Genomic DNA, 138,765 nt, shown 5'->3' with positions numbered 1-138,765 from the left:
CGCTCAGTGGGGCCTTACCTGGCAAATGTTTAAAAAAGTTTAGTTTAAGTGGAGGGACCTCAAAAGTAGACACGTCGTGTTGTTACCTTCCTCAACATGGTCAACTGCTTACTGTGAGAACTCCCCTTACCCCCTCCCCACGTGGTGTTATCTCGGCGTGCGCGTGAGGTTCTCTCCGGCTCGGTGGCTAAAGCGACAGAGCAAGCGGATCACAATAAAAAAAAAGTTGCGAGTTCAAATATTGGTTGAAGGTTGACTCAGCCAATCATACCCCCGGGGTAGGTAAAATACCTACCACTATGTGGGGATGTCAACGGTGGTTTTACGAAGATTTGACTCGGCCCTGGCATAGGAATGTGGAATGTATGTCACTGGCGCAGGGCTGTAAATGGGAGATGAGCACCAACACCTCGATCGATCGATCGAGCTGGAATTCACCGCGACTCCGAGATGTTTCAATCTGGGTGCAAAACGCGTTCGAGTGGCGCGCGTTGCTTGGAGTCAAACAAAGAGGACGGTCGCTCCAACCATCAATCATCATCATCATCCTCATGATGACCATCCGTGATCAATCCACTGCTGGATCAAGGCCTTTCACCCTTCGTCGCCTTGACAAAACGCATCTCACTCCGCGGCGCTGAAGCGTCCATGCGACCTTTAGCCTGCCGAGCGAGACGGCGAAGGCATGGGTGGTATTGTCGGTGCTGGAATAATGGGGAAGAACATTCATAATAAATAAATAATCGCAGTCCACGCACCGGCACACGGCCTTTAAAAATGAATGAGGCGGCCGTGATGCATTGTGCTCTACTCGACACGTGATGCATTGTGCTCTACTCGACACATGATGCATTGTGCGCGACTCGACACGTGATGCATTGTGCTATACTCGTCACGTGATGCATTGTGCTCTACTCGACACGTGGTGCATTGTGCTCTACTCGACACGTGATGCATTGTGCTCTACACGACACGTGATGCATTGTGCTCTACTCGACACGTGATGCATTGTGCTCTACTCGACACATGATGCATTGTGCGCGACTCGACACGTGATGCATTGTGTTATACTCGTCACGTGATGCATTGTGCTCTACTCGACACGTGGTACATTGTGCTCTACTCGACACGTGATGCATTGTGCTCTACACGACACGTGATGCATTGTGCTCTACTCGACACGTGATGCATTGTGCTATACTCGTCACGTGATGCATTGTGCTCTACTCGACACGTGGTGCATTGTGCTCTACTCGACACGTGGTGCATTGTGCTCTACTCGACACGTGATGCATTGTGCTCTACACGACACGTGATGCATTGTGCTCTACTCGACACGTGATGCATTGTGCTCTACTCGACACGTGATGCATTGTGCTCAACTCGACATGTGGTGCATTGTGCTCTACTCGACACGTGGTGAATTGTGCTCTACTTGACACGTGGTGCATTGTGCTCGACTCGACACGTGATATATTGTGCTCTACTCGACACGTGGTGCATTGTGCTCTATACTTTTTGGTTCTATTGGGTAAAGTCACGTAGGTGAAAATAAAATAACAAAAAATCACGACGTTTCGGCAACAACACAAGCGGCCTTCATCAGGTGAAGGGACGAGACTGTCTGGAGGACAGCGCTGGAGTGAGAGAAGCCACGCTTAGATCACGACCTTTAAGCTTGTGATCGCGGCATCTTTTGAGGAAGGTCAGCGTCTCGATGAGCTGTGACTTCTTGTCCCGTTGTCTGTTAAAAGCTCTAACAGATAGGTGAAAGCCCTGAAAGCCCTCTACTGAACACGTGATGCATTGTGCTCTGCTCGACACGTGATGCATTGTGCTCTGCTCGACACGTGATGCATTGTGCTCTGCTCGACACGTGATGCATTGTGCTCTGCTCGACACGTGGTGCATTGTGCTCTGCTCGACACGTGATGCATTGTGCTCTGCTCGACACGTGGTGCATTGTGCTCTACTCGACACGTGATGCATTGTGCTCTGCTCGACACGTGATGCATTGTGCTCTGCTCGACACGTGGTGCATTGTGCTCTGCTCGACACGTGATGCATTGTGCTCTACTCGACACGTGGTGCATTGTGCTCTACTCGACACGTGGTGCATTGTGCTCTGCTCGACACGTGATGCATTGTGCTCTACTCGACACGTGGTGCATTGTGCTCTGCTCGATACGTGATGCATTGTGCTCTACTCGATACGCAGTGCCGGGATAGGCGGCGGACGGTCCGCGCGGGACTCCGCGGTCAGATCGCGCATCGCTCTCTCACTGCCCACCCCCCTCAGTCTTTTCCCGTCTCTGCCTCGCCACCGATTAGCGCCGACCAAGTACTCTACTGCATGAACAAACAATCGGTGAGAGACGGAGAGAGATTGCTGCACGCGCTGGAAGATTCTTCAAGGATTTAGTTCAGCTCCTGAAGAAGTTCCCAGCACCACCGCTGCAAAAACTTAGCAGCAGGACCCTCCTGATAAAAAAAATATATTCATGATACTCGGTGAGCCTTTCCTGGATAAATCGAGCGGAGTAAATCATCGTCGCGAATCTGAGCGGCACGCGGTACGACCCGAGCGCACGTGGGAGAGTCTCAGGCACCTTCACGATCCACAGACTTCACTGGCGACGCGATGAGTTGCCAGGACTCGGGGTCACGGTTTGGTGATGTTCAGGGGTCGGCAACCTTCGGCTCCGGAGACGCATGCGGCTCTTGAAGGACTGCTTCGTGACGTTACTTATTAAGGACCACCGTCTCGTGTTCACATGCATTGCGGCTCTTTAAATATTGACGGGGGGGGGGGGAGGTATTACCAGATATCAAAAAAACGTGTCACTTCTTGTTATTTTGGTTTCCGACCCCTGTGGGTGAACACGTCCATCACGGTTCGTGTTTTACGCTGTGGTTGATGGAGCCCCTCTCGCGGCTGCCAGGGGCACCCCGAACAGAAGTTCGTCAGGGGCACCGATGCGGGTCGAGAATGACCACGGCGCACGTGGGTCGCGATGACGCGGCCTGAACTCTCCGTCCGGTAATCATAGTCAGGGTTGTACAACATACTGATGTCCGACGTTTCGCTTCTGTCCATGAAAAAACACTTTCAACACGTGAGCAAAACGTCGAACATCGTGCCGATCGGCACACGGTGGTGCTCCAAGCCGAGTGAGGGACACTGGGGAGCTGGAGAGGACTCGCAGGAATTCACAGCGCGCACCCGGACACCGGGGCACATCGCCACGCGGTGAGACGTCGCGACCCGGGGTCTGGATTCCGGTCAAGAGGTGGGATGCCACCGCACGCTCTCCAGGTGAGCGCTACCCCAAGCCTCCCTCGCACCTCCCGTGGCCACAGAGAGAGGGGGAGAGGAGCGACGGCGGATTTCAAAGGCTTGAGCTCCGCGGGCATCAGAGGCGCGAGCATGAATGATTTATGCCGCTCGAGGCCGAACGCCGTAATCACTGCGCTCGGTGCCGTCAGTTGCCGGAATCTAAGCGGCACTGAGCCTGGAGAGCGCTTGGACGCATGGGCGGACGCCGTGCGTGCCAGGTGCTGCAGGCTGCTGCGGGGCCACGCGCTGGGCAGTGCCGCAAATTTGAAAAACGTCGTTGTGCCGTGCTTCTCTGTTCTCATCGTCTTAACCCTGGGGCCCCTCTAGGTCGACTCAGCCTCAAATAAGTACCTGGTGCGCTGTGTAAACGTTGCTCCTGGGGATACAAAGGCGACCGGGCGTGGTGTCGGCTACCCACCCCTTGGTGCGCCGTGTCGGCCTTGCTAGGTACTCGCTAACAACACTTGCCCCAACAGCTTGTGTGAGCTACACGGGAGATCTGTGTGAATTGCTTGGCCTATGTGCGAACATATTGCATGATCATCATCAGCCATGGTCAATCCACTGCTGGACGAGGCCCTCCCCGAAGACGGCGCCACATCTCACGATCTTGCGATGCAAAACTCCACCCGGCGCCTGCCCCATAATTACAACTCCATCTCCTCGGTGGGCGGTCGTCTCGAACGATTTCCGTTCCCTGGCTGCCGCTCCGCTATTACTCTTGACCACGTACACTCTGGCCACGGCCCGATCACTGTGTTAGCTTGACGCGCTTATCAACTGTTGACTCGCAGCAGTAACCATCTGTACAGCATTTGTATTATCACCACTTGGTGTGTCCACGCTACACCACGCTGGTCACTGCGACGTGAACGAAGGCGTGGAGCAGCACTGCCCTCTGCTGGCAAATGAACCCACTCAGCAATGTGATGGCCGTCCCAGACGATAAAACTATACTCTTTTTGTAATTGATTAAATTAAAACTATGAACTATTTTTATTTTGCCAGGTAAAGCCCACTGAGCTATGTAGCTCTTTTTCAGAAGTGACCTGGCCACAAATGATAGCTCAACGAAGTGGCCTATCGTCGTGTGGAAATGTATTGCAGGCAAATACTCTGAACGTGTGATGTCGATTCTAAACGTTGAGGGAAAAACGGGAGAACCCCGATACAAATCCACGCGCCCACGGGGAGGGAGAACTGCAAATTCTAAAACCGACGACCTCCTGTGTACCAGGCGAAGTAGTTAAAATCTCGCCACGGTGGTGCATGCCATCTGTGACCCAGGAGTGCTGCTGCAAGTGGGCACAGGTGAACATGCACCGGTTCATCGATTAGTTTTGATTATTGTTCTCACAATAAATTAATCGAAACGTGCGCGGTAGAATTAATGATATACCATGTATCAATAACACTGTGGTCTTAAAATAAAATCGATATCATAGGCGACATTTCGAGCAATGGGCCTTCTTCACGACACACAGAGGGCGGCAGTAGGGACTGACTCCACCTCTCTGGCCTTTCTATGTACTGTGCAGAAGGGCCATTGCCTGAAATGTCGCCTGTTAAATGTCTAAAACCACACACACAACACACGGTGTTGTTGTTGACGAACGCGTCGACTTGCTGTTATTGACGAACGCGTCGACTTGTTGTTGTTGTTGGCTGTGTTCGTGCACCACTGCCAACGCAGCAGCTGCAGCATCCCAGATAATAATAATATTCTTTGGGTCTTTCGGTAAAGCCACGGAGATAGAACAAATAATAATAAAAATAATAATGACAATATCATGACGTTTCGATCGCAACACAAGCAATCGTCATCAGGTGATAATAATGATAATGTATAAGAATAATAAAAGGTCCCATGATGTAGATGCTCACCCGGAGCTCTCATTACTCAGTGCGTTGTCTTTGAGTTGTGTTCGCCTTTGGGCGTCCTCTGGTCTAACACCGTTCGACACGAGCAAGAGACAGCTATCTCTGGTGTGGACCAATCAGTTTCAAGGACAATGCATCATATATGATCAGAGTATGTTTTCTGTTTGCATTCTGACCACAAGTATTGTGGTTAATGCAGACATGATTCCTTGTCAAATGTTTTTTTGTTGTCAGAAAAACTGGGAAAAACCCCATTCTCATATTTTGGCGCTGGCAAAGGAGGTCCCATGAAGTAATAATAATAGTAGTGATGTACTCGCTCCGCATGCACAACGTGTGTCGGAGCGATGCGAATATCACGCGCGAGCTCAACACTGTAGGAGGGAAACGTGGGAGGGAGGGGGATCAACAACACAAACGAGCCGGAAAGAGCAGTTGAGAATTATTCTTAATCGAATCGGTACAGATAATCGAGTCGGTACAGATAATCGAATCGCGACGAACCGTGGGATATCTGTGGAGGAGGAGCTGAATAGTTGCCACGGAGCCAAAGCGCGCCACACTATTACGTCACAGTCAACCCATCCCCTGCTCTTGCGGCTATCGGCGTCACGTTGGACAACGGCCCGCGGAAGCGGATGTCACAGAGCTACCTCCGAGATCTCATCTTCAAGCGACCTCCGGTCCCGTGCAGTAACGCAGAGGAGCGATTCGCATGCAGGCGGCTCTCCCCGTGTCCTCGAGTCGCTCTCGCCGAAGTCGCGTAAATTTATTTCATTAAGTTCACGATGGATATTGAACCAACCTCTCCGGTAGACTGGAGTAGGGGGCACGTGACTACTAGTAGCCGTAGCGAGAGGTAGTCTGGATGTGGTGTGCCGGGTACGGAATGATGTTCCGTGTCGCTGACCCGGCTGACGTGAAGCCCTGCTGCATGAGCGTGCCATTCGGGCTTTTCCCACCACCCCCGACTCTTACCGGTTTGTGCGACCGCATTCTGCGGGTTACAAGCCAAACCGGAAAGTAAGACGCACCCCAAACGTGTGCCCGGTGTCAATAAACTCGCGCAAATACGCACGCAACTACCGGAATATAAGACGCACACCCCAACTTTTTCTTGAAAATACGGAGGGGAGTGCATCTTATGATCCGGAGAAGACGGCAGGTTCTTTTTAAATATTTTAGAGCCAGTAAATGGATTTATACCGGAGGAATCCGATGAGCTATAAAGCTGTTTTTCACAGACATCCAATATACTTGTCGAGCCCTGCACAGCGTGCGGATCGTGGAGGTGTATTTGACCATACTTCACCAAGCTGGTCAGTGCCGGTTGGTGAAGGCGGTGTTTGGAGCGTGGCTGATGCGTGATCGCCACCCGGTGGGACAAATCTGAGACTGCACGGAGGTCAGATTCCAGGTGATTCAGTATCTAAACTTTTTTTATTTCACTAGGCAAGGCCCACTGAGCTGTGTAGCTCTTTATCAGAAGCAACCTGGCCAACAAAGTGGCTTGTCATGTGGAAATATTTATAGCAGCCATATACTCTCAACGCACTTTGATTCTAAATGTGGAGGGAGAAACCGCAGGACCCGGAGAAAAATCCACGCGACCACGGGGAGAGAGACACGCAAACTCAAATGATACAGCAGGCGTCAGGGTAAGGATCGAACCCACGACCTCATGTACACCAGGCGAGGTAGTTAATGTATCGCCACCGCAGCGCCAGGAGAAGCCCTGAAGAGAGCTGGATGAGTCGGTCTCCATGAGCGGCCCGGTGAAGTCACGGGGTTTGATACTCCGTGAGTGGAGCCTCGCTGAATCTCAACTCTTTTTTAGAGGGGTCCTGCTCCATTGGATGTTTGGCCACCTCTTGTTTTAAATAAAGCAGGCGGGGTTTGTCGTGTTTACATGAGATGCTGCCACAGGTGTGCAATGGTCAGCCCACTTTATTTGCAAATCCCGAATCGAACTCGCGGCGCGGCAGTTGAAACAAAGAAGCGATTTTATTACATTTCACACCCCCCCCCCCATATCCAGCAGTCTAAATGTTATCACAGCCATCAGTGGAATAGGTAGTTCTCGCGTGGTAGGGTAAAGTGTGGTGGGTACTCTCGGCTCTTCCAAGACAGCTGGTCAGTCCGAAAGAGTTAGGCCACAATGCCACTCTAGGAGGGGCTTTCGAGAGCTCCGCCAAGTGGAGGCCACTACCGCCAGCAAGTGGCATGGCGAGCAATTGCAGAGCTGCTCCTTTAACTGTACGGGAAACCGGAGAAGCCGGAGAACACCACTTCACGCGTCCTCGAGGTGAACACTCAGAGAGTCCGCGATGCAGGCCAGACGGCAGGCGAGTTGCAGCTACTTGCTGTACTGCCATCACGTGGCCGCTTCGTAGCTCGGTGGGGTCCCCGGTTCGCGCGCGTGACTCTGTGGGCGCGATTCGGTGGCATCGCTCGCCGCGATTCTCAGCACCGGGAAGATGCGGCCCCTCTCACGATGTGAACATCCACGTTGGTGCCACGGCTCACTCCGTCTCCTCCACCCTGCCGTCACCGTTGGAATCCTGGGTGGCCACTCCCAAATCTTCTCCCCACTCAGTCCCACGCCCATCGCTCTCTCACCACCTGGCACCTGTCACGTCTCGTCACCACCACCCCGCAGACCTCTCCTCTACCCTCCATGAGCTCCCTGCTTCTAGATCCCACATCTCCTTCCTCCCGACCAGTCATCAGTCGCCTTCACTTCTCTGCTCCCGCATTCTTTCTCGATCCCCGCTTCAAGCCCATCGCTGATTCGTCATCTCTGTACCAATGTGAGTCTCCGCGCAGGTCTACACGTCTCTGTAACGACGCGTGGGCAGTGAAGCCACTTACATCTCTGTCCAGTTACTCAACGAAATCCACCAGTACTCACACGGAGCGTGAAGTCTGTAGCCTACCCCAAGCTCGAGCCACACCACACGAGGGCACGGGGGGCCACGCTCGGCTCGGCCCCTCGCTGCCCGAGTTAGCGGCGCGTGGTCACGCGGCGCCCGCGGGGCTCCGTGAGGAGGCTGGGCAGGAACTCGGCGATGATGGGAACCGGCCACACCAGGGCGGCCACAACCCAGACGGTCAGCACCGCCGTCATGAAGCAGGCAACGACAGCGGCCTCCAGCGGCCCCCTGCCGCCGTCGCGGACCCTTGCCCCCTCGCCACCACAGCCCGGGCACAGGTACACCTCAGCGCGGCTGATGTCCCGGCAGCAGAAGGGTCGAGCCCGAAGGCCAAGTGAGGCCGTCGGAGCGCACGAGACGCAAGCTCTGTAGCCGTGGCCATCGTCCTCGCCTAGGTGTCTCTCCAGGAGCAGAGGGGAGCGCACGCGGGTGAAGGATGTGGAGAAGGAGGAGGCGCGGCCCGGGTTGGTGGAGAAGATGTGGAGGTCGCACGGCGGGGAGCCGGTCCCGCTCCACCGCGCCTGGAGCCCCGTGGTGCCCGGAGTCAGCGAGATGTTGCACGTAGCGTCCGCTGTAGACCATGGTCCACCACCACCACCACCATCATCTCCATCATCATCATCTTCAATATCGTCGTCCTCACGATCAGCGTCAGCTCGAACATCGTCATTTCCACAGTTATCATCAACACCAGCACCAACATCATCATCGTCGTCAATATCATCAACAAACTGTCCAGCAGCGTCAACATAATTTCTAACAACGTCATCCTCATCATCTGCACCCCCGTCATCATCAAGAGGAGGACAATCAGAGCTCGTGTCCTCCTCTGCGCTCGCACCTTCGGGGTCGTTGCCCGGAGACACGGGGCCCCCTCTTGGCCGGGGGGTCGCTTGTGGGGACCCCGGGGAGACCCTTGGAACAGCAGCAGCTGCAGCAGCCACGGTGGTGCCGAGTGTCCAGCGACTCATTGCCTCTGCTACAGGTTGTGCCCCCACCACCGTCATCATCATCAGCATCGTCAGCAGCAGCAGTAGCGGACGCGAGGTTGCGACGGCGACTTTGGAGCGGAGTTGACGATGCGACCACCAGCAACAGCTGGAGTTGGAACAGCTGGAGCTGGAACAGCTGGAGTTGGAACAGCTGGCGCGGGTGGTGGAGCAGGTGGTTGAGCGAGCGGGCCGCATGTCCCCGCGTCTCCCACGGGAGACGCGCAGCGCGAGGCTGCTGGTGCAGGTGACGCTGCCGGCTCCCGCGGGGAGGTTCCTCGGGGGGTTGGGCGCCGCTCCGCCCCCACGCCGTGGGACACGTGGCTCGTCCGGATGGTGATGACGATGATTGTGGTGATGGTGATGACGATGATTGTGGTGATGGTGATGACGATGATTGTGGTGATGGTGATGACGATGATTGTGGTGATGGTGATGACGATTGTGCTAATGGTGATGATGGTGATGATGATGCTGTTGCTGATAGCGTTGCTGATGTTGTTGATAATGATGTTGCTTGAGATGATGGTGTTGATGCTCGTGATGTGAATGATGATGATGTGTTTATTTTGAACCCAGCTCTCCCTCGGAACAGAGACCATAGATCCAAGATTTTGATGGGCTCATTAGGAACCAACATTACAGCACTTTGACACTCCACTGCTGGATGGAGCCCCCACGTCAGTCAGCATCGGGTGGTTCAAAATGAAGACTACCTGATGACGAAGATTATTTATTGATAATTGAGTTATGAACAGTTTGATATTGATGATTTCAATGATGGTGATTCGGAATGATGATGAAGATTTATGATCATGGAAATGACTGGTGATGTTTAATTCTTGCGCTGATTTTTGATGGTGGTGGTGATGGTGGTGGTGATGAGTGGGAGTTTGACAGCACACCCCCTGATCCGCGGCTATTTCTGTCTCCCCGCTCACCCCGCCCAGCAGCCCCGTGGCCTCGAGGGGGTTCGGGAGGAGGGATCGGGGAATGGGGGGGGCTAGCGAGGGCAGGTGAGAGCCCAGGTACAGGTGAATAATGTTCCATTATAGGTGCGGCATCATCAGCGCAGACTTTCACCCCGCAGTCTGATTGACGGCTGGAGTTTGTTTTTATTGCTCACGAGGGGGTGGGTGACAGCAGCACGCCCGGCCACCTTTGTCTCCCCAGTGGCAATGTTCACACTACAGCAGTCACTCGTTTGAGGCTGAGTCGACCTAGGGGAGGCCCAGAAGCGGTTGAAATAATCGTCACCGGTGGTGGCCGTGAGCGGGAATCGAACTCGGGTCGCCGGGCTCGTAGCGCGGCGCGCTAACCACTACACTACAATGCGTTACGCTTCCACACACACACAGATTACACACACACACAGATTACACACACACACAGATTACACACACACAGCGCGCTAACCACTACACTACAATGCGTTACGCTTCCACATGCGCGGGTCACGTGACAGATTTGACGTCACAGCTCACTTGCCGTGCAAAAAATAAATGCATTATTGAGCTCCCCCCCCCCCCCAAAAAAAAACAATAGTCTATTTGTATAATGTTTGCATGGTGTACAGTCTGCAAAATACCCACATGGCAAATTTCCAGTTTGTTGCATGTCGGGTAGTACGCTAAACATTTTGAACAGACACATAATCACAACTTTGCCTTTTACATGGAGATATGGAGATTAGAGACCGCCACAGTGCCCGGGTCGGGTCATCACTAGCCACTGACGTTAGCCGTGGTCGGGGATCGAACTCAGGTGGATTGGTTCATAGCAAACCGCGCAAGCCACAGAGCCACCGCTCCTGGCCACGACTGACAGAGCCGTACCGCCCCGGATCAACCCACTGCTGGACCCAAGCCACCCAACGCCATGTGCTTCTGACCATACTTCACCGCGCTGGTCACTACGGGTTAACGAAGGGTTAGGGGGGGGTAATGTGCGGGACTAATTGAGGGCATCACTCCCCACTGGTGTCAGCTGCGGCCACAAAAGTTCGAACATTGAGATCCATCGCGACACTTCTCAAAGTTTACAGCCCGCGACAATTCTCGTCTTGTGCACGTCGGGAGGCAGCAGCAGCAGCGCTGTGGTTCATAGCTCCATGCCAATGTCGACGTTGCTGCTGCTGCTGCTCGCCACGACCAGAGAGGGCTTCAGCACAGAGAGGAAGAGTTCGTGTACATCACGGACACTTTTGTCATGTGTGTGTGTACTTTAAGCATTATTAAGGTACAGCATACTAATTTATGTACTCTGTTGTACGTGAGTATTCCGTTGTATGATGCCACGCGGCTGCCGTGACTCCACGCACGCCCACGTGTGTTTACTCTAAGCCCCGGTTGGCTACATTGACTTCGTCAATTTGCATAAATATAAATAATCACCCTCGCGCTGGACCCAGCCCCGCCGGTATCAACTTTATTGATACAACGATTACTCGGCACACCTCGGCGACGGTGTCAATAAAGTGGTGATTGGGCGGTGGGCGGCGTGACGTCATCACCGCGCATGCACCGCACCCGGCGGCCATGTTACTAAGGGGGGAGGTGCCTACCGCTCAATGTCGTCACTCGCATTCCTTCCCATTCACCAATCAGAATCAAGTGGTAGAAATCTGAAGAGCTATAAAGCTTTTGATTTAAAGCTTTCGTGACTGCAAGGATTCATATTCTTGATTCTTTCGAAAGAACCAAGAATATAGCTATAAAGCTCTTGAGAATGTTTTCCCATTTTTTTCAACGGCTTAACTTGATTCCTGTGTCGTGGTCAAATCTTGTAATCAAAATTTAGTCTACTTCCTGTTGTCCAATCAATTCCACATTTTGCACACGCACTCAGATCCGGTGACAATGCACGCCTCTATCAAAATCGGCGTCAATACATTAATGAGCTACTTTAAAGCAATTTACATTTTGTATGAACGCCTTATTATTTATATATTTGTGTATATACAAAACGCCGCGGTTCCTAAACTCTGGAATCGCCTCGCCCAAGAAGCAGGCGCCACATGTGTGTGTGTCAGGGCGCCACGTGTGTGTGTCTCAGGGCGCCACGTGTGTGTGTGTCTCTCAGGGCGCCACGTGTGTGTGTCAGGGCCCCACGTGTGTGTGTCAGGGCCCCACGTGTGTGTGTGTCAGGGCCCCACGTGTGTGTGTCTCAGGGCGCCACGTGTGTGTGTGTCTCAGGGAGCCACGTGTGTGTGTGTCTCAGGGCGCCACGTGTGTGTGTGTGTCTCAGGGAGCCACGTGTGTGTGTCTCAGGGCGCCACGTGTGTGTGTCTCTCAAGGCGCCACGTGTGTGTGTCTCTCAAGGCGCCATGTGTGTGTGTCTCTCAGGGCGCCACGTGTGTGTGTGCTGTGTGTCTCAGGGCGCCACGTGTGTGTGTGTCTCAGGGCGCCACGTGTGTGTGTGTCTCAGGGCGCCACGTGTGTGTGTGTCTCAGGGCGCCACGTGTGTGTGTGTCTCAGGGCGCCACGTGTGTGTGTCTCAGGGCGCCACGTGTGTGTGTGTCTCAGGGCGCCACGTGTGTGTGTGTCTCAGGGAGCCACGTGTGTGTGTGTCTCAGGGCGCCACGTGTGTGTGTGTCTCAGGGCGCCACGTGTGTGTGTGTGTCTCAGGGCGCCACGTGTGTGTGTCTCAGGGCGCCACGTGTGTGTGTCTTGTCTCTCAGGGCGCCACGTGTGTGTGTCTCTCTCAGGGCGCCACGTGTGGTGTCTCTCAGGGCGCCTGTTTCGTGTCAAGGAGTTACAGGCACCCTCACTCCACACAAACAAAAGTTGTACATTGAAGATTCAGTTATAAAGTAATCAATTAATTCAAGTAAGCGTTGATGTGGGAGCAGGCGCCGCATCATTGACGTACTTCTCGATCGTGAGTTAAACGAAGTTGTTAATAAAACCGTTTTTTATTGAAGGACTGTTAAGATGAGAACACCAAACTGAAACCTTTTACAAGGGGTCATGTCTGCATTAACCACAACACTTGTGGTCAGAATTCAACCAAAAAAACATAGTAATATATGGCATTGCCTTTGAAACGAATTGGTCCACACCAGAGACAGCTTTCTTTTGAGCCTCGTCTCAAAACGGTGTTCGACTCAGATGGGCGTAGCCCAAAGAGCATCATGGGCGGGGCAGCGAATGTTAATGAGTGGTGGGCAGCGATTGGTGGAGGGTGCCACTTGGGCTACGCCCATCTCTAAACCTTTATAAACAGTTTGCTTTGAGAAGCTAACCCCCTTTTCCTAATGACGACCGCTTGTTTTGCGATCGAAACGTAGTTTTTTGTTATTTTGTTTGAACCTATCTACGTGATTTGAAGCTTTCGTGGCTGCAAGGATTCATCTTCTTTGGTTCTTTCTGTAAAGTCACGTAGAATGAGAATACAATAATAAAATAACACAATAAAATTCTCACGACGTTTCGGCCACAACGCAAGCGGCCGTCTTCAGGTGAAAGGTACAGAACTGTCGGGACGACAGAGCTTTAAGTTCTGTACCTTTCACCTGAAGACGGCCGCTTGCGTTGTGGCCGAAACGTGATAATTTTATTGTGTTATTTTATTATTTTATTCTCATTCTACGTGACTTTACCGAAAGACCCAAAGAATATAAAGCTCTTCTAGTCAGCCGTGTTAATCGGAGGTGCTGGTTTTATTAAAGAAAAGCCACAGAGTTGGTAGACTTGCACTTTACACCGAGGAACATGCTTTAAAACAAATATCTTGACATAGTTTTTATTGTTGATGTCACCTCAAGCACTGTTAATAGAGACACATTTCCTTAATAAAGTATCACCCCTTGGTATAAACGCGCAATCTCCAACTCGTGTCATCCACTGTTTATATGCCATGAATGAGGGTCATTGCCCGAAACGTCACCGATGCTATACCTCTTGTAAAGGCCACAAACAGACGGCGGTGGTGGTGTTGACACGGATCGTGTTGTTTGTGCGCTGCACGGATTGTTCACAGCCACTGCGGGGGCTACCCCTGAGCAAGATGGCGCGCGGGGCTCGCGCCCCCCTGAGTAAGATGGACGCGCAGAGGGCGACCCTGGCAGCACGTGTGGGCGGTACAGTACACCACCACGGCCACAGCACGTGTGTGCGTGTGTGTCCGCTGTGTATCTAGCAGTGGAGAAGGCACTGTATGTAGAGGGTACACACAACTGACTATTGTCGGCGGGCGAGAGCGGATCGGTCTCACAGATAACCGCACGCCGAGTCGCCTGCTGTACGCGTGAGTGTTGCACACGCGAACACGGGGTTTGTTCGCGTAGCCTTACACAGAACATCAACAACAATGGTGATGATGTTGGTATTGTTACAGCGCGCACAGTTTCTGTTCACTCGGAGAGAGAGCGAGCGAGCGCGCGAGTCAGAGGCGCGGTAAGCCACAGGCGAGCGGAGAGTGCAGCCTGCAGAATCGGCGCCAGGAACTCCCAAGCTCTGTGGTCCGATGTTGCGCTGTTTGCCCAGCTCCATCAGTGAGTGATTATAAACGTCTATGACATGAACAATGTCGCGAGTTGTCTAGTTTTCATGGCTGTTGAACCGCCCGTGCCGATGAAAGTCACACACATGGCGTGAAGCCCGTAGGTGCTGTGTGTTGTGTGGGGAGCGGTGGTGCAGCGGTTAGCGCTACACTGCGCTACAACCCAAACACCCGAGTTCGATTCCCGCTCACGGCCAACACCGGTGACGATTATCTGAACCGGTCCTGGGCCTCCCCTAGGTCGACTCGGCCTCAAATTAGTACTTGGTGCGGTGTGTAAACATCGCTATTGGGGAGACAAAGGCGGTCTGGCGTGGTGCTGGCCATCCACCCCGTCGTGTACTGTTCCGGCCTTCACAGGTGCTCGCTAACATCACTTGCCCCTACAGTCTGTTTAAGGCTACACGGGGGATCTTTGTCTTTTTTGTATACACAATGCCCGTACTGTCATTGTCGGGTAATTGTGCGAGTGGTGGGGCAGTGGTTTGCGCACTGCAGGAATAACGCAGCAGCGACCCCGAGTGTCTCTTACCCACCACGGCTGACATCAGTGGCTACAGTACTTTGTGAACCGGTCCAGGGACGCCACTCCACCGAGGAGCGTGGTGAGGGTCCCCTGCGGCCAGTCTCCTGCGAGCGAGGAACGGCTTCCACCCTGCTGTGGGTGGGCAAAGGGCTCAGACGACGTAGGCTTGACAAGTGTGTACAGTACATGTCGTGTAAGGGGCCGTCCATAAATGACGTCACGCACCTAGGGGGTCAGACATTTGTGACGAGGGGGGGGGGTGAGAAATGTGACGTCACATCAAAATGCGAAACTTTAAATAAATATAGACAACACGTTCTACTTAATTAAATTGACTTTTTAATCAATGTTTTCTCCTGCAACATCAGAGTGCAGCGCCACATTAAATACGCACTACAATGTCAGTAGTTTAAAGCGATTTGAATCATGTTTTATTTTCAAAATGGAAATATGGTTGGGGGGGGGCAGAGCTTTGTGACGTCATATTTGAGGGGGGTTTGACTTTTTGTGACGGGGAGGGTAAAAAATCGTCCAAAATCGCGTGACGTCATTTATGGACGGCCCCTTATGTGAGGCTCTCATCCAACAGTGGATAGACCATCGCTGCCGGTGATGAAGAAGCAGAGCCAATTGAGACGCAAAAGCAACATTTTAGCGGGCTCCATGGACACACACACATCCCAGTGCTGCCTTGTACAAGCACCCAGTGCCATTCCCAGGCATCGTCGATTGCTCGCGCAGGGTGCCGTGCAGGCGGCGTGCCATCGATTGCCGCCGGGCGCGTGACGCGGATGAAATGTAACGCGCGCGTGACACGGACGCGCGCGTGACACGGACGCGCGCGTGACACGGACGCGCGCGTGACACGGACGCGCGCGCCGGGTCCACTAATGAGGGCTCCCGTCCGGAAGATCTGATTACAAATCCGTGCCGATGTCCCGAGTCTCCTCCACCCCATTGCCTCACCTCACCCCGTGCATTTTTTTTGTAATGAGCTCTGGGATGAAAGACTTCCGACCCCTTACCTCAGCCGCAGGAGTGAGTTGGCTATGCAACTCGCAGGCCAGACACGGCCCCGTGACTTCGTTCCACGCGGCCCGCAGCGACACGAGGCCCACCGCACGAAAAAACCCGCGAGAGGCGACGTCCATCCGTCACCCCGCTCAACTGAGCCATGCCGATCGCGGCCACGGTCCGCGCGGTGCAGGTCATGCTGCTGAGGCTGCCGTCGCGCCTGCGGCCCCCCCGCGTACCGTGGGCCCCCCACTGCTGCGCGTGGCCCCGGCCGGGCTGCGGGGTCCCGGCCCGGAGCATCTACAGCGAGACGGGGCAGTGGGAGAAGAGGTACACGGCGGAGACGCGCGCCAAGGTGGAGCGCTGGTGGAGACCCAGGATCCAGCAGATCTGCAAAGAGCTGTCGCGCTCCTCGGTGAGACGCGGGCACACCACATCGAGTATAGCTCTCGCTCGCTCTGGCCGTGGCTTCGACTGGCCACGTGCCACCCACTCCGGTCTCGCCAACGATCCGGAAAATATCCGGTTTAGAAATGAATGCGTGACGATATTTGTTCAACCGCAAGGGCATTCTTATGGATCCGAGGCCATTATCGTCAGATGATACTGGCGCATCATCGCAAGGAGTGTCAGGCATTGGAACCACGTGCCACGTGGAACCGCGATTTAACCCCCCACGAAACACTATTGGGAACCGACTGTCCCGTTTGTCCCATTTGCAAGGGAATACACCTTTTACAAAACACATCCACCTTAAAATGTAAATGTAGCATAACGGATCTCGTTAACAGCCGCCAAGTGAAATTCACAAAGGTCGTGTTCAGCGCGCATAATAGCAAATTAAATCACAATCGTCTGAAGCGGTTTTGTTAAATTAATGTAATCAAGCCCGTATTATATATAGCGCTTGTAAAATTGTGTCGGGGGAGGGTAATAAGTCCGGTGGGAGCAGACCGCTTGGTGCGTCCAGCGCCACAGCGGACGCAGCGGCGCAAGCTTCTTAATCCCTACCGCCGCCTCTGTCAATCCGGCAGCACACATTAGGGTACACCGGGATTAGCCGATCAGCAGGTCGAGTGTTGGTGGGGTAAAGTAAGAGTACTCCCACCTCGTCATCCAAGACGGCTGGCCGGCGTGGATGACGAGGCCACAGAAGCCTCTAAAGGTGCTCTGTAGAGCGCCTCTCTGGCGGAAGCCCTTCCGCCAGCAGTGGCGTGAGCGAGTTATTGCAGGGATGCGCCTTTACCTTCCCACAGCTGGTGTTTGCACGCGAGAGTGGCATTTGCACGGACGGCGCAGTTGCAAATCGATTCGTGGAACATTCCACGAAGACCTCGTGAGACGCCTCTCTAAATGAGCATCAAACTCCCCCGGTGGCTCGCAGCGCACGAACCCACAGTGCGGATTCGTTCCGGAGACGCCTGAGTAAACAAGCGCGGTGCGATCCGCTGCCACTCTGCCCTCCCATGCGTTTTCGGGTCGTGCTGCACGACGTTCGGCGCGGTGTTCGACGTTTCGCTCCGTGTGCTGCTGGGAATGACTGGTTTGAGCCGGCTCGGTTGTCCCTCCGTCATAAAGCGCCGCCGGCTGCCGCTGACGCTGCTGCTGGCGTCGCCGGTTCTTGTTGCTGATTGGCTCTGCTCTGTTCGTCGAGGGGGGAGGTGAACGGCTCAGTTCGGTCCCAGCACGTGGAGCAAAACGTCCGACATCGTGCCAAACGACGACGCGATGCGACTCGAACACGAGGTTCAAGTCGCCAAGTGCGGTTTGTGTAACCGCGCAACAACTCGAGAGACCAGGATGAGCCTCATTTTGCAAGCGTGACCTCGGTCACCAATATGACAAGAGCAAAACAGATCAAATGAAGCACAGCAACAAAGCAAATAGAAATACAGTAAAACCTTGGATTGCGAGTAACTTGGTCTGCGAGTGTTTTGCAAGACGAGCAAATTTTTTAAATATAAATTTGATAAACGAGCGAGGTCTTGCAATACGAGTAGTACGTATACGCTTTGTCTGCCGAGCGTCATGTGATCACAACTGATATACAGTGCTTTGGATTACAAACACGTTTCCAGAACGAATTATGCTCGCAATCCAAGATTTTACTGTTTGAGCAAACACAACTGCATCTTATGAAAATCTTAAAATATTTCACAATTATAATTAGGTATGAATTAATTCCCTGTAGCCTAAGTCGGCTTGGGCAGATTCTTTTTCGGCTGATCGTAGCGCAATTACAAAATAAGTTACAGAAACATTAAACAGATATCGGGTGACTGTTGTACGAATACAGATGAGGATATACGAGTCAAGAGGGCAATGTGAGTCTGTGGGCAGTGTGAGTCGATGGCCGATGCGTGTCATTGACCAATGTTACTCTATGTGCAGTGTAAGTATATGGTGACTCCTGCCTAATATTTGTAGACACGAGGATATTCAATAATTGCGAGTGAAGTTATCGTGCAGAATCGACCTTTCAGCATCGAGCCGCGATTGAGATGGGAGAGGAGCCAAGGACGTGAGTGTGTGAAGCGATGGTTCCAGGAGTTTTGGGGCGTTGACAGCGATGGAGTGAGGCCCACGAAAGTCTCGTGTCCGTGGTGCCACGCGCTTCAGCGGTGCTGTGAGGAGCGGGCACCGGAGAGGCGGTTCGCGGTGATAGCCGGCACACGGCGCTAAATCGGCTTGCGAGCCCCACTCCACCCGGCTGCCTCGTGCGTGGGGTCGGAGTTCACGTCGACTGTCCCTTTCCCGTGACCCTGGCCCCTGAACCATTCTCGTCGCGGCCGCAGTCACCGCTGGGCTCAAACCGGCGCGATCGTTGCACGTCCCCTTAAAACGCGGTCTCTCGCCCGCGATTGATTTTTGGGGCGAGGTGAAAGGTCTTGTTCCGGGATTCTTTAAATCCCAACGCTCGGTCGTTGGCCGTGGTTCGTTAAAAACCCACGGCGCTCTTGATGTCGCCCGGCTCTGCCGGAGCGAGCGCCTCGGCTCTCGCTCGCTTTGTCCCTTCGTGTCAGGGGTCGGAGGTCATCGAAACAGTATCCTTGGCGCGGCACGGAGTCCGGAGGCGCGGGCGTTGCCGCGCTTTTGTGACAGCGTAGCGCCTAACACGCAATCCCATCCGCTTAAATATTTGCACCGAGTAAATACGTGGCCGTGTAATTACAGGTCCTGTGACCTTAAGTTGACAGTGACATAGGCACACATACCGCGCGATCCATTTATAGATGTTGTTGTTGTTGTGAGCCGGTAACTTCCCCACCGCTGGATAAAGCCCCCCACCGTCCTTCTCCACCCCTTCTCTCCCCGCTGCTCCCGAGCGGCCGTGGCCTCTGCTGCTGCCGTCTCTTCCACTCTTTCCTTCTCTGTTGGCTCTCCACTTCCATGACAAGTCCGACACAAGTTACTCTTCATTCGATTTGCTTTATGTACAGCATCGCTGACCTGTGTTGTTCCTATTTATAGATACCCCACGGATTTAGAATGACCCTGCTATAGAGATCCCACGGATTTAGAATGACCCTGCTATAGAGATCTCACGGATTTAGAATGACCCTGCTATAGATACCCCACTGATTTATAATGACCCTATCCCACTGATTTAGAATGATCCCGCTATAGATACCCCACTGATTTAGAATGACCCTGCTATAGAGATCCCACTGATTTAGAATGACCCCACAATAGAGATCCTACGGATTTATAATGATCCCGCTATAGATACCCCACTGGTTTATAATGATCCCGCTATAGATGCCCCACTGATTTATAATGACCCCACAATAGAGATCCCACAGATTTAGAATGACCCCACAATAGAGATCCCACTTATTTAGAATGACCCCACAATAGAGATCTCACTGATTTATAATGATCCTGCTATAGATACCCCACTGATTTAGAATGACCCTGCTATAGAGATCCCACTGATTTAGAATGACCCCACAATAGAGATCCCACTGATTTATAATGATCCCGCTATAGATACCCCACTGATTTATGACCCCGCTATAGATACCCCACTGATTTATAATAATCCCGCTATAGATACCCCACTGATTTATAATGACCCTGCAAAAGATACCCCACTGATTTAGAATGACCCAACAATAGAGATCCCACTGATTTATAATTGCCCTGCTATAGATACCCCACTGATTTAGAATTACCCTGCTATAGATACCCCACTGATTTAGAATTACCCCACAATAGAGATCCCACTGATTTAGGATGACCCTGCTATAGAGATCCCACTGATTTAGAATGACCGCACAATAGAGATCCCACTGATTTAGAATGACCCTGCTATAGATACCCCACTGATTTAGAATGACCCCACAATAGAGATCCCACTGATTTATAATGACCCCGCTATAGAGATCCCACTGATTTATGACCCTGTTATAGATACCCCACTGATTTAGAATGACCCCACAATAGAGATCCCACTGATTTAGAATGACCCTGCTATAGAGATCCCACTGATTTAGAATTACCCCACAATAGAGATCCCACTGATTTAGAATGACCCTGCTATAGATATCCCACTGATTTAGAATGACCCCACAATAGAGATCCCACTGATTTAGAATGACCCTGCTATAGAGATCCCACTGATTTAGAATGACCCCACAATAGAGATCCCACTGATTTATAATGACCCCGCTATAGAGATCCCACTGATTTATGACCCTGTTATAGATACCCCACTGATTTAGAATGACCCCACAATAGAGATCCCACTGATTTAGAATGACCCTGCTATAGAGATCCCACTGATTTAGAATTACCCCACAATAGAGATCCCACTGATTTAGAATGACCCTGCTATAGATATCCCACTGATTTAGAATGACCCCACAATAGAGATCCCACTGATTTAGAATGACCCTGCTATAGATACCCCACTGATTTATAATGACCCCGCTATAGAGATCCCACTGATTTATGACCCTGCTATAGAGATCCCACTGATTTAGAATGACCCACAATAGAGATCCCACTGATTTAGAATGACCCAGCTATAGAGATCCCACTGATTTAGAATAACCCCACAATAGAGATCCCACTGATTTATAATGACCCTGCTATAGAGATCCCACTGATTTATAATGACCCCACAATAGAGATCCCAGTGATTTATAATGACCCCACAATAGAGATCCCACTGATTTATAATGATTCCGCTATAGATACCCCACTGATTTATGACCCCGCTATAGATACCCCACTGATTTATAATAATCCCGCTATAGATACCCCACTGATTTATAATGACCCTGCAAAAGATACCCCACTGATTTAGAATGACCCCACAATAGAGATCCTACTGATTTCTAATGACCCTGCTATAGATACCCCACTGATTTAGAATGACCCCTCAATGGATCTCTGTGAACTACAATATTCCTTTTCTCTAGAGTCTCTCCCAACAATTTAGTTTTTTCGGGCATCCACGAGTTTATCGCTGGCTATATTTAGCGGTTGTGTTAATTACGTTTGATAAAATTTCCCGTGGACGGTGCCCTACCCCGCTAAGCTGGCCACAATGCACCCCCCCTCGCTACCCACGGGCGAGCGGCGAGCGGATGGATTCCATTGGGAGCGGATTACCGGGGACATTGTAAACCGCTCTGGCGTGGGAACGCGATGATCCGGCGACAAGCGATCCGGTACGGGACCCTCGCCACTCCAGAGATCGCCCGCACGCCCGTGCCCGGGTCACGACCTGCAGAGCCCAGTGCCTCGTGGGTTCAGCTGGTTGGACCTCGTTATCTTCATCAGCCACAGAGAGGGCTTGTAGGGTAGCAGTGGAGCATGGGGGTGGGGTGGTGTGTCCAGTACCACACTCCACCAGGTACCCATTTAAGGCTGAGTAAACCTAGGGGAGACCCAGAACCGGTTGAGACAATCACCACAGATGTTGGTACTTAGCGGGAATCATATTCGGGTTGTCGGGTTCGTAATGCACTGTGCTAACCACTACACTGCCGTGTGTAGTGGGTGTGTATGTGAGAGTGTTTAGGGAGCAGGGGCACAGTGGTTCACACAGAACAAGCTCTATTCCTAAACTCGGCTATTGTGAATGATGAGTGCTATCAGAACTTGTCCTGAGCCACAGCTAGATCACCTCAGCCATAAAAGAGTACCTGGTAATGTGGTGGTGTAATGATGACGTGGAAGCGATGTGGTGACACAGCAGTGAAGATGTGGTGGTGTTGATGATGTGCTGGTGGTGGTGATGGTGTGCTGCTGTGGTGGTAGTGGTGATGATGTGGTGGTGTTGGTGTGGTGGTGGTGGCGGTGTGCTGTTGTGGTGGTGTGATGGTGTGGTGATGTGGTTGTGGTGATGATGCGGTGGTGTTGATGTGGTGGTGGTGGTGGTTCTGCTGTTGTGGTGGTGGTGTGCTGCTGTGGTGGTGGTGATGATGTGGTGTTTGATGTGGTGGTGGTGGCCGTGTGTCGTTGTGGTGGTGATGGTGTGGTGTTGTGGTGGTGGTGATGATGCGGTGGTGTTGATGTGGTGGTGGTGTGCTGTTGTGGTGTTGTGGTGTTGTGGCATTGCCTCCTCCCCAGGCTGAGAGGCCCAAGAGCTACGTGCTCTCCATGTTCCCGTACCCGTCGGGGAGGCTGCACATGGGGCACGTGCGCGTCTACACGATCAGCGACGCCATCGCGCACTTCCATCGCATGAACGGCAAACAGGTGACCACCACACCACCGACACCACCACCACCACCGCTGGCACTACCAACACCAGCAGTACCGGCACCAACACACCGACACCGCCATCACTGTGACCACCAACACTTGACACCGCAAACACGGCCACCACCGCCAGCGTCACCACGCGCGTGCCGCGCGGCGGCCCAGTGCGTCGCGCTCTGCCGCCCCGCGGCTTCCCGAGGGAGCGAGCGACCGGCGCGAGTGCCGTGCCTCCGTCCCGCCGCCGGACTCGCGGTGCGGTAGACGGCGAGCGGGTCCCCAGACGCGGACCCCCAGAACGGGGAGGGGGGTTACCGCGAACGCTCCTCTCGTGGCGCCGCGGCCCGTGACCACGCGCCCGACCCCACGCCCCGCGCCCCATCGCCTGTATGCGGCGGAGGGCGCTCCGTGCCCTCTGCCCCGTGCCCAATGCCGCGTGCCCCGCACTGCGTGCCCTACGCGCGGTTGCCCTAACTAGGCGCCCCGTGCCCCACGCCTGCCGTGCCCCCCCCAGGTGCTGCACCCCATGGGCTGGGACGCGTTCGGGCTCCCCGCGGAGAACGCGGCCATCGAGCGTGGCCTCGACCCCGAGGAGTGGACAACGAGGTGGGGGGGGGGGGTCGCCGTGGCGACGTGCGGCTCGCAAGTGAACGCACGCGCAAGAACGCGCGCATTCCAGATGTATAACGTCGGCAAGACCTGCGCTTAGATTGGCATTGGGCTGGAATCTGTACAGCAGGCCGTGTGAGGTGGTGGCGCCACTGTCTGTGGATAAGAGGGAATTGCATGGACCCGAGAAGCGGTTCTGTGACGTCATCTTCCAGGGTCGCTTCTCTTGCACGGCGGGGCGCCGCTTTCGTTCCTTAGCCCCGTGACGTCAAGAGCGCGGTGGGTAAAGAACCGCGACCCCAATTCCTAACCCTTCTAACCCTGCATCACAAGTGCTGATGTCGAAGCGCACCCGAACGCGTGCGAACGTGTGTGTCTGCGCGCAGCAACATCGCCCACATGCGGACTCAGCTGCAGAACCTGGGCCTGTGCTTCGACTGGGACCGCGTGAGTAGCACCCCCGCTCGTCTGCGCACGCACGCCCCGCGGATACGCGCGTACGTTCACACGCTGTAAGCACACATGGGTTGCCGTTGGTGCGGCGACGGTGTGGTGGTGCGTGCCGCGCCCTGCGTGCTACCCGCCCCACGTCTCGTTCCAGGAGATCTACACCTGCAAGCCGGAGTACTACAAGTGGACTCAGTACCTGTTCGTCAAGCTCTTTGAGGCTGGCCTGGCGTACCAGAAGGAGGTACGCGACGGACTCGCCATTTGTACGCTTTGGTCGTCAGAGTCGCGAGAAGGGACGATGGCCGATGGTGTAGACTCGTGATGGAGCGGCGGACAAGGGGACGTCCCCGAGGGGACTTCCACGGCAGAGATGGAGCGATACGATGAGCCCATGTGCGGTTTCCGGATTGTGACATCGCAGGATCATGGGAGATGGCGACGGCCTGCATCTAGCGGTGACTCCTACGACAGCAGAAGCCCTTAAAGCCTGTGGGGGGTGGTGGGGGGTTGTGGGGGTGGTGGTGGGTGACATGCACCTGGCCTGGCACCGCGGTGACGGCACCGCCGCTCGGTGGCGAACGGCGGCGATGGATGTTGTTGTCGGGCGATTGTGGGTGACGTGTTGGTGAGCAGGCGCTGGTGAACTGGGACCCCGTGGACCAGACGGTGCTAGCGGACGAGCAGGTGGACGAGTCCGGTCGGTCGTGGCGCTCTGGAGCCGTGGTGGAGCAGCGCTACATCCGTCAGTGGTTCCTGCGCACGACCGCCTACGCCAAGGTGACGCGCGCGTGCGCGGACGAACGGACACACACGCGGACGGACGCGCAGACGCACGCGCAGACGCGCGGACGCATGCACACGTGGGCGCACGTGCTGGCACCGGCGTGGGTCGGGCGTGGCTGCGGTCGTTGAGCGTCCACGTGCGGTGTCGCTGGCAGGCGCTGCTGGACGGGCTGCGGGAGCTGCCGGCGTGGCACGGCGTGCGTGCCATGCAGGCCAACTGGCTCGGGGACTGCTCCGGCTGCTTCCTGCACTTCCCCCTCGAGGTGACGGCCACCGCGCACACGGCGCACAGACAAAGGTGCCCCCGCGTAGCCTTCGTCAGACCGTTGCGGCAAGTGGTGGGTCGGCGAGCACCGATTAAGGCTGGAACGGCGTGGGAGGGGGCGGGTACCACGGCTTTTGTGTCGATGTTTACGCACCGCACCAACTCATCATTTCAGGATGAGTCAGCCTAGAGTAGGACCAGGAACTATTCAGATATTCGCCACTGATGTTGTCCGTGAATTGAAATCGAGCCCAGGCCACCGAATTTGTAGCGCAGTACGCGAGCCAACGCACCACCGCTCTCCATACACGCGTGCGCACACACACGTGTGCACATGTGTAAACACACACGTGTAAACACACACGTGTGTGGTTGTTCTCGCTGCTAGTTTTGACAATCAAGGACAGTCGCTTGGGTAGTTTGGGTTGGTAGCGTCGCCCTTGATGAACAGTCCTCTCAGTAGTTGAGGCTGCCCGTGTCACACGTGGTGACAATCGGTTCGTTCGCACTCTCAGCGTCACCCTTGATGGACGATTTGTCAGCGTCGCCCACGAAGACGAACATTCCGTTGGGTAGTTCAGGCTCCCGGTGTCTCCCGTGGTGACGAGCGATCGCTTGTGTGGCGGTGGCGGGGCAGGTGGGCGGCGAGCCGACCGGCGAGGTCCTGCCGGCCTTCACGTACGCGCCGGAGGCGGCGCACGGCGCGTCGCACCTCCACCTGCTGCGCCGACACCGGCTACTGCACCCCAAGAGCCGGCTGCGCGCAGCGTTCGGCGGTGGCGACGTCTCGCCGGACACCGGTCAGTCCCGAAATCATCCTCGCGAGCCGCGCTCGATCGGACGCGATGGAGATCACTCGGTCTTCGTACCGCTAACACCGCCGCACCTCCTCCTCGCTACCGATGCCCTCTCCCGTACGCCAGACCCCGCCGCGGCTGCCGCCGCTGCTGCCGCACAGTCGAGACGCGCGGTAGAGACGCGAGCGGCCTCCAGTGTCCGCCCCGACGGTCTCTCGCCGTCGCCCAACGCCGCAGCGGTCGCCTTGGCCAGGCCGAGCCAGGGTCTCGCGCGGGCCACCCTGCTGCGTTCCCGGCAACACGGAGCGTGTTTCCTCGTCGCCCTTTCCGCTCTGGTTCCCGTCTCCCACGTTTGTGACCGTCCGGCCAGCGTTCGTCGTTGGAGTCGTAGTCTCCGTGTCATATCGAGGTGCCCGTGGAGCGACTGCGAGTCGACAAATCAACCCCGCGCCACCTTGTGCACCGCTCCGGCGCTGTCTCCACAGACGTCCTGACCCAGGTGAAGGCCGTTCACCCCTTCACCGGACAACGGATCCCCGTCGTCATTGCCGCCAGCTCGGAGTTCGAAGGTTACCTGGAGTGCATGATAGGTAAGCCTTCGACAATATCAGCCGCGATCCATCTACTGCTGGGTGAAGGCATTGGTGCTCCGATGGTGATTTTGGTGGTGTTTCAGTAGTGATCGGATGGGGATTCAGTGGGGGTTCGGTGGTGATTTGGTGCGTCCGTGTGCTCGTGAATCGTCCCAGGAATCCCCGGCGCATCCCCCGAGGACGCCGCCGTCGCCGAGAAACTGGGCCTGGAGTGCACGGCCGTCTTCGAGAGCCTGCCCGACGGCACGGAGCGAGTCATCAACTCCGAGCAGGTGCCGGGAGAACGCGGGGAGAGCAGGCGGAAGAAAAGGGGAGCGTACGGGGAGATTCAAAGAGACTCGTTAGCGTCGCCTTTGCTGGGTTCGTCACGCTTGGTGATGATTTCCGTCCGCACTTTGTCACCTTTGACAAAAGTGAAGGAACGCCGTTGGTGAAAGTTTTCGCCGTCAATTCCATGAACAGATTCACCACTGGCCCCGAGCCACCCGCGTGGTCGGTCCACTACCCGCCCCACAGTGGCTCAAAGGGAGGGCAGTGCCTGGAGCCACCAGGCCTCCCGGATTCTGCCCACACAGACAGACGCACAGACGGGTCGCTCAGATCTCATAGTCATCTTCGTCATCATCGTCAGCCCCGATTAAAGCACTTCGTTAACAAACGCTTTCACCACCAGTTTTCCGTAGTACGGTAATCCATATTCGTTGTCCAGTTCAGCCACGTGGAACCAAAAACAAATATGGATCATGGGTCCCAAACTCCGTCCACGGGAATTGACGCTGCCTCTTTCCTCTGACCTCCGACCCCCCCTCCCCCGTGGCAGCTGTCGGGGCTGGAGCGGGGGGCGGCACGCGACGCAGCGATGCTCCTCGCGCGCCGGCTGGGTGCCGGGGGCCACGCGACCAGCGCCAAGCTGCGCGACTGGCTGGTGTCGCGCCAGCGCTACTGGGGCACGCCCATCCCTGTGGTGCACTGCGCCGGCGCGTGCGGCGCCGTGGCCGTGCCACCCTCGGAGCTGCCCGTGCATCTGCCCCGCGTCGCCACGTTCACGGGCAAGGGCGCGTCGCCCCTGCTCGCCGCCACCGACTGGCTGCACTGCCGGTGCCCCAAGTACGGTGGGCTGGCGCGGTGTGGTGCGCGTGCGTCTGTGTGTCCATCGTGTTGTTAGGGGAGCAGTAGTGTCGCGGTTAACACGCTGCGCAACAAACTTAACGACCTGAAGTTGATTCCTGCTCACAGCCAACTCCATTGATGGTCCTGGGCCTCCCTTAGGTCGACTCAGCCTCGAAATGAGTACCTGGTGCAATGTGTGAGCATGGCCACTAGGACGGGGTGTTGGCCACCCACCCCCTTGTGTGCCGTGCTTGCTCACGCACCAACATCCTGATGCTCGTTCGGTGCAAAAGATACATATGGACATACGCGAATCTTTGTCTTTATGTTTTTTTCATGTCTGTGTGATGGGCATGAGCTAGTGATTGAGTGGGCGTGGCTATATAAAAGTGGGTGTGTCCCATTTGAGCCTCGTAGAATTTCGCTATCATGACCGTCGGCATTGTCCCGGCCGTGACGTCAAGGCCACGAGGCGCTAACGGCCGGGGTCCACGGCCTCTGCCCGTCTGCGCCAGGTGCGGCGGCCCGGCGCGCAGGGAGACGGACACCATGGACACCTTCGTGGACTCGGCCTGGTACTTCCTGCGATACACCGACCCCGACAACGACACGAGGTTAGCGGCAGGCCTGGTGGCGCAGGCCTCGCCCGACGGGGCTGCTCGACCCCGCCCCTCCCCGTGCGCCCCTCCCCCCACGGCAGCCATCGTGTCACCATCTCGCTCTGTCCTCAGATTTTATGGTTCTACTCCTAGAAGCTGCGCTCCCCTTCTAGGATCGTCGGGGTCACTTGAATGTATCTCAGAAGTAGTTCCACGTTATCTCCTTCCACAGGCCATTATCTTGGCTATTCCCTATCGCAGGATGATGCACTGAATGCATTGGGGTATAAAACCTTGGATAAATACAAATATTTTACAAAAAATGCGTTGGCACTTATGCGCGGCCTGCGCTGTGAATTACCGTCGTGTTTCGGGTCCCGGCGGGATGTGCGGGCGGAGGCCGAGATGGATCTGCGTGCTCTGTTTACGATCTAACTCCACGATTGGACTCTCAAATTGCTGCTTCTTCCGGCGAGTGCCGGGGTCAAGGAGCCGAGCGTCCCCGCTCCGAACCCAGATCGCCGAATCGTCACGTCAGATCCCTGGGCCGTCCGCACACCGGACAGCCAATCGGCAGCGGTTTCGCTAGGAGCAGAACGCAGTACCGCACCCTGTGATTGGTTGATCTTTGGAGAGTGGAGACGATGTCTTTGCAGTGGTGCGGTGCGTGTGGTGGTACAACTCGGTGTGTATTGCGGTGCTGTTGTGGCATGGTGTTAGAGTGGCGGTGTAGACGCATGCTGCAGTGTGGTATCGTGCCCTTGTGTTGTCGCATTATGTGCTAACAGTTTGTGTTACGGTGTGGCCTGAGGTCACGGTATGGTATGGTGCGGTGTAACGGTGCGGTGCGACGCGCCGGTGTGACGCGGTGCGGTGTGACAGTGCGTTCTCGCGTGCCCGTGCCGACCGCTGGATGCCGGTGGACGTGTACGTGGGGGGCAAGGAGCACGCGGTGATGCATCTCTACTACGCACGCTTCCTCAGCCACTTCTGCCACGACCAGGGCATGGTGGCCACCAGGTCGGCTCCTCCTCTGCCGCCTCCTCCGCACCCGGCACGCCGCATCCAGTAGACCTTCTCACACGGTTGTTGTTCTTGCGATTGCCCTTGTTTACCTGGGAGAGCCTCGTCGAGTTTACGTCCTCCCTGTTCTGCACGTGTTTCCTCTGGGTTCTCGAGTTCGCACAGCTAAAAAAAAACATGCAAACATCCTCAGCGCTGAAAAATCATCTGAGATTTTGCTGGGTAAATAAGCGGAATTATAATATAATGGGGCATTATATTAGCGCGATTCCAGAGCTCCCCACTGGATGGCACGCTCACCCTGTTATAATGTCGAGAATTTAGCATGGCAATCGCCCATTGAACAACCGTCCGGGGTGGTGCCGGAGCTGCCCAGCACCGGTCTGCACCTTGTGTATGTCCGCTTTGGGGTGCATTAAAAATTCCCATTCACACGAATGGAGATTTGTAGAAATGTCTTCTGCCACCCCCTCTAGGGAGCCGTTCCGGAGGCTGCTGGTGCAGGGCCTCATCAAGGGCCAGACGTTCCGCCTCCCGTCCACCGGCCAGTTCCTCCCGCGCAGCGAGGTGCTCGTCAGCGGTGAGCAGGAGTCACGTGACTGTCAGACAGAACGTTGGGGGGGAGGGGGGAAGGCGCGTGCCTGGCAGTGGTGGGGGTGGTGGGGGTGGTGAGCTGGCTTGCCGTGGTATTGTCGGCGCCGTGTACGGGCGGTCGCCGGTCCACCCGCCTCGATGCACTTGGCCGCGGCTCGCGATGGTGAAACGCGGCCAAACGCGGCTCGCCGAAGCGGTCGCCGGGTTCTCTCCCGGACGGTGCTGCGACCGCTCGCCGTGCCGTCGCTTTGGCGTCGACGCGACCCGGCGGGCGCCGAGTCGGTTCGCCCGCCCGGATGCGGGTGCCGCGGCCCGGCCAAGGCCGCGCGAGTCCCAACGCCGCCGTTGCTCCCTGCGCCCCGCGGGGCCCCCTCTCGATCCCGCGCAGGCGACAAAGCGACGCACCGCTCGACGGGCGAGGCGCTGGAGGTGACGTGGGAGAAGATGAGCAAGTCGAAGCACAACGGCGTGGAGCCGGACGAGGTGCTGGCCGCCTACGGCTTGGATACGGCCCGCCTGTTCCTGCTGTACGCCGCGCCGCCCGAGCAGGACCTGCTGTGGGACAGCAAGAGTGGGTGGCGCCAGCGTCAATCCCACCGCAGCACCACACGCTTGACCACGCCACGTGCATCACCACGTGCATTACCGCACTCCCCATCCCACCGCAACTGCTGTGTCAATCGCCCCTTACTACCGATACCACTGTGGCACCCTCGCTGTGCCACCTTTACCACCTTGCTGTGCCACTATCATACGAACTGTACAATCCCTACTGTGCCACCTGTAACACTGCGCCACACTACCTGTATCACCTGTGTTCCACCATCCCTGCAATCACCCACTGAGCCACTGGTCCCACGCCAACACTGTGCCAACGCTCACCGTACAACCCGCCCTCCCCACCACTCCTCCGCCACCGGAGCCGTGGCCTTCTCCGCTGATCCCGCCTGCTTCAGGGGGGCTGGGGCGGGGGGTGAGCAGTGCCGCTTCCCTGCTCCGTTCACAATGGCCGGTTTCGCGGTGATCCTGGCGCCGCTGCCGTTGCCCGCCCGCCGCCCGTGCGCGCCGCGTGCCAAGAGCGAATTCCTGGCTCCGAGCCGATTCCGGCTCGGCCGTAATTCACAGTGGCCGCGCTCCCCCTCACACCCCCCCACTCTACATTCCGTCTTCCTTCCCCATGACGCATTGTCCCGAGCCCCTCTCCGCCTGCTGCGCTGCTCCCCGGCCTCGCAGGCGGTGCTCCCGTCGTGGTCTTGTCGCTCTTTAGTCGCTCCCTCACTTTAGTCGCTCCCTCACTTTAGTCGCTCCCTCACTTTAGTCGCTCCCTCAGTTTAGTCGCTCCCTCACTTTAGTCGCTCCCTCACTTTAGTCGCTCCCTCACTTTAGTCGCTCCCTCAGTTTAGTCGCTCCCTCACTTTAGTCGCTTCCTCACTTTAGTCGCTCCCTCACTTAAGTCGCTCCCTCACTTTAGTCGCTCCCTCAGTTTAGTCACTCCCTCAGTTTAGTCGCTCCCTCACTTTAGTCGCTCCCTCACTTTAGTCGCTCCCTCAGTTTAGTCGCTCCCTCAGTTTAGTCGCTCCCTCACTTTAGTCGCTCCCTCACTTTAGTCGCTCCCTCAGTTTAGTCGCTCCCTCACTTTAGTCGCTCCCTCACTTTAGTCGCTCCCTCACTTTAGTCGCTCCCTCAGTTTAGTCGCTCCCTCACTTTAGTCGCTCCCTCACTTTAGTCGCTCCCTCAGTTTAGTCGCTCCCTCAGTTTAGTCGCTCCCTCACTTTAGTCGCTCCCTCACTTTAGTCGCTCCCTCAGTTTAGTCGCTCCCTCACTTTAGTCGCTCCCTCAGTTTAGTCGCTTCCTCACTTTAGTCGCTCCCTCACTTTAGTCGCTCCCTCACTTTAGTCGTTCCCTTAGCCTGGTCGACTCACCAAATAGATGAGTGAGGGGTGCACAATTCCCTCCGCACACCCCTGCAGTAAATATTACGAGGTCAGCCAATCAGTGAGCTCGGGTCAACCATTTTTTGTCTAGCCATTGACCACGCCTTGATTCCTCGGTGCACTGCCGTCCCTTGTCACGTTATCGACGGTCTCGGGCTGCGGCCTCGTTCATACTCGGTAGTGCCCTCTCGCTTGTCCCTCTCGGTAGTTTGTTTAACTGCTCCGTTCACAATGGCCGGTTTTCGCGTAGCCAACTCTGCTAATCGGAGGTGCGGGGAAAGAACTAAACACTAAAAGCAGCCCTCTCAGAAGTGCCCTCGTGCTTTGGGCTGTGCGTTAGAATTCTAGATTTAAAGCTTTCGTGACTGCTAGGATCCATACTCTTTGGTTCTATTGGGTAAAGTCACGTAGGTGAAAATAAAATAACAAAAAATCACGACGTTTCGGCCACAACACAAGCGGCCTTCATCAGGTGAAGGGACGAGAGCGCTGTCCTCCAGACAGTCTCGTCCCTTCACCTGATGAAGGCCGCTTGTGTTGTGGCCGAAACGTCGTGATTTTTTGTTATTTTATTTTCACCTGTGCGTTAGAAGTCCGAGCCATCGTCGGGCTCGATGAGTTTCATTCCACTCAGTCACCGTTGACACAAATCACTGTGGCGATGAATATTATCGTCACTAATTGGGCGTGTGTCCCACCCAAGGTTCCATGCCATTGTGTCCCATTGTCCCGCCGGTGTCCCCTGTGTGCCCATGTCCCGCCCGTGTCTCCCGTGTGCCCGTGACACCATGACCTTGTGTGCCCGTGTACCCGTGCCTCGTGTGTCCGGTGCCACGTGCGGCCGTCGGCGCTGGCAGCGGACGCACTGCCCGGCGTGCTGCGCTGGCAGGTGCGACTCTGGGCCCTGGTGTCACGCCTCGTGGCCGGCAGGGCGGCTGTGGGGGTGCTCGACGCCGGCCTGCTGTCCGGCGACGAGAGGGTGGAGGCCGCGACGATCCGCGAGCAGAGGAACCTCACCGTCCGCAAGGCCAGTGACGCCAGCGTCTCCCTGCGGCATCGCAATCCCAGCGTGTCACCGTCCTTGTGTGTTCGTCACTGTGTTCGCCGTCTTGGTATGTTCATAAATGTGCCACCGTCTTGTGCGACGGTGGCTGCGTCGCCGTCTGTGCGCGTGTGACATGCGCTAATGCACGGTAACACGTAAACACCCGGTAACGCACATTTGTCAACCCCGCCGACTTTATTTCGGCCATAAATTTGCGGCTCGCGCGCAGGGTCGTGCCATAGCGTGCCGCGGCGTGCGGTCGCGACCATCGCTGACGCCACGCCCCCGCGTCTCCTGCAGGTGACGGCCGTGTTCGAGGAAGAATTCCTCCTCAACTCCGCCATCTCCAGGCTCATCGGGCTCTCCAACGTCCTCACTGTGAGCGCAGACACCCACGGCACTGCCAGTCCCCACTCGGGTCGATGTGTTCATCGCTGTGTCACGTCCCCGTCTGTTCCGGGCTGCATCACCGTGTCGTGTGACCGTGTGAGACGTGTGAGACGTGTGAGACGTGTGAGATGTGTGAGATGTGTTACCGAGACGGCGCACAGCTGATTGAACCGGGCGCTCGCACGTTCCTGCCGCGCGCATGTACGCTTGCGTGTATTCGTGCGTGTGTGTACGCGTGTGCGTGCGTGTACGCGTGTGTGCGCGCGTGTGGGGAGCGATAGTGTAGCGGTTAGCGGGCTGCGCTATGAACCCGGCGACCCGGGTTCAATTCCCGCTCACGGCCAACACCAGTGACGATTGTCTGAACCGGTCCCGGGCCTCCCCTTGGTCGACTCAGCCTCAAATGAGTACCTGGTGCGGTGTGTAAACATCGCCACTAGGGAGACGAAGGCGGTCGGGCGTGGTGCTGGCCACCCACCCCCTCGTGTACCGTTCCAGCCTTCATAGGTGCTCGCTAACAGCACTTGCCTCTACAGTCTGTTAAGGCTATATGGGGGATCTTGTTTTGTGCGCGCGTGTACCAGAACGCGTCTGCGCGCGTGGCGCTGCTCAGCGAGGAGTACGAGGAGGCACTCGCCACGCTGTGCCTCCTGCTGGCGCCGCTCGCGCCGCACCTCGCCTCCGAGCTCTGGAGAGGTGACGCCAGTCGCAAGCCACGACCAGCCGAGCGAGATCGATCATATCGGCGTACACGCACACGCGTGCACGTACAGACGCCCGCGCCATCTCTCTACTAATTGCGGAAACGTTTAAGATAACATTGTTATCATTACATTTTGTAAATGCACGTGTAACTTGTAATGTGCAAGCACTTTGGTGCTGCCGCTGGTGTCTCCCGGCCAAGTGGCCCTCGAGCTGTTTAGCTTGGTGGGCTCCCGACTCGGAGACTCGGCTCCTGGCTCTGGTTCTGACATCAACGAGCAGCAAGTTCCGGAGTGAGATGGGACTTTTACCCCCGGGAATTCTGACCCCTTTCCCTGCTGCTGGGGCCAGAATACTATATTGGTTTCGGATGTCTGCCCAAGGTTTCTTACAGCCCTGTGCAAGTTGACTTTCGTCTCCACAAGATGAATAGGTTAACCCCCATTATAATTATAGGTGTGAGGAAACAGAATGACTCATGGGGGCGTAGGGGGGTGGGTGTTCAACTCATGTCTCGAATTCCGACCCCGGGGTCGTGAGTCTGCGGGCGGTCAAAACGAATATCTGACTCTGGCGTGCCCAGGCGTGGGCAGCGTCCCGCACAAGCAGACGGGGCGGAGGTTCGAGTGGGACCGCGACGTCCTGCAGCACCCGTGGCCCACGGCCAGCTCTGAAGTCGTGGAGCGGGAGCCCGGCATCGTGAACGTGACAGTCCGGGTACGTGCGGGGGCCCCACCAGAGGGGCCCCTCCGGTGGGGCCCCTCTGGTGGGACCCCACCGGCGGCCGTCTCCTGCCACGCCAACGAGCGGATCCCACATGGCGATGCCGCTGCCCCCTTCCATCGCTCGTCCGGCAGCGTTTTACATTTTCGCCGGGCGACTCTTGGCTCGCTCGCCAACTTCCGCGCGAACTTACGGATGCCCACGATCGGCCACGGCGACATTTAAATTACTCGGCCGCGGTGTGTGGCCCCTGGGACGCGCCACGTGCCTTCACCGCCACGCGCAACCGTGAACATCTTCGAGAGCCGAGGTGAGGAATCTCAAGCGGTCTCCGCGTCGTGTGCGGGCGCAGGTGAACAACGTGGCGGTGGGCTCCGTGCCGGTACCGCGGGAGGTGGCCGGCGACGCGGAGGCGGTGCGCAGCGCCGTGCTGCTGAGCGCACTCGGGGCCGAGCACCTGGCCGGCCGCACCATCCACAGGGCCATCCTGTCACACCGCACGCCCCTCATCAACTTCCTGGTGGAGCGGGAGGATCCCTGAGCCCCCCCCACCTCCCTCTCAAGAGGGCCGACCTTGGCACCACGCGGGGGAATCTGGAACCGCTCTGCAGAGGAGCAGAAACGGGAGACGGGGCGACGAGTGAGATGACAGCTCAAAGGGACGAGCATGAAGTGGAAGGGTTTTTCGTCGTAATTTTTTTAGAGCAAATTGTGTCAACTTCAGCAACCTACGAGCAACGCTGCACCGCTGCTCCGTGCTCAAGGACCCCCCCCCCCCTCCCCGTTGTGAACCCAGTCCGGGAGGAAGGAGAACGAGCTCTGTCTTCCCACAGTGGAAATTCTGCGATCCGACAAGACGGCCCGAGTCCTCGCGAAGACCCCAAAACCTACACGGGAGCATGGGAGGGCAGACAGGGCAGACAGAGCAGCCGAGGCGGAATGCGGATTCCTCCCCCGTCAGCCGTGCCGGGAGAGTTGACGCAATCTGGACGAGACGCCCGTATAATTACGGCTTGCATTAGCATCAAGCTATTTAAAATGCTCTTGCCAAATCATAATGGGGGTTGGGTGATGAGGCCTCGCTCGAGGCTTTGATGTCGTGGTCTCGGGGATTATGGACGTAAGGGTTGCGAACTCAGCGCCGCGGTTTGAGTTTGGATGTCGCATGTCGGTGGTAGCAAGAAAGAACCTGGCGCTGAAGCTGTGTTCGTCTTTGACGCGTTGCATTTGACACCAACTGGCATGCAGTAGCCTAGCATGGCTGTCCGATACCCCCTCCCTCCTCCCCCTTAGTAACCTGGCACCTGAACCCCTGTGGCCCGTGGGCCCCGGTGCACTTGTACCGCCTGCACACCCGGCAGCTACGCCACTGGTGCTCGCCGTCAACTGTGTCGCGTTGTGCTCAACACTCCCGCACATCATCACCGCCCGTGTATCGTCGCTTTGCAGATCACGTTGTGTGATAATTCAGCACAAGCTGATGTGATGGCGCTTGGGGGGCATGGGGGGCGGGCGGTATGCGGTAAGTATGGCACGACACTTTTAACTCAGAATATTTATACTGGAGGAATCCGATGAGCTATAAAGCTCCGTTTCACATATGTCCAGTAGGGGCGGGTAAGAACGTTACAACAAACTACAAAAAAACATCACTCGAACACATTCAAATAAAACTAAACCATCCCCATCGTACCAGGCAAAGGCCACTGAGGTATTAACTGCTACGAGGATTCGCCTCTCAACGTGTTGTTCAGGAAGCTGCAACGAGCACCGGCGAATGACAACCGAGAGCCCGGCAGAGAACGCTGTGGAAGTTGGCAGCTCGCTCGCTCTCCCGCGACTTTCACGCCACTGCCCCTGCCTCGCTCGACTCGGGCTTGCTCAGACTTGCAGGAGATTAAACAATTAAGGGCTTCTGCGCGTGTATTTCCTTTAACACAGTGGATAAGAGGTCCAAAACGCCGAGTGGCATCAACAAACAGCACCATCAAAGTTGCAATTAGCGGTGACGCGGACTTGCGGTAGCGCGGCTCGCCGCTTGTTGCAGAGGTTCACGGTTCGAATTCCAGCGGCCGCCCTGGTGATTGCTGCGGCGGAATAACCACAATAATACTTAGCACCGCCTGCTTCACTCACGACGGACATTAAAGATGCCCTGACGCCGTTCACAAGCGTAAGCCATTGTGTACCGACGTCAGGGCGTAAATCTGCCCCACAAAACTCGCGCTCACTTGGAACTCTGCGTTGAAATTATCACCCCCAACTGGCGGACGAATGCCCTTAAGTTCGCACCTGGTTATGCCAATTGTGACGTCTGCTGGCCACGTCGAGGGGGCTTCAAGAGTTGCTGTTGTTCCTCCTCCGTTGAAGGAGCGCAGAGTACTACGATGGGACATAGTTTGGGTTGCGTGACCACAATGGCACTGTGGGCTTGTCTTTAATGTGCCTCTAGGCGTGTACCACAGACTCCGGGTCTCATCTCTCTGCGTCTCTGGGTTTACGTTAGTACATAGTTTAGGTTGCATGGCCACTAGTTCTACTGCGGATTGTCTCTTGTTTTTTTTGCATTTATGAATTAGACGTGCGTATGGTTCCTGCCGACGATGTTGTCTGACGCGGTGGATGGCCTCTCAAGTGAAGCCCCCGCCGTGAAGGACCACGTGCCACCTGTGCACGTGGTGCGAGTGCGCCGAGACCCGTTAAAGCGCCCGCTCCGCGCGCGCGATTGGCCCGAGCGCCAGCTTAAGGCCCCCGCCCCTCCCACGCGATTGGCTAATCGCGTTCGAAGCATTCAACGAAGTGGGCGGGGCGGTTTGACGGAATCGATTCTGTCGAGTCTCGTGGAATGCTGGAATCGATTTTTCAATTCACCTAATCCCGTCGGTGAGACGCGCGTCTCCGACAACGATGACTCTGCTTTGTTTACCCAGGAAAGCCTCGCCGAGTCTCGAGAATGTTTCTTCTCTTCAGGAGGGACTCTACCAAGTTGCCCCGGGGTATGGGGCGGTGTTGCTGCTGTGGTCCGCGCTCCTTTGACGCGGGAGAAAGAGCAGCAACTGCGTTAATCACGACGACAAGGGGGACGTCCAAATCAGCCGGTTACCATCACCAGCCACGGCGAGTCCACTGCTGGACGAGGGCCCTGCCCACGGTGTGGGGGTTTGTGTGACCAGACTCCACGCCGGTCACTGCGTGCCGAAGTTACTGCACTTCTAAGTACAACAATGGATTTAGCTGCACTTCATTCAACGAAAGTTTCAATTTAAAAAAATGACCACCTCGGTTGTAGGGTTCAGTAAGCCACTGTGCTCCGAGTCGGCGGGATGTTTGTGTCTGGTCACGTGAGTCATCCAGCAGTGGATAAGTCATGGATGTTTATTATGACGCATTCCTGACGGTGGTGGTATTGGACTCTGTACCCAAACATGTAATGTTGAACCAACAGTTCCAACAACACCGCCAACGTTGGCTCAACGTTCGCGGGTTTAATGGGTTCACACGAAAGTGCACTTACAAACGTATACAGTACTTATACTGTACATACATTTACCATAACTACACTCGCCTGCACGAATACAGTAGTTACACATGTACATAATTGTATCAACATATCCATAAAAATAAACTCATACTTTAAAAACAAGACAAAGTTGCTCTAAGCGATCACCAATGATGGCTGGCACGGGACACGCCCGGCCGCCTTTGTCCCCACAGTGATGATGTACGCACAGCGCACCTCATGTACTCGTTTTAAGGCGGAGTCGACCTAGGGGAGGCGCTGGATCATTCACTGGTGTTGGCCGTAGGCGGGAATCGAACTGGTCGCCAGATTGTGTATTGCAGTGCGCTAACCACTGCGCCACCGCTCCCCATACACCAAGGCTGCTCGATACAATCAATCTGTGTCCTGACCCTGCCAGTCCACGTTCTCGTGTGATGGCGATGGTCTGCGCGAGTGACCCATTAGAATGCGTAACAGGTGATCACCAAACAGGAGCGGGGGGTGGGGGTGTCGTAGAGCAAGTGAAAGTGACTTTCCAGTGACGGTAACAAAAACCACATGCACAGCGATGGCATTCCGGTTATAGTTTTGTTTAATTCGTCACTTCTGCCTAAGCTCTTGGGGTCAGGTCGCTCTTGTGAATGAACCCATTGGCCTATTTTGGTGAGTGGAAGTGAGGTTATAGCGACTAACAGCAAGGGTGGTTTTGGAGAGACTTGCTCCCGCCGTGGAAATGTGGAATTTCACACCGCTGTCTCCAGGTCGTTTTGACGGCGAGTGTTGCCCGTGAGACAGTACATTATTAAGTTGAACTTCTTCCGCGCCGTACGTAGCCAACCGTGCTAATCGGAGACGCTTTGCTCCAGTGGCTTCCAAATATCGCAAGAGCGTTCCAGACGGCCGCGGAATCGCACCTGAAAGCGCCGCGCGATGCAGTGGCCGTCTTTGTCCGATGGCTGAGCCAAAAGCCGCCGCTGCTGCTGCTTCTTCGAGGATGACCCACGGAGTTGGCGTGATTGATGGTTTGTGGTCCTTGAGATGAGAGAGAGGCGATGTCGCTGAAGTTGGGGTTGGCGCAGCGTGCCCTGCGTCGGTGGAAAGCTCAGGGGCAGCTGAGAGGTCTTCCTGGAGGGTCTGAGTCAACACGACACTCGCCACTCGCACGCTCACACCAACACACAGACACACACCACTCACGCTCACACCAACACACAGACACACCACTCACACGCTCACACCAACACAGACACACCACTCACGCTCACACCACCACACAGACACACCACTCACGCTCACACCAACACACAGACACACCCACTCTCACGCTCACACCAACACACAGACACACCCACTCTCACGCTCACACCAATACACAGACACACCACTCACACGCTCACACCAACACACAGACACCACCACTCGCACGCTCACACCAACACACGGACACACACCACTCTCACGCTCACACCAACACAGACACACCACCACACAGACACACACCACTCACGCTCACACCACCACACAGACACAAACCACCACACACACACACCACTCGCACGCTCACACCAACACACAGACACACCACTCACGCTCACACCACCACACCAACACACAGACACACCACTCGCACGCTCACACAGATACACAGACACACCACTCTCACGCTCACACCAACACACAGACACACCACTCACACGCTCACACCAACACAGACACACACCACTCTCACACCAACACACAGACACACACCACTCTCACGCTCACACCAACACACAGACACACACCACTCACGCTCACACCAACACAGACACACACCACTCGCACGCTCACACCAACACTCAGACACACTACTCACGCTCACACCAACACACAGACACACACCACTCACGCTCATACCACCACACAGACACACCCCACTCACGCTCACACCAACACACGGACACACACCACTCACGCTCACACCACCACACAGACACGCGGACGCCGTGAACAAGCCGACTGACAAGCGGCATAAACGCCGCTCAGACCACCAGCACCATCACCACTTGCCTGCCCCCGAGTCTAACAACAACCCTGGTGCTAACCCTGCCCTTGTGTTATGGTCAGGGTGAGGGTCAGGGTGAGGGTCAGTGTCACCTCCCCCCTCCCCACCCTCCTCCCACTCCCCCCACCAACTCCGCACCCTCCCCACCCCGCTCCCGGAGAGGTCTCCTCGAGCGAGCGAGGGATCGGTTCTGGTCCAGGGAGGAGGAGACGCGGCCACTAACTCTGCGGGCCGTTCGCTCTTTCACGTCCGTGGTAGTAGCGGTGCTTGGTGGTGGCTGAGGCGTCACAGTCGGCACGAGTCGTCTGTAAGGACGAGAGCAACCTGCGCCACTCACTCACAACTTGCAGCGGCAGCAGCAGCGGCGCCTCTCTCGAGCCTCTTGTGAGTGGTCGTGGCCGAGTCTTTACCCCGAGCAGACGTGAGAGCGGGTGAGTGTGGGCGTGGTGAGGATGCGCGTGGTGAGGATGAGCGGGTGAGTGTGGGCGTGGTGAGGATGAGTGTGGTGAGGATGAGCGGGTGAGTGTGGGCGTGGTGAGGATGCGCGTGGTGAGGATGAGCGGGTGAGTGTGGGCGTGGTGAGGATGAGCGGGTGAGTGTGGGCGTGGTGAGGATGAGCGGGTGAGTGTGGGCGTGGTGAGGATGAGCGGGTGAGTGTGGGCGTGGTGAGGATGAGCGTGGTGAGTAAGGGCGTGGTGAGGATGAGCGTGGTGAGGATGAGTGTGGGCGTGGTGAGGGTGAGCGTGGTGAGGGTGAGCGTGGTGAGGATGAGCGGGTGAGTGTGAGCGTGGTGAGGATGAGCGTGGTGAGGATGAGCGGGTGAGTGTGGGCGTGGTGAGGGTGAGCGTGGTGAGGGTGAGCGTGGTGAGGATGAGCGTGGTGAGGATGAGCGTGGTGAGTCCTCCCTGCTGCTGGACTCCTCCTCGTGCCGCCTTCCTCCGTCTCAGAGGCCGCGGGCAGCGCCGCTGAGGCGCTCCCGGCGGACTCCGCCACCGGGCCCGCGTCCTCGCCCAGGAGGAGCTCCCCAGCCGACTCCAGCCGTGACATTCCCGTGCTATGAAGAAGGGTCATTGCCCGGAACGTCATCTATTGTGGGGATCCCCCCTTTCAGGGCCACACACGCAGTGTTGTTGACGACCGCGGTGAGTTTGTCCGTGACTGCTGCACCAGTGGCTGCCCCTGCGGTTTACGGCCCGCTCCGTGTCCCAGAGTGGCGAGGTGGGTGTCGGGGTCCCTCCGGTCGTCAGGGGGGTTCGTCTGTAGGGGGGCGGCGGCTTGGTGTGTTCAGGGGTCTCCAGGGTGCTTGGAGTGAGGGGGATAGGCAGCGACCCCACACGCACCCCCAGTGCGCGCGGACACGATACAGCAGACACAGACGCACACAGACAGACTCGGTCAAAGACACACGGACAAACACACTGACTGGTAGACGCACAGACAGACAGACACACAGGCGGGGACACAGGCGGGGACACTGACGGGGACACACAGGCGGACACACTGACAGACACACAGGTGGGGACACAGGCGGACACACTGACAGACACACAGGTGGGGACACAGGCGGACACACTGACAGACACACAGGTGGGGACACAGGCGGACACACTGACAGACACAGGCGGGGACACACTGACAGACACACAGGCGGGGACACACTGACAGACACAGGCGGACACACTGACAGACACACTGACAGACACACAGGCGGACACACTGACAGACAGGCGGGGACACACTGACATACACAGGCGGATACACTGACAGACACTGACACACGGAACAAACGCCCCCCCCACTCCCAGGAGTGTGAGTGCTGCCGCTACTGCTGAGCGCGTGGCTCCCTCGCGGAGGAGGTGTGAAGAGGAGGAGGAGGAAGGAGATTAGAGGAGCAGGACACAGCGGGCTGGGACTAAAGTCAAAGAGTAAAGAGGGAGAAGAGAAAGCGGACGAGGAAGAGGATAGAAGTGGAGAGAGGGCGAGGAGCAAGACGAGGTTTAATCAGGAGTGGTGCGGGAGACGAGGGCGAGGAGGAGGGGATTGGAAAAGGAGGAAGACCAAGAGTAAGTCAGGAGACGAGCAGGAGGAGGTGGACCAGCAGTGAGGTGGACCATGCATCATCAGGGCGACGAGCTGGAGATGGAGGCGAGCCGCTTCCTGCAGGACCTGGACCTGTACGAGGCGTCCAGCCATGGCTTGTTCAGGGTGGGCAAGGCCGACGCGCCGAGCGCGGGCTTCGAGGAGGCCAGGCAGCGCTTCTCGGGCCGCCTGAGCCTCCAGCCCGACGGGATATCAATGTTGCCACCATCATCGCCCTCTTCATCAGCAGCAGCGGCGGTGTCACCACCATCATCACCAGCAGCGGCTGCCCAGCCAGGAGCCGTACCGCGTCGCCTTCCTGCCGACTGGAGCTCTGAGGTCCACGGCTCTGGAGGGCCCGTGGCTCCGGTCAGGAGCGAGGCCTCCAGGGAGATGGGGCGTCCGGCCTGGGCCCAGCAGCAACGCCACCCCGAGGCGATCTCGGCTTCTGAGGAGAGTTTCTTCAGGAGCAAGGAGAGGCTCCAGACCGCACCGGTGGATGGGGCTGTGGTCTTGAGCGAGAACCACCACCAAGGTTCATTGCGCGAGGGACACCAGGGCAGGTTGAGTGAGGGACACCAGGGGCAAATGGGTCAGGTCCACCATGTGAGATTTATTGAAGGACATGAAGGGAGATTGAGTGCGGCCAACCAGGGACACCAAGGTACATTGAGTGATCTCAGCCAGGGTAGATTGAATGAGGCCCACCAGGTGAGATTTATTGAAGGACATGAAGGGAGATCGAGTGAGGGATACCATGGGAGATCCAGTGAGGTCAATCAGGGTAGATTAAAGGAGGTCCACCAGGTGAGATTTAGTGAGGGACACCAGGACAAGTTGAACGATGTCCACCAAGGAAAGTTAAGTGAGGGACACCACGGTGTGTCGAGTGAGGTCCAGGTGGGAATGAGTGAGGGCCACCAGAGGAGATTGAACGATGGTCAGCAGGTCCATCCACCGCCGTGCCCTGCACCGCCACCTCTGCCTCATAAGTGGGGCCTCCAGAGGGCCACAGAGCCAGTGGGCCCTACGGCACCTCCTCACGGCCACAGGTCCGCGAAGTTCACCATCCCCGTGCAGAACAAGCAGGACTTCAGCAGCAGCACCGAGGAGCGACTTGAGGCCATGGCCCAGCAGATCGAGAGTGAACTGGACTCCAAGAAGCCCGATGAGTACTACGGTGAGTGGAGAGTACACAGGAACATGACATTTGCACAAGGAACAAAAATAATGCACACGCGTGGATTCGCTAACGCGTTCCAACGTGCATTTTCTCTCGAAAGTCGGCGTACTTAGGGGTGGCGCCCACGCCAGGCAGGCATGAGGCGGTGCTCCTGGAGGCCGCGATGAGACAACGGGGATGGGATAGCGACAGGCCGGGTAGGACACGGGCAACCCTTTTGTCATTTTAGTCTGGATTTCTCTGGGATCAGTCCCTAATCGCAATGAAACTTTAAACTTCAGTATTGCGGAAAGTGGTCGTTACCATGCAGTCCACAGTCGCATCAGCCGTGCCGTGTTCTGATGTGGCCCAGCACGGAGCGAGTCGAACCCGGGAGGGTCCTTCTGTGGGGTCGTCAATGTACGTGCTCGCTCCGGCCACGGTGCCTCAATGTCGAGCGGTCACAAACATCCATGTTGCCGTGGCTATTTGGTCCACATTTAACCAGGACCCCCACGGCGTGGGGAGGCTCTCATCCAGCAGTGGGTTGATAATATTAGGGGCTTGATTCATATTTCATCTTTGGATCAAGCCACGCAATGGTCTAATCACATCTGTGTCGTTAGCTCATTGTGTTTACCTGAGTTAAAATCCAGCCATTGGTAACATCAGTGGGAAGTGATGTCCGGCTGAACCGGTCCTGGGGCTCAATCAGCTCAACTCCGTCTTTAAACATCAGTACCGGGGAGATGTGCGGCTGGGTGTGATGCCACACCACACCATTGTGTAATCTGTCGGCCCTAATAGGTGCTCACTAACAGTATAATTTTCAACCTGGCTCTCAGTTCAATGCCATGCACAATTACAAACATGCTCCTTTGAGAAACACAGACAATGTTGCTGCCAATGTCTCATCAGCTGTATCTTTAGCCAGGCCAGATTTTGAATGCAATTATCACTTGAGTTCTGTTCTTGAAATTCTTATTGTGGTCCCTGAATATTGTTCAGGTCTCTGGTCCACTGGAGTAGGTGGCACCTGGCTAGTAGTAGCCGCAGTCATAGGGGGAGGTATACTGGATGTGGTGTGCTGGGTACAGGCATTACTTTTCGTGTGGCTGACACGTTACAGACCCCGCTGACGTTGAGCCCTCATTGGCCCACTTTGCAATCCCCCGCAGGGAGAGTTGTTCTTGTTCCATCTTCCCACACGGATTAATTGTTAACTTTTTCTCATCCAGTTAATCCTGCTCGTGGGTTATCACGTTCCTCCAGGACACCGATGCAATTCTCGATTGAAGCCACGAACTAGCCCTGCGTCCGTGTTTTGTGATCTTCCTTTTGGTTTGTTAAACGCCACGTCTTGGTGTTGCTTCATGCCACTCAAAATGCACCACGGTAGGCTACTTACGGTGCGAAAGAAGTTCAACAACAGCATCACAGGATTGCGATGGCCACGGCTTAGGGAGACCTGCCAACAGTGGATAGATCATGGCTGACGACGACGATGAGAATTGTAATATGAATGCCCCCCTCTGTTTTCGTTGTGTGTATGTGTGTGTATGTGTGCGTGCGTGAAGGTATGTGCGTGAAGTGCAACGAGGGTGTGTACGGGATGGGCCAGGCCTGCCAGGCCATGGGCTGTTACTACCACACGCACTGCTTCACGTGCTGCTCCTGCGGTGAGTCGTCCAACGCACACAATTAACCATACTTCATCACTCTGGCAAGTGTGGGTTTGGTAAAGGAAGGGAGCATGGTTGGCTATGTACCATGCAAAATAAGTTCAACATACATACATATATGGGTACATAAAAGCACAGTACAACAATGGATATCACCACCTGCATGTCCAGAATGCAGCTCCGCACCAGGCTGAGATTACGCTTGCTCTGTGGGTGGTGGTCAACAAGCTCTGCCCTGAGAGTAAACAATCAATCGGCAACGTTCCAGACAATGGCCCTTCTCCATATTAAGTATATCTTTTTATGGCAGTGTTTTTCACGAATGTTTAGATTTTTTTGTCATTTGTGCTTCTACAACGCTAGCAACGCAGTATCGTAAAACATCAACGCTTAAAACAGTTGGTCTGGCAAGAACGATGATCCTGGATGAGGTGTGCCAGGCGTGCAAAAACATTTTGGCTCGGCGACCCCAACAGACTTGACAGAAAATGAGGCCCTGCTCATCCCAATCCGTGGCACCCCCCCCCCCCACCGCCACAGGAAGGCGATTCTGTGACTGCGTGAGACGTGAGGTTTTGTGCGGGGGGGAGGGGGGCACGCGATCGTGGCGGGTGGGGGTGCGCGTGTGACCGTGTGGCTCGCCGCGGAGGGCGCCCGCCACCACGCAGGTGCCGGGCCTGCGGGGGGTTGGGCCGCGGCGACACGGGGGGCCTTGCTGGGGACTCGGGACTTTGCGGAATGTGAGACCCGGGCCCCCGGGTTGTCAGCGGGGAGCCGGTGTCATGCCTAACAAATGTTCAACTTAATACGAGCCTCCGGAAAAGAAGCCCAGCGGCAACCTTGGGGCAAATAAGGACCGGCGTCGTGGCGGAGTGCGGGGTGCGAGTCGCGCAGCGTGGCGGCTGCGAGAAAGTGATTTGGGGATTTGCGTTTGGGGAAAGGGCAACGATTACCCAACGTCGACGAGTGTGGGCGCTCCCCGCGGTGTTTGCGGGTCGTGCCGCGTATTGCGCGCTGGGAGTTGCTTCTCCGTTGTTTGTTATCGATTATGCAGCAGCTCGCGTTCTCCCTGGATTGTTGAGCGTGTATTTTATCACCCGATTGTGGGGACGAACTGCAGCCTGGTCGGTCCGGGTCGGCAACTCCAAATACGTTTCCGCACCCAACACTCACACCGCGTCCACCATACCCCTCACTGTGGCCGGGGCTGTTTAGTCGAGTGCCACCGACTGCAATCAGCCAAAGACCCTGAAATTGCTCTGCCCCTGCCAAATTCAAAGTCACAGCGGTCTCCTGCCGCACAAATGATCATTGCGGCATTTGATGCTCATCTCCCATTTACAGCCCTGCGGAACCAGTGCTGAAAATTCCACATTCGTATGGCATGGGTCAGTTTATACATAGGACAAGCACAGTTGACTTCCCAACAAAGTGGTACTGATTTTATCGACCCCAGATAAATGACAGGTTGAGTCAACCCTCAACCAGGAATCGAACTCGCGCTCTTCTGATTGCAAGCCGCTCGCTCCCACGCTGCACCACCCGGCCGGGCGCGCATCCTTGTGACGCCGTTTGTTGTCACGTTCGACTTCCAGGCAGACGCCTGCGCGGGAAGGCCTTCTACAACGTCAACGGGAGGGTCTACTGCGAAGAGGACTATCTGGTGAGTACCACGTGCGGGCATGCCCACCGCATTCTCCCGCTTATGGGGCGCACTTTCTCTCACAAGGGTTGGGGGTGCTTCTTTGCGTGCGGTAAGTGAGTCTCCAGATTTGTGCCAGTTGGCACGTGGGAATCACAGGTGGTGCACCTTTCAGCAATTTTTTACCCATACACCTGGGTCTGTCCCGCGACCTCCTGCCAGCAGCGAGAGCCTTCCGCACCTCACGTGCACCTAGCCTGGCACAAGTGCTGTGGTGATGTCACCGCCACTTAGTGGCGAATGGCGGCTGTCGTTGTTGTCCAGAAGAACTTTAGGGTACGTCTCACTTTACGGGGCATCTTATAAATCCGGACAATACATAACGGTACAACGGCAACGCGGCAACATTTTCAGAAGTCTTTCCGAATCCCGTGGCGCGGCGGCGCGACGATCGCGGCTTGAGAGACGAGGTTATCGTGCCCTATCGAGAAATATAAACATGGCATAAATAGATTAATACGATAACACGTTGCTTCGACCATGTCGGATGGCAGCTGTCAACAGCCAGCGCCGCTATGCGCAAACACCGTGCCAGCAGCGCACAGCTCCCCACGCCAGGCTCCTGTTTACCCCGCTGCCGTTTCTGGAAAGCAGACAAGCGCTAAATTAGCTTCTCATGCGCACCGCCATGCGGGCGGGAGAGGGGGGGTAGGGGGCCCAGGGTGGTGGGGATTGCGATGGGGTAGGAGTCGTGGACCCGCTGGTGTTGGGTAGCACACGGTCACTGCTAAACTGCGATGGTGAGTGCCGGGTGGACTGGGGCGGCTAAGTGGAGCGAGTTAGGAAACGCGCGTTACGTATGTATGCATGTTATGGTGCAGCGTGGACTTTGTAAACGGTGTCCGTGTGTGACCGCGTCTCTGGACGCCGTGCGCAAGTGGTCGATGCTATTTGTTTTGTAGGGAGCGGAGTTCGTAGGTCTCTGTGTGCCAGGCTGTGGGTCTTTGGGTGACATCCTCTTCAGTGCGACGTGGATGTACGTAGTGTCTAAATGTGACCAAATGGTGTTGTGCAGAAACGGTGAGCATGCAGATCTCTGTGTGAGTTTGTGGGCATTTTATGAGTCTATGGGTCTCTTTGTGAATCTATGGGTCTCTGCGTAAGTCTCTGTGAAAATGAGGCATGGATTCATTAGCACAGGTGGCTGGCAGAAGGGATTTCCAGATTGTGAAGGTCAGCAGAGGAGAATGACCTTTCTCGTGTGGGATGTTTCTCAATACTCTTTGGTTCTATTCGGTAAAGTCACGTAGGTAAAAAATAAAACAACAAAAATCAGTGAACAACAAAAATCAGTGAAAAATCAGTGATTTTTGTTGTTTTATTTTTTACCTACGTGACTTTACCGAATAGAACCAAAGAGTATGGATCCTGGCAGTCACGAAAGCTTCAAATCTAGAATGTTTCTCAATGTTGTAAGTGGTCTGCTTCTGTGACGTGGCACGGCGAACCGAGCGTGATGTTCGGGGTTTCGGCCGCGTGTCGAGCATTTCTTCCGTCAAGCTTTTGCCACGCACTACTGCGGCATCCTCAGGAGCCGGATCGAGGGAGCCTCTCCTTGTATCCACCGGTCTTCCTCCTACAGGAGAGGCGATGCTCGACACGCGGCCCGACCCTGACGCTGCGAGTGTTTTCTTCCCCCCTCCCCACTCCTTGTCGCGCAGTACTCCGGCTTCCAGCAGAACGCGGACAAGTGCTTTGAGTGCGGCCACCTGATCATGGAGACGGTGAGGCCCGCTCTGTCCTCCGCACGGAGCCGTCGGCTCGCCAGCGCCGTGCGGTGCGACGGCGTGGCGATGGCACGACGACGACGACGCGGGAGGGCGCAGAGGCACCCGGCTTGTACGCCGTCATGGGGCAGAAGTCTCAGTGGTTTCCAGCTGCTCAAACGACCGCCGGGCCATTGGTGCTCATCTGCTGTCTACCGTCCAACAGAGCCAGTGGTTGGAATACTACATTCCTATCCACAGGACAACCACTATTGACTTCTCCAAAAAGTGGTGCTTATTTTATCAACCCCGAGGAGGATGGTGGGTGGCTCAGCGGTAGAGCAATCATAACTTTCCCATTGAAATCCTGTGTGGGTGTTGGCTCGGCCCATCATCCTCCCGTGGTCGATAAAACAAGTATCACTTTTGTGGTCGTCTTTTGGACAGACGCGCCCCTGCCATAGGAATGTGGAATTTCCACCACTGGCTCAAGGATGTAAACAGGAGATGGGCCCCGCCTCAAAGCTCCTTTGAGCAGCAGGAAATCACTCTGAATTTCCAAATGCTCATTATTTATTTCGGAAAAACAGGGGCGCCTCTGCCCTGGGGATTCGTGGTTTATCGCGGGGGCTGCCTCGCCCTTCCGTGCCACGTCCCAAGGCGGAGCCCCCGCCGGTGCCACTTCCCCCCGCCACGAATCTCGGTCCCCGGTGGTCGCCGCGCCGCCAGCATCGCAACGCGTACCCCCCCCCCCCCTCTTCGTTACATCCCTCGGGCCCGCTGGGCACGCCCGCCGTGAACCCTGCCCTCCGCAGGGTCGGTAACCGTGCGCCCCCGCCCGAGATAACCAGTCGCATTTCTGCATCTTAAGTTGGCGGCAGGGGGTCTCTCTTTCATGGCTCGTTGAGCCTCAGGAATTTGCGCTGAATACAGTGGAGAACCTGAGTGGGGCGGCTGAGCCTGGCGCGAACAATGGGCACGGCACGAGCACTGTACCGGCCTGCGCCTCGCCAGAGGGAAGAAGAGAAAAGGGGAGCGAGCGTCCGAATGCCAACGCTCTCTGGAGAGTGATGAGACGCCGCGAGGTTTACCGGGTGACTCAGAGGTCAGGCACGTGGAGCTGGCGACGCTGAGACCCTGGGTTCCAGTTCCGGTTCCAGCCACTGCCCCTGATTCAACCGGGTTCTCAAGTGCAGCCAGTTGATGATCTTGGCCCGGTCACCAATGATTGGTTCTCATTCAACTTTAGCAAATTCCAGCACTGAGAATTAAATATATCAGTACTCTCATATGCAGAGCGAGTGGGGAGTTCCACCCCCAAATCTATGAGTTCACTTGAAGGGTTCTCGGAGGTACCTCTGTGATATCCGCTTCCATGGGCCGATCTCCAATACGAAGGGGTTGCACTGCTCTGCTGGAATTGCAAATTGATTCTTCATCTCGTGTTGAAGTAACACCAACAGCAAATTCTAGCAATAAAAACAACTCCGCCATTAAACTGGCATTCTTCACGATCATGCCCGGTGTGAATATTTGTCCTCCCAAGACTGAAGTCCTAGGCGGTATGTATGTTGAACTTTTTTCGCACCGTGCGTAGCCAACCGTGCTCATCGGAGGTACCGTTTGAAGGACAACAAACTAAACACAAAGAGCAGTTGTAAAGAAATGAACATGTGACTGGCAGCCAGAGGGAGAGATATACTGGATGCGGTGTGCCGGGTCGTGTCGTGCCGGCGGTCAGATCCTGCAGGCCGTGGGGAAGTCCTACCACCCGACGTGCTTCCGCTGCGTCGTCTGCAACGAGTGCCTGGACGGGGTCCCCTTCACCGTCGACCGCGACCACCGGGTCTATTGTGTGCAGGACTACCACCGGTGGGCCCCACGGGGGGAGGGGTCCCTGCCCGTGCCGTCGCTCGCGTCGTCTCTGCGGGGCGGTTCGAGCCCGGCGGCCGCCCTGGTTAATGCTGCCGGGCGTGTTTACGAGAGCGAAAAAAATTACGTGACGATATATGTTGTGCAGCAGATGCTAACGATCCCCCGACGTCAATTTTTTATCTTTAAGCCATTGTGTTCTGGCGTCACGGTCTAAACTTTGTCACGTTTTGGGAAATTCACTGCAAATTATTTAATTGTGCTTAATCAGAGGCCCTACGGGCAGACTGTGGCCTCTGATAAAGCTTAGCAAGCATTGCCATAGCCCCTGCCCGACAGCCTCTGTGCCAGAGGAGTTGAGTGACAACCACCAGAACTACTGAATGCTCGACCAGGGCTCAATATCTCACCGAATATTTTCTGGGTCGCTGAAAGACTGGGATTAGGTGGCATGTGACTAAATAGTAGTGTTCTAACACCGTGGACTGGGTGTTCTAACGCCGTAGGCTGGGTGTTCTAACACATTGGGCTGGGTGTTATAACGCCGTGGACTGGGTGTTCTAACGCCGTAGGCTGGGTGTTCTAACACCGTGGACTGGGTGTTCTAACGCCGTAGGCTGGGTGTTCTAACACATTGGGCTGGGTGTTCTAACGCCGTGGACTGGGTGTTCTAACACATTGAGCTGGGTGTTCTAACACCCTGGGATGGGTGTTCTAACACCCTGGGATGGGTGTTCTAACACAATGAGTTGGGTGTTCTGACTGCCGTGGGCTGGGGGTTCTAACACCGTGGGCTTGGTGCTATAACACCGTGGGCTGGGGGTTCTATCACCCTGGGATGGGTGTTCTAACTGCCGTGGGCTGGCTGGCTCGCACTGTGGGCGGTGTGGCTGGCGCTGTGTGGCTAACCGAGCACTGGCTAACAATGTTTTCTTTGCATGTGGCTCTGGCTGTGTGGCGCCTGCTGATGCGCAGATCCAGGTAAAACGCAAATCACTGGCCACAGACACATGCTGCATGTGTGCGCGTGCGTGTGCACGTGCGCGAGTGCGTGTGTGCGCATGAGCGTGCATGCGTGCGTGTTTGATTATTCACGTCGGAGTTGCGACCGCGGTGACAACACTGCTGCGTGTTTCGCGTGTGTGCTTGTCGCGTGTGTGTGCGTGTGTGTGTACGTGTGTATGCGCGTGTGTGTACGTGTGTGTGCGCGTGTGCGCGCGCGTGCGTGTGTGCGCAGGACGTTCGCCCCGAAATGCGCGGCTTGCGGCCTCCCCATCCTCCCTAACCAGGTCAGAGGGCGCGTTCACAGGGGCAGAGTGCTCGTTAACTTGTTCAGTAATTCGCGGCCGTCTCCTCCTGCATCGATGGACGATGGAGGATGACCCCAGAGTGCGACTGCGATCGCTGATCTAAAGCCGTGCACCGCACAGTCCGAGTGAAGCTATGGATCATCATGTGAGGCTATGGGTGTCTAAATGAGACTGTAGGTCTCTATGTGAGTCTATGGGTCTCTGTGAGGCTGTGGGTCACTATGTGAGTCGTAAGTCTGAAACCATGGACCACATAGACCACTGAAGCTGTCCACTGGCTGACTCGCCAACCTCCACATGGTTGTGTCACGGTGCGGTTGTGTCACGGTCAGGTTGTGTCACGGTCAGGTTGTGGCTCGGTGCGGTTGTGTCACGGTCAGGTTGTGTCATGGTGCGGTTGTGTCACGGTCAGGTTGTGGCTCGGTGCGGTTGTGTCACGGTCAGGTTGTGTCACGGTCAGGTTGTGTCACGGTGCGGTTGTGTCACGGTGCGGTTGTGTCACGGTCAGGTTGTGTCACGGTGCGGTTGTGTCACGGTCAGGTTGTGTCACGGTCAGGTTGTGTCACGGTCAGGTTGTGGCTCGGTGCGGTTGTGTCACGGTCAGGTTGTGTCACGGTGCGGTTGTGTCACGGTGCGGTTGTGTCACGGTCAGGTTGTGGCTCGGTGCGGTTGTGTCACGGTCAGGTTGTGTCACGGTCAGGTTGTGTCACGGTGCGGTTGTGTCACGGTGCGGTTGTGTCACGGTCAGGTTGTGTCACGGTGCGGTTGTGTCACGGTCAGGTTGTGGCTCGGTGCGGTTGTGTCACGGTCAGGTTGTGTCACGGTCAGGTTGTGGCTCGGTGCGGTTGTGTCACGGTCAGGTTGTGGCTCGGTGCGGTTGTGTCACGGTGCGGTTGTGTCACGGTCAGGTTGTGGCTCGGTGCGGTTGTGTCACGGTCAGGTTGTGGCTCGGTGCGGTTGTTTCTCGGTGGTGCAGGGTTCGGAGGAGGTGATCCGTGTGGTGTCCATGGACAGAGACTACCACGTGGAGTGCTACCACTGCGAGGTAACGCATAACCACCACCATCACCATTCACCACCGCCACCACCACCGCCACCACCGTCGGCACCACTGCCACGACCAGACCGGGGCTGCCCCTGTGCACCAAACGTGGTTCCCCGAGGCTGATTTGATCCCCCCCAGGAAACAGCTGTCCAGTGGACAGCTGTACCCCAACGTAAATGAGTGTTTGTTCCCCAAGGTAAATGAGAGGTAAATGAGCGTTTGTATCCCAATGTAAATGAGTGTTAATACCCCAAGGTAAATGAGTGTTTGTACCCCAAGGTAAATGAGTGTTTGTACCCCAAGGTAAATGAGTGTTTGTACCCCAAGGTAAGTAAGTGTTTGTACCCCAAGGTAAATGAGTGTTTGTTCCCCAAGGTAAATGAGAGGTAAATGAGTGTTTGTACCCCAAGGTAAATGAGTGTTTATACCCCAAGGTAAATGAGTGTTTGTACCCCAAGTTAAATGAGTGTTTGTGCCCCAAGGTAAATAAGTGTTTGTTCCCCAAGGTAAATGAGTGTTTGTACCCCAAGGTAAATAAGTGTTTGTTTCCCAAGGTAAATGAGAGGTAAATGAGTGTTTGTCCCCCAAGGTAAATGAGTGTTTGTACCCCAAGGTAAATGAGTGTTTGTGCCCCAAGGTAAATAAGTGTTTGTTCCCCAAGGTAAATGAGAGGTAAATGAGTGTTTGTACCCCAAGGTAAATGAGTGTTTGTACCCCAAGGTAAATGAGTGTTTGTACCCCAAGGTAAATGAGTGTTTATACCCCAAGGTAAATGAGTGTTTGTACTCCAAGGTAAATGAGTGTTTGTGCCCCAAGGTAAATAAGTGTTTGTTCCCCAAGGTAAATGAGTGTTTGTTCCCAACAGTTAGGGATATGTTTAGGGTAAGTATATTCGTGTTAAGGTTAGTTAGGTAGTTAGGGTTAGTTTATGTTAGGCTTATTTAGGGTTAGGATTTAGGTTTACTAATTTGGGATAGTTTCTGCCCAGGAAACCTTTAAAGAGTGCATCTGTTCGGACAAAGTTCGGACCGACCAGACGCTCTGAGTAAGTAAAACGACACTGCAAACTGGGCACCTCCTTCACGAGTTTGAAAGGGGGCTTTAATTTTAAGGTTTTTGTTGAAATCATAGATATCGACTGCATGGGTAACCTGTTTAAAATACCTTTAGGGGCACGAACATTCAGAAGGGAACCGATGCAGTCGGGAATACTCAGGAATATTATTTCATGGGAAAACAACATTTGTGGGGTGATGTGAGTTCTCTGACACCGGTGCGGCAGCGAGCAAAGGTCGCCTGTGACCACGAGCGTGGGCGCTGCCCCGGTCGCCATGGGCAGCGCCGCTAGCCGACTGTGCCGAGTTCCCATCCTGCCGCCCCCACAGAGCTGCAAGATGCAGTTGAACGACGAGGAGGGGCGACGGTGCTATCCGCTCGGCGGGCGCCTGCTGTGCCACCACTGCCACCTGCAGCGGAGGGAGCCGGCGGGCGGCAGTAGCGCGTCGCCGTGAACGACGCCGTCTCGCCGTGACCCCGGCGCCGGTCGGCTGCGTGGCCGTGGCCGTCGTCGTCACTGTCGCCGCTCAATCTTATACCGGTGCCTCCTCCTGTGCGCTTCAGTCGAACCGCGAGGGATCCCCGGTGGCAGCTGTCCCTGTGCGGCACAAGATGAACGCGGCACCGGCCTGCAAGTGGGCGGTCAGCCTGCCAGTGGGGGGCGATGTTGCTGTGTGTGAATAGGGATTCAGTAATTTGCGAGTAGTTGATCACATTTGTGGCGTGGCGGCAGCACGCGTGGCCCACACTTTTGGCCGCCGGCTTCGAAGGTGCAAACCTCTTCTGGCGAACGGCGAACGCGCTACCGCTCGGCTCCGTCACCGCCTCGGTCTCTGGACCGCCGGCAAAAATGGAGAAAGCGGAAAGAAACGACGCCCCGCCTGCTGCCACCCGGGACGCCGCCCCGTCCGTGCTTCTGGACGGAGGCTCACCCGATCGCCTCCCTCCGGCTGTTGACCGAGTTAATTGTCCCGCGGTTGACTTCCTGCCGTGAATCTGGGAACGAAGTGTGAGACGGCAGGGTCCCTCACCTGCTGCGCTTGCTGCACCTGCTGCACAAGCTGCACACGCTGCACGCGCTGCACAAGCTGCACATGCTACACCTGCTGCACTGGCTGTACATGCTGCACAGGCTGCACATGCTGTACATGCTGCACCAGCTGTACATGCTGCACAAGCTGCACATGCTGCACTTGCTGTCGAGCCTCACGTGGCTCCGCTCTCCGAGCGCATCTGGAGAACAGGCGCTTCAGCGGGCGTCGTTTTTAATATTTTTATTTTGCGTGGACACCGCGGCAGTTTGTTTAAATTATAGTGCACCCAGACGAGGTTGTCGCGCTAAATTAAAGGTGTTGTTGGTACCGAGTCGAGTGTGTGGTGGTGGAGGTATTTTAATTTAAAGAGAATCAAATTAATATAATTAGGATGAATAAAAAATTCTTGTATTTTGAATAAACGTTAGAATTTTGTACTCGAAGCGTCTCATCCATCAGCGCTGCCGCTCAGCCCTGCGCCTGGGTGTCTTCTTCCATACCGTGGGGGGTTTGGGGGGGGCGCTCGCTCGTCAGCGTCCACCTGTGTGCGCGTGTACATGTTCAGCGGTTGTCTCTCGGCGTTCACGTGGAGGTAGTTGTGGGATGTTCCCGGTTGTCCACCACGAGTGCCGGAGGAGCAGACCGGCCGCGTGTGCCGTTTGATGTTCCGTGGCGGCTCGGCGAGTGGAACACCGCCACGTTATTAGTCGCGGCAGCACAAGCCGCCGTCCTGACGCTGGAACACGCGGGCCCTATTACCAACGGAACTCGGCTATTTATAAACCCGGTAACACCTCGCTGCCCTGTTACTCATTCACACGCCGCGCTCGGAACCGTAGCGCCACCGCCAACGCGCCCGCTACCTTTGCTCCCCGGATGGAACCGCGACTTCGCAAAGTCCCGGGGGCTCCCCGCCGTCGGCGTCGTCCGCGTAGAGGTCTCGAGGCGGACGACCGGCGGTGGTTCGGAGGGCGGAGGCCACTGAGCGAGCTGCTGAGACCCCAGGTGTACGAATTCAGGCATCCGTTCTGGGATTTGAGTTGCCACCTCTTTCAGATAACAGAAACCAGGGACCCATCGTGGAAAGAACGTCTCCCAGTCATTGTGGAAGGGAGAACCACGTGGCAATGCCTTCATTTCCTTGAGTGGTGCCCTATTATTATTATGACACTCAGAAAACAGGCACTTTTAATGTTTAGCGACTCGGGAAGACTTGCGGATTTCCCAGGACAAGCTTCATGGACAAGACGACGATCCTGGGAAAACCAAAACCCTGCCTGTGATTCATCCAGGTTCCCGAGTGTAGTTAGTGGATGGTGTCATAAAATATCGGTCCCACAGTGAAGCAGCGGGAATTGCTCTGCAGCAGGGAACGAAGGAAGGTGCATGGGGAGGGTGAGGGTGCGACACACCCAGCTGTATGGCTTGCGCGTGTGTGCGTGTACGGGCTTTGTCGTGGTGGTGGTGTAGCGGTTAGCGCTACGATGCGCTACGAACCCGGCGAGCCGAGTTCAAGTCCCGCTCACGGCCAACACCGGTGACGATTGTCTGAATCGGTCCTGGGCACCCCCTAGATCGACTCGGCCTCAAATTAGGACCTGGTGCGGTGCGTAAACATCGCCACTGGGGAGACAAAGGCGACCGGGCGTGGTGCTGGCCACCCACCCCCTCGTGTGCCACAGTGCCGGCCTTCATAGGTGCTGCTCGCTAGCAGCACTTGCCCTACCGTCTGTTCAGGCTATACGGGGGATCTTTGTCTTTGCACGGGCATAGCGATACCCCTCACCACCTCCCTCTTCAACCCGTCCTCGCTTCCGTCTTTGTCTCCCTCGTGACGTTTTGCGAGCGCACGTGGCGATAAACATCACCGGCGCGCGCATTCTTTGCATTCCGCTCCCACACACTCAGCCCCCTCCCCTCTTCAAGCACTCACTGAGCCCCCCTCCCCTCTTCACACACTCACTGAGCTCCCCCTCTTCACACACTCACTGAGCCCCCCCTCTTCACACACTCACTGAGCCCCCCCCCTGCACTCACTGAGCTCCCCCTCTTCACACACTCACTGAGCCCCCCCCCCTGTACTCACTGAGCTCCCCCTCTTCACACACTCACTGAGCCCCCCCTGTTCATACTCAGCCTCCCTCCTCTTTACTCACTAAGCCCCCCACCCTCTTTGCACATTCACTCAGCCCCCCCCTTCTTCATACACCCCCCATTTCACGCACTCAGCCCCGCCCCCCCCCCTTTAAACACTCAAAGCCCCCCTCTTCACACGCTCAGCCCCCCCTCCTCCTTCACACACTCAATCACCCCCCCCCCCTCTTACTGCACACTCAGCCCCCTCCACTCGCTCTCTTCACTCAGCCGCCCTCCCCACCCTGCCCACCGCGCCAGGCGCCTCTCGCAGCACAGCCCGGAGGTTCGCCCGGAGCCGTGGGCCACGAGAGACGGTGGCTGCATCGCCAAGCCCGCAGGCTCAGCAGGGCGCGGCCTGGACAATGTCCCGGGCTGGCTGACCGCCACGGAGCAAAGCACAGGCGTTGCGTTGCGTTCCGCAATTCGCACCGACCACTGCTCTCGCTCTGCAGTGGGTCGACAGACGGGTTGTAGTCGTGCAGGTAGACAAAACACGGTGGGGGTGTCGGGGGGGATGAAACGCGTCTTCAGAGGTACGCCCACCGCGGAGATGGAGCGATCAAAGCCCCTCGCGTGCAGGTGGCTGGGTGGATTACTCCTTCGCAGATGCTGAGACCCTCGGGGGGGCGGGGTGGGGTGGGTGGCTGGGGGAGGAGACATTCATCCAGCAGTGGATCGAGCGTGTCTGCCGGTGATGACGATGGGGTTGTGGTGGGAGCCGGGGCTGTGAGTCGGTGGCAGGGGTCAGTGTCTCCGCGTCTTTATTTAGCGCGGTGCCGGTAACGAGACCTCGTCACACACACGCGCATTCCGCCGTGACGGCTCGAGCACGGGCGCTGCCCTTCCGATGAAAGTCGGCACGGCTGGACAAGCCGGGGCCGCTGTTAGCGGGTGACCGGGGGGGGGGGCCTTGAAACACCACCCGTGCCCGTCATCATCAACATCGTCGTCATCGTCGTCGTGTTAATTTTGGTATCGCCCTGTGCCGTTGTCGTTGGCTGAACCCGGCCAGGTCACGCGTGCGGATTAAGACGTGAACGCACGCGATGCGAGCGGGCTCCCAGCGGGTGGACTCGAGCGTCATCGTTGTTTCATAATCACGATGGCCATCGATCTGCACACTGATTAACCGCCCACATGTCTGTGGGAGAGCAAACTTATCATTACGAGAGTTCAGATCCTGGTTGGGGATTGACTTTGAGCCGCTCGAGGTTGATAGAGTACTGCTTTGTGGGGAATTCTACAGTGGTTGTCCAACGGATAGACCTGTCCCTGTCATAGAAATGTGGAACTCAAATCACTGGCCCAAGGATGTTTGTAGGGGACTCGTACCAACCCAATATTTCTGCACTGATTTGAGCAGTTAATAATTTTAACTTTAATCGATTCATGTTAATCATCATCACGATCGTCATTGTCACACTCAATAAATTATTAATCGTCATCATTAATCGATTACTCTATGCATCCTTCACCTGTACATTTGGTGTTGTACAGTACTGTATGATTTACGCAGACCCTCACTCACATTTACGAATCGCGTTTCACGTGTTCGTTCCCCCCCCGACAACCCCCTCCCGTGCACGCGGGCTACCGTAGTCACGTGATGCACTGTGGGAGTCGGCGGGAAACTCAAGTCGCTGTTCCGATCCCGAAAACTCATTCCTCCCGTTACTTTCATTCTTTTAGTCACTCTCATTCCTCCCGCCACTCTCATTCCTCCCGTCACTCTCATTCCTCCCGTTCGTCCCGTTCCCTGCGGTCAAGGCGGCGATGGAGCGACCAGCGGCTCAAGGTGCTGTACCCCCACCATCACCGACCATGCTCGTTCCGCTGTTGGGTGAAGGCCTCCCCAAGCCCTCTCCGCCACATCTCACGGTTGTTCTGTGCAACACAAGCAAGGAGTGCAACACACTCAAGGAGTACAACGCAAGCAAAGAGTGCAAGCAAACGTTGTGCCCGATGTTGTCCTCCGCCCACTCCAGGCAGCAGCAGCAGGGCGAGGTGGCCGGGTCTGCTGCCCCGTCGCCACCGAGACGGTGGCCAGGCTCTGGCGCCCGAGCTGACGGGGACGGCGCCGCGAGCCGCCGCGTCGGGCGCAGACTTCCCGGAGCTCGAGCCACTGCTGCTCCTCGCGGGCACGGAGCCCGAGGTCTCGAGGCTGCTGCTGGACGTCTCCCGGGCCGCGGGGAGCCTCGCGCGGCGCGTGGCGCTCGGGCGCAGCGTGCAGGAGGTGCGGGCCGCGTGCGCGTTGCCCCGTGGAGTGAGGGCGACGTGAGTGGTGGTGGCGGGTGTGGCTTTGGGTGTGGGTGTAGCGGTGCGTGGGTTTTGGGGTGTGCGAGTGGTGGTTATGTCGAATTGTTGGCGCTGATATTTCGATGTGACTGGTGGTTTGAGGTGATGGTGTCATCACGGTTATGTGGTGTAAGTACAGGCGCGTTTTTGACGGTGTCATTGATTTTGTCGGTGTCATTGGTATTGATGGTGTCATTGGTGTGTGGTGCCAGGCTGAGAAGGAGATGAATTCCCACAAGGTGGCCTGGCTCAAGGGGAAGGTGCTGTATGATGAGATCCAGGATATTTTGCGTGACCTCAAAATGCGGATTGGGAACAACGTTGCCACCTCCGAGGACAAATGCGTAATGTATTCGCACACGCCATGGAACGCGTCAATTTGAACGTTTCCAGGAATAATCACGCGCCTACGACCAAACCACCCAGAATTTACACGCTCTCGTCAGATCTCGGAAGCCGTGGGGACTGTGTGGGCCGTGCAGCAAAATCAGTTGTACTGTGCTTCAATGCTCCTACGTCTATGCTACACACCTTCACAAACCCGCACTGACCAGTGCGATGAAGTGTGGTCAAGTAACCCCACACGAACCACACAGCATTGAGAGGCCTTCATCCAACAGGGGATTGACTCTCGGGCTTTACTTGTACGGTCTATTTGTTTATATTCCAGGAGAGACATGCTGAGGCGTAGGACTCTTTCAGGAGGATCCTGCTTTTGGGTTTTTCTTTAAAGATGTATTCAGCCAATTAATGATGAGTGTTTATTATACGTGTGGGAGGAAACTGGAGCACCAACTTGTGTGATGGAGGCAACACCATCCCCGTACAGATGGAAACAGGGGGTGATTAGTCCACCTGCAGTACTGCCTTCTCCTGGCGAGCCAGGGTATAACACCTCCATGATGATCACGGGAAAGCAGTTTCACCACATTTATCTGATCCAGCAACCCCTACCTCCACAGTGCTGGATTTGTCAGGAATATAAAATATTCTTTGTGAAGTGAGACTTTAACGAACTTTATGCACTAGTATTATTATTCATGTACTCCATGTTGTGAAGCATCCTGCGACGAGGTTGAGCGGTTGTCGGATGCGTGTGAAATGGTGACCCCTCTATCCGCCTGTCGTTGCGCTTTCCTGCCGTGCAGTTTTTCCAGACACTGGAGCAGTGCCTCTTCGTCACGGAGAGCATCGGTCTGCTCGGGACGGACTCCGACAGAGAGGACAAGCCGCCCCTGCTGAGGCTGCACCGCGACGACCTCCGCCAGCTGCTGCCCAATGCTCAGGTGCGGCCACTCTGCAGGATGGCCGGGGCGATGAGTTGATCTTGTCGGCTAAAGTTAATGTTGTCGAAAGTGCTGTTGGCGAGCGCCTTTCAAGGTTGCCGCAGCAGGTGGGGGTGGCGTAGCCATGTGAAACACCCGGCCACCTTTGTCTCCCCGATAGTGATGTTTAGACGCCGCACTTATTTAGGGCCGAGTCTAAGCAAGCAAGGCCAGAGACCAGTTCTGCCATCGCTCTTGCTGATGTTAACCACAGCCGGGAAATCAAACTCAGGTCGCCAGGTTCTTCGCACACGTCGCTAACCACTGTGGAATCACTCCACCATTCACCACACTTCAGCACACACTGTTGCCAGTGCTGGGGGCTCGTACTTCTAATCAAACGGCACTGGCACGTTCAGCAGGCAGGCAGCTGTGTACACGATACAGCGCAGTCTGGCGTGAATAACTCACCACTCTCGAGCGGCAACGGAGTGCTTAGCACACCGTGCCATGAATCTGGCAACCCGGATTCCAGTCCTGACCACGGCTAATGCCAGTTGAGAGCGATATATGAAGAAGTCCCAGGTGCCCTCTTGACCAACCCGCATTGACCAGCATGTGAAATACGGCTCAAACAACGGCCATGCACGACATGGCGTGCTTAGACCTTTATCCAACAGCGGATTGGCAAATGGCTGTAAACAGTGATCGTTACAACTATTGTGTTCTCGTCGTGTTTGCAGGAGCAGAATAAGATGAAGGACAGGCTGGCCCAGGAGTTGGAGCAGAAGTTGAACCAGAAGTGTTTGTCTCTCTACTACTACTTCAGTCCAGAGAAGGCGCAGGGTGAGGTCCAGCAGAGCCAGACTTCGCAATCTCACACGGCAGCCAGTGAAGCCCCGACTCAACCGCATCCTCTACAGCAACGTTGCGGAACCTTCTCATCGAGGGCTGAATTGGACTTTCTAGCACCTTTGGCAGGGGCACACATTTACACAAAAACTCCCAATAATAACGTGTGTGTCAACCGTGTATAAAGAGGCCCTTTGAGTGGCAGAAGCGACTGAGAATGGTGCTAAAATTACAAATTAGTGTCATCACCGCTTTGAACATATTTTCCCTCTTGCATCGAACCAGTTGGGCTAAGATGCAGTGATGGATACATTTTGTTTGCATGCCGTTACAAAGTGGCAGGTCTCAAGTGACCACGGGCCGTCGTGTGAAATGAAGCCGCAGGGCCATTGGCTTCCCAGCCCTATTCTGCAGAAATACTTGCAACTCTCAACGAGTCCGCGTCCCCTGAAGGCTTCAGGCGTGACCTTTGGCAGCAGATTGTCGACGCCGCAGTGTCCCAAGTTGCACCTCCGATTAGCACAGTTGGCTACGTATGGTGCGAAAGAAGTTCAACATACATACCTACAAGTTACTTGGCGGTTCTGCCGTGTGCTGCGCACAGGGGACGCGGAGAGCGATGCACTGCGCCTGGCCAAGGCGTGCCGCTTGCACGAGCTGGTGCGTGCCGAGCAGCAGGCCGTGCAAGGCGGCGCCGCTCGGCTGTGCGAGCTGCGGATCGCGCACGATACTCACGTCAGCACCCACCTCAAGGTGCCTCCTCCACGCGCTTGCTCCATATGCTTGCGGGTAACAACTCTTGTGAAGCTCTGAAGGAAATGTGGTGATTTACCGCTCTATTGGAAGGATGGGGAAGAGCACGGTCATGTGTTAACCGCGTGTGACGTTACTCAAACTGAGAACATCGCGACGCTGCATTATCCACACACATCTCAACAGATTAATTGCGTGCGATAGTGGCACGGCCCGGCTTTTGGCACCTCCTGAGCCGTGTCAGGGTGGCTGGGCGCGGCCCCAGCGCGGTTCAGTTATCTAGTGAAAAAGAGGTATTAGAGTGAGCCTAGGGTCTGGTGTGTGTGTGCTGCGAGCGCTGACCAAGTGAGCTGATGACCCGTATTTGTAGACGCTGCAGGCCTCCACGGCGGTGCTGGAGAAAATGCTGCAAGACCACCGCCTGTCGCGTCAGGCCGAGAGTGACGCCGTGAAGGTGGCCTACCTGCAGGCCAAGCACAAGACCATGTGCCTCAAGCTGCGGTGAGGGCCTCGCAAACCACTCGCCTCCCGTTCGCCTTGCAGCTGTATTAACCAAGAATAATATGCGCCATCTGCCTGGTTGCCATTGAAAAATATTGCCTTAGCTCAATGGACCTTACCCGAAATTAATCGACTACAACAGTGGACGTTAAAGATCCCGTGATGTTATGAAAAAAAAGTGAGCGAATAAGTGCTGAGGTCACAGTGTCCATTTTCCAGATTGGAGAAAGTTATCTGCAAACTACCGTATTTTGTACAACAACGTAGCAACATCGCCTTCTACTGGCAGACTATCAACAGTGGTTGTCCTATGGACAAAACTCGCCCCTTCTATCGGAATGTGGAAATTCCACCACTGCGCTTTCACGATAGTTTTGCGCCGCTGTAAGAATGCCGTGTTATAAATGATTGTTTATAAAAATGTAGGTTTTTTATTACAGTCGGGTGGATGTGTTGGGGATTATGCTCAAGAGTTCCGCTCTGTCCGCACCGCAGGCTCGAGGAACTGAATATTCTGTGTGATACATACACCCCCGACAAGGTGCAGGCCCACAAGATCATCAAGTACGTGGTGCAAACGTCAACATTTTCTGGATTTTCCATGTAATTATAAATCACCTCGCACCGTTATCAGTTAACACCAGCCATGTGTTTGAAGATGACGTTTACAACCCTTTTGTTAATCCACTGCTGGATGAGTTGCTTCTCACGCCGTGCGGGTGGCGGGGGTTATTTCACCGTACTTCACCACGCTGGTCAGTGCAGGGGTAAAGGCAGGTCACGTGCACACACGTGCAATGAGAGAAGTGAAGCAATGCAATCGATTTTGCCGCACTGCCCTCTGCTGACCGCCATGTAGCACAGTCCGCAAACCGCCGCGACAAGGTTATTCTGAAATAGCAGACCGTGTATGCCGGCATCCTGGTCCAAATGCACGGTGGTTGCCCATCCAAACACTATCCAGACTCGACCTCGCTTCGCGTCCGAGATCCAACCGATCGGGAGTATTCCCGTCGAATTGGCCACAGGGTCACGGGACGCGGCATCGAACGACCGCGCCGCTGACGAAACGCTTCGGGTCGTCAACGTCGCTCGCACAGCAGCCGTTTTCCCCGATGCCGTAGGAGAGAGCTGGAGGTCGCCATGGCCACACAGAAGAAGGAGCAGGCACGGGTGAGCGGCGAGCTGGCCGCGTACGGGACGCTGGGGCCCGATTTCGAGCGGCTCGTGCAGGAGTACACGCAGCTGCGCGATGCCATCGACAACAAGAAGTGGGCGCTCCGGGAGTTCAGGAAGAACGCGGCGTGACCAAGGCGGCCGTGGTCTGGGCCCCGAGCCATCGCGGAGAGCAAGGAGGGGGGGCCGGCGACGCGAAGTCGGTGCTGCCGCTTGCGGCTCGTACCGTCGACGCGGCAGCGTGACTCCCGAGAGCTGAACCATGCGACGGAGCGTGGGCGACCAAACGCAGACTTCGCGATCATCCACTTGGACTGCCTCACCCACCGAGGCTGCTCGCTCTTCAGCTGCTCAATCCCCTCATAATCGGTCATGATCAATGTGCATTGCAGATTCACCATCATCAGCCATTATATCAATCTCTGCAGCGCAGTCATCCCCTTCAAACACGTTCTTAACCTCCCACTGCATAATTTCACCACAGAGCAATGGGCATGGCTATCGAGTGTACAGGCAATGCAATTGCACCGTATCCCACAGGCTGTAGGGGCCTAGGATCCAGGCCTCGAGGAGGGGTTTGGAAGGCAGACATGGGGGAAGGGATGTGCATTTACTATTTTGTACCAGGACCAGTGCCTGCCACACGACACCACTGATGCCACCTCTTCAGCAGCAGGCTTGGGCAAATGTAAGCCTAGTGTGCGTCTTTTCTCTGTAACATAACACCATTAGTGAAGAAATAAATTGTGCTTTTTTATTTTGTTATGATTCCATGTTGCTCTGTGGGTTAAAAATGGCACGACTGCGTACATCTGTAAGGTGTCTCAAATAAATTCGAAAGATGTCTGAATGTAACGGGCTGTAGTCTGCTCATTAAAGGGGGTTTGAGTCGAACTGCGATGATGAGTCGATCGGGAATTGTAATCGACCACTTCTAGATTTATAGCTTTCGTGACTGCAAGGATCCATACTCTTTGGTTGTATTCGGTAAAGTCACGTGACTTTACCGAATAGAACCAAAGAGAATCGACCACTTGTCTTGTGATCGATTTCTCGGCCCATTAAAAAAGAATTGGTGGCAGCTGCTCCCACATTGCGTCTCCTGATGGCGGGAAACCCCCCAACAAGCCACGCCGAGCGCCTGGTGATGCCGGTGGTGTCACTGAACTCGCCCCCTCACCTCGTGCAGTGCCACCAGACCTCGGTACAAATACATTCCTGCCACCCCAACACAAACGTCAACTCCCGGGCTGCCTGGGTCAAGCCCAGACTGGTGGCAGCCCGAGAGTCAACAGGGGTTTCAAGTTTACTTTTGGTTAACTCAAGATACCATAAGGGGCCGTCAATAAATGGCGTCACGCACCTAGGAGGGGGGGGGGGGCGTCAGACATTTGTGACGATGTGTGACGAGGGGGGGGGGGGTTGAGAAATGTGACGTCACATCAAAATGCGCAACTTTAAATACATAGAGACACGTTCTACTCAATTAAATAGACTTAATGTTTTCTCGTACAACATCAGAGTGCAGCGCCACATTAAATACGCACTTCAATGACAATAGTTTAAAGCGATTTGAAGCATGTTTTTTTTCTTTTGGGGGGGGCAGAGCTTTGTGACGTCATATTCGAGAGGGGGGGTCTGACTTTTTTGTGACGCCGTGTGACGAGGGGGTGGGTAAAAAATCGTCCAAAATCGCGTGACGTCATTAATGGACGGCCCCTAAGGAGACAAATTTGCAACAGTAACCTGGGAACTGAGGCTGCTCGTCGTAAGCGGTGATAATTACTATCATTGCGACGAGTAATTTGTGAGTCATTTTCAAATCTGGACCCTCAGATGCTGGTGCACAATGGCATACTTTGTCGATGACGTCCCAGGATCTTTAACGTCAATGGTGAAGCGGGACTGCGTGTCGGAGAGGAATGGTTATCACTCCCGCGGTATTAATCAGGGCGGCCGTTGCCTTCGAACTGCGGGCCGCCGTAACAATCGGTGAACAGAATGATAATATTTCGACTGTAGGAGGAATCCGATGAGCTTTGAAGCTCTTTCGCATGTCAAGTGGGGATGGGTCAGCGAGCTTTAATAACAAGCAATACAAACAACTCTAGGAGTGCAAATAAAAAGGTAAGTCACTAAATAGCTTGGGCAAGGCGGAAAACGACAAAAACAGTCGCTCAAAAAAATGTCACGTTCAAGTTGAATGATCGACACACGGCTGGTAAGGAGGATCAAAGAGTGGTTGAATCCGGCACTTCTGCGTTCAGGATATGTTTGAACGCGCTACCGTTCGGCCATGTCTCCGCCCTCATCGATACATTCACTGCTGCCCTGGGAACGTGGAATTTCCACCACTGGCTAAGGGCTATAAACGGGATGAAGAGCACCGCCTCTGCTCATTTGAGCGCAAGGTCTCTGGGTGGAGCTCCTGGGCCAGTGCGGATTGCATGCAGCCCCCACGCCGTCACATAGGGGGCAGCACATCACACGTGCCAGACTGGGTTCGGTTAACAACGGTAAAACTATATTTTAACACAATCTACGTGTTGGATGCGAACGCGAATTATGCGACGTGCTAGTAAATGACGTTCCGTATAAATAAAGAAAACGGGATGAAGAGCACCGCCTCTGCTCATTTGAGCGCAAGGTCTCTGGGTGGAGCTCCTGGGCCAGTGCGGATTGCATGCAGCCCCCACGCCGTCACATAGGGGGCAGCACATCACACGTGCCAGACTGGGTTCGGTTAACAACGGTAAAACTATATTTTAACACAATCTACGTGTTGGATGCGAACGCGAATTATGCGACGTGCTAGTAAATGACGTTCCGTATAAATAAAGAAAACGGGATGAAGAGCACCGCCTCTGCTCATTTGAGCGCAAGGTCTCTGGGTGGAGCTCCTGGGCCAGTGCGGATTGCATGCAGCCCCCACGCCGTCACATAGGGGGCAGCACATCACACGTGCCAGACTGGGTTCGGTTAACAACGGTAAAACTATATTTTAACACAATCTACGTGTTGGATGCGAACGCGAATTATGCGACGTGCTAGTAAATGACGTTCCGTATAAATAAAGAAAACGCATTACGGTGAGTCAATTAAAAACAATATAAAAAATCGAGCCTGGCAGGAGTCGAACCTACAATCTTCTGATCCGTAGTCAGACGCGTTATCCATTGCGCCACAGGCCCCACGATTGTATAGCGTGTGCAAGGCGCCTCTTAAAGCCACACCATTGCTTGTTGACACGCGTCCACTCTCGTCACGGATAAAACACTCATTTATTGTACGCGTTTGGCAGTCCTTGGTCAATCCACTGCTGGATGACGGCCTCCTTTCACAGCTTTGCAGGATCGCGGAGCATATGTGACTATAATTCACCGGGGGTTGGTGACGGTGGGGAGCATAGAAGCACAGTACAATTCATTGTTCTGCACCAACCACTGCAGCCAGCACTGTCGCCCCGCAGCAGCCTATAGCATCTGGTATGCACGGTGGTGGTGGTGGTCGTCCCTCCGGGCACTCCCCAGGCCCAACCACTGCCGAGTCCGTGGCGTCGGACAGGAAACGGGCACATGGCGCGTGATGGGTGGGGGGTGATTAAACAATTATAATATTCACGACGATAATTATTATTAATTACAACAGCATAACCTCATTATCAATTACAATAATTAAACAAAACTGCCTCATTACCTCCTGTGGTAACCCCTCACTAATGACAGCGTTATAAACCCATTAACTCGGTCTCATCAACAATAATTTCATCATGGATTAGAGGCCGTCCATAATGACGTCACGCATCTGGGGGGGGCGGGGTCAGACATTTGTGACGATGTGTGACGATACGTGACGAGGGTGGAGGGTGAGAAATGTGACGTCACATCAAAATGCGCAACTAAATATAAACAACACGTTTTACTTAATTAAATATAACTGTTATAACACTAATTTTGATTAATTTTAATTATTAACTATTTGATTATTTAAATTGACTAAGGTCATCTTTTATTCATTCCATGAAGGAGCATTTTGCTTCTCCATCGGAGAATGGAGAAGCATAAATTTAGTTATTCAACATTTTTATTTTAATGATTCTACCAGGGCTTTCATTCTGTGGAATGAATACGTGATCGTTATAATTGTACTCTACATTTTGCTTCATTCCACTACAAAGTTTCACGTATTTTTTATAGCTATAATTACTTTTAATATATGATAATTATAAGAGAATTTCAATATAATATTCTGAACATCTGCAATTATAGTCAGACGATGAATATTTTCAAGTGAATTGTATGCTAAATTTAAGCTTTCCAACGCCTCCTTTTTAATCAATGCTTTCTCCTACAACGTCAGAGTGCAGCATCACATTAAATACGCACTAAAATGACAATAGTTTAAAGTGATTTGAAGAATGTTTTATTGTAAAAATGGAAATATGGTTTGGGGGGGGGGCAGAGCTTTATGACGTCATATTTGAGGGGGGGTCTGACTTTTTGTGACGCCGTGTGACGAGGGGGGGGTCAAAATCGTCCAAAATCGCGTGACGTCATTTATGGACGGCCCCTTACCTCATCGCCAATCACTTCATCACCAATTACCTCATCACCATTACCCCATCACTGATTACCTCATCACCGTCACTTCATCACCAATTACCTCATCACCGTTACCTCATCACCATTACCCCATCACTGATTACCTCATCACCATTACCCCATCACTGATTACCTCATCACCGTCACTTCATCACCAATTACCTCATCACCATTACCCCATCACTGATTACCTCATCACCGTCACTTCATCACCAATTACCTCATCACCATTACCCCATCACTGATTACCTCATCACCGTTACCTCATCACTGATTACCTCATCACCGACATTTCATCACCAATTACCTCATCACCATTACCTCATCACTGATTACCTCATCACCGTTACCTCATCACCAATTACCTCACCACCGTTACCTAATCACTAATTACCTCATCAATGCTCTCATCACCAATTACCCGATCGCAAATTACCTCACGACGGATTACGTAATTAATCAATGACTTGTTCGCCAATTACCCCATCACGCATTAAGATTGCATCGTTACCGTCCCCCCCCCCCTCTGTGTGACCACTTTCACTCGCTAAGTGGCAAGTTTGTGACGACGGGACGAGGGGGGTCACCCCCCAGAAGCAGCGAGTGGCACGCTCACTGCCCCCCCCCTCTACCATGGCCAGATGCGGGGTGAGGAGGGAGGTGGGTGATGGTGGCGAGGAGGTGGAGGATGAGAAGCGCGGAGCTACGCGGAGACCAAGGGAGACGGCGGAGGAAGAAGAGGGACGAGGCGTGGCGTGTTGATGGGGGGGAGGAGACTCGAAAGAGGATGGGGGGAGGAGGATGGCGATGCACGGATGGAGATGGGAGAGGGGAGGATGGTGACGGGGAAGTAGAAAGAAGCGAGAGAGAAAAGTGATGGAGAGGGGAAGGAGGACGATGGCTGTGAATGAGGAGACGGGGGAGGAGGGAGTTGATGAAAAGGAAGTTTGGGTAGGGGGGTTGTGAAGAAGAGGGGGGAGGCTGATGAGGGAGGGGGTAGAATGATAATGAGGGAGAGGGAGGAGGGAGAATGATGATGATGAGGAGGAGGGAGAATGATGATGAGGGAGGAGGGAGAATGATGATGAGGAGGAGGAGGAGGAGGAGGAGGAGGAGGAGGGAGAAAGGAGAATGATGATGAGGGAGGAGGAGGGAGAATGATGATGAGGGAGGAGGGAGAATGATGATGAGGGAGGAGGAGGGAGAATGATGATGAGGGAGAGGGAGGAGGAAGAATGATGATGAGGGAGGGAGGATGATGATGAGGGAGGAGGGAGAATTATGATGAGGGAGGATGATGATGATGAGGGAGGAGGAGGGAGGATGATGATGAGGGAGGAGGAGGGAGGATGATGATGAGGGAGGAGGAGGGAGAATGATGATGAGGGAGGAGGAGAAAGGATGATGATGAGGGAGGAGGAGGAGGGAGGAGGATGATGATGAGGGAGGAGGGGGGTTGTTGATGCAGGGAGGCGGAGGAGGAGCCGCGGGGCTCCGCTCAGCGCGACCTCACTGGGGCCAGAGCCAAGACGCGGACGGGATACGACGACGACAGGTCAGCGGGACACGGGGTTACCTGCTGGGACACGGGGTCACCTACTGGGACACGGGGTTACCTGCTGGGACACGGGGTTACCTGCTGGGACACGGGGTCACCTGCTAGGACTTGGGGTTACCTGCTGAGACACGGGGTTACCTGCTGGGGCACGGGGTTACCTGCTGGGGCACGGGGTCACCTGCTGGGACACGGGGTTACCTGCTGGGACACGGGGTTACCTGTTGGGACTTGGGGTTACCTGCTGGGACTTGGGGTTACCTGCTGGGACTTGGGGTTACCTGCTGGGACACGGGGTCACCTGCTAGGACTTGGGGTTACCTGCTGGGACACGGGGTTACCTGCTGGGACACGGGGTCACCTGCTGGGACTTGGGGTTACCTGCTGGGACACGGGGTTACCTGCTGGGACTTGGGGTTACCTGCTGGGACACGGGGTCACCTGCTGGGACACGGGGTCACCTGCTGGGACGTGGGGTTACCTGCTGGGACACGGGGTTACCTGCTGGGACTTGGGGTTATCTGCTGGGGCACGGGGTTACCTGCTGGGACACGGGGTCACCTGCTGGGACACGGGGTTACCTGCTGGGACTTGGGGTTACCTGCTGGGGCACGGGGTTACCTGCTGGGACACGGGGTCACCTGCTGGGACACGGGGTTACCTGCTGGGACTTGGGGTTACCTGCTGGGACTTGGGGTTACCTGCTGGGACTTGGGGTTATCTGCTGGGACTTGGGGTTATCTGCTGGGGCACGGGGTTACCTGCTGGGACACGGGGTCACCTGCTGGGACTTGGGGTTACCTGCTGGGACTTGAGGTTACCTGCTGGGACACGGGGTCACCTGCTGGGACACGGGGTCACCTGCTGGGACTTGGGCTTACCTGCTGGGACACGGGGTTACCTGCTGGGGCACGGGGTTACCTGCTGGGACACGGGGTCACCTGCTGGGACTTGGGCTTACCTGCTGGGACACGGGGTTACCTGCTGGGGCACGGGGTTACCTGCTGGGACACGGGGTCACCTGCTGGGACACGGGGTTACCTGCTGGGGCACGGGGTTACCTGCTGGGACTTGGGGTTACCTGCTGGGACACGGGGTTACCTGCTGGGACACGGGGTTACCTGCTGGGGCACGGGGTCACCTGCTGGGACTTGGGGTTACCTGCTGGGGCACGGGGTTACCTGCTGGGACACGGGGTTACATATTGGGACACGGGGTTACCTGTTGGGACTTGGGGTTACCTGCTGGGACACGGGGTCACCTGCTGGGACACGGGGTTACCTGCTGGGACACGGGGTCACCTGCTTGGACACGGGGTTACCTGCTGGGGCACGGGGTCACCTGCTGGGGCACGAGGTTACCTGCTGGGTTCATGGGGTTACCTGCTGGGACTTGGGGGTTAGCTGTGCTTGGAGTTTATATGGCGGTCGGCTTTTAACTGGGGCTCGAGTGTGAATGTTGGGGTGAAGTTGAACAGCAGTAGCTCTGTCTGCAGGTGGGGGCGGGGGGGTGTTAGGTGAGCCAGTATTGGCGGACCCCTCCCCCATGTCGTGGTGTTTTCCCTGCAGTAGTCCATCTCTCCCTTGCTCGAGACTGCACCATTGATGGCCTCTTTAAACGATGTTTATGCACTGCAGTGTCGTCTGCAGTGACCCGCTCTCCTTGCTCGGGACGCGGTTTGTCGGTGGACTCCCACGTGGTGGAAGAACCCACTCATGGGGACCAGCAGGGTAGTGAGGGAGAGGTTGGTCGAGGGGTTTGAGTCCCCTCCCTGTGGGTCTCGAAATCCTGTCATGTTGCTTGTTGATGACCCGCGGAAGAGACCGGTGACGGAATAGCAGCCAGAGGGAACGCGTCGGAGAGGACCGCCATGGTGGAGGCGGAGCGATGAGATCGGTCCGTATGCAGGAGATGGAACCCTTCCGGATGGTAATAGCATAGGGAGGGCATCAGCCAACGGTGGATGGAATATGAATGATGATGAATTAAAACAATGTTCTGCATCCCAGCTCTCCCTTGCTGGAGAAAGGGTCCTTGTTGTGGCTTCTGGGTGATGGATTTAGTCCATTTAGTCTGGACTGTGCAAATGGTACGCTACAAACGAATGTTTTGACTGCAGTGGGATTCGTATATAAGCGGTCGCAGGTGACAAATCACCCGGCGATTCTGCTAAAATAATCACCACCTGCAGCAGCACCGCAAGCCGAGCGAGTCAACCGCAAACTGCTGAATGTTGACCCTCGTTTTGGTCTCGTTGCTAAGATGTGCTGTAAAATGACCGCAGCTCCGACCGGTTCACCTTGGATAATCCTGATCGTGAAGGAAACAATTGGAGTCCGTGACACATTAACGGGCACTAAGGTGTCGTGGTGGAGTCTATGGCAGTATAAAGGCTGCTGAATACGACAGCCTTGGGGATCCGAGATTGCTGCCAAATATCTCCAAGTGGCACATCTCATCTCGTAGCTGTTGTATAAAGTTGTATTTGGACTTCAAATGGCGGTTTTGTTGATTGGCAAATTCACAGCTTATTATATAAACGTTCTTTCTTGAAGTCAAATTGAAATATATTTTTGGACCTACTGTAAATAAATTTCCATGTACCGACACCTGCCCCTGATTTCCGTGGAATTCCGCAGGTATCCTCGTGTCCCCGCACTCCGATGGAGACGTTTGACGAGCAGGGATGGGCGCCCGTGCACCGCGCGGCCCACGAGGACGACGCGGCTGCCCTGGAGGCCCTGCTGGCGCAGCCCGGAGCCGCTGCCGAGCAGCTGGAGCTGGAGACGCGCGACGGCCTGCACTCCACGCCGCTGCTGCTGGCGGCCGCCGGGCCCGGGCGCCGCCGCTGCTTGGAGCTGTTGGTCGCGCGCGGCGCCCGCCTCGACGCCACAGACATGCGCAACCGTGGCCTGGTGGAACTGTGCGCGCTGCACGGCGGCGCGGAGGCGCTGGAGCGCCTGCTGGACCTGCCGGCGCCGGCGAACCGGCCGTTCCGTACGCACCGGCTGCTGGTGAGGGGAATCGGCTCCGACAACGGCGACGTGGCGGAGGCCGTGAGCTGCGCCGTTGCCGAGCTGCTGGCGCGGCGCGACTTCGCCGACCGGCACCTGGAGGCGCTGGCACGGGAGGGCCTGGCGCCGGTCCTTTTGAGGGTGCTGGGCACGTTCGGCGGGGCCGTGGCGTGCGTCGGGAGCTTGCGTGTCCTGGCCGCGATGGCGCGACACCCGCTGGGCCGCGGTCTCGTCGTGGCCACCGGCGGCTTTGTTCAGCTGCTGGTCGGCGTCGTCGGAGGCGCCGGCCCCAACCCATCCCTGCGGGGCGCCCTGGAGGTGCTCCGGGAGGTGGCGGGGCTACGGGAGCACAGGGCGGCGTTGGTGGCTGCCGATGCCGTCTCGGCGCTGGCCAAAGCGGCGCAGGTCGTGGCCGCATCAAATGACAATAAAAACGACGATGATGACAATGATGGCCTGCAGTGTGCCGCGATGGCCGTGGAGGCGCTGGGCCTAATAGCCGAGGGTGACGCCAGCTGCCAGCACGCCGTCGGGAAGCAGAGGGGATTCCTGCTGGCGCTGTGCGGCCTGCTGGCACGCGTGCCGAGAGAGGGGCCCGCCGCCCTGGCGCTGTGCCGGGCGGCGGGCGCCATCGCAGCGGGACAGGCGCACAACCAGGACGCTCTGGTGGTGGGGGGAGGGGCGGCTGCACTTGTCCGTCTGGCCAGAGCCCCGTCCCGAGAGCTCCAGCTGTGCGCCATCGAGGCCCTGCGAGGGTGAGGTGACCTTAATTTGCGGCATTGCGCCAGTTTTTTTTACGCATTCCAAACTAAGGCTGAAAGCACCTCGGCTCCGTCCACCTCTGTCCATCCACCTCGCTGTACGTGTAAAGACTCTTTGTCAGGAAAATTCCATGAGTTAAGTGGGCACGTGGGTTATATGTTGGTACAGCACACGCAGGACTTGCCTATTAACCCTTTACAGCCAAAGTTCAAAGTGTTAATGCATTAGCTCTGTTTGTCTGTCTGTAGGGGAGGATGGGGACGGATCACAATGTTGCCCATCAATTAAATATTAGCATAAAGCTGGGTTGCTGTTATGGACTTGTCCTGCAGAAAACCAGCCACATTGATCACCGGAGCCCCCAAAACCAGGCAATTTCATCACACCTGCGATCAATGAATTCGCCTTTTCAAACGATGTGGGCATTATAGAATCGCGAGGTGAAACTCGCAGCGATGCATTGTGAATGGTCGTGACGCGCCGTGGCCAGGCTTGTGGAGGGGAATGAGGGGGCTCGTCGCACGACCCTGGAGCTGGGGGCCGCCGCCCCGATGCTTCAGCTGCTGCGTAGGTCCCGGGTGGAGCGCGTCCTGGAGGCCGCGGGAACCGCACTCTGGGCCTTGGCCGGCGGTGACATTGACCGCGAGACGGCCCTCGCCACCACGATGGGTGAGCGCCGCACCGCTGCTCGTCGCCGCCACCGGCTCGCAGTGCATGCACCGCAACACCGCTCGCCCCCAGCTCAACCACCGCTTGGCCCCAGCGCAACCACCGATCGCCACCACTGCACCACCGCAGTGTTAAATATCCAAAACTGCCGCCTAGATAGAAAATGTGGTTCATCTGAAAATAAACCCCGTAGATTTGGATCGATCCACACCTGTGCGATTGCAAATTACGTGTGCACTGCCCAAATCGGTAAAGTGGCGGCATTGGGTGGCATCCCATTAGTTGGCACGGAGACCCGTGAAATATCACTTTATGCAAATCGTCCGAATATGACATATTGACCTTACATTTCCAGAATTCCAAACTCTGCAATGTTTTAAATGTGAAATGTAAATGTGGTAAAACGTGTTGGTGAGCTGTGGTGGTGCAGACGGCTGGGGCCACAATGGCGTCTCGCTACGACGAGAGTCGATTGACCGATTCCTCTCGCTGACACCGCTCGTGGGCCGCGTCGCAGGTGCCGAGACGCTGGTGGAGTTTGCACACTCGGCCACGGAGCGCCTGCAGCTGCTGGGCGCGTGGGGCATGAGCGCGCTGGCACGGGGGGGCCCCGGCGCTGTGGGGGGGCGCCCCCCCAGCGTGACGGCGACCCCCGCGCCCTCCCCGCTGGTGCAGGCCCTGCTGCGCCTGCTGCAGACGCGAAGCCACCCCGTGCTGCTGGCCACGCTGCCGGCGCTGCGGGCAATCTGCCTCGAAGTCGGTACGTGCCAGGCGACTGAAGGGAATCTCTCTGGTGGTGATGGTGGTGATGGTGGTGGTGGGTTAGACATCTGTGAAAAAGAGCTTTACAGCTCATGGGATTCCTACAGTCTAAATAAAGACTCTGATAGAAGGATGGTGTGTGGTGGCCATGGTGGTGCTGGTGGGAAGGGGTCGAATGGTGGTGGCGGGAAGTGAGGGATGGTGGTGGCTTGGTAGGATGGGGTTCCGTAATTTGCAAGTAATTCAGCAATGGGTTGTTTATTTTTTGCTACCACGATCGGTCGCTGGTGCCGATTTGCCATTGCGGGTGCCGGTTGCAGGCTACGTGCCAAGTCCGGTGCACCAGCTGCAGGTCTTGAACTCCCCCTGCGTGGACTTCCTGCTGGAGCTGGTGGGGCCCGCCACATCACCGGTACCCCCGGGGCCCCCCAGGACCCCCGAGGTGCAGGTGGAGGCCATCTGGACCCTCGCCAGCGTGTGGCTCGGTGAGGTGGCGCCCGCCGGCGCTGAACGGTGCAAGTGCGTGATTCCCGGATCGGCCAAACGCACTTTGTTTACACTGAAGTGCGTAACGATGACGCGTCGATCAGTTGAGTGTAAACCTACTCCCACGCTCCCGATACGTGGAGAAAATCGCGCGGTGAGAATGTGTTATTCACGAGCAATGAAAATTATGTACGGACCTTGTGGTGTTGTTACCATTTATGCCAATGTCATGGCACAAACGAGACGGACGGTATGCTTGACCGTGAGGGTCCCTCTGATCTGAATCTCGGGATGAGCTGCTTCACGTGCTCCCCCGCACTGCCGCGTGTTTGGGGGAATCCTCGTACAGCAGTCGCCAGCACGAACGCCTGCACGGTGCTCGAGGCGCCTCTTCCGGGTCGATCCGCATTTATTTTTCGGTTGCGCCGGACTCGCAGGAAACCCTGCGAGGCCGGCCGCAAGTGCCCGCGTGGCCGAGCTGGTGGAGCGCCTGCTGCGGCTGCTGCGCTCCGCGCCAGTGGACGAGGTGGTGCGCGTGGGCACCGGTGCCGCCCTGGCCGCGCTGGCGTTCCAGAGCCCCGGCACACTGCGGCAGATCCAGCGGGCGGGCGGCCTACGCTCGCGGCACCTCCTGCCGGCGCTCGACTCGCAGCACGAGCGCAACCGCGTCGGCGCCGCTTTCCAGGCGCGTGTGCGCCGCCTGCCCACCCGTGCCCGAGATTTCCGGAGAGCTGCGCGACCTCTGCACCACCTTCCCCCGCTGGCCCCCACACGCGTTTTGGCCAAGCGGCTGAGCTGATGTCGCCGTCATCCTTGTCCTCCTTGCCTGGCGGCATTCTCTGCAATGCCCCATCCTCACCCTACCACTCTCCTCATCGTGTCACCCTCTTCACCCTGCCGACCTTCTAACTCTCCCACCTTCTTCACTTTGCTGACCTCCTTGTCCGGTTACCGTACCGACCCAGTGATGTCCTTCATCCTGCCACGTGGTCCGGGACTGCTTCCCCTGGTGGCGGTGGTGAACCGAAGGAGGAATGAGTAGTTAATGGAACGCGATGATTTGACAATCAAGTGCTGGAGTGAATTGGATTTGGGGTGGTGACGTGGCCCAGGGCTTGTTTGTCATTTATTGCAGAGGTTTGCAGCTCAAGCCCAGCGGCCACTGTTTAATACTGCAGTGTGTATCAGCCATTAACACCACGCGCTGTCTGTTTCACGGTGGACATTAGTGGGCCCTTGTGAGTTTTCGTCAGGGTCCAACTTACAAAATAAAAAAATACCTAATTGAGTAAAGCCCCACCGCAACATTGACTCTTACTGTGAAACCCCTGCAGACGATGGTCATCTGTGAAACACAGCGACACGAATACTGAATTTATTCGTGTTTTGATGTCAACCCGTGATGGGGAAACCCCGGTGATCCCGCTGCTTCGTAGGTGGTGGTGCTGGCGCGGGCAGTGGTGGACGGGAAGGCGGCATCCCTGCGGGCGAGGGGCATGGGGGTGCTGGTGGACTCGCTGTGTCGCTCGCGGGGTGACAAGGAGACTGTGGAGCTGGCGGCCGACTGCATTGCTCGGCTGGCACGCACGCACGAAGGCATGGGCACACACGCACGGACATGCACGCAGGTGAATTCGTCCCATCGCCAATTTTAAAATCGGTTCTCTCACTCGCGAAACAACCCTTGACCCCTACGCTTAAGAAATTCTCATTTGCGATTCATGCGAATAAAATGCGAATGTATTATTTAATTCATTTTAAACTATCAGCACTGGGGAGACAAAAGCAGCCCTGTGTGCTACGGGTCAAAGCTCACCCGGGCTTTGGCCTGGCCTTCATAGGTGCTTGCTAAGGGCACAGAGACACCCGGCAGCGTAGGCTACACAGGGGACCTGTATCTGTAGTATCTGTGTGTGTGTGTGTGAATCCACAGGCGTCCCCGAGGCGCTGGTGGCTGTGGACGTGGTGCAGCTGCTGTGGCCGCTGCTGGACGGGCCCTCGGAGCGCGTGCGCCGCACCGCCGCCCTCGCGCTGGGCCACCTCAGCTTCACGCACCCGGCCGTCCGCATGATTCTACGCAGGTGCGGACCGCCCATCCCTCGGCACCCCCCCCAACCCCCATGGCTCTCAGGATTAGAGTGGGAGCTCGAGTGCGGGTAAATGCACACTTAATGAGAACTCGTTGAATCTGGCTCCAGTTGTTTGCGAATGTGCGAGCGTCTAAGTGATGTGTGTGTGCTCTGCTCCGTCCATCTGCATGTGTGTGTTCGTCTGTACGTATGTCCGTGTGTATGTACACCTGTGTCCTGTCTGTGTTTACATCTATTTGCCCATCTGTCGGTGTGGCCGTGTCCATCTGTCCATCTGTACGTCTGTTTGTGTATCCATCCTTCTGTCGATGCGTTTTTGTCTGTCCGTGATGTGCATGCGTCTGCGCGTGTCTGTCCGTGGCTCCGCTGCCCGTGGGGTAGGTGCCGTGAGAGCCCACGGCTGGCGGGCGTCTTGCTGCAGCACACGGAGCAGCGCGCCCTCTGCCCGGCGCTGCTGCAGGCGTGGAAGCACTACTGCGCGCTGGCACTGTCCTCCCCACGGTCAGCACTGCACCATAGCTCGCCTCGCCTGCTAACGCCCCGCACCCCCACATTGCATTGTACTACACCTCCTGTTGCGCTGCGCACCACCCCCTAGTATGAAACCTGACACACCGCAGAGGCACGCGGTTGGAATCCGGCAGGCAGCCCTGGTTAAAACTACGGGCGCATTAACCGGAAAATACGCGTCGTCCGCTCCACAGTGGATGTTAAAGATCACACAACGTCATTCAAAGAAGAGTCGTCCATTGTATGCCGGTGCCATGGTCCAAATGTGCCAAATGCACCCACAATTACTTCATTGGGAAACGCATCAAAATAGTCACCCCATTCAGATTCAGGACCTAGTGAGGGTTTCCTGGGCAAACAAGTGTAATAAAGCTGCACCACACTGCACCACACGACCGAGAAGCACACCCCATCACGACCTGCACAGTAGTACCACACCATACACACCACCACACCATACACACCAACACACCATACACACCACCACACCATACACACCATACAGGTCGACTCGGCCTTCAAATGAGTACCCAGTGCGGTGTGTAGTAAACATCGCCACTGGGGGAGACAAAGGCGGCCGGGCGTGGTGCTGGCCACCCGCCCCCTCGTGTGCCACAGTGCCGGCCTTCGCAGGTGCTGCTACTCGCGAACAGCACTCGCCCCAGCAATCTGTGCAGGCTACACGGGGTGGATGGGGAGGATTTTTATCCTTTGGAGAAGACGTTCGTGCAATGGTGAAGTGGCACGGGCACATCGCCTTCATGGCGTGCGCACCTGCGGGAACCCGCGTGGCTGGGAGGGCTGAGAGCGGCGGGGCTGGTGGTGTTTGTCGTCACGGCTGCCTTTGTCTCCCCTGTTTATGTGCGCGTGCTCCCGCGTCAACGCCGACGGCTGAAGTCGTTGTGTTGCCTCTGGCCGGGACGGGTTGGTGTGGTGGGGGCAGGGCAGCCGCCTGGAGACTGTTTCATGTCGAGGAGGGGAGGGGTGAGGGGTCGGGACTTGACGTTCGCACAGCACGCGATGGTTGTCACCGCTCTCGTTTCTATCTGACGAGGACGAGTCTCGCTTGCACGAGTGACCTGGGGGCATCAATCTGCCAATCCGGAGCGGGGTGCGGCGATGATTGCTGCTGTGTGTGCCATCCAGACTGAAACACTTACACGTTTTTATTTGGTAACGGTCTCCCCTTGCAATGACGTTCGGGAATATTTAACATCCACTGTGAAGCAGACGGCGTACAATTCTTGATTGTGATTACACCCCCGCAGTAATAACCAAGGCGGCCGCTGGAAATCGAACCGTGAGCTCCTGCAGCAAGCGGTAAATGCGCTGCATCGCAAGACCGCGAGCCGTGGCGACGGCAGTGCTATCGGTCGTGGCGGCTGCTGATGATGACGACGATGATGATTTGGCACTCGTCAACAAAACAATCTCAAATGGTGCGTGATGTCGTAACGACCTCTCAACACCCAGGGGGGCTGCAGGGGCGGCGACTGCCCCTCTTGGTTTATGTTCACGCCTGGCCAGCACGACTCCGCAATGGCGATACCACCACCACGGCACCACCACCACGGCACCACCACCACCAGGGCACCACTACGGCACCACCACCACGGCACCACCACCACCACGGCACCACCACCAGGGCACCACCACCACGGCACCACCACCACCACCAGGGCACCACCACCACAGCACCACCACCACCGCACCACCACCACGGCACCACTACGGCAACACCACCACGGCACCACCACCACCACGGCACCACCACCACCACGGCACCACCACCAGGGCACCACTACGGCACCACCACCAGGGCACCACCACGGCACCACCACGGCACCACCACCACGGCACCACCACCACCACGGCACCACCACCAGGGCACCACCACGGCACCACCACGGCACCACCACCACGGCACCGACCACCACCAGGGCACCACCACCAGGGCACCACCACCACCACGGCACCACCACCACTAGGGCACCACCACCACGGCACCACCACGGCACCACCACCACCAGGGCACCACCACCAGGGCATGGCAACCGGCGCGTGTTTACGATGTCCGCTGCCGGGCTCCCCGGCTGGTGTTGAGTGAAGCCGCCGCCGTGAGCCGAGCCCAGATCGAGCGATACGCTCGGCAAACATCGGCGCCGCAGCCACGGGGATTGTTCCCTCGCCGCGTTTAAACAAACACGCGCGGTGGCAGCGATTAAACCCCGGGGGCCAAAGTTTACCCAGCGAAATAACTCCCCTTTCAGGGCCTTTCAGGGCCCTTTCATTCAGCCCGTGCTTTCATTTGTGCTCACAAAGGGGGTCTCTCCCCTCTCTCTCTCTGAGAGGCCCCCGTCGCACCAGCCCCCTGCCTGGACGAGTCCCCTGACGTGGCGACTCCCTGCGCGTGGTCTTCCTGTTCCTCTGCCGCCGCTTACCCATGGAACTTTGCGCTTGAGAACCGATTGTTTACGATGTAAGCAGAGGAGATGCTAATGCTGCGTTTAGGCTCGTGGCGCGAACACAACTGCACAAACGAGTAGGAAGAAATGGGAAACGACAACAAGCGAGATGGAACAAACGAGACGAACGCAATAATTATTCGGTTAAATCGGGAGCTCAAGCGTGACCACATGAAGCTGCTGGCAGGGCAAGGAATTGCCCCATGCCTCGAGGACCTGAGACGTATTTGCAGCAGCCTCTCGTCCCCTTAAAATGGCATCTGAAGGAGATTCACAAGGGGCCTGCATGGTTGTTCAAGAAATCACAAACACTCCGAGACGTCCACTTTCTGGGTCACCGGTCAACGGAGACAGCGAGTGTAGGGGAGCACGTGGCTAAGTGTAACCACCGCTATTTGCAGAAGAATACACGATGTGGTGCGTTGGATGCGGAGATATTTTCTGTCGCTAACCGACCGACGCAGCTGAAACTGCATGCTGCTTCTCGGCCGGTCACAGAAGTTCCCCAGGGAATTCCGCTTTTCTGTTTTTCCGCAGTCTTTGATATATCTCTTTGAACTTTACCGAACTGCTCCACCTGCCCCTAGTTTCCAAGGTCACGGGGCTCAGATGTTCACAGATGTTCTCAGATATATTTGTTTCACCGCTGTATTTATGACAAGCCTCTCTCTCAGAATGTTTTTTTCTGATCTGCTGCCACCTGCCCCGAGCTCGGCCTCCAAGGCCACGTTGCTGTGCTCAGCTGCCTCCCGGAGCTCTCCGAGGGCTCTCCGGGGAGGGCCGCCGCGCCTCGGTTCCCCTTTGAAATCCCGCGGCCACAGTTGCGAAGCTTTTGAAGCGCGGCGGCGTTGTTGGGGGCGGGTGGCAGTCGGGGTGAAGCGAAGGGAGGGTGGGAAATCGGGGGCGGGGGTGTTATGGACGGCTTGTGAACGGGGACCGGGGTGGGGGCGGTGAATGCAGGGGTGAGGATCGGGTCAGGGCCAGGGTCAGGGCTCGGCGTGTCCCGGCACGCGTGGAGCCCGCGGCGACCGACATGGAGCCGGTCGCAGGAATAACACGCAGGGCGATCCCAGCCTCTCTCTCTCTCACGGCTCGCTCCAGCGGGGATTCCCATTGCCCCTGCGCTGTTCTCTGCTGCCCGCGATGCAGCGCCGCAGCTGCCTATACCAACCTGGTTGATTATGAGTGGTAGTCACCCGTCCAAGCGCTGTCCAGGCTCAAACATGCTTAGTTCGCGAGGCCTGGCGAGTCCAGGCGCGTTGTGGATAATTTTGGTCATAGGTGCTGGGGTCGATAAGCGCCGTGTCATCGAAATGATGAGGTGTAATTTGCCACTTGCTATCGCTACTCAATTCGTTCGCTGCGTCCGAAAGTCATTTATTTAGCAAAACACTCAGAACTCGAACAATTTACCCTGTTGCTGAGCCCACTAGTGTTTGGAATCGTTCGTGGATTTGTATCCATCGGATTTCATTTCCACACAAGTTGTATTACAACAAACAACACTTCTTATCTTTCTACGCAAGCGAATAGAGAACCCTTTACTCTGCGGCAAGTCATTTTAATAATCTTATCCCAAGCCCCCCGTAATCGGGACATGAAAAGTGAACTGCTATTTTATTCAATAAAATGGCAAAATTATATATTCTCTATAATTAATAGAAACGCAAATTTAAAAGTTACATAAATATTTTAAATTAACCGTGCCAGCCTTCAGTATTTGTTACTGCCATCTCTTGGGTGTTGCAATATAAATGATGTCTTACAAACTTCTTCTGCCGTTTCAAATGCAATTCAATGTTTATTTGTTACACTTAAAATCCCGTTTAGCCAGCTACCCAGCTACCCAGCTAGTTTCGGTATTAACAGCCCACGGCAGCCACCTAACAATTAAGTTAATGTTGGAGTGGAGAATGGAAACGTTAGCCTTAGCAAGGGTGTCTCATTGTCGAACGTCAGTGAGGTGACATTCAAAAAGGTTGGACGTGTTGAGGAAAAGAAAAGTTGATAGAATAAGAAGGGCTTTGGTGGGGCACTTAGTCTTCCACAGACCCAAAGACTCACACAGAGACCCATAGACTCGCACAGAGACCCACAGATGAGAAGGGCTATGGAGATGCCACCAGTGCAGGGCAGGAGCAGAGAGAGGGAGGCAGAAGTTGAGAGATGAGAGGATGCAGTGGAGCGAGATGTGAGTCGAGTCAATGTGACTCGAGCAGAGGCACAGAATAGGAGGCAAAATCCGAGCGGTCGACGACTGCTTGCCGCCACGTGACTTGTGGTTTGGAAGGAGGGGAGTACTTCGCGTCTTGCTCGTGCTCCGGACGTGGCGAGGGTTTAACAACTCGGGAACCTGCGTGGCACCGAGAGGGCCGTGCTGGGGAGGGCCCTGGCCCGCTGCTGGTGGTGAGTGAGGAGGGGCTCCTGGAGTCGGCTGCACGGGCACCGTACCCGTGACGCCCACAGTGGGGCCGTTTGACGTCTCCCGTGGTCGCATCACTTTATTGGGCGGCAGCGTTGGCCCCGTCGCTGTGTAGATGCGTGATGTGAAGTGGAATCTGCCCGTGTGCGATTCCATAGATCACTGCGCGGTGTTCACTGTGCATGGTGTTGTGGAGTTGGGGTGATCACTGCGCCGTGGTGGAGTTCGGCGTGATTTGGAGGCCATGCTATGATTTATGATTGGTATTTGCGGTGGTGGAGGGCTTCCACGAAACATGTTTGGTCAGATCGTGGCATGGCCTAACCCAAAGATCAGTCGTGAGAGTTGAGTGCAATGTCGGCTTACGATGCACGATGATGTTGATGCGTAGTGGCTAAAGCCACTGTGACATTGGCATTGAGTGTGTCACTGTGCTATGTATGATGTTGCTCCGTGTGTGACGTTTACATGTGACTGTGTGCGTGTTTTCTGGAAGGCGCGTCGGCTGCTTGATAACTTCTCTTGATGATTGCTCAAGGAGAACAAAACCCTCGTCAAACATTAACCACAGAGTTCACCATTACCGCGAAACAAATTACACGAGGCGCCTCTCACCGGAACGCTTCAATAAATACCTGCACATGTTACAGCCTTGTGTCAATCTAGCGCTCGATACGGAGTTCCCCACACCACAACACTTCGTCGACCATACTTCACCACGCCGGTCAGTGTGGGTTGGCGAAGACGGGGACCACATAAGTATCGTACAACAGCAAATGCATTGTTGCAGCACAGCTCTTGTTCTGCCTGGTAACGTGCGGCTCCCCATACGCAGCAGCCTGCGCCACGTGCTGTGCGCATGCACGGCGCTCACTCGTGCGAGCGCCTTGTCCAGGCTCCCCCTCCCCTGCTTGGCTCGGGAGATGTGACGGAGGCCTGGGTGCTTACCGGGTGATTTGGTCGAAAGCAAATAAAGTAGACTCTGCCAAGGAGGGGGAGGGGTAGCCGAATCGCAGCGCAAACACCGCAGCGGAGCGCCAGCGGCAGGCATTGCCGGTGGAGAAATCAAATGTTAAAGACTTTAAACGGTGAAGCGTTTTATACGGGGCCAAAACATTGGTGTTGTCGTTTTGCCGCGGCCCCTCGAGCCTTCTTGGTTCGTCTCGCGCAGTCCCCGCGAGTGGTGTAGCGCCAGTGCGTGGGCCCTGCCTGGTGCGAGGATTTAAATGCACTTGCAACGCCTGCACACTCTACAGCGACGTCACGATGGGTCTCGATGTGAGTCCGGGGGTGTTTGCGAGTCTGAGTCTCTAATGTGAGAATAGATCCCTGGCGGGTCGTCTGTGATGTATGTCGAGGAGCTGAATGCCCCCCCCCCCCTCCGCCGGGTCAGCTTTCACCCCCTCCCCCCAGAGAGGCCCAGGCACCACAGCCTAACGCCGGGACCCCTCTGCCTCATGGTCCTCGCTGCAATTGCACCGCCTGCACACTCCAAAGCTACACCGCTTGATTCCCTCTCGTGCGTAACTGCGAGGCGGATAGCGCTGTGGCCGCGTGCCTTGTGGCACGGCGGTTCTTGAAGCTGACTAACCCAGCCTTCGTGCCATGTGACCCCCAGGGACGCTGCTGACCCCGCGACCTCGAGTGACCCCAGTGCTGACCTCTTCACTCGCGCGGCTGTCCAGTTGCTGTCAGGTGAGCGCCCCCAACCCCCCCCCCCCCCAGGGCAGTTATTGTACGTCACGGAGCATGTTTGAGCTTTTTCATGAATGTAAACTTATTTATGTGTGTGTGTATATATAAGTTAATATACACTTAACACCGTAATTCATTGATGGGTGTTAACTCTGCTGAATGAAAAGTAGTTGGAACAAACATTTCCCACTCGGTATTCTTCGGAGTGAGTGCCACTCTGTGAGGAGGTCAACAGTGGTTGTGTCCTGTTGATGTACGTGTACCCGCCATAGGAATATGGAATTTCCACCACTGGTTCTGCAATAATGTAAACAGAAATTGAGAGCACCAAATTGAGAGCCTTGATGCTGATTTTGATGAAACAGCAGCAAATCACGTATGCATTTTGTGTTGTTCTTGCGAGGGGAACGATGTGCCTCCTCGCCTTGAGTGGGCGGTGCTGCCAGAGCGCAAGGCGCTCGTCCCGGCTCCCGGGCCGACGGTAACGGCGGCGGTCGCGTCGTGTCGCCCGCAGGCCCCCTGCCGGCGCCGCCGCGGCATCTGGCCGATGGCGCGCCGCGCTCCGTGTCACAGCTGACGCTCGACTCGCTGGCGCTCAGCCCGGGTCGGTAACCGCGCTGTCGCGGGCGGCAGGAAGGGCGGGAACGAGGAAAACAAACGCGACCTCCCTGGACCTCGGCCAGGGCACGCCCTCGGCGCCTTCCGCCGAAATGATTAAACACGTGGGAAGGATTGCTTCGGCCGTTCCGCGATCCCGCAAAACCAAGATATCTAGCGGACGTCCAGATTATTTCCTTTCATAGCGAGATGCGATGGAATTAATATTTGCAGAATGGCGGTGAGATGGTTGTCCCCGACTCTGGACGGTCAGCGCGACATCCTCGCTGGAGAGAGGCGGCGGCGTGCTGGCCGTGCCTTGGGGCAGGGATGCTTCTTCGCACGCGAGACTTTATTTTTTTTCTAACGGGGCCTCGCCTCGAGGCAGGACGAGTTTAGTTGCGCGCGTGCGTGGGTGCGTGCGTGGATTTGTGCGCGTGTCCAGAGCCACCTAGAATGGGGCGGGGGGGGGGCTGTAGGATCTGGGGCAATTTTCCCTGGGCCTCGCACAAAGGCGGGACCCAGAGCAAGGCCCATTTCCTTGTTGCTCTCGGAACCGCATGCAGCATTCTACTCTGGGCTCCCAGGGACCTCCGGGTGGCCCTGTATTGGTGGGTTCACCCCGATTCCCATAGTGTCCGTAAGTTTGCATTGCCTCGGAGCCGCAGTAGCTCGGTCCAACAGCAATAACCTGACCCAAGTGTTAAAGCAACAACGGTTGTTTGAAAAAAAACTTCCTGCATTTAAGACGCAGGCCACGCGGCTCTAGTGACGGGACCTCTGATGGCAATAATTATTATCAGGCCATGGGCAATCCACTGCTGGACGAAAGCCTCCTCAAGTTGTATTGGTCGTGGAGGTTGTGTAACCTTGCTGCACCACGGTGGTCAGTCCGGGTTAGTGACGGGGGGGGGGGCATGGGCGAGTCCAGCACTTTCCACCGATGTTATCCGTCGAGCAGATTTCGCTCCGGTCGTCAGGTTCGTAGCGCAGGGCGCTAAACCGCGATGCCATCGTTCCACTCCACCTCTGACGTTGAGAGGTGGTTGGAGAAGGAGGTGCTTTAGTAGACTTGGCACCGTGTGTGGCCGCCTTAAGCGGAGCTCTCTCCATGTGTGCCAGTCTCATGGCTCCTCCTCGCCCGCCCCAGCGTGAGCGTGAACTTTCACGATCCCGGCCAGCAATTTGATTAGAGAATAGCTATTTGTATCTCCTGGTTTGTATTGTTTCTGTCCAGTTTTCAAAGTGTTTATCTGCTACATTCCCTTAAGCGTGTAATATTAACGTATTGTTTGCTTATACGTTTTAATAAATTGTAAATTCCCGCGCACTATTCAATGAACAGAATTTTTAAAGATTTTTAGTCTGCATCATCGCATGGCTACGTAGCTCGTTCTCCGCCGCTGCGAAACGAAGCCGTCCCGTGTAACTCGGTGAATAAAACGCGCAGCAGGAACCACAGCATCAGTAAGAGCGAGAACGCCTCACCTCGTCGGCTTGATGAGGTCTTTATTCATAAAGAGAGTCTGGAGTAGGGTTTGCAGCCACTCTGCGGAAGTCGCGGGGGTGTGCGATTTAGCAACCGGTTTCCAGTGGTTTCTGGGTAGATTACAGATTGGGTCCGTGGAGTTTGCGCCCCTGGCTGCTGCGTCACGGGTAAGAGGAGTTCCACGGTGCAATAATTCGACTGGTGCCACGCAGCGAACGGCAAGTGACCCGGTGCCGGGCGAGACGGGGGTTTTGGCGCTACGATCGTTTCATCGTTGGTATAATTCGGCGTTTATGTTGCCGCGTTAAGGGAGACAGGAGGACTCAAATACCAGGATTTTTGTCCGAAATGTTCACATTCCTGATTTTCAGAGAATTTGGAGGCAACTAAATTTTGTTTAGATTGTGTTCATTGCCTCAATTTAATAAATTGCCCAAAATAATAATTCAGGGTGGTGAACCATTGGTCAATGAAGGTGACATTTAAAAAACCGGCTGCTTCCTCCGATTCCAACCACCATGCTTGCAAACAACAAAGCTGAACTACGGCCCCTACTTGGGCCATAGGTCATATATATGGATAACTTTTTAATATATATGCTTCAAACTTCTAGAGTAGTCACTTATAGATTTAAAGCTTTCGTGACTGCTAGGATCCATACTCTTTGGTTCTATTGGGTAAAGTCACGTAGGTGAAAATAAAATAACAAAAAATCACGACGTTTCGGCCACAACACAAGCAGCCTTCATCAGGTGAAGGGACGAGACTGTCTGGAGGACAGCGCTGTCCTCCAGACAGTCTCGTCCCTTCACCTGATGAAGGCCGCTTGTGTTGTGGCCGAAACGTCGTGATTTTTTGTTATTTTATTTTCACCTACGTGACTTTACCCAATAGAACCAAAGAGTAAGTAGAGTCACTGCCTATGTTAATTGGCGTTTGCGTTCTGAGCTCCAAACAAAACTCGAGGATGTCGGCGAGATCGGATCGGTGCAAACGACGCGAGCGGCGAGTTCACGGCACGACGAACTCGCAGGCGTACCCCGCCAGGCGGTAACACGGGTCGTCGAACCACCTCCCGTCCAGCATCACCGACAGCGCCACGCAGTTCTCGCGCCGCCCGCCGTCCGGCTGGCCCGAGATGGCGTCCTCCCAGATCGTGAAGTTCACCGCCACGCCCGACTGGTCCCGGAAGGCGCCCTCGGAGGCCACGTCGCTCAGGCCCACCCACACGTTAGCGACGGGGCCCAGGGCCCGGCGGGCGAGGCGCACGACGGCGGCGTTCTCGTCGGCGTCGCGCGGCACGGCGAGCGAGCCGCCGAGATGCACGCACGCCTCGCCCGCCTCGTAGAAGGTCTTCTCCAGCTCGCCCGGCTCCTCCTCCACCAGCAGGCACTTGCGGCCCACCTTCTCGCCGCGCAGACACACTGCGCCGCCGCGACGCGGGGGGTGAGCGGGCGCACGCACGCTGCGTTTCCGCCGCACGTCGGGGCCGTGCCAAGGCCGTGCTTGGCCACGAGGCGCCTGGTTGCTTTCCACCCGGAACCCGAGCCGTGCCGCCGACGTCGCACGCGATGAAAGTATCGCGAGTCCCATCCCTGGCCCCGCTTGGTTGATCCCGAGCGAGATTTGTATTTCTTGCGAGATCAGCTGATCACGGATTGGGTCCGGTTCAGCTCGGCGAATAGCCGGTGGCAAGCCACCTGCTCGCGATGCTCCCGCGCCGGCTCGGTTCTGATGTGCCAATGGAAAAGGGGGTAACGCTCACTGCGGGCCAAGGTGAGGGGGGCATGGTGGGGGGGGGCAATGGCTGACCGACCGCTCCACTCGCACCCCACGGAGTAGGCACGTCGTGGAGCCCTGTCTCGGGTTGTGTTTTCGGAGCGCCCGGTTTTGTAGAGGTAGTCACAGACCTCTTAAGCCGGGACTTGAATTACCCTTCCAGATGTGTGGTCTGCGTCTTTGCATGAGACATGAGACAAAGTTCCCATCTGCAACTCTCACAAACCAGTACATATCACCCTACATCAGTAGAGTGAATGGCAGAAGCAGAGAACGCAGAACTAGTTTCGAGATCCTTTCAGTTCTCCACCACACACTAGGAACACTGAATTATGTTCTCATGTGTTCAACTAAGCATGTATGTTGTCCTTCCCCCGCACCTCCGATTATGTACAAACTAAACACAAAACTATACTTTGGTTCTTTCATTAAAGTCACATAGATCACGACGTGTCGATAGCAACACAAGCCATCGTCTTCACGTGGTGGGTACACCCAAGGGTAAGTGGGTGGGACTAGGGATGAAATTTGTATAACCCTTGGTTGCAGTAGCTCTCTCGCTACATTTCTTCCTCAGCAGTCTGCCTGCTGTATTGTTTAACCTGAAGATGATGGCTTGTTGCTATCGAAACGTCGTGATTTATTCGTTATTTTTTTCTACCTACGTGACTTTACCGAAATAACCAAAAAGTATGAATTCCTGCAGTCACGAAAGCTTCAAATCAAGATTAAACACAACTGTTTGTACTTTGCCGAATTCGGTGGAACCGACTTGTTTAATTCTGAGAGCTGAAGTTTTTTTGAAGGGGCCTGGCTGGAATGATGCCTGGGCTACAGCTGAGTTGTGCGAGCCACAGCCCAACTGCAGCAAATCCGTTTGAAATTCCTACTGGTGGTGTGGCTTCTCACTTCACCCCTGGCTGTGACCTCCCTTGACCCCTGGCCTCTGCCTATGACCTCTTTTGATCCCTGGCCGCTGGCTGTGAACTATCTTGACCCCTGGCTGTGAACTCTCTTGACCCCTGGCCTCTGGCTGTGACCTCCCTTTACCTCTGGCTGTGAACTATCTTGACCCCTGGCCTCTGGCTGTGACCTCGCAAAGGGCTTTTGCTCCTACCGGTCTGCAGGGCCTGCTGCTCCTTCAGCATCTTCAGCTCGAGCCAGATGTCCTCGATCTCCTTCCGGAGCTCCTCCACCGTCTCGTCTGGGGAAGCCGACCGAGACGTGAGACTCCCCCCCCGCCCCCTCACCACGAATCACGCCGAGGATCACCGACAAAATCCACGCGGCCACCGTTAGACATGTCGATCGACTTCACCGGCCGCTTGTCTCAGCTCTGCCCCGTGTCCCTGTGCGATGCAACAACGGCCACCGAATATGCACGCACGGCGGCCAGTGGATGCATGGCACCGAGATCTGGCATGTCTTGTCGTGTCGCCCTTGTCCCGCTGCCAATTTACCATATCCGCTAGCAGTGGAGGAACGTTAACCATATATGCATGCGTGACAGCCAGCAGATGCATGGCGCAGCGCTGCGGAATACACGTCCGCCTGCCGTCCGTGTGCGCCAAGTCCCTCTGCCGCGTTACCGTGCAAGCGAGCGGTGGAGCCGAACGGTTGCATGCTGGACGGGGGCGCAGCGGCCACCGCCAGCAAGAGAAAACGCAGCAGCAGCAGCAGGGCGGTCGCCATCGTCCCAGCGAGGCCGCGGACTGTGCGTGGCCCAGACCCTCTCCCCGAGCGCACGCCTCGACGTCTCCCAGCGTAGGGGGAAGGAGGCGGGACCCGATGAGGCCGGCGCTGGGGCAGGTGGGGGAACGCGAGGCAGATGGGGAGTGCTAGCAGAGGGTGGGGGGGCACACACGAAGCCCTACCCCCCCCACCCCGTGATTTCCAGCTTATCCCAAAACTCGACTCGTTACATAAATATCTTCAAACGGCAATAAGCGATTTTTAGAGTTCGTGAATTAGAATGTGTGCACACAACGTGGCAAACTTTCTCTTGCTGTGTAAAAAAAAATTAATTTACATTTTTAACATGTAATATTCATGGGCTATATTTCTTGAAATAACACCAACCCCGCCATCCAACATCCGTAAGTGAATCTTACATTACAAAGTGGATTTCTTGAAATTGTCCAAAGTGGAATTTAAGTGAAAAATAAACCCCTTGGGCCGGCGATGCCACTCCTGCCAGGTCAGGCGTCTCAGAAACGCGTTTCGTAATGGGAGGTTTGCAGAAGATTGAACTTGGCACAAATAACCGGGCTTCGTGTCGAGGCGGAATTCAAGTTTCTCGATCTGTGAACGATTAGCTGCTGGGCCAAGCCACGTGCGCAGCGACGGCCCCGCACTCCGGTTCGAGTAGTTGGGTGTGGCCGTCTGGAGCTGGTTGGTTAGGGGGGGTGGAGGGGATGGGGGGAGGCGAGCGTCCAGTGGGGGCCGGAGTGAAGGGGAACCCGGGTCACGGCCTCGGACGACACCGCCACCCGCGCCGCAAGCGGGTAGATGGCATCGCTGTTTTGGAAACTTTCTCCACGCTTGCTCCCAAGCGCGCGTTGTTAGACACGTGACAAGAGACGTATTCCGAGGGCGTTTCAGGTGAACATCTGTGGAGGGGAAGGAGGCAGGGTGGCGAGCGTGTGGGTCTCCATAACTCAACAGCACCGCTGAGATTAAACACCGATTTTTTTTTAAACAAATGGTTTTAGAAACGGCCACTTCCTTTCCAGCGACTTGGCAGCAGGGTCTGCCTGCTCGTCGCCCCGCTCGCTCCCTCAACCTCCGCTTTGCAGACACCGCCAACTGCATGGCCAAACGTCGCGCCACCGAGAAATCCACCACGCACTCGGCGGACGTACAAAACGAGACGTTTATTGCGTGGCAAAAAAATATTCAAACATGTTGTGTGGGAGAGCTCCGCGTGGCCCCGTGTCATCCGAGGAAGCCGACTTTCTCCCTCTTGGTGCCTTGCGACTCCTCGTGCTGCAGGACGGCATCCAGGGCCTTGTGCAGCGACACGCCCACTCGCTTGCCGGTCTGGACGCGAAGATGGCAACGACAAATCAAGGGGTTAAACCGTCGCTCGTCCAACAGAATTTAACATTACTCAGCGACGACTCCTGCCTGGAATACAAAAATGACCTGGTGGCAGTGGTACGCAAGCACAAATAACAAATGCTCAACACGTTCGTCACGTTCGTCAAAAACACCGTGTGCCCTTAAAAGAAAAAAAGGTCACGTTTTGGGCAATGGCCCTTCTTCATAGCACAGCGAGCCCAGAGCGATGGAGTCAGAGTTGGCGACTGCACTACACACAGTATCCACCATATCCGCAGTGGGGTGCTAATAAATTCGAATTTCCAGAATGTGTGAACGATGAACGCAGTAGAGGTCGTGAAGCGGTCGGGAGCCAATCACGATGACGTCTCCAGACCCTCTCTACTGCTCGAGGAGCAATGCGTCTCACCGTCTCTGCACGACGTCTTGGAATGAGGTCACAGACGTTACCCAAACCTAACCTGCTGCTGCAACGGTTCAACACCCTAGACACCCTTACAATCTAAATGTTCCATCTTAAGGGATTATTTAGGTAAAGTATTGCATTCTAGATTTAAAGCTTTCGTGACTGCTAGGATCCATACTCTTTGGTTCTATTGGGTAAAGTCACGTAGGTAAAAAATAAAATAACAAAAATCACGACGTTTCGGCCACATCAGGTGAAGGGACGAGACTGTCTGGAGGACAGCGCTGGAGTGCTGTCCTCCAGACAGTCTCGTCCCTTCACCTGATGAAGGCCGCTTGTGTTGTGGCCGAAACGTCGTGATTTTTGTTATTTTATTTTTTACCTACGTGACTTTACCCAATAGAACCAAAGAGTAAAGTATTGCAATTAATAAACCCCCCACCCCAAAAGCATGTAGATGCATTGCCACTATCCACGGTCACAATTCAAGAATCGCCTCTCGTCTGTTCCCGTTTCTCTCGTGCAATGCGTCCAATCGTCTTCTTGCCAAGCTGGATCGGTGCGTCCTGGCAGGCCGCCCGTTCACCACCACCACTTGTTTATAGGAACTGCCTTCGCTCTCTGGTTGTCTTGGCAATGCGTGAACCATCAAAAGCCAGGAGCGGTTCAACTCAACCCCACTGCTCACGAACGGTGGCAATCTCGTCTGTGCATGCGTGTGCTGCGTGCGTGTGCTGCGTGCGAGGGCTGCTATAACTTTCACGCCCACTAGAGGGCCCTACACTCACTAGGTTTGGGCTAACTACAGGAGGCCCACGCAGAACCGCTGCACAGCAACGCTGGAAGGAAGCATTGACTCAGGAAATTGAAATAGATTATTGCGCTCAGGATTCACGTGTAAAATCGAGGGGGTTCTATTTGATTATTTACGATTTACGCAAAGTATAAGCGAATGTGCATTCAATGAGACAAGACGAGACGGGCGAGATGCACAATAGAAATGAGAAAGAACATCAGTTACGGACAACGCAGGTGAGACAAATGACAGACAACACAAACGAGACAGACCATTTTATACTGTTTCGGCCAATGGATCCAACAAAACTGTAAACAACGAAACGGAACAAGAATCTGTTATATCAAAACTGAATGTTAAATCCACTCACGAACCACAATTGTGGCGATTCATCGAATCGCAATGGGTACGGGGGGGGGGAAGGTGAACTGTGATGAGCCAACCGTGGAGCGACCACCTACAGAGGCGTTGGGTCAAGGGAGGTGAAAAGGTGTGGGAAGGGGGCGGCACCTCGATCATGTGACACACGCTGTCGGGGTGGAGGCTGCCGGGCCCGGCCTTGCGCAGGCCGGTGATTGCGCCCGCCGCCGTCACGGACACCATGAGGCTGGCGCGGCAGCAGCAGGTCTCCTCCAGCGACGCGTCCACCACATGCCGCTGCCCGATCTGGAGGGCACGGGCGGCGAACCGCAGCACAGGTGAGTGGCGAGCCCTGGTGTAGCGAGTCGGGGTGAGCCGTGCGCACGGGGAAACGAGCGAGCGAGTGAACCCAGTGGCGGCCTGTCCGTTCTTTAGAAAAATAACGCTGATCGACGTACCCCGGCTGTACGGATCTAAGTGTCGGGCCATGACTGCGTTTGGCCAGGTTTTGAGTATTTCTGCTCAAGTTTTCGCCAGGTGCTACCGTGGCAATCGTCACACATGACTGATCCCTCAACCGTCTACTAATCCAACCCGACTAGTTTTAAGATCTTCCATACACTACCCCTGCCTACCTCTCCCCTCATCTCACTCTATATCCCCTCGAAGCGTTCTCTTCACTCCAGCAAACCAACACCATCTGTCGAAGTCCTCAGCCTTCACTCAGTGAGAGGTCGATCATTTCTCCTCAGCTGCCCCCATTATCTAGAACTACCTTCCCCCAGCCGTGCTGTCGACTCCCTGCCCCTGTTCAATGCAAGGTCCCAGTGGGAGCGCCGCTGGGTACATCCACGTTGTGCCGCTGTTGTGGTTGTGGCAGCCACATCGCCACCGCTCACCTTGCTGAGCGTGACAATGCACGGCACGCGCGCCACCTCCAGGCGCACGCAGTCGTAGGGGTCGTCGGACAGCTCGATTTCCCGCACGCCCTCTTCGTCCTCACTCACGTGCACCGTCGGGATCCTGCGCGCAACGCCACCCAACGCGACCATTGCAGTGACGGTCAAACGGCATGGCGGAACGCGTTCTACGTCGGGGGGGGAACCTCCGGCCGGCGGCTTAATGCCATGTGGCCTACGGCCACGCGAGTCCTGCAACTTTACAAGGTCCCGCAAACAGCGATACTTATCCATCACGATTAGCATCTTGGCTGCACTAATCGGGTACTAGAGTGGGAATATTTCCAACCTGGCAGCAACATTGTTTATAATTTGCTCGTCGCTCTCAGTTACTTCCCTATCATTGAGAGGGCCTCTGACAGTGACAGAAGTGTCCGGGCCGTGTTTGCGAGTTAACGCCGTGGTTAACCGCCAAAAGCGTTTGAAAGTCGGCGTCCGGCCCTCCGCAAGGGAAGGATCCGCACTCGACGAGGGCTGCTCGTGCCGCAAAGCTGGTGATGCGACGCTCGCGAGCCGTCGCGCCGGAGCCACGCCGGCCGCGGTGAACGTCAATGCGAAGGCCGAGCGTTACCGCTACCTGGTGTTGAAGAGGGCGGCCTTGACGGCGATGGAGGCGGCGTCGAACACGTTTCCTCCGTACTCCAGCAGCTGCACGGGAGATAACAAACAATTGACAAGGCCAGACACACCCTGTACCGCGCCTCCGAAATAGTCGCTGCTCGGTGTGACGACAAACACACGCGGTGCTCAAGGCCGATTCAACTGTCGCTCGCTGCACGCTTGCCGACCCGACCCAACACAAATGCTTTGGCTGCTGACCTTTCAACCTTTTGACTGTACGCCGAGTTTCAAATCCGATTGAACGTGGGCAAACGTTGACGCAAATGCTTTCTTACCAGCACGTCCACGTAGAGCACCCAGCACTGCTGGCGCGGGAGGATGCAGAGCGAGCGCAGGTCGAGACAGCCGGCGTGCGCAAACGAGCGCTGCAGCGCGCTCGAGATCTCCAGGCTCAGGTCCTCGCCGCCCCGGCCCTCAAACTCCGGGGTGGCGTTCGCGGAGCTGGTGGTGCAGTAAAACACGGTGCGAAGCGTTGATTTGTTGTTGATAAAGCGCCCTTCACGCCGGGGAGTCTTTAAGTGCCTTGCACGTGATATGCGATTTGCATCTCATCTAAGATATTGAATGGGCACCCCCAGTGGCAGCTGTCCCTGTGCAGCACAAGACAGCTCAGCAACTGGTCGTTCATCTGCCGGTCGTGGGCAATGATTGACGTTTGTAATCCCAATTGAGTAATTTGGAGCGCTGCATAATCCCGATCTCTTTCAGGATATCATTATCAGTAGCAACAGTGCTTCACACTTGGCTGGATGAAGACCTCCCCAAGCCACGGCTTTGTTGTACGGTGGAAGAGAGGTGTAAGGAAGCGCGTCAATAGCAGGAGCTGCGAATGACGCGCTTCCTTACGCCTCTGTCGGCTCGGCCTCTCCTCTCACCAGTCGACGAAGAACTCCAGGTATCCCTCATCAGGGCAGTCCAGACGCGGCGAGCCCAGCTCAGCCTTCACTCCCACCAATACGTCCGTCTGACCCTGCAGAGTAAAGATCAAGATGTCCTTATGGCCAAATGCTACGGCATCACCAATGCTGTTTACCCTTCCGCCAGATCCCACAGCTACTGCACAGTAACCACGTGACCTCCAAGATCTGCGTCTTCCCCTTGGTCGTCAGATTCGTGGAGACCACTCCAATGCCCGTCTCACCCATCCGGCACACGTCCCACTCAGAACAGCCGTGTGTGCCTAAATGTACCTACAACACTGCCATGTTCTCTCCATGACTCGTCAGCACTGTCTTAACCACGCAGTGTAAAGGGACACATTCGCACCTTTATGAAACTGTCCACTCTGGCTACGGTCTAGGAGGTTCGTGTGGATGCTGTATCTAAGTAACCACCGCCACCGGTGAGAGAGTCAATGGACTCACCCACAGTGGCGTAGCGCTGTTGGCATGGGCCCTCGTGTAAGGCATTAAATGGGGACCCACCGCTGTCTGATTCTCACCTCCCCTCTCAATATCCTGGCACCTCGACCCCTCTGGGCCCAGGTGCAGATGCCGTGTCTGCACACTCAATGGCGACGCCAATGTTACGATTCGCAGTTTGCAATTTAAATCACAAATAATGTTTACATTTAGTTTCGACCTTTTGGTATGCATTGCTTTTAGTTTTTGTTGTCTCATTCGTACAATAGTGGTGGGTTGGTGTAGGCCACGCCACCCCCTCGTGTGCCACAATAGGTGCTGTACGCTCACGGCACTTGCCGCAACAGCCTGGTAAAGACCGCACGGGGAAGGCGCCAGGACCCATGCATTGGGTCGCACGCATGGACGCCGCGTGCCGAACTTCATTCGCACCGTACGTAGCCAACCGTGCTCATCGGAGGTGCGGGGGGCAGCAGGATGACACCAGCCCCGATGCATCCTCACGAGTGAGCGAGACGGTGCGGAGGCCGCGTGCTGCGTGGCCCTGCGCCCCCCCCCCCCACGGGCTCGCCAGGCGTGGCCGCGCTCACCAGGCGGAGGCGAGCGGAGCCGCTCGTGTTGGACACCACCTCGGTCTCCAGCTCCACCACGCGGAAGTCCTCGCATCCTCTCCCGTCCCCGCGGACTCCGTCCTGAGACGGCCGCACGGAACCGCGAGCAGAGAGGACAATTGGACACTGACAAGACGCAAGGCCGATGCTGCTCCCTCATCATCATCAGCTGCCATGATCTATTCACTGCTGGATAAAGGCCACCCCACTCCGTCGCCATCTCTACTGCTCCTACAATAATCCGTTCGACGCCAATGTTCACTTTACAATCATTTATCAATCCACTGCTGGATTAAGGTCTCCCCACTCAGTTGTCGGGGGTTTTTTGACCATACTTCACCACGCTGGTCAGTGCGGATTGGTGAAGTGGATGAGGCCAGCACGGGGTTCCGATATCACTCGCCGATGCCGTTAGCCACGACTGGGCATCGACATCTACCGGACATCTGCAAAGCGAGTGGACGTCTGTGAAAAAGAGCTTCATAGCTCATCGGATTCTTCCAATCTAAATAATGATTCTGATCAAGTGAGAACCCATTGCTGTACTGTACTACGCCCTCCCCCAGCCCCCCTTCGGTCACCACCAAGCTGCACTGACCAGCGTGGTGAAGTATGGTCAGACTAGTCGAGTGTTCACGATAGGCGGTGGAGGCGAGGGAGGCGATTGCCCGGCTCGCGCACCGAGAGGGGAGCTGCTGGCCCTGCACTGGCCCTGCACTGGGCCTGCATTGGGCCCTGCACTGGGCCCTGCACTAGGCCCTGCACTGGGCCTGCACTGGGCCCTGCACTGGGGCCCTGGATTGGGCCCTGCACTGGGTCTGCACTTGCCTGCACGCCGTGCACGATGAAGGCCTTCTCCGCCTCGCTTAGCATCAGCAGGGCCGCCATGTCGCCTCCTCTCCCTCCTCCTCTTGTCTACGACTCCTCGTCTCTCCTCCTCTATCCTCTTCCTCGTCTCTCTTCCGATCTCCACTCGACTCCACCTTCTCTCGTCTCCACCACCTCCTCTACCTCCACCACCTCCTCTACCTCCACCACCTCCTCTACCTCCACCACCTCCTCTACCTCCACCTCCTCCTCTACCTCCACCACCTCCTCCTCTACCTCCACCACCTCCTCTACCTCCACCACCTCCTCTACCTCCACCACCTCCTCTACCTCCACCACCTCCTCTACCTCCACCTCCTCCTCTACCTCCTCCACTACCTCCACCACCTCCTCTACCTCCACCACCTCCTCCTCTACCTCCACCTCCTCTCGTCTCCACCTCCTCTCGTCTCCACCTCCTCTACCTCCACCACCTCCTCTACCTCCACCACCTCCTCTACCTCTACCACCTCCTCTGTCTCCACCACCTCCTCTATCTCCTCTCGTCTCCCCCTGGCGCCGTCTCCGCGTGCTCTGCGTCCCCCGTGCCCGTCACGGCGTCGCGTGCTCGTGACGTCCTCGTTACGTCATCGTGGCGCCCGAGGCCCCTCCCCCCCGGCGTCATCGCCGCCGCCGCCGCCTCTCTCGGAAGCAGCGCTGCCTCGAGCGCTCTCCTCGCCAGCGGAGGCCGCGCCGCCTCTCAACCCCGCCCCTCCTGCTGTGGTTGTGGTGGTGCTGTGGTTGTGGTGGTGCTGTGGTTGTGGTGGTGCTGTGGGTGTGGTGGTGCTGTGGTTGTGGTGGTGTTGTGGTTGTGGTGGTTGATGCGTGAGGAGTTTCGCGCGTCCGTACTCACTGCGGAGTCCGGCGACTGGGCCCCGACTCCTCGTCGTGGACACCTAGCCTGGTACAAACACACCCTGCCCTGACACCCTGCCCTCACACCCTGCCCTGACACCCTGCCCTGACACCCTGCCCTCACACCCTGCCCTGACACCCTGCCCTGACACCCTGCCCTCACACCCTGCCCTCACTGCCCTCACACCCTGTCCTCACACCCTGCCCTCACCCTGCCCTGACACCCTGTCTTGACTCCCTGCCCTGACTCCCTGCCCTCACACCTGCCCTGACACCCTGCCCTGACACCCTGCCCTGACACCCTGTCCTGACTCCCTGCCCTCACACCTGTCCTGACACCCTGCCCTGACACCCTGTCCTGACTCCCTGCCCTCACACCTGCCCTGACTCCCTGCCCTCACACCCTGCCCTGACTCCCTGCCCTCACACCTGCCCTGACACCCTGCCCTGACTCCCTGCCCTGACACCCTGCCCTGACTCCCTGCCCTCACACCTGCCCTGACTCCCTGCCCTGACTCCCTGCCCTCACACCTGCCCTGATACCCTGCCCTGACTCCCTGCCTGTGTGTGCGACAGCCCGGTCCTGGCTCGTGCGGGTCTCAGGCCACACGCCACGGGGCTCGGGCTCCATCGGCCTCCTCCTCCACCCCGGGTGAGTGGGCCGCTTATTGCTGGCAGTTCTGGTTGTGGTGATGGTTGCGGTGGTAGTAGTGATTGTAAATGTGATGATGGTTGTCGTTATGATTGTGGTACTGATGGGTGTTGGCGGTAGTGGTGTCTGTGGTGGTGATGCTAATGGTGATTGTGATAGTGGAGCTGGTGATGAGTGTGGTACTGATGGTGCTGGGGGTAATGGTTGAGGTTGTGGTCGTGGTGATTGAGTGTTTCTGGTGGTGACGATTGTGCTGGTGGTGGTAGCGGTGGTTGTGGTGATTGTGCTGGTGGTGGTAGCGGTGGTTGTGGTGATGATTGTGCTGGTGGTGTATTCTGTGAACTACGGTTCTAATAGGTTGACATACAATGCCCAATTAAGAAGTCTTCTCAGGGTTACACTCACGATTTTCCGCATCTTTAAAGTGGGTGAAATGTTCGTCCGAAATCAGAGGCTCCATCTCATTTGACTCTCATCACCATCATCATCCACATCCATGAGCAATCCACTGCTGGATAAAGGCCTCCCTACATTATTTACATCCGTCACGGGTCTGTGATGCACGAATCCATCAAACGCCTGCACACGAGGAACTAATGACATCACTCCATCTTCTTAGTCAACGTCCTGTCGGCCACGTTCCATTCCTTGGCTGCCACTCTTGTCACTATTCTTGACCATAGGTGTCCCTTCAAGCGACGTGTCCTGCCCAATCGATCTACATTTATTCCCAGCTTGAAGGATACCAATAACCGTGCACGTGTACTTTAAGCTGTTAACTTTCTCCGTTTGAAGTAAACCTTTATTAACGTGGTTTCAGTCAGGATCAAAATTGTCATCTTTATTTATCCTGGAAGAATCCGATGAGCTATAAAGCACTTTTTTTACATATTTCCAGTAGGGGTGGGTCAGCGAGTTACATCAACAAACAATACACAAGACGATATGAGTGCCACTTGCACAAGTACATAAATTTCTGCTCCCCTCCCAAATCAGAGAATCCCCTTGAAGCGCCACGTCAGACACAGAGCTGGCGTCAGGCTCTGCGATGACCAATTTTCCTGCGGGAATGAAGAGGGACGCGCTGTGGCTTAGTGGAATAAGAGGATGAGCTGAACTCGAGCCGACGACCACATCTCAGCCCAGCCACTGGCTGGCGTTCAAAGTCACGTCTAACCGTGAGGTCAGCCGCAGGGCTATCAAAAAGGCATTTTGTTTTACAGATGGATGTAGTCTTGACAGTCAGGAGTGATTTTGCTATGTGTAATCACAATTGTGTGGTTATCGGGTAATATTTAGCATTTTGACCCTGACGATGGCGTACAATGGCCGACTCATTTCGAATGACGTCAGTGGACCTTTAATGTCCACTGTGAAACAGATGGCTCGTATTATTGTGATAATACACCTGCAGTAATAACCAGGCCAGCCCGCCGGATTCAAACCTCAAACCTCTGCAACAAGCGGGAAACGGGCCAATGTTGGTCTGTGTCACTGTGGCGAGCACGGTGGTATTTTCTGTGTATGTGTGTTGGGTATTGTGGTTGGAACGTTTGGGTTGTATACCAACCATCCCCCCCCCCAAACCTCTCTCACAGTGGCCTTTGCTACGGAGTCACGTGCCACCTACTGTGGTCTACTAGTGACCCGGAAAATATTAATGAGAAATTAAACCACATGTAAGACTGTGGGTCTCTATGCGAGGCCAGGGCCTTAATTTTAAGCTGGAAAATATTTCCGCACCCGGCACTCTACATCCAGTATACCCCTCGCTATGGCTGTGGCTACGAGTCACGTACCACCTACTCGAGTTTTACAGCGACCCTGGTTGTCGGGTACAATTGTGCGCGTATCTTCGTGGGGCGGCCTGCGCCTTGAACTTCCCCCCTCCACCCCAACGTTGTTGCCTGCGTAGGTGTCCGTGATGCCCGGCGGTGAGGCGCGGCTGCGATGCTGACGTGGGGCCGGCGGGCCCCGAACCGCGACATCGAGCGGCGCGCCGAGTACCGGGCCCCGGAGCGCTGCACGCCACCCCCGCCCGACATGGGCCGCGCCGGCTGGTTCATCCGCGACTGCTGCGGCATCACGTGCGCTGTTATCACCTGGATGCTCGTCGTGTACGCCGAGTTTGTGGTGACCTTCGTGCTGCTGCTGCCGGCGAGCGTGCCGTACGCGCTGTTCAACGGCACCCTCTTCAACGCCCTCGCCCTGCTCGCCGTCGCCTCGCACTGCAAGGCCATGCTCACTGACCCCGTGAGTCGCTCGCACGGTCACGCTGGCCTGACCCCCTGGTCTGACCCCCCTGCCTGACCCCTCCGGTTTGACCCCTGCCAGTTTAACTCCCCTCCCCCCACAGCGCAATCTCACTGGCCTGACCACCCCTGGCCTGACCCCCCTGGTCTGACCCCCCTGCCTGATCCCTTCGATCTGACCCCTACCGGCCTTACCTTACAAGAGTGGGTACATGTTTTATTTATTAACACGGTTGCTGAGTACCGCCCCAAAAGACCAAGCAGCCAGCAACAAACAGCGCCATCAAAGTTGCACGAGGTGAGAGTTTACATACTTTTGAATTGAATGAGGTTATTATCATTATAAGAACTTGGGAAGAGCTGATGATGAGAGGAGAGAATTCCAAAGTCAAGCAGTGCGAGGGAAAAAGCAGAAAAATAAGTGATGTGACCTGGAGTGTGTGGTTTTTGGGAGTGGGTGAGTGTGTGGGTGAGTAGGTGGGCGAGTAGGTGGGTGGGTGAGTGGTTGGGTGGGTGGATGAGTGGGTGAGTGGGTCGGTGAGTGAGTGAGTGGGTGGATGAGTGGATGAGTGGGTGGATGAGTGAGTTGTTGTGACCTACAGTGTGGTGGTTGAACACAGTTGATGAGATGGAAGAGTCTGGTAGACCGAGTCTCTAACTTGGGTGGAGGAATGAATGAGTGAAGTTCACAGTAACCATGGTGGTAGCAGCAATTGAAGAGTGATAACGAGACGGCTGACCACCGCTGAGCGAGCGTCTCGTTCAGTGGGACGGATCTAACTGAATTGTGGGCCAGCAGGCCCTGTCAGCCTTTCCTGAGACATAAGTACCCATTCAGAAGTGGATATCACAGAGCTACCTCTGAGATTTCTTCATCAAGTGACACGCTGGTCCGCATGCAGTAGAGGGCAACACTTTCTCACTCGCTCTGCCATATGTGAGTAATGTTAATCATGCAGTCAAACCATACTTTCAATTCTCAGAGCTTTAAATTATCCAAAATAAGTGAATAACCAAATTTGTTGTAATAGTTTTTTTGGTGCAGTTATTGGATATAACCTGGATTTAAACCTAGATTTTATCCCAGGAACTCAGCGGTCCGAGCTCCGCGCTGACCTCTGAGCCACCAAGCCACCTAATTGAGTCTGCTATCTTTGAACAGGGTGGAGTTGCCTCATACATCTGCTGATAGCCAGGCAACGTCAACAGAAAGCCAGGAATGTGGCAGTTTCCCCGCTGACTCAGAGCAGTTACTGGCGACGAGTGGCATTATTGACTTACCTTGTGGGCAACATTTTAACGTTTCCCAAAGCGCCGCCATCTCTCACGGTCTCGCAACGCATCAATCCGTCTAGTTTCTACACATGAGATAATTTTATTGCTCCATCTCTGCGGTAGACATATTCTGGGGTGTGTTATGTTGCTGCCACTCCACCGATATTCTTGACTGCTGGCCATCTTCCCTCCGAGCAACGCATCCCGCCAAAGCCTGCAAAATGTTCTTAACAGAACCTTTAGCCCCTTGACCGGCGTACATAAATAGTTCACAAAGATCACTGCGAACAATAACATAATCTAGAGGTCAGGCAACCACATGAGCAACACAACGATCAATAGGACCCCTTGTGGAATGCTTTTCAATCAAGGCTAAATCATTAACGGCTGTCCCAGGGTCTGTCTGTAAAGGAGGGTGACGATAACTCTCATAAAGATGAGTCAATGTAAATTAATTTTTATTTTAAAGTTGTGCTGCGTTGCCACGCTGTCGAAACCGGTCGAGTTAATCAAATGGTTGCCCACAGCTCGGTAGTTATGTCCACATTTCTGATCCATACATCCTAGCAGGTGGTACAAGTTCATAAAAAAAAGAAATACTTCCGAGAACAAACGCACTTTGCACAGTGTTACAGACTCCAAACATACGCATGCTTTTTCTTAGTTGTTTTTTGCACTGCCGTGCGTTGGTGCTTAGGCCATGGATTTCAACACTCATGATGTTCAACAGTGTCCCGTGTTGGGAACGCGCGCGCGTGTGTGGGGGCTTTGTGGAAGTGGCAGCACAGTGGCTAGTGCACTGCGGCTACGAACCCGGTGATCAGAGTTCGATTCTCGCTCATGGCCAACGCCAGTGGCAATTATCTGAATCGATGTTGGGCCTCCCCTAAGTCGACTCAGTCTCAAATGAGTACCTGGAGTGATGTGTAAAGATCGCCACTGGAGAGACAAAGTCAGACGGACGTGGTGCTGGCAACCCAGCCCCTCGTGTGCCATGCCGGCTTTCATAGGTGCTTGCTAGTAGCACTTGCCCCAGCAGTCTAAGGCTATACGGGAGATGTTTGTCTTGGTTTTTAGGCTTTGCGGAAGTGGTGGCACAGTGGTCAGTGTGCAGTTCTACGAACCTGACGACTCAAGCACGATTCCTGCTCACCAACAATAATAGTGGCGGATATTTGAACCAGTCAAATCAGCCTGGTGCAGCGTCTAACCATCAGCACTGGGGGGGACAAAAGCATCCGGGTGTTGTGCTGGCCACCCACCCACCCCCTCATATGCCATGCCGGCCTTCATAGGTGCCTGCAAACAGCCCCAAAAGTCTGTTAAAATCTATACGGGGATCTTTGTCTCTTTGTCCGTGGGCTTTGCGGCAATTCCCACGCGACTAGTTTTGCGTCACGACGTGGCGCCGCTCATCGGTGTCCCCGTGCTTTGACGTCCGCGTCGCAGGGCGCTGTTCCCAAGGGCAACGCAACAAAGGAGTACATCGAGAGCCTGCAGCTTCAGCCCGGCCAGGTGGTCTACAAGTGCCCCAAGTGCTGCAGCATCAAGCCAGACCGGGCCCACCACTGCAGGTGACCACCGCTCCCATGAGCTCGTATCGCCACCCCACGCACCGTCCACCATTTGCGCCGCGTGGGGACGGCTGCCGCCGGGGGTCCCCTGGGGTAGGCTGCAGCGGGGCATCGGCAGGGTCGAGATGAGATGCAAGGCGCTTCGTTGAGTCGCTGGGGCATTTAAGCTCTTACAGAGCTCATTTACCTGAGTTTATGCTCATCTAAAATTTTCAGCAGGGGCATGTCTATCCAAAGGACAACCACTGTTGTCTTCCGCACTGATTTTATCGGCCCCGTAGGGACGATGGGCTGAGTCAACCTGCAGATTGCTAAATTAGGATTACACAGCAGCAACACCGCCCCCGATTGTACTGCAAACCGTGTCCGTGAAGCGTAGCAGTGGCTTCCTCCGTGGTAGCCTTGCGTGACATACAGTGACATACAATGTACTCGCGATTGTAATGATGGTTATCTGATCCGGGCAGCGTGTGCAAGAGGTGCATCAGGAAGATGGACCACCACTGCCCCTGGGTGAATAACTGTGTCGGTGAAAGCAACCAGAAGTACTTTGTACTCTTCACAGTAAGTATCCTCTGCGTGTGACGTGGCTTGCAGGGTGATCACGTGTAGTGGCAGGGCAGCGCAGCGGTAACACGTGTGCCTCGCAGAAAGAAGGGGTGTGGATTTGAATCCTGACTGGGGTATCTTTCGGTGTGGTTTCCTCCCATAGCCAAAACAATGTACATTGTAACTGGTAGTTGCCAAGAACTGCAATGCTGAAAAATTACTTTCAAAGTTACTCAATTGGCAGGACCGTCATGATAAACAAGCAGACAATGCGTCTCCCTCACCTTTCCGTTTTTCTGCATAAAAAATAAATTTTTTTTGTACATTCCACGGCCCTCCACGACCACCTGTGTGAATGCATAAGTTGAGCAGCTTGATTAAATACAAGCAAACAATACAAGAAAACTCTGAACATGCAAACAAAAACATGCTCTGGTAATCTATGCTTTGTCTTTGAAACTGATTGGTCTACACCAGAGACAGCCTTCTTTCAGGCCTAGTCTCAACTTGTGTTAGACCAGCGAATGCGTGGTCTAACACCACAAGTATATGTGGTTAATGGAGACATGATTCCTTGCAAAAGGTTTTTGTTTTATGTTTGAACATCTTAACACCTGTTTTATTGTCAGAAAGGGTAAACCCTATGCTTATATTTTTTGATTTAAAGCTTTCGTGACTGCAGGGATTCATATTCTTGGTTCTTTCGGTAAAGTCACGTAGAAGGGAAACCATAAAATAATAAAAATATAAAACTAATGAAATAATAAAATAATAATATAAATAAGATAATAAAATATATTTTTATTATTTTGTATTATTTATTGTTTCCCTTCTACGTGACTTTACCGAAAGAACCAAGAATACCTATGCTTATACTTTGATACTGGATACTGGATACTGGCAAGAAAGGTCCCATACATAAACACCGTCTAATCAGCAGTCAGGAGCACTTGAATCGCAGCAAAAACAACCAAATACTCCTTAAAAAGAATCCCGAGACTCAGTGAGGCTTCTCTGGGTCAACAATAAGAACAATAATAATAATCAACACGTACTGACGACATCCAGCTATTGTGGTTTCCTCCCACGTGCTGCACGGTCGTGGGATTGGCTAAAAATTGGAATGTCCGATCGTCCTGTTATGACCAATCCCCACTAAAATGTTTATCGGTTTGACTGCCATGTGACGAGCATGACTGTGGCAGGACAGTTGGGGAAGTGCTGCCCCCTACTGTGTGAATCGTAGGTCACTTGACGGGTTCTTACAGGTAGCTCTGTAGTATCTGTTTCCATGGGCACGAAGAGCTGCACGGCTCTGCGAGAGTTCCGAGTGGACACTTGGGGCTCATGACATGTCGCCGGTACCACAAACAGGACACAATGTAATGTTTAAAAATTATGAAAAGCAACGAAGCTGCGGCAACGTGAAGGTCGCTCTTGGTGCCAGTGCAGCGTTGTGCTCTTGTTCATTCACAGATGTACATCGCGCTCATCTCCGTACACGCACTCGTCATGGTGCTCATCCACTTGGTGTACTGCTCCGGGGAGAACTGGGAGAGTGAGTACTCTCACGTCTATTCGCTTGCCTCTGCTCTCATTTATATTTGGTGGCCTCTTCTCTGATATCTATTTTGTTTTTTTTCTGATAAGCATTAATATGTATTAATGTTAACACATTACTATTATATACGTGATTGTAATTGGACGTGTAAAAATCTGTGTTGTAAGAATTGTGTCATTGCACTTCATGGATTAGTGAGCCCTGCGACGACTAGAGGCGCCGTAGTGCACCACCATAATAATAGTGTCTTGAACCAAATCGTGACCAAAAATAATAACAAATGATCACAAACGAAGTGGGAAGCAAATCCTTATATCTCCACAGATAAAACCCCGCCATCGTGCCACGCAACCTGAATTTAATTTGAGCTGGCTCTGTCTGAGTCAGCGACCCAGAAAATCGTCCCGTGCCCGGCACACCACATCCAGTATTACTCTCGCCGTGTCTGTGGCTACTAGTCGCGTTCTGTATCAAGGCGAGCTCCGGTCCGCCAGCGACCCGAGTGGGGAAAATAATCTCCACGTGCGTAACCGTTGTGTCGCGAGCAGAGTGCAGCACGTTCTCGCCGTCGTCCTCCGTGATCCTGCTCATCTTGCTGTCCCTCGAGGGCCTCCTCTTCTTCATCTTCACCACGATCATGTGCGGCACGCAGGTCTACTCCATCTGCACCGACGAAACGGTACGCGGGCGGTGCAACCTCGCGTCCCCTACCGCGGACGCGAAGCCGCGTGTCGCGCTGCAGGCCGCGTCTTCCGGGAGGTAGCTCAAAGGTCGGGGCACTGAGTCGGAACCCCCAGGAACCTGGGTTCGAATCCGAGCCAGCAGCAGCTGCTACCTGTGATTTGTGACTGGGCTGAGATCACCGACTCGCTGCACTTGAGAATCCAGTTTGACAACCCAGATCCAAACCAGGGACTTGGTATTGTTGGCTCCGTGCTCTGACACGCCATTGAGCCCCTGGGCATACACCCATTTCATGTATTTAGTTGTATTCTTGCTTTGGCATTTATTTGATTTGCTACCAGTTTGATGTCTGAATTGGTCTTCGATCTGGTCCAGGTCTCCCTTGCGAAGCAGACCGTATTTACACATCTAACTGGTTGTTTCCAACTCCTGAAGAAATAAGGGTTGGATTGTTTTCTGATAATGGGGGCAATTTGCAATCTGCTACTTGAGACCGACGTAGTAGATATCATTTTAAAAGTGTGATTGCAGATTGTATGTTGGGTATTATTCTTGTGTCATGCGCTTTTGTTGGTACGGGAGGGCCCTGCACTTAGAATGAGATGGGGCCCCCTGTCCCAATTTCCCCCCTCTTTGTAACCCGGTGCCTGGACCCCTCTGACCTGTGGGCCCGAGTGCAGTTAAACCACCTGCACACTCATACCTTCAACCACTCAGCTTCTGGTGAAACGATGCAGTGAATGGTGATGGCTGCTCTGCAGGGAATTGACCGTGTATTATTATGATGATGACAGGATTGATCGTGGCTGATGATGATGATGACTCTGTGCTGTGCAGGGGATCGAGCAGCTGAAGAGAGAGGAGCCCCGATGGGTGAAGCAGTCCAAGTGGATGAACATGAAGTCCGTGTTTGGTCACCCGTTCTCCATCGCGTGGTTCAACCCTTTTGTAGCACCGGATTACGGAAAAGCGGAGCCGTACCAGTACACGGTGTGACCCGTGCCGGCCCCACCGCCCGCTGTGCGTGTGCCAGTGAGTCCCGGGCATTATTCGGGACGTGACCACAGACACTGACGCCCGGTGGAACCCGGGCTTGGCTGGAGTCGGCGTGTAAATTGTACGCACGTGTGTGCGAGCACACGCGAGCGAGTGTGTCGTTGTGGCAATTTTGAGATCGTGCTGAATTAATTCTCGCCTTAAAAGTCATTGGGTAAAGAGCATCTCGGTAATGCTTAAGGCAAGGGAGGAATCGAATACAGTGTTTGCCAAATATTCGATGGACGTTCACAACGATTAACGCGTAGGCAGCACCAACAGCAGCAGCAGGATCGCCTCGCTGTGCATGGCATTGAGAGGCACCTTCGCCACACGTAGAATTTGTAATGATACTGTGATCATGAGCGACTGTGCTGCTGGTGTTGGGAAGCGACCACTAGCCTTCAATAAATAGTGCCAGGATACTGCGTTCATACGTGTGTGTGCGCGCCCTGCAGTGTCACAGGGCACAGCGGAAGGATTCCGGGTGCCATTCACGACTCGCGTGACACTCTGGGGCACTTGATATTGCTTCATGCCGAGGGTGAGGTGAGGTGTGCTGTGGGTAACGCGTGTAATTCGAGTTCAAATCGTCACGTTGCTAAGACTGCACACCAATAGGAAAAATATCCATCGGGCTGCCGACAAAAATCACAAACGATGATGGCGGGTCGGCGCATCCTTCTGGCTGCCTTTGTACATTTTAGTTATTTTAATCTCTCCGTTGTGTTTTCGGCTTGTGCCGCATGCTGTTCGGCACGACGTCCCGAAGTTTCTCTAGACGTGCCGAGAGCTTCCTCAGGAAGGGAACGATCTTGAAGAAACTTCGGGTATTTAGGTGATGTCAAAATCAAAATACAAGTGTAAAGGAACCGGTGGGTCTCACTGACAGTGGCGGGTTGTCGCTGTTGCTGTGCAGTCTTTGACCCCGCGTGTCTGGGTATCATTGACAGCCCCCGTGCAAGCCTGTGAGCGGGTTATAAATTGGCAAACATTACGAGTGTGTAATATTATGCAAATATTCCAAAGAGTGATTTTTTTTTTCTCCAAAAAAAGCTCTTTTAACGAAATGGAAAACCACTACATTGTTTACTATTCTCATAGAGTTTTACATCAGTTGGAAATACATGATAGAATGTCATAGCGCTTTCCATTTTAATCAAAGGGGTGGCACTTGACAGGAATACCATTGGGGCAGTACTTCTCAGTCTTTCATGATGCCAAGCTGGGCCACGCTATGTCAATTTACAAAGGTGGTGAGCAAGGCTTAATTTCAGTTGGAGCTGTCCGGGTCAGATATATTGAAAATAATGCATGAGAAATTAAGCCGGAGGGAGGGTGACACACAAAATAGTATAATGCAACACTTGTGTGTATGTGTGTACGTTAAACTTCTTTCGCACCGTACATAGCCAACCGTGCTAATCGGAGGTGCGAGGGAAGGATAACAGACTAAACACAAAAAGCAGTTCTGAAGAAATTCGATTTTAAATTAGATTTAAAAGTGCATAGCTCCAGTGGCTTCCTAATATTAGAAGGAAGAGCGTTCCAGATGGCCGCAGAAGAACATCTGAAAGTGCACGATGCAGTGATGGGTCTTTGTTCGATGGTTAGCCAAAAGCCGCTGCTGTTCGGATGACCGGAGTTCACGTGATGGTTTATGCTCCTTGAGATCAGCAAAGTTGTGTTGCTGGAGGATGCGCATGAGGCTGTGTGGAGAGAATCCCCAATTCGATGATAATCTTCTGCGATGGTAGCGGAGGCGGTCAATCTTAATTGAAGTAAATAAGGAGTCGACATTTTTACGGAAACCTTGGGTGAGAAGCGCTGAACGGTGCCGAGTGCAGTGCTGTAGTTGAGTGAATTAAAGATTTTTTAAGCCGTTTTTTTTAACGTGAACCTTGTTTGATCGCAGCACGTTGAGGCGGTGTTCACCCCGCCACCTGCACGTGCGGCGGAGACCCCCGCATAAACGCGAACGTCGGCAAACGCCGCGCGCTGCAACGCATCGTGGTCCGTGGCGAGATGTCACTCCTGTCCGGAGATGCCCTCCCCCCCCACCAACCTTCCGCCCCCTCAAAGGCTCAGCCCCCCTTGGACATTTTTAAGTCAAAAATATCGGTTACAATATTTAACGGCGGCGGTGGTGGTTTTTCTTCAGCGAAGCGATGGGCGCCGCAGCCATTCCTTGTACACGCAGAGGGGTGACGGCCCAAGCTGATGGACGGGAGCGGAACGCATCGTTGCCCCGCTCTTTCTGGCGTGCAACGTTTCTTTTAAACTTTGTTTATCCTTGAATGTGCCGTGCACTTCACGTTATACGCGCTGACGTGACAGGGTGGCTCTCCAGCGTTGTTAGTTTCTCATTGCATGAGAGCCGGTACAAGCCAGCCGGTACTGCACATGCATCACACCATATATGGTACTGCACACGGCCATGTGAAATGATCTGAAAAGATAAATGAGCAGCCATGCAATTTCTTGCTCACACCACTGCTGGCAGAAGGGCCTCCACGAGCGGGATCATTTAGAGGATATTTTGGCCTCTTTCACACCGGCCAGCCATCTCAAAAGAGATGGGAGTCCCCATACCGACACTTTACCCTGCCACACGCGACCTGCCGATGGACAAGGTGTGGTATACCCATGTGGACACTGCTGCGTGGACAGAGGCAGCCATGGGAGGGAGGGGTGAGAAACTTGCACCGTTTCAACTGCCGCCACGGAAGAGTGAATCGCACCGATGGCCTGGGTTGCAAGTCCTGTGTGCTCACCGTTACACGAGGGCAGGATCCCCAGATGTGACCTCGGAGCAACAAATCCGGGCCTTTGGTTGACTCTGGACGGAATAATGACCGTGTCAGATGTCTCCCGCTGGGACTCTGCTACCAGTAGATCGCAGTCGGCCTATCGTCCTTCGTTTGCTCTTCCAGCGAGAAGGAAAAGCATCACTTGATTTTTTTTACACCGTCTTTTGACGAAGACCAGCCTCAAAACTTGCTCAAATTTAATTGTAATGCGGAACTAATCGCACACTAAAAAGAACGCCACTGCCGTTCACAATGTTGAGTTTTCATCGCTGTGTAAAATTGTGCGGTGCGTTTTAATGTCGCAAAGCACTGCCGCGGGACGTAAGTTGGCGTGAACATTCTATCTTTGTACGTTTAGACAGTGTTTCACGATCTCATAGCAGGCTATCAGTGAACATTGGAGCTGGCGCGACAGCAGTGGCACCTGGCGTTTGCTGACCTCGCTGAGAGATTAAAAAAACATCCGTTGTGTTCGTAACTGTGGTGACTGAGCTTAGAGAAGCCTCTTTTCTCGGCATACCCGCACAGATAAATATCAGTGGCCTACATATTTGTTCAACCAGTGGAACATATTTGACGCCTCAACAAAAATGCCCCACCACCACCTCTACGTATTTGTACCGCTTGCAAGATGATTCTGAGCTCATCAAATATTCAGGAATGTAAACCAAAAATCCTAAATATTAGTTCTTCAGGGCACAGATATTCAGGGGGGGAGGGTGAGAATCATTCTCTGACGTCGGGCTCACTGCTTGAACCAAAACAATTGAGGCTGCAGTCTGTTCAAAACTGGAAGTTAACAAACTAGTTGACTGCCCTCGCAGTGATGTGGCTATTGGGTGTGCCGGCGGTGCCACTGCTCCATTGACCAGTGGTTCAAGCTTCATGCTCCACAGAGGGAAGTTGAGCCGGGACCCACCATTGCATTCATTCCAACAGGGCACATGCCAAACGCGCTCCACCCCTGGGCACCCTCGGCTTAAACGGTCCAAGTGGACTGGTCCTGAGGTCTCGTCCACACCTCGCAGCCAGGGAATTCACGTGGCCATGCTAAATTAGTTTGCAGAGTGGATATGGGAGTGGGGTTGCGTTTGTGGTCAGTGTATGTAAATACGGAATGTGAATAAAGGCACGGACTGGCAGTGTGTGCTTATTATGTTGGTGCAGTCACGGAATTGATTCTGCCCGGTGTTGTGTGCATGTTTGGAATTACATTGAGAGACCAACACGGCAGGGGGCAGGGTGCGTGTTTGAAACGTCCAGGCTGGCCTGCCAACGATCCGTCCTGGATGTAACCCTGCGAGATTGTATGAGGAGCTCGCAGATCCTTGAACGATCTGGACACAGACCTATCAGTGCGCTCCAGCAGGCGAGGCTCGCTCATGGAGCCCCCTGTTTGGCCGGATGGAGGGGGCTAAACGGGCGCGGCACGACCTACAGAAGAGATGGAGGATATGGAGCTGAGTGGACTTGCCAATAACTCGTATCAGCGGTGTTAAGATCGGCCTCTGTGGAAGAGGCTCGTGAAGGAGGCTTCTGGGCAGTTGGAGGCAGTCGCCCTCCAGCAACATCGAAGGGCGGAGGAGCGACGCTCACAACAACGAGCGAAGCGCTGGGCTGATAAAACTCAGCGAGTTAGCACAGTGGGGAGCATAGGCGGTGCATTTGCCAGTCATCTCAGTCGGTCAACCTATGGCACCTGGGTCTGTTCCGTGACCTCCTGCCAGCGAGCCGTCACACGTCACTCAGCCTCAAAGTGCACGTAGCCTGGCACAAACGACGTCAGCACCACTTTGTGGTTATATTAAAGTATTAAAGCTTTCGTGACTGCATAAAATTACTCATTGGTTTTTTCGGTAAAGTCACGTATGTAGAAATACAATAAAATTATATTTTAAAAAACAATCACGACGTTTCGATCACAACGCAAGCGATCTTCATCAGGTGTCAAGAACAAATCACGGAGGTAAATACAACAAAAAGATGAGAGACGAGAATTCAACAAACCTGAAAAAACATTACGTGAAGCACATCCAGTCAGGCCAACAACACAGACTTCCTGGCGGACCACGAATTTCAGAAGAGTTTTAAATTTCGTGTTCAACCTTTGGATTGCACATACCAGCATAGAATGAAAAATACGAGGTACACGGTCAGTAGAAATACATATACAAGTCCACCAAGAGGTAAGGAGGGAGGGCACTTTATGGTTGTTTGGGCGTGTGGAGGGGGCGGGGCGGGTGGAGGGGGCGGGGCCTGCCAGGAATTGACGCGACGCTCGACCCGGAAGTGGCGCGGGGGGTTTCCCCGTGGTGGGTTCAGCTCGGACTGGGGTACAACTCTTGTAACAACGACTGCGAACTACCGCTGACACCTGTGCTGCTGCTGCTGTAGTTGCTGCTGCTACTACTGCTGCAGCAGCAGCTTCTGCAGCTTCTGCAAGAGCTACTGCTGCACTAGCAGTGCACTAGCAGCAGCGGGCGGGCTGGCGGGCGGGCATCCAGCCGTGCGGACAGCGACCCTGCGTGTTTGCAGAAACATCCAGAGAGCCCCTTCGCTGCCCGCCCGTCGGGGTCTCGAGATCGGGGTCAAGTTTCCTGGTGCTGATTCAAGCGGCGATCGGGGCGACCATCGGCTTGCCGGAGATGGAGGTGGGGAATGACCCGGCCCGGCCGGCCCTGGGTGACCCCTTCCTGCAGTCGCCCATAGCCCGCGTCCGCGTGTCCCTCCGCGGACTTCGAGACGAGGCCGAGCGCCTCCTGAGAGAGAAGCCGCTCGGGGCGCCTCAACGCTTCGCGGCGCAGCTCGCGGCGCTGGGCGGGCCGCTGTCGGACCGGTACCAACACGTGGACGTGGAGCGCCTCATCCAGCCGAACGTGGGGCCGGTGAGACGCGCCCACGCGCCGTCGCTGGGAACTCCTCCTCCTCCTCGCCCTCTCACATCCCCGCTCCCAACGTCCTCGCTTTTCGCCTCCTTTGCAGTCCGCTCATTCCTCCAAAAGCTACCGCCTTACCCACCTCTCCACCCTCCTCCTCACTCCTTTAGGGTTCCTCCTCAAACGCTTCCCCATACACTTCCTCGTCGTTGTCGGCTCCTTCCCTCCAACTCTCCACACCTGCACAGCACCCATCCCTCCTCGCGCGCCTGCTCCTCCTCCACCACCGCCTCTCCCTTCTCATCTCCCTTCTCGGGTCCAAAGTCTGGATTCCCAGGCGCCCAGGGGTTACTGCTGTGTTGCAAGGTCCTGCCATGGACTCGGCTCCACGACACCAAACTTGCACCGTAATAGCCATGGCACGAGCACAGGACGGTTCCTTCAACACTTGTCAGGGAACTTTGTCGCCGCGGGAAACATCGTCCGGACACCCCGCGCGCGTGACTTGCTGCTGCTCATTCACGTTCACACACCACCACCACGCACACCACCACCAGCACACACCACCACGCACACCACCACCACACAACCACCACGCACACCACCACACAACCATCACGCACACCACCACCACGCACACCACCACCACGCACACCACCACCACGCACACCACCACCACACACCACCACCAGCACACCACCACCACGCACACCACCACCACACACACACCACGCACACCACCACAACCATCACGCACACCACGCACACCACCACCACCACACAACCACCACGCACACCACCACCACACAACCACCACCACACAACCACCACGCACACCACCACCACGCACACCACCACCACGCACACCACCACCACACACCACCACCAGCACACCACCACCACGCACACCACCACCACACACACACCACGCACACCACCACAACCATCACGCACACCACGCACACCACCACCACCACACAACCACCACGCACACCACCACCACACAACCACCACCACACAACCACCACGCACACCACCACCACGCACACCACCACGCACACCACCACACAACCACCACGCACACCACCACCACACACACCACCACGCACACCACCACCACACACACCACCACACACACCACCACACACACCACGCACACCACACACCACCACGCACACCACCACCACACAACCATCACCACACAACCATCACACAACCACCACCACACAACCACCACGCACACCACCACCACCACACACACCACCACCACCACACACACCATCACCACACACCACCACGCACACCACCACCACACAACCACCACCACACCACCCCACACACACCACTACGCACACCACCATACAACCACCACGCACACCACCACCACACAACCACCACGCACACCACCAGACACACCACACGCACACCACACGCACACCACCTCACACACTCCACCACACGCACACCACACGAACCACCACCCACAAACACCACCACGCACACCACCACGCACACCACCATGCACACCACCACACACCACCACCACACACACACCACCACACACCACCACACACCACCACCACGCACACCACTACGCACACCACCACCACCACACACATCGTATGATTTTTGGCAAAACGTCCAACACGCTCGTTGTGTACACGTCTTGTGTTCTGTGCTGTAGAACCCGGGATGTATTCGGGAAAACTTGTCTCTGTCTGTATGCAAACAGAGAAACATCCGGCACAGAGACTGTTGGGGCAAGTGCTGTTCGCGAGCACAAATGAAGGCCGGCACGGTACCACGCCCGACCGCCTTTGTCTCCTCCTCAATGGCGGTGTTTTTACACACAGCACCGGGTACTCGAAAGAGGTTGAGTCGACCTCGGTGAAGCCCAGGACAACTTTTAAATGATCGTTGCAGGTGTTGACCGTGAGCGGGGATCGAACTTGAGACCCAGGTTCGTTATCCGCTCCACCATACAAAGACAAGACAAAGACGCACGTGTGGCCATTGTCTCTGGAGACGTGATCGCTAATGGGACGGTGGGAAGTGCGTTCAGGTCAACGGTCGCCTTGTAAAGCACCGCCTATTTGTGCGTGGCAAGCGTTGGTGGTGGCCACCGGGCACACAACGCCTCCTCCAGCCTCCAGCCCTGCTTGCCTGCCGCCAGTCGCTTCCCCGTGATCCCCGTGATGTGTGGCGAGATGGCACGCGTCGCGGCCGATTTGACGTCCCCGGGCCTTTACGAAGTTCCAGGTCGCGAAGACTCGCCCGACGCAGCAGCCCTAACGCCGTGGCCACGCAGGTGTAAAAACGCCAGCAACGTTCTCTGCTTCGCTTTGCTTTGGGCGGCAGGGGTAAACAAGTCGTGGCTTCCCATCGAGGAAGACCTGGGTTCGATCCCAGACTCGGGTGCCTTCCCTGTGCGGCGTTTGCGTGTTTTCCGCGTGGCTTTTCAAGGAAACATGTCGGCGCTGAGAAATTACTCGCAAATGAGCGTACTCACTTAGTAGGATCACACAGCAGCAGCTTCAGCAGCGGCACCGGCCCCTTGGCAGGACCCTCTTGAACAAACGAGGCTTTCCTGTGTAAACAACAATTGTGAACGGAATGAATCCAGTTTTCATTTGTCTCGATGGACTTGCATAGCTGGTCTGGCTAATAGTGCACCTGCTTATCAGCATTGCACGCATTCTTCACGCGCCTACGCGCTGAGACGGAACACGAATACGGACGAGGATGCGTTATCGCGTGCGAGCAGGGAACTAGCAGAGAACTAGCAGGGGACTAGCAGAGAACTAGCTAGACACGTCGGTCAGTGTGGGGGGCACGTGAGGACCGGTAGTTGGGGGTTAACATGGTGGCGGGCAGCTGCAGTGAAACTGTGCCAGGTGTTGAAATGTGTGGTGTCTGCCTAGAGGTGACGGTGGTTGTGGTGACGTATGGTGGTGTGGTGTGAGATGTTATAGAATGGTGTTGAAAGTGGTGGTGGTATTCGGAGAGCGTGTTCTTGTTTGTGGGGAGCGGTAGCGAAGTGGTTAGCGCGCTGCGATACAAATCCGGTGTCCCGAGTTTGATTCCCGCTCACGGCCAACACCAGTTAACTGAACCGGTCCTAGGCCTCCCCTAGGTCGACGCGGCCTCAAATGAGTACCTGGTGCGGCATGTAAAACATCACCACAAGGGAGACAAAGGCGGCCGGGCGTTGTTCTGGCCACCCACCCCCTTGTGTACTGCGCCAGCCTTCATAGGTGCTCGCTAATAACACTTGTCCCAGAAACACTCTTAAGACTACACAGGGGATTTTTGTGTGTTGTCTGCCAGGACGGCAGGGGCCTGAACGCCATACTCACTGCCCTCTCTGTTCTGGAGAAGTATGGCCGGAACCTCCTGAAGCCGGACAAGCCCGACTACTGGCAGACCGTCAAGTTTGACAACCCGGTGTTCAAAAACACGGTCGACTGTATCAAGGTATCCCCGTGCCACCGAGCCTCCCGATGCCATGGGGCCGGACCCTGCCAGTGGAGAGTGTTCACGTTGTGACAAACGACACTTTCGTTTTCAACCACGTGAGAGCCCGAGTATAATTTTCAAGGCAGACCCACAGCACAGAAACAAGTGCGAGAACCAACATCATGCATTGGCATGGATTTCGTAAGGTGACGCGGAATGACGATATTGCCCTGGCCGCCAAGAAAAATCCTTTTGGTGCTGGTTTTTTTCACCACAATTTGGGCATTGACTCTTTAACCAGTGTGGCCAGTTTACTATCGGGTTGAATTCCAAATAACAAGTCAACATTAAACTAAACATTCACATTGGTTCATCTTTACGAGTGTTATTACCCGCCCCATTCGGCGCAGACTAATGCCTTCACGCTTTCGGCCTCGTGGCTGAAAAGCGTCAGAAAGAGTCCGGTCACTCCCTGACGCTTTCCTGGGCAGGGCCAAGTGACCCGTGGCAACGTAGGCCTCCCTTTCCACCCGACGCACCGTGGCGTCATGGCGAGTCCCGACGCATCCACCGCGCCCACCGCCATCGCCGAGACGAGCGACACGAGGGGCGGTGCTGGTCCGTGTGGTGCGCAGGGCTCGCGAGAAGTCCTCGCAAAGTTTGGCTACACCGAGCGGCAGGCCGACGGGTTGGCCTTCCCGGACGCGCACGGCGAGCCCGACATGGACCGCGTCGCCGCCGTCACCTTCGACATCTACCTGGCGCGGTACGAGGTCGACATGATCTTGAAGGTGCGGAGAGGGCACGTGCCACGGCGCCTTCACTCCCCATTCGCCCGCGTTGGGTCGAGACCGCGGTAGCGTCGCGCGCCCGTCATGTGCCGCTTCGGAGGCACGGGTTGGTGGATCGCGTCGAGATTTATGCCGCCTCCTCAATCCGTCGCCTGTCACACGCGTGCCTTTCATTTGACTTTCTCCTTCGCAGGGAACTCACCCCAAGCCGGAGCTCTTCTCATTCATTTCGCAAGAAGAAATTGGGAAGTCCAAAGTGGAAATGCAGAAACAGGCCAGTCCACTGCCGCAGCCACCAAACGCAGGCACAACCCGCGTACCGGTTGTGCTGCGCAGATGTTACGCTGTGGCACTGTGCCGACCGTAGATACAAACGCGTTTTAAAAAAGGGGCTGGGGAACCGATTCACTACCAAGTGTCGAATATGAATGTAAAACACTGCTTGGGAACCGCACATTCACACGCAGCTCACTGCGGGGGCCTACTGAGCATGGCGCTAACATGAGACGCTCAGGTTGGAAATATTCCCATCCCAGTACCCAGATTAGACGCCTTCAGTGACGGATAAAACATCGCTTGCGGGCCTCTTCGATGCGGTTGGCCTCGTGTGGCTGAGGGCCGCGTGGACGAAGCTGCGGGCGGTAAGTTCCCCAGTTCGCGTTGTCGTCGTTGTATTGATGAAGGAGCCTTCGCCGGCAGCTCACGGGCCTCTCTTGCTGTCGGCGCAGGTGGCTCAGTTGACCCCTCCCACAAGACCGCAGGTGCAGCCCGCCCACCCTCCCGACATTCAGACTCCTGCAGGTGCGTGCCGCGCGTTTGCCGGCGCCTGTGGCCATCTCGGTCGTGGCCTCGGAGCACCGCCGCTGCTGTTTGCGCCGCTGTCACGCTTGCGGAGTTGCTTCGTTTTCAAATTAATCATTGCACTTTTAACTCGCATGAACGGCATGAATGGCGAGCGGCTACTGCCAACCCACCTGGCTGCGCTCACAACGCTTGTCTGACAGCGGCCGTTGTTAGAGCCGTACAAAAGCGAGCCGTGCTTGCTCTAGCTCTCCGTCATGTGCGTTTGGGTCGTGATGCGCGTTGCTTGGGGAGATGTCCGACTTTTCGCTCCACGTGCTGGGAGCTTCCGTTCCAGAAGAATAAACAGTTCCTTCCGGAACAACTCTGGAACAGGCTAAACATGGTCCCTGCCCGTCGAGCGAAATGTCGGACGTCGTGACGATAAACACAGCGGCTGTCCAACCCGAGACGCGCGGGAGAGCGGCACGGCGGCACAACCGCAAAAAACCTGTGCGGTAGTGGGGCTCCTTTTATCCGCTCCGTAGCTCCGACCTTAACAGGAGATCTGTCCGGATTGCACAAGCCGGATTGAACAAGCCGTAAATAGCCACGCGCTCTATCGAAGGATGTTCGTTACTAAGTTGCAGGTTTCGTGATTAGTTCTTTTGCAGAATATTACAATGTCCTAACCCCTCAATACGTTTCGTAGTGTGGGCCCTGTAGAACGTGCGTGTGATGTTTCACGAACGAACGAGTGAAGGGGTGACGCGACCTGGAATTCCACCGAAGCCAGCGGAGAGGACAAAGGTTCTGGCCGGGAACCAGAGGGCAGAATCCGAGAAGCACGTTGTCCCCGCCGCCCCCACAGGTTCACACGACCCACCACCACCACCCACGCGGCCGGGCTGCATTTCCCCTAATGCTCACTGGGACGCTCGCATCTCGTCAGGGCTCAAAGGGGCGAGAGTCTTGTGACACCGAGGTCGTTTTGGCGATCATCAGAATATTTTATTTAGCCTGGAGGAATCCGAAGAACTATGAAGTTCTTTTGCTCCAGGAGGGGTGGATCAACAATTTACAACAACAATCAATGCAACAAAACAATTGGAGTGCGACAAACGATAGAAGTACAAATAGCATATGTACGTAAATCCCTGCCGATTTGTGAATACCAAATGTGGCAGTGCTGGTGCCAAAGCTGTAGTAAGCTGGCCCGGTTGTGGCCTAGTGCGCTGCTGCCGCTGCAAGTACAGTGTTGCCTTGGTGTGTGCATACTAACAGCAGAAACACGCTTCACCGGTTCAGTCATGCTGATGGGACGGGCAGGGCCCAGGACAGGCTGAAGATGGTCCCAGCCCGTCGAGCGAAATGTCGGACGTCGTGACGATAAACGCAGCGGCTGTCCAACCCGAGACGCGCGGGAGAGCGGCACGGCGGCATAACCGCAAAAACCTGTGCGGTAGTGGGGCTCCTTTTATCCGCTCCGTAGCTCCGACCTTAACAGGAGATCTGTCCGGATTGCACAAGCCGGATTGAACAAGCCGTAAATAACCACGCGCTCTATCGAAGGATGTTCGTTACTAAGTTGCAGGTTTTGGTGATTAGTTCTTTTGCAGAATATTACAATGTCCTAACTCCTCAATACGTTTCGTAGTGTGGGCCCTGTAGAACGTGCGTGTGATGTTTCACGAACGAACGAGTGAAGGGGTGACGCGACCTGGAATTCCACCGAAGCCAGCGGAGAGGACAAAGGTTCTGGCCGGGAACCAGAGGGCAGAATCCGAGAAGCACGATGTCCCTGCCGCCCCCACAGGTTCACACGACCCACCACCACCACCACCCCCCACGCGGCCGGGCTGCATTTCCCCTAACGCTCACTGGGACGCTCACATCTCGTCAGGGCTCAACGGAGCGAGAGTCTCGTGACACCGAGGTCGTTTTGGCGATCATCAGAATATTTTATTTAGCCTGGAGGAATCCGAAGAACTATGAAGTTCTTTTGCTCCAGGAGGGGTGGATCAACAATTTACAACAACAATCAATGCAACAAAACAATACGAGTGCGAAAAAAGATAGAAGTACAAAGAGCATATGTACGTACATTCCTGCCGATTTGTGAATACGAATTGTGGCAGTGCTGGCGCCAAAGCTGTAATAAGCTGGCCCGGTTGTGGCCTAGGGCACTGCTGCTACTGCTGCTGCAAGTACAGTGTTGCGTTGGTGTGTGCATACTAACAGCAGAAACACGCTTCACCGGTTCAGTCACGCTGATGGGACGGGCAGGGCCCAGGACCTTTGACGTTTTACGCATTGTTCTCTCATCGATAGAGGAAACAAACTATTTTTTATTATGCCAAGTAAGGACCACGGAGCTTTTAAGCTCTTCTTCACAAGTGACCTGGCCACAAATGATAAGCTCAGCGAAGTCACTTATCACGTGGAAAATTATAACAGTCAAATACTCTACGCTTCCAAAGAAAAATTGGACCAAAGTAGGCGTGATTGTTCCCGTGTTTGTATCCTAGGAAAGCCTGAGGGTGTTTTCTCGGAGGGTCCTGCTGATTTTTTGCAGCAGGAGGGGGCCAACAATTGATTTGTGATACCCACTGAAGGCCTCGGCAAGTGATTGTTCTAACTTGGATCGTGATGCCGGTACACAATGGCCTACACGTGAGCGTACCTTGACTCGTGACCACGTACATCACTACCGGCGCAGTATCGCCGAATAACCTGTCTTGTAATATAAATGATATTCATTGAAACCTGGTTTGAGACGATGCAGATGCAAAGGACCCTTTTTTTGCGGTCTCGGCGTAGCTGTGGTTAATTCGATTTGTGTGATCTGTCCCTCGCACGGTCCTGCCATGCCTTTGCTGCGCTCTCTGCGCCTGAAAGCTTTGCCCGGTCTCTCGTTGGCTCAAACCGGTCGCGTTGTGAAGTGCGCTTCGTCCGTGTCGCTCGGAGGTGCGAGAGCGTTAAGGCTCTGATTGTCAGGAGACAGTCAAAGCGATCCCTCTTGGCAGCGCTGCCCAACCTCGGTCTCACGGATTTCACAAATCCGCCCCTGCACAATTCCGGGAATTGTGACGATTTGAGGTCATCGTTGGGTTACAAATATTGAACGTTGTCCTCGTGCTCGCAGAATCGATGGCGTGTGCAGGGTGGTGCGTGCTCACCGCTCGCGTGCCGTCGACACGAATCGTTATGATCCAGTGACAATTGTTGCATCACCTCCTACCATGCTGTTTTATAAACCGCACACGACCGTTTTTTCAACTCGAGCAAAACTATCTTCTCAAGTTTCATTCGCTGAGGATGAAACTGTTCATTCATCAGCTTTATCTATCTTTGTCCATCTGTAATTGGGGGGGGGGGGGGCGGCACAGTAACTTCCGTAAAGAAGATGTAATATGAACGGAACTTTAGGTTAAAGTTGCGTGGCTGTTAAGGACTCAACCCGAGAGGCCACATTGATCAAAGCGTTGGCCGTGCCCCCCCCCCCCCAAAAAGAGCCGCTATTCCAGCCCCGCTGTGTCCTGGCGGACGTATTGCTTCCTGCTCACCTCCCTCGGGCGCTCCCGTTGATATCGTTAATTAAACACCGCCTCCGCTCGCAAACGCGCGTCCGACAGCGCCACAGACTGCACGCACATGCGCGATTGTTCTTCCTCGGTTTTGCCCTTTGCGGCGTCACGTGTGGCCGGCGGCGGCGGCGGCGGCGGCGTGACCTGCGTGGCGCCCGCGTTGCCGTGCCGTTTCAGACGAATGCGCCATTTGTGCGGAGCCTCCGGACGTGCGCTGCCCCACCTGCGACAAGTCGCTGTGCGCCGACTGCGACACCAAGATGCACACGCACCCTTCCAGGGAGGCCCACGAGCGCGTCCCGCTGGCCTCGCCCGTCTCCAGTACGCCGCACGCTCATCCGCACTGGCCAGGATCTATCCTGCATACCAGGCGAGAGAGATAACGTCTCGCCAGCATAGTGCCCCCGCTGCTATGCACTGCTAGATGAAGGCCTCCCCAAGACGTTTTTTTTTACCATCCAGGGATGCAACAATCCCACGTGACTGCAGCACACGAGCCGAAGTCATAGCTAAGTTACGTTAACGACAATGGATCTAACGGGGCACCTCACCCATGAATTAGCAGGGTGTTTTGAGGACACGGCGGCCTTTGTCGCACTTGTCGTGCCTGTGGTTGAGTGTGGAGCCGTCTGTGCTGCCCCCGGTCTCGGTGATGTCGTGCGCGTGATGTCCCTGGGTGTCAGTGTGCGACATCTGCGGAGGAGACGCCGTGATGTCGTGCGTGTCCTGCGACAAGCGTCTGTGCACCGACTGCGACGGAAGCTTCCACAGGCATCCGCGGCGCTTCGAGCACGAGCGGGTGAACCTCAAAACGGGAAGGATCACCAAGCAGGTGACGAGGTGAGCGCCCCTAAGCTCGGCGCAAGCTGTCACCGCCACTGCAGGACGTCGGTCGTGATGCCCACCACGTGACGCCACAGCCAATAGCGCCCGTTATGGACGGCGGTCGTCCCTGCCGAGGCTCGGCCGCATTCCGGGCGATTTGGTCATCGGCCACTCCGCCTCGTCCTTTACCCACCGCCGATGTTTATCAGTGGTTTGAAAAAACCGCATCACCGCGCGGGGGCAACTGAGCGCTCGCCGGCGCTGCCGCGGTGTCGCGGCTCACTTAGTTCGTCGCTAGCCAGACCTCGCACGGCTTTCGGGGTGCCTCGGTGTCCGCGCGCCAACGGCACCGCTCGGACCGAGTTGTCGTGCGGACGCCCCGGCGCCCTCCCGTGCGCCAGGGCGTGTCGCGTGTGACAGCGACGCTGCCTCGGGGGGCCCGGCTCACCGCTGTTTTCCCTCTGCGCCCAAGCCCAGAGACGAAGGAGCGGCCGCCTTTCCTCAAGCCGATCGTCCTCCGCCATCTCTCCATGCCGGCCGGCAGCGAGTGGGAGTGCCCGCGCTGCTCGGGCAGCAACCTCTCCACCGTCTACATCTGCAGGCACTGCCAGGCGCCGCACCCGCCGCTAGACATGAGGAGCCGTTCCTCGGACGCCGAGATGGCGTTCGAGGCGGGCGACGGCGCCGCCGCTCCCCCTCGACCGCCAGCGACGTGGGAGTGCTCCACGTGCACGCTGGTGAACCAGGCGTCCGCGGTGCTGTGCGGCGCCTGCAACAGGCCCCGGCAAGCCAACAAGCTCAAGCCGACGGCGACAGAGGCCGTGCCGCCGGCGAGGCCGCCGACGCCGCCCGCCGCGCCGCCGGGGATGTGGCACTGCGAAGCCTGCACGATGTTCAACGAGGCCAAGGCCAAGGTGTGCGTGGCCTGCGACCGTTCCAAGGGGGCCCGCGCGCCCCGGGCCGCGGTCGATCGCCAACCGGGCGCCGACGTCGCCGTTGCGCGCCAGCGGCCGTCGGAGCCGCGCGGGCCGCGGCACGGCGACGCCGCGATGCTGATGGCGCAGGAGCAGCGGCGCAAGATCCTCCAGGAGGAGGAGAAGTCGAAGGGAATCGAGCTGATCCGGCTAATCAGGGTGAGGAGCGTGAACACGAGCGCCCGTGGCCGAGACGCCGCGGGTCGCGAGGGGGGAATCGTGCGTTCAGGCCCCGGCGTGACGGTGCGCTTGCCACCGATTCCATTCGATCTCGGTCGCTGCGAGTTTCTTGAATCCTCTCGCAGTTGTCGATTGGCTCCAGATCGCCCTCCGGTGGAGTCCCTTCTCTCCGGCAGTGGCGTGACCCACGATTCGTTTTACCTGGGAACGGACATCTGTGAAAAAGAGCTTCGTAGCTCATCGGATTCCTCCAGGTTAAATAAAGATTCTGAACGTGCCCCTGCGTGTGCTGATTGTGAGCCCCTGCTGCTGCTGCTGCTGCCTGTGGCGCCGCCCCCCAGAGCGGAGAGCACCAGGGCTTCTCGGCGAGCGAGGTGTACTGCAGCCTGCAGGCGTCGAGCCGCCCCAAAGCGCTCGAGTGGCTGCGCGGCGGCGGGTTGGACGAGTGCCTGGACACCATCGTGGCCATGGCCGAGAACCTGCCGCACGCCGGTTACGGGGGCAGCCTCTCCCGGCAGGAGGCCACGGACGCGTGGATCGCCGCCGACGGGAACATTGAGGCGGCGGCCGAGGAGTGCTTGCGAGCGCGCAGAGTGAAGGTTGGTGCGGTGGCCGCGTCGGGGTGGACGAGGGGGGGTGAGGGGAGCGGGTGTCTTACCGGCGCACGGCACTTCCCGGTGATTGCCAGATCGATTGCACTCGGGCTGCGGTCGTCTTGTGGCTGCCTACTCATCTACACCGCTGGAGAGTCATTAGAAACTTCTCCCATCGTTTCAGCTGCTATGTCTGGGCGTCTGTGCTGACCGTTGCATAGCCACACGCGCACAAGCGTTTCAACTCTCCGGATATTCGTGTGCCGGCTTACTGGATAGTCAAAGAACAATTTTCTGAGCCGAACGTGGCGCTGATCCTGCACGTCTCCCTGGAAAAGCGAGCACAGTTCGCGAAAAACCAACGCGGAACAGTTTAAACAAACGATCCTCCGCTGTGCGCAGATCGCCGAGATCCTCCGGCTGGGCCGCTACGAGGTGGCGGCCGTGGCTGAGAAGCTGAAGCTGAATAGCGGGGACGTGGACAAGGCCCTCGTCGCGCTCCAGGGGGAACTCCTGCGGCCGTCGGTGGACCGGTGCTGGCACGCGCCGGCCGAGGACGCCATTCTCAGCGACAGCGACGACCAGGTCGGCGGCGCTGGCACCGGCGTCCGTGGCCGGCTGCGGTCACGTGACCCCCCCCCCCGCCCGCGATTCGACTTCGATTCTCACGGCCAAACCCCCCGCCGCCCCCCCCCCCCCCGTGTGTCGTGCGCTCGTGCTCCCAGAGAAAGCTGCGTTTCCTGCTGGCGCGCTACGAGCTGCAGAGCTGGGGCCGTGCCACGCTGGCGCTGAAGCTGTTGGCGGAGGAAAACGAACAGTACCAGCTGGAGGACGTCGTGCGGGCCGTGCGCGACTTCAACGACCTCGAGCGGGCGAGGCAGTACCTGAAGAGAGAGTGCCCCATCTGCTTTAGCATCTTCCCCATGCACGGCGTAAGCGGCGCCCCGCGTAGCGAGGGGTCGGTCCTCCGTGGCGTCGGCGACGCCGATAACCCGAGCCGGTGGGCCCCGGCCGAGGAGGCCGCTCCGACGCCGGGCTCTGCGCTCGCGCCCGCGTGGCCCGGCCATAACGCGGGCGCCGTTCTGTCCCCACCCCGCGTCCCCCCGCAGATGGTGAACATCATCTTCTGCCAGTGCGCCGTGTGCGTGGCGTGCTTCAAGTCGAACTTCACCTTCAACATCAAGGAGAAGAACATTGCCAACCTGACGTGCCCCGTTTGCAACGCTTCACACCAACCCGACGAGGAGAGCCGCACCACTTTCTTCTCTCTCCTGGACGAGCAGGCACGCACTCGCACGCACGCACTCACGCACACTCGCACTCACGCACACTCGCATGCACGCACTCACGCACACTCGCACGCACGCACTCACACACTCGCACGCACGCACTCACGCACACTCGCACGCTCGCACGCTCGCACGCACGCACGCACTCACGCACACTCGCACGCACGCACGCACTCGCTCATACGCACTCGCATACACACATGCAAAAACGCACACTCACGCACACACCCACGCAGTCAAACGGGAAAAGCTCACATGCACTAACTTGCGCGCACGCACACACATGCAGATACAACAACAACAACCGCCATTTGCCACTAAGTGGCGGTGACGTCACCACGACGCTTGTGCCAGGTTATGTGCACGTTGAGGCCACATGAAGTGTCGAACGCCCGCTGGCAGAAGGTCACGGGGCAGACCCAGATGCCACAGGTCGACTGACGACTGGCTGATGCACCATCTGTGCCCCCTACTGTGCCAACTTGCTGTGCTTTAGCCACCCGGCGATCCACTCGTTGTGAGCGTCGCTCCTCCCCCCTCCGTTGTTTTTGGTGGGCAACTGCCTCCAACTGTCCAGTCGCGTCCTTCACAAGCCTCCTCCACAGAGGCCGATCTTGACACCGCTGGTACCAGTCATCGGCAAGTCCACTCAGATCCACAGCCTCCTCTACCACATCACTCCATCTCTTCTCTAGCCAGTACCGCGCCCGTTTAGCCCCTTCGATCTGGCCGAATAAAAGCTGTTTAGGCATGCGGTGACTGGGCATGCGAGCTACATAACCCAGCCAACCCAGCCTTGCCTGCCGGAGGATCTCACCGATGGGACATTGTCCAGATCTTTCAAGGATTTGTGAGCTCGTCACACAATCCAGCCTGGTTAAACCCAGGATGGATCGTAGGCAGACCAGCCTAAATGTTTTTAACCTGCGAAGATGTTCCATTAGGGTGGTCCACGTTTTGCAAGCGTAGAGAAGGGAGGGAATGAATGTGGCCGAGAAGACCTGAAGCTTCGTGTGGAGCGACAGACCAGGTAGCTTCCACACAGCATTATGCAACCGATGAAAATATAATGCCGCTCGACTGATTCGGAGTAAGATCTCTGCTGTTAAACCGGAACTGATCATGAGCACACGGCCCAGGTATGGGAAACTCTCCACTCTCTCCACAACTGCCCTATCACTAATTGGGAGTTGGTGATACGGCAGTTGTACAAAATACCCAGGCAGGCGCTTAGTTTTTGTGGGGCTGATGGTAAGGCCCCACCTCTTAGTGGCAAGCTCCAGGTTTAGCAGCAGCACCTCCAACTCCTCCTCTGAGTGAGCAGCAATTACCAGATCATTGGCATACATAACATGGTTGAGCAATAGGGAGCCATCCCTTGACTGCACCCGGGCATCGATCAGCCTCCAATTGTGTCTGCACAAGATGAAAATTGCTCCGGTACAGCTATTGAAGGCCTCACGAACTACATGGTCGAAATAAATGTTAAATATTGTGGGAGCCAGAGGACATCCCTGTCGCACCCCAAGGTATACAGGGAATGGCTCCGAATACCGACCACGTAGTTTTACCCGGGCCCGCTCACCATCATGAAGGTCCTCAATGATCGTGAGCAGAGGGTCAGGGACTCTGAAAGCACGAAAAACAACCCAGAGCCCAGGCCTACTGATGGTATCATAGACCTTGACCAGGTCAATAAAGCAGAGATGTAGGTCTTGTTGGAATTCTCTACAAATCTGCTGTAGCAGACGGACAGAAAATATGGCATCTGTGCAGGACCGCCCTTTCCTGAAACCGCATTGGGGCTCCGCAAGTCTCTCCTCAGTGTGCCTAGCAAGGTGATGTTGAATAATCCTTGCCAGTACACTGAGGAGTAAGATGCCCCTGTAGTTGTTAGTCGGTGCGGTCCCCCTTCTTAAAGAGGGAGACCACCAGGCCATCCTTCTAATCCTGCGGAACCCGTCTAGTGGTCCAGACACTAATCCTTGCCACCACAGCGTTGCCGTCCGGCACCACGAGGAGGTAGGGGGTTTTTGCTGGACTATGCACACACACTAACTCACGCACACACACACGCACACACACGCACACACATACGCAGACACACACTCATTCACTCACGCACTAACTCACTCGTACACTAACTCACTCTCGCACTAACTCACTCACACACTCACGCATGCACTCACTCATGCACTCACTCACGCACTCACGCAGACACACAATCGCACACGTACACACGCACTCAACAACAACAACAACCGCCATTCGCCACTAAGTGGCGGTGACGTCACCACGACGCTTGTGCCAGGCACTCGCTCACATGCTCACACACACTCACTGACACACTCACTCACGCAGACACATACACCCGCACTCACGCGCTCGCTCATATCACCTTCACGTCATAACTATGCCAAGTGATGGAATCTATCGTCTGTCTGGGCTCTGTCATGCACGCTGGCTTTGGAGCGTCTTCTCTTGACACTGTCGGTGGTGTCGTCTTTTGTTTGAAACAGTTCAGGAATTATCTGGACCCGGAAGTCTTCCGGCTGTTTGAAAACAAAATGAGAGACCGTGCTCTCTACATGATGCCCAACTTCCGCTGGTGTGCGCACGTACGTATACGCTGCCCACTCTTACACGCTGCCCTACGTACACGCTGCCCTGGCGTACACCCTACGTACGCGCTGCACGCTCTGCACGCGCTGCACACGCTGCACGCGCTGCACACGCTGCATGCAGCCTCGCGCGCTGCCCCCACCCCCACCCAGGTCGGTAAAACCGCGCCACGCCACGCCGTGCCACGCCGCGCCACGACATGCCACGCTGTGCCGCACTACACCACGCCGCGTCACGCCGCTCCACCGTCTGCGTGTGTGGGCAGTGTCCAAACGGAAGCATCCACGACGCGCTGCGACTGCGCATGGACTGCACCTACTGCAACAAGAGCACGTGCTCCAAGTGCAAGAAGCCGGTACGCGGGGCGGCCACGTGGAACGTCGGTTACACCGCGTGTGGGTTCCTAGCTTTGGGAGGAAGAGAACCCGGGGAGCACCCATGCAAAACCGGGGGGAGGGAGAGAACGCACAGACTCCACGCGAAGCCACCCGAGTCGGGAATCGAACCGAGGCCCTTCTTGCTGTAAGGCGCGAGCGTGACATCTTCCGCCCCACCACCTGGTCACTCCGGTGGCGTGCGAGTCGGTGATTTCCGTGGAAGGTCACCGCGTGTTTTGGGTAGTGGGTCGGTCTCGCCAGCTTTTGCCAAACAGGTGAGAGGTCGCAGACCAAGGGCGTTGGCACCTCTGTGGGGTGGGGGTGGCTTCGTTTGCTCCTTCTCCCCCCGTGGCTGCGGTAAACCGGCAACTCCTCATCGCTGGGCAGATGCCTGCCCCGTTCTCCATTCCCTCCTCGCCCCAGCTGCTCGTGTCCAGCAGCGGCCTCCGAACTCTGCTGCTGCTGCTGCCATCTCGCTGCTGCAGCTGCTGCTTCCGCTGTCGTCCTCTGCTTCTCTCTCCCTCCCCTCGGTCCCCGCTCCGGCGTTGGCCTCGTCTCTCATCGTGCGCACGGCTCGCGCTTAATAACGCAACCGTTCCTCGGCAGCAGTTGCCTTGAAGAGTTTCGTTGATTTAATTTTACTTCACCTGGAGGATCCCTCGACATGGGACGTCTCGTTGGCAAGCGGCTCCAGGGTGTCGATTGGCACGCACGCAACGACATCGCTCGGGCTATTCTCATCGTTTATTGCCATTACAAAGCGGACGGAAATTTTGTTTGTTACGCAGTAATTGTGAGTGCCCGTTGAACGCTGGGGAGCGGTGGCGCAGCGGTGAGCGCCCCGCAATACAAACCCGGCGACCCAAATCAGATTATCGCTCACGACCAACAACGGTGGAGAATATTTGCGAACCGGTCCTCGGCCTCCCCTAGGTCGACTCCGCATCAACTAAGTATCTGTTGCAATGTGTAGGCACTGGGAAGACAAAGGCGGCCGAGAATGGTGCTGGCCACCCACTCCCCTCGTGTGCCGCACCGGTCTTCATAGGCGCTGCTCGCTAATAGGATTTGCCCCAACAGTCTGCTCAGGCTCGGCGTGGGATTTTTGTTGAATGCTGCCCGTGCTGCCCATTGACGCATTCCCCACCGGGTGGCGCTGTCTCCGTACTTTCTGAACTTGCTCGCAGCTCTCTGGGAGATGCCCCAATAGGAAATGTCATCGTGTTATGGCACCAGTCGGGCTGTTTGGAATATAGTTGTCAAAGTAGAAACAAATAACAATGATGTCCGCTCTCGAGTCAGCAAAGCCTCACCGAGACTCAGGATTCCATCGCTTGTTAAACACACGACGATCGCGTGTTCATTCCTCGCTGATCACGTGCTAAACATTTGGGAGACGTGTTGATCGCGTCACAGACGCGCGCGTGACACGCGTGTCGCTGGCGTGTGCGTGCCGCGCAGTGGGAGGTGCAGCACGAGGGCCTGACGTGCGAGGCGTTCCACACGTGGAAGCTGGACAACGACCCCGAGATGCAGGCGGCCGGCCTCGCTGCCTTCCTCAAGGAGAACGGCATCGGTGCGCCGGCATCACCGCCAACATCGCCATCACCACCAGCATCACCGCCATCAACATCACCGCCATCGCCGTCAGCGTCACCGCCAACATCCCCACCACCATCTAGAGCTCAAACTTAATCACTGACACAACCAAGACATACATCACCTTCATGGCCACCGCCATCTTGAGCTCAAACTTAATCACTGACACAACCAAGACATACATCCCCTTGACCGCCACCACCATCTCCTGGCCACCTCGGCCCTGCTTGACCTGCCTGAGTGAGTAGCGCCGGTGTGCGTGGCGACGCGGCCCTCGTGACTCTGGCCCCGTGCCGCCCTGTGCCCCCAGCGTGCCCCAAGTGCAAGTTCCGCTACGCCCTGGCCAAGGGCGGCTGCATGCACTTCACGTGCGGGCAGTGCAAGCACGAGTTTTGCAGCGGCTGCTACAACCCCATGTGCAGGGGCAACGTACGTGAACGCCAGGCACACATGTACATACACACGTGCACACGTGCACACACGCACAAACACGTACATACACACATACATACATACACACACACATAAATACACACACACATGCGTACACATGCACACACGTGTATACACACCCACACACACATGTACACACCCGTACTTACACACGCTCAAACATACATCCACACACGTGTACATACACACACCCACACACGTGTACATACACACACACACGCGTACCTACAAACAAAGATCCCCCGTATAGCCTTAAACCGACTGTTGGGGCAAGTGCTGTTCGCGAGCAGCACCTATGAAAACCGGCAAGGCACACGAGGGAGTGGGTGGCCAGCACCACGCCCGGCCGCCTTTTCTCCCCAGTGGCGATGTTTACACACTGCACCAGGTACTCATTTGAGTCGACCTTAGGGGAGGCCCAGGACCGGTTTAGATAACCTTCACCAGTGCGAGTGGCCGTGAGTGGGAATCGATTTCGAGTCGCCGTGTTCGTAGCGCAAGCGCTAACCGCTACACCACCACCCCATACACACACATACGCACACTCATATATACCCACACACATGTACATGCGATTACACAAAGACGAAGGTCCCCCATGTAGCCGTACATAGGCTGTTGGGGCAAGTGCCAATGACGAGCGCATGTGCGGGCCGCGGCAGCGGAGCGGTCGGTGCACCGCGATGTGAACCCTGAATCACTTTCACAGGCAGCACCTGTGACAATGATGCCTTAACTGGTCCCGGGCCTGCCACTCAGCCTTAATTGAGTGCCCGGTACATCCTGTAAACTTCACCACTGTGGAAACAAAGGTAGCCGGGCTTGGTGCCGGCCACACCACCCGTTCGCGTGCGAACCCGGCCTTCGCAGGTGCACGCTCGCTCACGGCACGTGCCCCACGAGTCCGCTACGGCCCTCACCGGGCGAGTTACCGTTGACCTTGCGTGACCCCCAGGAGTGCGGCATGGGCTGCACCCACATGGGACTGCACGCGCACCACCCGCGCGACTGCCTGCACTACCTGCGTGACTGGGACATCGCGCGGCTGCAGGCGCTGCTCACGGTGAGTGGTGGCGCAGCGGTGCGCGGGTTGGCCGTCTTTCATCGATGCTCGCGTGTGAGCGCGTACGCATACAAATAGGGGGAGCGGAAGTGTAGTGGTTGGCGCGTTGCGCTACGAACCCGGTGAGTTCGATTCCCGCTCACGGCCGACATCGGTGGCGAACGTCTGGACCGGTTGCGCCAAACTACGATCGCTCGACCGATCGGATGTTCTCACGCGTGCCGCCGGACGGGAAGTGACAGGCGACGCTCGGTGATGCCGTCGGCATCGTCGGCCGCGTCGCGCCGGCCGTGCGTGGCCCGTCGAGGTTTCCGTCTTTAGGAGGCGGGATGTCGGGGCGGCCGTCGTCTCCACGGGACGACGGCCGCAGCTCCCGTGTGCAGCGGCGAGCGCGTCGCACGAAACGTGTTTCTCGAGATGCGGGCTCGCTGCGAGCGGTGGCAATTTGTGACCGTGCGATGACCACGCTGTGTTCAGGACCACAACCTCGCTTTCAACGTGCAGCCCAGGCTCGGCACCGTCGCCAACACCGGTGAGTCCCGGTGCCGCCTGCGACTCCCGGGCCTTGTGTCACCTCCCTGTCGCTCTTCTCTCGCTGCTGCTACCGTGGTCACTCGGTGCTCGTGTGAACTTCGCTCCTCGATTCCTTCACCCGTCTTGAGGACTTGGTCTCGACCAGACCCTGAGTGTTGTATTTCGTCTCATCCATCACCACCACTGTGTTCAACCACCGCCACACTGCAGGTCACATCAACACACTCACTCAACCAGTCACCCACTCATTCAGTCACTCACCTACTCATTCACCGCACCCTTACCCACTGACCACTCACCAGATGTCACGACACTTCCCTTTTCTGCTTCTTCCCTCCACATTCGACTTCCTCCCCCATTGCCTCCAAAAAAGTATGACATCTTCAACAGTGCAGTTTGTTGCTGGCACCTAATGTATTAATGATGACGTTGATGACGATGCCATGCTGATGTCTGCACATTGGCAGGACACTGCAAGATGATGATGATGATGATGGAGTTGATGATGAAGCTGACGATTGTGCTGCTGCTGATGATGATGGTTGTGGTGGTGGTGATGCTGCTGATGGTGGTGGCGCTGATGATGATGGTGGAGCTGCCGATGATGATGCTTTGCCAACGCCTGCGTGCGACACTGTGCCAGGATACTGCGAGGTGTTGGAGCAGAAGGACATGGCTAACGGGTTGCGCGACGAGCCGTGCGGCAAGGCGGTCGCCGACCAGCAGGCCGGCCTCTGCGAGTGAGCCTTGTCCCGGCGAGCACCTCCTTCACCAGGCCGTACCGTAGGGTAGCGGTTACCGGGGGCGGGGGGACAGGGGGTACCAAAGTCTCCTGGGGGGTGGGGGGGCAGGCGGACGTTTGCGGAGAACGTCGGTGCGCGTCGCGTCTGCGGGACGCACGGACGCACGGACGAGCGCGTTCCGCCACGGACGCCGCACCGAGCGCGTGAGACGGCGCGGTGACGACCGCCAGCGGTCGCCGCGACCGGCGGCAACCGCTGCCGTGGGGAGACGGGAGTTGTGACCGTTCATCGGTCCACACGGGACAGAGCCCGACAGAGCGGAGTGAAGTAGAAATTTTAAAACGTTCATCTAACCACACCGTGGTCTGCCACTGCTCTGTTTGCATGAGCTTTGCCGGGCAGCGTGTCCCTGCCAGTGAACGTCTCTCTCCCTCCCCTCCACCACCACCGTCTCCGATCCTCCCACAACCGCCACTGCCGGCATCGCCGCCTCCCCTTCCGCCACCCCCTCCACCATCGCCGCCATCGTCCCCCCCCTCCCCCCCCCCGCTCAGGCTGCACTACAAGGAGTACCTGGTGAATCTCGTCAACGAGAACTCCGTGGACCCCGTGCACCGCTACGACATCAACGAACTCCGGGTGGAGATGCAGCGCAACGGCCTGGCCGAGCCGCCCCGCGCCGCCAACGAGGGCAACGCCAAATACCAGCAGCGGCTGCTGCAGGTCAGGACCGGGCGATGGAGTCCTGAACGCCGGCCACCGTCACCCCGTAGCGCCGGCCACCGTGATCCTGAGCTTTGACCCCTGTCGATCGAAACAACAGTCCTCATTATCCCACAACCAGCCCCAATAATCCTTAGCACAGCCCCGGTCGCCCCAAATGGCTGCGTGTGTCCGGCGCCCCTAGCGCCACTCCCACTCAGTGTCGTTCCCTGGACGTCTTCGTCCCAAGCATCTTAGCCTCCTCCTGTCCCTCGACGCATCAATGTCCAGTCGTTAACACGCTGCTGAAGTTTCTCATTTCCTTTGTCTTCAGGAAATCCTGGCCAATATCCCCCTGGTGAAGAGGGACTGAGGAGGACGAGGAGGTGGTGGAGGTGGAGGGAGGGGTGGGGGGGGAGTCGGTGAGGAGTGTGCCGGCGAGGCGCTGCCTGCGCCCTCCGTTGGGGGTGTGGAGCCCCCCGGGTTATATTCTCACTGCCAGGGTCGTGGCGGTCTCTCTCGGGGGGTGTTTCACATCCACGCGTTCTCTTCGCTTTCTTCGGCACGTTCAGCGGAGACACCTGGCAGTGGGACGAGTGTCACGGTTGGATCTGCGCCGGTACCTCTGGCCGCCGAACACGACACGGTGCGGCACCGGCATAGCTCTCGGTAGACGCTTGCTCTGCGGTTGCCCTTTGCCAGCTGACTAACAGGTTAACCGGTTCACAGGTTAACAGGTTCACAGTCGGATTAGCAGGGTAATAGTTTGCCGCTACGATGTATTGTTGGGATTGCACCGCGTTTTGTTTGGCACGGTGTCCCACGTTTCACTCCCAGCGCATCAACGTCCAAACTGAACGCGGCGGGTGAACGGAGATCTCTGACGCAGCACTTGCAGCTCACAGCACCTTTGTCTTCGCGAAGGCGCTTATGCACGCACGGTGCAATATTTGCGCTCTCCGATCACTGACCGGGTTTTCCGTGACGGCACCGACCGGGGCAACACCCTGCACCCCGCGTAGTGAACCAGGTGTAGCTCGGTCACCTCCACGCACGCCGGACGCTACGGTTGTCGCCACGGCGCCGCGGCCGGCGGCCACTCATTGCCGCAGCCCCGTGGCGGCCAGGCAATAACCGGGCTGGGGAGCGAGCGACGTTTACTCTGCCCTGCTGTCCTCTGCTCGGTATAATTTATGCAGCATGACAACATAAACATCACGGTCTGATAAATAAAACGAGCCCCTGGCGGGGCCTGGTTGCTCTCTGTTGAATGTTAATGGATAGGGCGGTTCTTTAGCTGTGCTCTTCAGTGAACCAAAGGATGTGGTGGTGGTGGCGGTGTTTGTCGGCTAACCCATAATACCTGGGGTCTGTCCCGTGACGTCCTGCCAGCAGCGAGTCTTGGGCTTCAAAGTGCACCTAGCCTGGCACATGAGACCTGCGGTGATGCCACCATCACTTAATGTTGTGTTTGTGGTAGCGATGATGATTATACGGCTGTTCCCGGACTTGAGATCAGGAGTGAACGCATTGGCCAAACGTCCAAGCAGGACCCTCCGGAAAAGGCTCGGTAAGGCTTTCCTTGGCAAACTCCTCCATGGATGCATTCTGGCCAAAATCTACACCAAAGACGAAGATAAATCTCCGCTATATAGTCTACACGGACTGTCGGGACGAGTGCTATTAGTGAGCACCTAGGAAGGTCGGCACAGCGCAGGAGCGAGTGGGATGTGGCCAGCTCCACGCCCGGCCGCCTTTGTCTCCCCGGAGCTGATGTTCACACCACCGGATACTCATTTAATCCCGAATCAACCTCGTCAGGTCCAGGACCGGTTCAGATATTTGTCAACGATGGTGGCCGGAAATCGAACTCGGGTCGCCGGGGTCGTAGCACAGTGCTCCACTACTCACCACCACCACCACCACGCGCCCTGTTACTGAAAATGTTGGTGATAATGAAGGACATCTTGTGTTCTAACGAGCATTGGGTGATCCGCTGTTCTATCACTTGAGCCAGTGGTGTTATATTCCACGTCTTTATGGCAGGGAGAAGTCCGCTCAAATAAAATTGGGGGTGACGTAAACATGTCCGTCACGCGTTGCTTTGTGCCTGGGATTTGGAATCACGTGGCGGCTGAGAGCACAGTGGTCCGTGTGTGACGTGTCGTGAGTGGGGAGCTGAGATTCATCGATTACACTGGTCTACAGCCAAAATGCTTCCGAAATGTAGGCCAACTTTACTAATTAACTGAGAATTAAAACGATGCTTAAAATGTTTGATTGGTTAACATTATGAGACCTCCTTTGCCAGAAACAAGATATAGGAATAGGTTTTACCCTTTTAACTGGCACAAAAACTGACACCTTTATTCAAGGCATCATGTTTGCAATGACCACAACACAAGCAGTCAAAATGCAAACAAAAAAGACAACTCTGATAATAAGGAAAGTGCATATTATTATCAGAGTTGTCTTTTTTGTTTGCATTTTGACTGCTTGTGTTGTGGTCATTGCAAACATGATGCCTTGAATAAAGGTGTCAGTTTTTGTGCCAGTTAAAAGGGTAAAACCTATTCCTATGTTTGATTGGCTCTAAGATATGCTACTGGGTCGGTATATACGACCCTTTACTTGGGAATGGCGGAGGATAAGTGAGTTCTAAGGGAAGGGATCTCAATGAAACCAGAAATGACAAATATATATCTGACTGGATCTATAAATAAATATATGACTGGGTTTGGACAGTACTTGCTTTTTTAGCAAAACAATGAATGATGCAATCTGAACCTGGTATTGCATCATCCATGATATTGCATCATGTTATTCCTATAAGTCATGGATGATGCAATCGTAACAAGGCTTACATCCCTCTGCTGAACAAATTGCCCTATAGCAGCTCTAGAAATCATACAGTGTCGTGCTCTCTTATTTGTCAGTGTTTGATTTTGCAAAGGAACACATTTTTGTTTAGCCAAAGTGACCAGAGATGCCTCGTACTTGTGTGAACAAAGCAGATAACTTCTGCTATATGCTTTGGTTCTTTCGGTAAAGTCAAGTAGGTAGAAAAATAATGGATCACGACGTTTCGATCGCAACACAAGCAATCGTCATCAGGTGGGACAACCACAGCAAGAAAAAACTGCTTGCTGTGGTTGTCCCACCTGATGACGATTGTTGGTGTTGCGATCGAAACGTCGTGATCCATTATTTTTCTACCTACATGACTTTACCGAAAGAACCAAAGAGTATGGATTCCTGCAGTCACGAAAGCTTCAAATCAATTTCTGCTATGTTTGTGGTGAAGTGACTTTTGCATAAAAAGTGCAGTATAGCCACAATGGTTAAGAAAGCCTATCACCTTTATTTTGGCTGCAAAATTGGAGATTAGGACAGAATGTGGGCCCCACAAATATGCTGAAACACTTGCTCAACAAATATTCGCCAGTGGTTGACAAGGAAAAGGAAATCGATGCCTTTTGCAGTGCCAATTATTTGGAGAGAGCCAACAGATCATATCAGCAATTGTTACTTCTGCATGGCGCCTCCAGTTGGAAAAGGTGTGTCAAAGAAGAAAAAGTGGACTGTGCATTATTCAAACATTCCATCAGATATACACCCCGAACCCCACGCAGAAGAACTGCCGGTTCCTGATGCGCCAGAATCATTCTCACTTGAGTCAGACGAGGAAGAGGATTAAACTTCTGGTCCTGAACCATCAAGGTCACATGACCCAGATTGTATCCCATCCTCTTAACCACACCTCATAACACAAGGTGAACTGCAAGACCTTGTCAGGGATTTGGAACTACCCAAGAATAATGCAGAGCTGTTGGGCTCCCGACTGCAGCATTGGAATCTCCTGGCAGGTGATGTTAGGGTTTCCATGTTCCGTGACCATCAAAAGTATCTTGTCCCATTCTTCTTCATGGAAGTGGTCTTGTAGCCTGCAGCAACATCGATGGTGTGATGGCAGCCCTCAACATCGTTCATGATCCAGATGAGTGGAGACTGTCCATTGATTCATAGAAGATGAGTCTTAAAGCTGTTTTGCTGCATAATGGCAATGTTTTGCCATCAATTCCAGTTGGTCATGCAGTCCATATGAAGGAAACCTGACAACATGAAACATTTTGAGGTGCATAAACTATGACCAACATCAGTGGCAGCTTTGTGGCGATTTGAAGGTTGTTGCTCTCTTGCTTGGTCTGCAGACCTGATACACAAAGTGCTGCTGCTGTTTTCTCTGCGAATGGGATAGTCGTGCGAGAGATTTCCACTACATCAAGACAGATTGGCCACTCCGACAGCCGTTGAATCAAGGAAGATTTTGTTACCACCCTTACGCATCAAGCTGGGTCTGATGAAGAACTTTTTCAAAGCCAATGGACAAAACAAGCAGCTTTCAAGTACCTCCGTGGAAAATTTCGAAGGTTAGGATAAGCTAAGATAAAGGAA

General features: G+C 55.6%; 9 protein-coding genes and 1 non-coding gene across 16 annotated transcripts; 6 read left to right on the top strand and 4 right to left on the bottom strand.

Annotated features, from left to right (window-relative positions):
• Window positions 1–2,669: 2,669 nt before the first annotated feature.
• On the bottom strand, window positions 2,670–12,157 carry TMEM158 (transmembrane protein 158). The gene has a single exon (XM_076068215.1). It carries the CDS (start codon window positions 9,336–9,338, stop codon window positions 8,223–8,225), a length of 1,116 nt encoding a protein of 371 aa, XP_075924330.1. The 5' UTR covers window positions 9,339–12,157; the 3' UTR covers window positions 2,670–8,222.
• A 756-nt stretch (window positions 12,158–12,913) lies between these two features.
• Window positions 12,914–38,159, top strand: LARS2 (leucyl-tRNA synthetase 2, mitochondrial). Of its 4 annotated transcripts, none has more exons than XM_076068213.1 (21): window positions 12,914–13,019; window positions 16,376–16,597; window positions 22,765–22,893; window positions 23,408–23,499; window positions 23,889–23,949; window positions 24,104–24,193; window positions 24,586–24,729; window positions 24,891–24,998; window positions 25,638–25,800; window positions 26,283–26,387; window positions 26,547–26,662; window positions 27,211–27,497; window positions 28,016–28,114; window positions 28,982–29,119; window positions 29,599–29,702; window positions 30,105–30,287; window positions 32,508–32,677; window positions 32,996–33,073; window positions 33,670–33,781; window positions 34,371–34,504; window positions 34,863–38,159. In XM_076068213.1, exons 2-21 carry the CDS (start codon window positions 16,379–16,381, stop codon window positions 35,049–35,051), a joined length of 2,721 nt encoding a protein of 906 aa, XP_075924328.1. In that variant the 5' UTR covers window positions 12,914–13,019; window positions 16,376–16,378; the 3' UTR covers window positions 35,052–38,159. The 4 variants fall into 4 exon arrangements, with proteins under 4 accessions (XP_075924328.1, XP_032813695.2, XP_032813693.2 ...); XM_032957804.2 differs by lacking the exon at window positions 12,914–13,019 and adding an exon at window positions 13,987–14,220; XM_032957802.2 differs by lacking the exon at window positions 12,914–13,019 and adding an exon at window positions 13,987–14,387.
• Window positions 38,160–40,244: 2,085 nt separating this feature from the next.
• Window positions 40,245–55,141, top strand: LOC116944271 (LIM domain containing 1). Its single transcript, XM_076068214.1, has 8 exons — window positions 40,245–43,315; window positions 44,875–44,976; window positions 46,575–46,642; window positions 48,343–48,405; window positions 50,129–50,259; window positions 51,497–51,548; window positions 52,546–52,614; window positions 54,000–55,141. The coding sequence occupies exons 1-8, from the start codon at window positions 42,169–42,171 to the stop codon at window positions 54,123–54,125; spliced, it is 1,758 nt and encodes a 585-aa protein (XP_075924329.1). The 5' UTR covers window positions 40,245–42,168; the 3' UTR covers window positions 54,126–55,141.
• A 3,233-nt stretch (window positions 55,142–58,374) lies between these two features.
• Window positions 58,375–64,532, top strand: HAUS4 (HAUS augmin like complex subunit 4). Of its 2 annotated transcripts, none has more exons than XM_076068212.1 (9): window positions 58,375–58,635; window positions 58,826–59,073; window positions 59,348–59,479; window positions 60,284–60,421; window positions 61,144–61,246; window positions 61,857–62,005; window positions 62,376–62,506; window positions 63,002–63,109; window positions 63,631–64,532. In XM_076068212.1, the coding sequence occupies exons 1-9, from the start codon at window positions 58,614–58,616 to the stop codon at window positions 63,812–63,814; spliced, it is 1,215 nt and encodes a 404-aa protein (XP_075924327.1). In that variant the 5' UTR covers window positions 58,375–58,613; the 3' UTR covers window positions 63,815–64,532. The 2 variants fall into 2 exon arrangements, with proteins under 2 accessions (XP_075924327.1, XP_032813701.2); XM_032957810.2 differs by having other exon boundaries at window positions 58,389–58,635; window positions 63,002–63,070.
• A 2,268-nt stretch (window positions 64,533–66,800) lies between these two features.
• TRNAR-ACG (transfer RNA arginine (anticodon ACG)) lies at window positions 66,801–66,873 on the bottom strand. The gene has a single exon. It is a non-coding gene; the product is annotated as a tRNA-Arg (tRNA).
• A 2,583-nt stretch (window positions 66,874–69,456) lies between these two features.
• LOC116944273 (uncharacterized) lies at window positions 69,457–76,330 on the top strand. Its single transcript, XM_032957811.2, has 6 exons — window positions 69,457–69,838; window positions 72,478–73,607; window positions 74,105–74,283; window positions 74,801–75,043; window positions 75,366–75,530; window positions 75,969–76,330. The coding sequence occupies exons 1-6, from the start codon at window positions 69,746–69,748 to the stop codon at window positions 76,328–76,330; spliced, it is 2,172 nt and encodes a 723-aa protein (XP_032813702.2). The 5' UTR covers window positions 69,457–69,745.
• A 10,448-nt stretch (window positions 76,331–86,778) lies between these two features.
• Window positions 86,779–91,327, bottom strand: CLEC3B (C-type lectin domain family 3 member B). Its single transcript, XM_032957814.2, has 3 exons — window positions 90,168–91,327; window positions 89,696–89,782; window positions 86,779–88,223 (listed from the first exon to the last, which is right to left on the bottom strand). Exons 1-3 carry the CDS (start codon window positions 90,268–90,270, stop codon window positions 87,811–87,813), a joined length of 603 nt encoding a protein of 200 aa, XP_032813705.2. The 5' UTR covers window positions 90,271–91,327; the 3' UTR covers window positions 86,779–87,810.
• A 109-nt stretch (window positions 91,328–91,436) lies between these two features.
• EXOSC7 (exosome component 7) lies at window positions 91,437–97,827 on the bottom strand. The gene is made up of 8 exons (XM_032957813.2): window positions 97,581–97,827; window positions 96,732–96,833; window positions 95,656–95,750; window positions 95,056–95,221; window positions 94,737–94,807; window positions 94,100–94,223; window positions 93,351–93,506; window positions 91,437–91,617 (listed from the first exon to the last, which is right to left on the bottom strand). Exons 1-8 carry the CDS (start codon window positions 97,638–97,640, stop codon window positions 91,513–91,515), a joined length of 879 nt encoding a protein of 292 aa, XP_032813704.1. The 5' UTR covers window positions 97,641–97,827; the 3' UTR covers window positions 91,437–91,512.
• A 266-nt stretch (window positions 97,828–98,093) lies between these two features.
• On the top strand, window positions 98,094–112,008 carry ZDHHC3 (zDHHC palmitoyltransferase 3). Its single transcript, XM_032957815.2, has 8 exons — window positions 98,094–98,523; window positions 99,051–99,126; window positions 101,042–101,379; window positions 104,103–104,227; window positions 104,695–104,791; window positions 106,253–106,334; window positions 106,886–107,016; window positions 107,859–112,008. Exons 3-8 carry the CDS (start codon window positions 101,077–101,079, stop codon window positions 108,015–108,017), a joined length of 897 nt encoding a protein of 298 aa, XP_032813706.1. The 5' UTR covers window positions 98,094–98,523; window positions 99,051–99,126; window positions 101,042–101,076; the 3' UTR covers window positions 108,018–112,008.
• Window positions 112,009–113,137: 1,129 nt separating this feature from the next.
• Window positions 113,138–136,394, top strand: RNF31 (ring finger protein 31). Of its 3 annotated transcripts, XM_032957816.2 has the most exons (23): window positions 113,138–113,751; window positions 117,070–117,216; window positions 117,834–117,989; window positions 118,183–118,263; window positions 118,718–118,790; window positions 119,533–119,640; window positions 120,478–120,585; window positions 122,534–122,677; window positions 123,040–123,196; window positions 123,654–124,314; window positions 124,677–124,934; window positions 125,331–125,513; window positions 125,654–125,860; window positions 126,038–126,211; window positions 128,737–128,835; window positions 129,105–129,194; window positions 130,678–130,792; window positions 131,126–131,244; window positions 132,224–132,331; window positions 132,809–132,863; window positions 133,509–133,605; window positions 134,163–134,331; window positions 134,645–136,394. In XM_032957816.2, the coding sequence occupies exons 1-23, from the start codon at window positions 113,512–113,514 to the stop codon at window positions 134,681–134,683; spliced, it is 3,588 nt and encodes a 1,195-aa protein (XP_032813707.2). In that variant the 5' UTR covers window positions 113,138–113,511; the 3' UTR covers window positions 134,684–136,394. The 3 variants fall into 3 exon arrangements, with proteins under 3 accessions (XP_032813707.2, XP_032813708.2, XP_032813709.2); XM_032957817.2 differs by lacking the exon at window positions 120,478–120,585; XM_032957818.2 differs by lacking the exons at window positions 119,533–119,640; window positions 120,478–120,585.
• The last annotated feature ends 2,371 nt before the right edge of the window (window positions 136,395–138,765 follow it).

Source organism: Petromyzon marinus, chromosome 20 (genome assembly GCF_048934315.1).
Source record: "Petromyzon marinus isolate PM22_M1 ecotype Great Lakes invasive population chromosome 20, UKy_Petmar_22M1.pri1.0, whole genome shotgun sequence".
NCBI classification, from domain to species: Eukaryota; Metazoa; Chordata; class Hyperoartia; order Petromyzontiformes; family Petromyzontidae; genus Petromyzon; species Petromyzon marinus.
This window is presented reverse-complemented; position numbering and strand designations above follow the sequence as displayed.

Excerpts from the sequence above, each read along its gene's own strand:
- TMEM158 (XM_076068215.1), bottom strand. The coding sequence starts at position 9,338 with ATGCGGCCCGCTCGCTCAACCACCTGCTCCACCACCCGCGCCAGCTGT.
- LARS2 (XM_076068213.1), top strand. The coding sequence starts at position 16,379 with ATGCTGCTGAGGCTGCCGTCGCGCCTGCGGCCCCCCCGCGTACCGTGG. Across the intron at positions 22,894-23,407 it reads ATCGCATGAACGGCAAACAG|GTGCTGCACCCCATGGGCTG; the intron begins GTGACCACCACA and ends TGCCCCCCCCAG. Across the intron at positions 34,505-34,862 it reads TCGTGAACGTGACAGTCCGG|GTGAACAACGTGGCGGTGGG; the intron begins GTACGTGCGGGG and ends GTGCGGGCGCAG.
- LOC116944271 (XM_076068214.1), top strand. The coding sequence starts at position 42,169 with ATGCATCATCAGGGCGACGAGCTGGAGATGGAGGCGAGCCGCTTCCTG. Across the intron at positions 44,977-46,574 it reads CTTCACGTGCTGCTCCTGCG|GCAGACGCCTGCGCGGGAAG; the intron begins GTGAGTCGTCCA and ends TTCGACTTCCAG. Across the intron at positions 52,615-53,999 it reads TGGAGTGCTACCACTGCGAG|AGCTGCAAGATGCAGTTGAA; the intron begins GTAACGCATAAC and ends CCGCCCCCACAG.
- HAUS4 (XM_076068212.1), top strand. The coding sequence starts at position 58,614 with ATGGAGCGACCAGCGGCTCAAG. Across the intron at positions 59,480-60,283 it reads CCACCTCCGAGGACAAATGC|TTTTTCCAGACACTGGAGCA; the intron begins GTAATGTATTCG and ends CCTGCCGTGCAG. Across the intron at positions 63,110-63,630 it reads ACATTTTCTGGATTTTCCAT|GAGAGAGCTGGAGGTCGCCA; the intron begins GTAATTATAAAT and ends CCGATGCCGTAG.
- LOC116944273 (XM_032957811.2), top strand. The coding sequence starts at position 69,746 with ATGCAGGGAGGCGGAGGAGGAGCCGCGGGGCTCCGCTCAGCGCGACCT. Across the intron at positions 74,284-74,800 it reads GGCCCTCGCCACCACGATGG|GTGCCGAGACGCTGGTGGAG; the intron begins GTGAGCGCCGCA and ends GCCGCGTCGCAG. Across the intron at positions 75,044-75,365 it reads GGCAATCTGCCTCGAAGTCG|GCTACGTGCCAAGTCCGGTG; the intron begins GTACGTGCCAGG and ends TGCCGGTTGCAG.
- CLEC3B (XM_032957814.2), bottom strand. The coding sequence starts at position 90,270 with ATGGCGACCGCCCTGCTGCTGCTGCTGCGTTTTCTCTTGCTGGCGGTG. Across the intron at positions 89,783-90,167 it reads CTCCACCGCTCGCTTGCACG|ACGAGACGGTGGAGGAGCTC; the intron begins GTAACGCGGCAG and ends CGGCTTCCCCAG. Across the intron at positions 88,224-89,695 it reads GCAGCAGGCCCTGCAGACCG|TGTGTCTGCGCGGCGAGAAG; the intron begins GTAGGAGCAAAA and ends GCGGCGGCGCAG.
- EXOSC7 (XM_032957813.2), bottom strand. The coding sequence starts at position 97,640 with ATGGCGGCCCTGCTGATGCTAAGCGAGGCGGAGAAGGCCTTCATCGTG. Across the intron at positions 95,222-95,655 it reads CTGGAGTTCTTCGTCGACTG|CTCCGCGAACGCCACCCCGG; the intron begins GTGAGAGGAGAG and ends CTGCACCACCAG. Across the intron at positions 91,618-93,350 it reads GCGTGTGTCACATGATCGAG|ACCGGCAAGCGAGTGGGCGT; the intron begins GTGCCGCCCCCT and ends CTTCGCGTCCAG.
- ZDHHC3 (XM_032957815.2), top strand. The coding sequence starts at position 101,077 with ATGCTGACGTGGGGCCGGCGGGCCCCGAACCGCGACATCGAGCGGCGC. Across the intron at positions 101,380-104,102 it reads AGGCCATGCTCACTGACCCC|GGCGCTGTTCCCAAGGGCAA; the intron begins GTGAGTCGCTCG and ends TCCGCGTCGCAG. Across the intron at positions 104,792-106,252 it reads AGTACTTTGTACTCTTCACA|ATGTACATCGCGCTCATCTC; the intron begins GTAAGTATCCTC and ends GTTCATTCACAG.
- RNF31 (XM_032957816.2), top strand. The coding sequence starts at position 113,512 with ATGGAGGTGGGGAATGACCCGGCCCGGCCGGCCCTGGGTGACCCCTTC. Across the intron at positions 117,217-117,833 it reads ACACGGTCGACTGTATCAAG|GGCTCGCGAGAAGTCCTCGC; the intron begins GTATCCCCGTGC and ends TGTGGTGCGCAG. Across the intron at positions 123,197-123,653 it reads ATCACCAAGCAGGTGACGAG|CCCAGAGACGAAGGAGCGGC; the intron begins GTGAGCGCCCCT and ends TCTGCGCCCAAG.